Source organism: Cibotium barometz, chromosome 2 (genome assembly GCF_041138505.1).
Source record: "Cibotium barometz isolate CiBa-2024 chromosome 2, ASM4113850v1, whole genome shotgun sequence".
NCBI classification, from domain to species: domain Eukaryota; kingdom Viridiplantae; phylum Streptophyta; class Polypodiopsida; order Cyatheales; family Cibotiaceae; genus Cibotium; species Cibotium barometz.
This window is the reverse complement of record NC_141047.1, coordinates 57,411,589-57,555,767: the sequence shown is the minus strand read 5'-3', so window position 1 is coordinate 57,555,767 and position 144,179 is coordinate 57,411,589. Positions and strand designations below refer to the sequence as shown.

The 144,179-nt window shown below is 44.6% G+C and overlaps 5 protein-coding genes across 9 annotated transcripts; 4 read left to right on the top strand and 1 right to left on the bottom strand.

Annotated features, from left to right (window-relative positions):
- Positions 1 to 3,714: 3,714 nt before the first annotated feature.
- LOC147641256 (aquaporin NIP6-1-like) lies at positions 3,715 to 6,188 on the bottom strand. Its single transcript, XM_086819737.1, has 5 exons — positions 5,881 to 6,188; positions 5,384 to 5,608; positions 4,680 to 4,874; positions 4,367 to 4,428; positions 3,715 to 4,268 (listed from the first exon to the last, which is right to left on the bottom strand). The coding sequence occupies exons 1-5, from the start codon at positions 6,076 to 6,078 to the stop codon at positions 4,082 to 4,084; spliced, it is 867 nt and encodes a 288-aa protein (XP_086675863.1). The 5' UTR covers positions 6,079 to 6,188; the 3' UTR covers positions 3,715 to 4,081.
- A 45,600-nt stretch (positions 6,189 to 51,788) lies between these two features.
- LOC147641255 (uncharacterized) lies at positions 51,789 to 53,453 on the top strand. Its single transcript, XM_086807974.1, has one exon. The coding sequence runs from the start codon at positions 51,789 to 51,791 to the stop codon at positions 53,451 to 53,453; it is 1,665 nt and encodes a 554-aa protein (XP_086664100.1).
- A 73-nt stretch (positions 53,454 to 53,526) lies between these two features.
- Positions 53,527 to 54,831, top strand: LOC147641254 (uncharacterized). Its single transcript, XM_086807969.1, has one exon. It carries the CDS (start codon positions 53,530 to 53,532, stop codon positions 54,829 to 54,831), a length of 1,302 nt encoding a protein of 433 aa, XP_086664095.1. The 5' UTR covers positions 53,527 to 53,529.
- A 6,394-nt stretch (positions 54,832 to 61,225) lies between these two features.
- On the top strand, positions 61,226 to 139,692 carry LOC147641252 (uncharacterized). 5 transcript variants are annotated; one of them, XM_086819696.1, is made up of 8 exons: positions 61,228 to 61,710; positions 118,432 to 118,576; positions 118,659 to 118,688; positions 119,215 to 119,316; positions 138,971 to 139,078; positions 139,174 to 139,228; positions 139,342 to 139,421; positions 139,511 to 139,692. In XM_086819696.1, exons 2-7 carry the CDS (start codon positions 118,467 to 118,469, stop codon positions 139,384 to 139,386), a joined length of 450 nt encoding a protein of 149 aa, XP_086675822.1. In that variant the 5' UTR covers positions 61,228 to 61,710; positions 118,432 to 118,466; the 3' UTR covers positions 139,387 to 139,421; positions 139,511 to 139,692. The 5 variants fall into 5 exon arrangements, with proteins under 5 accessions (XP_086675814.1, XP_086675822.1, XP_086675840.1 ...); XM_086819705.1 differs by adding an exon at positions 118,268 to 118,334 and having other exon boundaries at positions 61,253 to 61,710; positions 139,342 to 139,692; XM_086819688.1 differs by having other exon boundaries at positions 61,226 to 61,710; positions 139,342 to 139,692.
- LOC147641253 (uncharacterized) lies at positions 95,531 to 97,489 on the top strand. Its single transcript, XM_086811958.1, has one exon. It carries the CDS (start codon positions 95,531 to 95,533, stop codon positions 97,487 to 97,489), a length of 1,959 nt encoding a protein of 652 aa, XP_086668084.1.
- Positions 139,693 to 144,179: the final 4,487 nt, after the last annotated feature.

Genomic DNA, 144,179 nt, shown 5'->3' with positions numbered 1-144,179 from the left:
GGTATCATCTCTTCGTCCTCTAGGCACTTTCTTTTGTTTAGATTGGGTATATCTTCAACTTGTGGCCTTTTACCTGTATCCAATGGCACTGCTAGGACTTGCATATCGGGAGCGATGTTGTTTCTTCAAGCTCTTGGGGTTCTTCCACTAGAACTACTTCTGCTTTAGTCTCTAGCTGCATCCCCACGAGTGTGTCTAACATAGTAGAATTCTTGAGTGGAGACAGGTTTTTGAAGATTAGCTGAGCTAGGCTTTGAGGAGGAGTCATTTGCTATGCTTCTTCTTGTGTGGCCTTGTTTTGATGGTGGCTTCTTGCTGCTCTAGTACTTCCTGGTACGACTTGATCTCTTGTGCAAGCTCAACCTCAATTATTTGTGTTTCCTCAGCCACATCTAGTATGACACCTCTCATCTTCCTTTCCATCTTCTTTTTTCTTCCTCTCTTGAACTCCGTCATTATTGCCTTAGTTTCCATGAGGACAACTTGTCCTTGCATTTCTATAGCGATCAGTGCTGGTTGCTCTATCTGAGGAGTGCCAATTGCATTCTCTCTAGCTTTGGTTCTAGAAGAGGCCTCCTAGCCACATGGTTCTAGAAGAGGAAAAAAACTATTTTCTTAACATATAGCTTATGGCATAGTTATGGTTCCTCATAATCATTGCTACATCATCACTATAGTTGATGTGCCTTTCTCTGAGCAGGTGGACGAGACATCCTCTTCTTCACTATCCACAAATACATTTTTTTTCTTCTATGTGTACACTTGAAGCTTAGACTTCTTGGGTCATCTACCATGTTAGTATGATTGAGGATGTGCTACAGAGTGTAACTATAAAAAATTATTTATATGATTATATTACAAAAGCGTTATCTTGATACAGTTATTATCTTAATTATAAAATCTTATTTTGGCTCTTGATAAGAGTACTATTAAAATCTATTTTGAAACTCTTGAGTATCACAATTTCTTGATTGATAATATATACTTTTTAAAAAGAGTTCGTTACTACATACAGATGAATTTTAAAATATCATGAATAAGCTATTTAAAAGTTGTCTATTTTTAAAAAAAATTACACTCATTTTTAAAGAAGATGTATCCTTGATGTGACAAAAAGGGGTTAAATGGTAATTTTAGTTATTAAATGAGTTATGAAAGCATGAAAAAGCTTGCTTTAAGAAACAAAAGTTTATACTTTCCAAAATACTTTTTTGTAAAATATCAGGCAGGGACTTAGGTTCAAATTTTACTAGTTACTACACATGGTAAGGATGTTTTAACTATAACATTTGCGGCCAACTTAATGGTGAGTAAGAACTCCTCAGCTAAGAGTTGATGTTTTTCATTAACTTGATACAAAACATCAACTTTTATGAAAATTTGATATTTTGCATCGAGTTGATGTAAAACATCAACTTTATATTGAAAACATCAACTTTCTATGCAAAAGATCAACTTTTTTACAATACTTGATGTTTTGTAATAACGTTATGCAAAACATCAACTTCCCACAAAACTATGATATTTTGCATCAACTTCCCACAAAACTTTGATATAAAACATCGAGTTTTGTGGAAAAGTTGATGTTTTAAATCAACTCGATGTAAAACATCAACTTTTGCATAAAACTCGATGTTTTAAATCAACTTCATGTAAACCATCAACTTTTGCATAAAACTCGATGTTTTGCATTAATGTTAATGCAAAACATCGAGTTTTATGAAAAAGTTGATGTTTTGCATCAACTCGACAACATCAATTGATGTCGAGTTGATGCAAAACATCAACTTTTTCATAAAACTCGATGTTTTGCAACATCGAGTTTTATGCAAAAGTTGATGTTTTGCATCAAGTTTCGGATGCTCCAGAGAAGAAAGTTAAAGGATCGGAGGTTGATTTTCACAAAAGGCCTGTTTTAGCGATTCCTTACGTGATGGCAGAGACGACCTATTCCATAAATTTTGAGTACCAACACGACTATGTTTCGATGTGATGTGCAGATGTCACAAAGTGTTTACAAAATCTCTCCATGAATCTTAATATAGCTAAGAGCATTGTAGAGAGAATGAAGCTCATGGAGACAAGCATTACATAGTGGCATTAGCTCTATGACAAAAATACTTGCCCTTGCTAAATCCTTTTCCCTAGCCTCTTCTATGCATTCAAAGAGTGGGAGATAATGATGATCTTTTTCAAAGTCAAGGAGAGGACAACAAGGAGAGGGGAGGAGAAAGCCTCAAATGTAGTTTAGGAGGAGGGGCAGCAAAGCACTTCACATGTAAAAATCAGGATTAGGGTTAGGAAAGGTATATGTCTAGGTCTAAGATGAGTAAGCTCTCTTTCTCTCTTCTCTCTCTCTCTCTCTCTCTCTCTCTCTCTCTCTCTCTCTCTCTCTCTCTCTCTCTCTCTCTCATTGAGGTAAACTTCTATTTTGTAAGGAGTCATTGTTGATAGGAGTGGGGTGGTGGAGTGGCAAAACATCAACATGTAGCTTAAGAAAGGGTGTAAAAAAAGTAAGGGAAAGGGCTATGGTGGGCTTGGTTCAAAAAGAAGAGGAGAATGATACTCGGAAAAGCAACAGGGTAAGAGTTAAGAATTATTGCTAGAGAGGAGGATTACTTGACTAGGGCTCGAATTAAGGTTAGTCTTAAGGATACACTACATGTAGCTGATTTAGAATTATGTTGATCATAAGGTAAGATTATTTTTGTTTTTTATTGAGATTAGTATAAGAAAGGGATGAGAGTTAGGGTTAGGAAAGAGTAGGGTTAGGTCCTGAAAACATGTACGTGTATCACATGAGCTCACTAGAAGGGGTTGTTAAAACCACTTTTTGGGATTAATTTACATAGATGCACTTATATAAGGGGTTCATTTTAATGCATTAAAAAAAATATAATAGTGGGGCCATTTTGAAAACTTAAAAGTACCCCTTGAATATATGTGATATTTACTACTGTGAGGGTTGACTTGATCTATATAAAGATAGCAAATGAGTTCCACAAAAGGGATTTTATATTCTAATGGAGTTACAAAGAAGTTACCTATGTAAGGGGTTTTTTAATTTCAAAAGAGAATTGTGACTTCATATAAAAGGGGTTCTTTTATTATCTCAAAATTTACTAAAGAAGTGTGTTTAATTGCCCCTTCTTTACATAGTGATCACCTTAAGAGATGAATGTAATACAATGTAATTAGGCTTATTTAAGATCAGCTGGCAAGCCGTAGGCCCACAAGGATTTATTAGTTGATCTTATACAAAATGGTGAAAAGTTTGATAGCATGCACGGTTTAATGGAAATCAAAACATAGTTGCTAATACAAGCATGATACCAAAGTTGGGCTCACTAATTTGTCAAAGAAAATGGACATGTATACTTCATAAGGACATGGATATACATCCAAGGATGATAGTGGGCTTGTAAAAGACCTCTTGTGAGAACAAGGGTGGTGCAATGAAAGAGAGATGATCCTTTGGAATCTATGGTAGGCTTTGTAGGATCCTCTCACCCAAAAAAAAAACTCTTATAGTTAGTGGAGAGGGTACCAAAAAGCATGACATGCTTGTACAACTTTCCCTTCATTCATAAAGTCTTTTGACATGTTTTAGGGGATTGGATCATGGTTTCAAACCATACTACTCAGAAGAAAGTCACAATTGCTTTTATATCCAGAGTTACTACCTTCAAGTGTCCGACAAGCGTCCAATAAAACCGTGATCAATGTGGGATGATTAATTAACAAGTACGCATGGGTACAACTGCCCTTTGATTAATTGCAAAGGTGGACGTCCTTACATAAGAAAAGGGTTGCTAAAGCCTTTCATAAAGAAGTAAGTGTAAGCGTAAACAAATGGTTTGTAATAAGTGAGTGCAAAACGGTTTGATTAAAGGGAGCGCAGACGTAGTTGTAAGCTTAGCCCTAAGACCCTTTCATGAAGGCTGTGTGAAGCTACTAAGCCGCCCTACTAAACCTTAGTGGTAAGCTTAGCCACAAGCCCTTTCATGAAGGTTGTGTGAAGCTACTAAGCCGTCCTACTAAACCTTTAGGCAAAGCATCCTAGTAGTAATAAATTGATGGATTATCTTCTAATGCTTCGACCAACAGAGCCATCGGAGTTGTTCAGGCGGACGAGGGTGTAGGTTGCAGTCCCCGACAGGGCGCCCGTGATGGGCCCAATTATGTACACCCATATTGCCGTGTAGTTGTTGGCCACTATGGCAGGTCCCAGTGTCCGCACCGGATTCATGGAAGCTCCCGTTATCGCACTGCATCAAATCATATTGGTTTAATCACATAAGCACGTATATATACAGGTGTTTCCTCACAGTGATCATCAATAGAAGCGATTCTAATTAAGCAGTACCCTGCCAAAAGATTGTTTAAGATCACGGTAGCTCCAACGGCGATGGCTGCGAGTTCGCCCACCTGAACAACAAACAATAATTAACCATTTATTAGAGCACTAAACACACACACGCGCACACACACTAATGCATGCATGCAAGCATAACGTGTAACCATACATGATACATGTGTTACCACTACTTCTAATATATGCAGAACGCTTCATCTATACAGATTTATGTACACACATGGTCGCGCATATGCACTTATTAAGAGATTATTTTAATCCGCGAAGGCTGTTTTAGATGGTGATTTAAGGGATTGATTATTACCGCTCGCGTGTCAGTGGCAACAGCAGTGACCACAAACATGAGGCAAAAGGTGATGATGAACTCCACCACAAAGGCTTGTGGGGCTGTTCCGGAAGGGGCCGTGAGACCAGCTGATCCCCCATATTCCAGAATCACTTTGAGAGCGAGTGAGGCGACTATTGAAGCTCCCAATTGCGACACAAAGTAGATAGGGACCTGTATACATTTGTCTTCATATTAATAATACTTCGGATTTAGGTTACCAATATGTATATCTCATGTATGCATGTAGGTAAGCACAGTATGCATACATATTTATGAGATTTATATGTATGTGTATTAACTATATTCTGTCTATGTATCACATCTCTCTCTTTCTCCCTCTGTAAACCCAAACAGAAGCCTTATATATTACACTGTTAACAATATGTATATCTCATGTATGCACATGTTTATGAGATACATATGTATGTATATGAGTATATGTGTATACCAATATTTTGTCTATGTATCACCTGTGTGTGTGTGTGTGTGTGTGTCTCACTCGCGCGCACACACACAAACACAAGCCTTAACACATTGCACTATTAAATGATACAAATTAACACATCATTAAGCCTTACATTTTCCTAGATAAATACCATGAAATTATTGTCAACCTTACAGCATGCGAAATTACGTAAAGATACGATAAATACGCCTTAACCATATTTAGAATGCCTCACCTGCGACCACGGGAACTCCTTAATGGTGGCGAAGGCAAGGGTAACAGCAGGATTAAGGTGAGCCCCGGATATGTGGCCAGTCGAGAGAATAATTATCATTACTGCTAATCCTGACGCTAATGCCACCCCCATGTAGGTTAGCCCCCCATTGGTCTTCTCATTCATGATAGTGGAGCCTTCCGCAGCAAAAATGAGCAAGAAAGTGCCCACAAACTCTGCGCCAGCCTGTGTTGATTAATCAACACAAAAGCGTCAAACCAACGATCGATTAATTAACTAGCATGTTGATTCTTTTTTTTAACGCAATTTAGTGATGAAATAACTATTTATTTGTACTTAAACTTAACAGCTACTTACTATTTATTTGTACTTATACCTAACTGCTTACTCAAATGTAGGATAGATTAAGCATATTTGATTAATTGAGGTAATCATTCATCTTAATTAGTATAGTAGAATTTGCGTAAGTTAATCAAATAATTAAGTAAGGAATTTACCCTCTTAAGTAGAATAGTAGAAGGTGTATGGGTGGTAGGCGATTGGGCAGGCTTTGCTGGGTCTGTATTAGGGCTAGCATCGCCAGTCACACATATTTCTAGCATAGATGCCCAACCGTGGCTTAAGCTACTATTGGATGAAGGTTCTTGAGCTGCCATGGAAGCATTTGGGCAAGGGGTGGAAGGAGTATCAGCCATAGCTAAAAAGCTTAGGATCAGAATATAGTAATGTACTGGCTATGAAGCTCTTTTCGTAAGAGACAAGGCAACAACACAATGCAATGATGGTCCAACAGGTGGGCTTTTATTGCTCGAGGTGGCAACGAATGTCTCATTAGCCCTTTTACAGAAGAGTTTATTTATTTTCTGTATAAAAAAAGGGGAAAATCTGCACCACACACTAGGTGTAGGAATTGCAATCGCACGTACAAAGACACAAAGCAACTTTAATCCAATATTCCCACAGTCAGCTGATTAAGACCCGATTGCATGCCCTAAAAAGTTATTATTATTATTACCAAAAAGATGAAAATATCCTCGTTGGGCACGCCCCATCACCTCACCATAGTACTGGAGCACAAGAAGGTTGTGAGCAAATAGTCACTTGCACCCCCCCCAATATGAAGGGTTATTTTCCCTAAATTATAAAAAAACATTGCATCTTGAAAAACGTCTTCACTATGCCCTTCACATAGCCTAAATTCCACTCCAAGTTTGAGGCCTCATGCTCATATTAGCAATGCTCTCAACCTCTCACCTCATAGCCTAAATTCCACTCCAAATTTGAGGCCTCGTGCTCTTATTAAGCAATGCTCTCAACTTCTCACCTCATCTCATTAATTGTTTAAATAAGCTGGCACAAGGGTACATAAACTCCATTTGCATGTTGTGTCAATGTTTGAACTACTAACATCCTTGGGTACGGTGGGTCATGTTGTGCTAAACCACTTCAACAAGAGACCAATGTGATTGCTTAACCTACATCGATATAACATGTGTACTTGAGATAATGGGCACATATTATTCACACATATATGTCACAATCAATGGAGCTAGTGTGCGATAGTATCCTTAACAAGATGCACTAAATCTCATGAATGTAGTGCATCTTATGTGTACCATCATTCATATGGTATCCATGCTCAAATTCACATCATTATTAGTGCACCATGGTTGTGACAAGGTATCCATGCTCAAAAGCTCATAACTAAGATGGACAATCATAAGTGGGATAGAAGTAGGAAAGGGTGGTTTAAAATGAGTTGAAAAGCTCATCAGTTTAGATCATGAATGTAAAAATAAATATTATAATAAAATATCAAAAGCTCAAAATCACATGTTGCTTAGGCTACGATTTGTGGAAGAAAGTTGGAAAGCTCAAACTTTTGTGGTATTAAATGAATCAAGAGTGGCCATTTGTTTCCATTAATAAAGACAAAATACACATCCTCCAAATCTTTGAAATAGTTAAAAAAAACTTTTTTTGCCATAGCAATGATATGCATAGATCCCCATTAGCTTGGCTCCACAAGAGAATGGTGAAGATGACCCAAGATTTTATCCATTGAGGCCAAGATAAAAAGTGGCAATTGACTTCTTATTGATGAAGTTTCGAGAGCTTTTCTCAAGGACTTATACATAAGAAAAAATCAATCACATAGATATCAAAGGTCGATCTTTTCCTCACACTTATACTTGATTAACATATTAACAAATGTTCTCAAAAGATAAGAAGGATGAGTCATTAGAAAGTCTGTTTTAATTTTCTCGTTATGTAGTTTACTCTTATGCTTTTCTCATAATATCATATACCTTGATTATAACACTACTTCTTTAAATGTAGTCTTTTTTTTAACTAATTGAGAAGATGCAAGGAAAAGAGTGAGGAAAAAAACAAAAGTGGAGAAAGGGAGACAGGTGATGGATATAAAAAAGACTATTAAGTTAAACCTTGAATCACTCTTTAAAAAAATAAGAAGAATGGTTTGTGTTGTTCAACATACAACTAATATCTATGCAAACCATTCTTTTATTAAAAAATGAAAAGATTTTGTTCAAGTTGTTACTCATAACTATCACCAATCTTGCCTTTGCAAGGCAAATAGAAAACTCCAATTTTTACATTTCAATCCATTAAAAGTATGTATCTTTCACATTTCAATCTATTTGCCTTTGCAAAGGCAAGGCAAATACTAAACTCAAATTTTAACATTTCAATCTATTTAAAATCTTCAAGACATCATAAAATTGCATTAATGATAGCAAAGTATATCATTTAGGTGTAGTGATCCTTGATATTAAAAAGCATGTAAATGTAACTTATAAATGTGTATCCTTGACCTATACCTCACAAGAACATGATTCCATTTTTAAAGGTCATGTTATCTTTCTTGGTTTTAATTTAAAGTGCAAATGTTCTAACAATGTGTTTTTCAAGTTCTTTCTTAATTTCTTGCTTTCAGATTGGAATTGTTAGTCTTCTCACAATGTTCTTGGTTTTGATCTCAGATATAAAGAAAAAACTATGAAAGTAAGGTACTTAAGAGTCCCATTTTTATAAAAAAAAAAGTATGTCGGTGAAAAGAAACACGTTGCTATTTTTTGAAAACTATAACCATTATACCGTTTAAATTTTATGGAGTAAACATTCTAAAATTTAAGTATAAATCATAGTGAAGTACCCAAAGAAGAACATGTAAGGGGGAACACTAATTAAGGCAATAAAATTATTAAACTTTAGCAAAATTCCTTTTAAACACCATCATATGCTAATTTTTTTCTTCTTTTATCAAAGAGTGTGATGTTTTTCTCCCACTCTCTGATTGGCTGTCATGTGATATACACAGTTTTCATATCCATAAAGTTAACTAAAAGCCACATGAAATGAGAAATGACGACATATTTGTTGGAAATATTTTAGGAAAATCCACATTAAATCATATAATGTAAAACAATGCGTTGATATGGGGACTTCTTTATGTGCACATTGTTTTTTCTTTCTCCAAACAACCTTATTAAAAAACGATCGCCTACTTGAGTGATCCTTGTAAACTTTTAAACAAAATATACCGTACATAAACATAGAAAGCAAAATCCTTCAAATGATCACATTTTCTATTTCATGCATTAAAATGTCAAAGAGATATTTATAGTACTTAATTAGTATTATTAAGATACACTTTTTAGTAGTATCTAACTAGTAGTATTAAGATAGTACATTAAATCACCACCTATAAATATAAAGAAATATATATTTTTATAGCCCAAAAAGAAAGGTGCAATGATTATAGGCAACCAAGTATTATTTGCGGATATAGCCTAACATTTACCTGAAGATAGATTATGTTCTTGGCCTAACACCAAGTTGATGAAGATGCCAAGTGAGCTAATTCTTCCTAAGAGCTTTGGTGAAGATGTCAGCACAATTTTGGTCCATATAATAGTTCTCTAGCTCAAGCTCTCGCACATAATGATACTTAATCTCAATGTACTTCATTCAAGCATGAAACATAGGGTGCTTGGCAATAACCAAGAACCCATACAACTTTGCTTGTCACATTACACGGATGTAGACCCACTAATCTAAACTCCCATGTCTACTTAAATCCTCCTCAACCATATTACTTCATAGGTAGCAAACACGTTGCGCCTTGTACTTAGCTTTTGTAGAAGAAAGGTTGAAATTATATGCTCATGTTAGAGATAATGTGTGTGTGTTTGTGTGTATCAAACCCTAGCCTAGAAGCTATAAAGGGATCAACTCTCTCTCATATGGTGTGAGAGGAGGACAGAACTTTGTAAGTCTTATTTTTAGCAAAAGCAATCCATAAGTCTTTCGCTAGTGTTTCTCTCTCCGCATAATAGCTATCTTGTGTGTTGTTTGGCTTGAGCTTATCCACTTGTTTTTAAACTTGGTATCACAACCAATCATGTTGTATGTCTATCCTCTCCAAGGAAGTGTACTAGATCAAGATTTTTTCTTGGAGTTTGGTGTACTAAGTGCTCCAATGAAGGTCATACCAAGGAGGAGTGCAAGTTGACCCTATATTGTGTAATTTGTGTGACCAACACACGTAGCACAGAAGTCTGCCAGTACAACAGTCGTGTTTATCATCTACCACAAGCTACAGGATCAGGGCAACCCATTGTTTTTAGCTAGCAAGTGGCACCCATCAATCCAACAAGTGCTAATGCACCACCGTATCGTCCCTGTGGGTGCGATAGATCTGGAGGAGTAACCCGAGGTAGTTTTCACTGTTAGTATTGTAAAGCCCAAGGCCGCCATAATTCTGACTGTTGTAAAGCCCCAAGTCACCGTAAGTGTGATTGTTGAGTCTGGAAGCACCATCAAGGGGAGTTTTCACTGTTACTATTGTAAAGCCCTAGGTCACCATAAGTCTGACTGTTGAGTCTGGAAGCACCATCAAGGGGAGTTACAACAAAATCAGGTGGAGAGATCTACTTCTCATGCTCCAACAATTAATATGGTCCAGATTGAGCCTATTCCGATGGAAGACAATCCATCAATGGGCTGTAGTGGTGGTGACACATTCAAAGGAGTTAGTGACGAAAGAAAAGAATGCTTTGCCAAGGGAAAAGGACAAACCCGTGGATTGGGTGGACCAAAAGCATGTTCGGGACCATGTTTCCAAGTTAGTGTAAGAAGCATAAGGGGTGGTCTAGAATGATTAGCAGGTCCTATCCCATATTCCAGTGGCAAGACCAACTTTGTCGTCAGTGAAGCACAGTAAGGCAAGTACGATTGTCGTTCCTTCTTTTGAAAAGCTTGACGAAGGCTAAAGTAAGAAGTATTCATGGATGTTCTGGGGATGAATCTAACCTTCGAGAGTAACTGGAAAAAGGATGAATCTAACCTTCGAGAGGAACTGGAAGAGAGGAACTGAAAAAAGGATGAAGAAGGCCAGAAAGTGCCAGTACACACCGGATGCATGAAAGAAGTCTAGTTGGATGAAGGAGGCCAAAAAGTGCCAGTTCGCATAGGATGCAAGAAAGCTGTTGAGTTTAACGATACGCCACGAAAGAGGTGTGAATATAAGTCAAAGGAAGCAAAAAGTTTCAGCCAGATGGGGGAGTAGATCCCGGAGACGATAAGTTAGTCAAAGTAACATGATATTGTCCCCATCAGTCTCTGGAAAGAAGAAACAATCGAGACATTAGGAAGTTGACCACTCATCATCGAAAGTAGCACCTAGACATGGATGTTGGAATTAGGGTTGCAGGAAAGCACACAAAGCTTGGAGAAGAAGAAGCAAGAATGCACACAACACACAATGTATTAGATTGTGTCAATGTACAAAAGATAAGTTAGCCCTAGAAGGATGGGCGTATATACAAGCCGGGGGAAAAAACCTCCTAAAGAGGGAAAAAGTGCCCCGGCGGTCCTAAGTGTGTTCACACACATCACTGCCTATATATATATGGCAACAAATCTCCCCTGGGAGTGATGGTGTGAACGAGAGCTAGCACTCATGTATAGGGGAGTGAAATGCCCGAAGTAGATCAGTCCACAAAGGGGAGCAAGCCCAAAGCTTTGCGGAAAGCTTCGAACTTCTCACGAGGAAGTGCCTTTGTGAAAAGATCGGCGAGGTTGTCCTGTGTTGGCACATAGGCCAAGCTGATCTCTCCTGCTGAGAGTCTCTCCCTGACATAGTGATAATGCACCTCAATGTGCTTTGTGCGAGCATGAAAAATTGGGTTTCTCGCAACTGCCAATGCACTCTGACTGTCAGTGAAGATAGAGGTGGCAGACTCCTGTCCAACACCGAAGTCAGCCCCATAAGCCGTTTGAGCCACACACACTCAACCGTAGCTGTGAAAGCTGCCGTGTACTCAGCTTCATAACTAGAAGTGGCCACAGTAGGTTGCTTCTTGCTCAACCAAGATATGCATGAGCTACCGAGCATGAAACAAAAACCACTTGTAGACACTCTTGTGTCATAGCAACCAGCCCAATCTGAGTCCGAAAAAGCATGTAAATCTGGCGGCAACGATTCCTGCTTGGGATAAAACAACCCAAGATGTATGGTGCCACTCAAGTAGCGAAAGATGCGTTTAACTGCCTTCCAATGCTGAGACCCTGGGCTATGCATAAACCTGCTCACCTGTGAGACTGCAAACTGAATATCCGGCCTCGTAATGCATACATAAATGAGGCAACCAACAGCTATCTGATAGAGTGTGACATCAAAGTGATCTCCAGCATCATGAAGACTCAACTTCAAACCTGTCTCCATTGGAGTAGCAATAGGCTTGCAGTCTTCAAGGCCAAATCTCCGCAACAATGTCTCAATATACTTTGTCTGACACAAAGCAATACCTCCATCACACTGCTTAAATTGTATACCCAAATAATGATGCAAATGCCCCAAATTTGACATCTCAAAAGAGGCATTCAAATCAGCCTTAAAATCAGCAATATGACTCTCATTTGGTCCTGTGAGCAGCATGTCATCGACATAGAGAGCAATGATTAGATGTACATCATCCACACGTTTAACATACAAAGTGCTTTCTGTTGGACTATTCTGAAAACCATGTGCAATCAAATATGCATGTATCTTTTCATACCAAGCTCGTGGAGCTTGCTTTAAACCATATAAAGCCTTTTTCAACCTGCACACTTTGTTTTCCTGCCCTCTTTGAAAAAAACCACGAGGCTGCGATATATACACCTCCTCATGCAAATCTCCATTCAAGAACGCAGTCTTTATGTCCAACTGATGTACATTCCAACCATTATGAGCTGCCAATGCACAAATGCTACGAATGGTAGTCATACGACAAGTGGGAGTAAAGGTCTCAGCAAAATCAATGCCCTTTTCTTGAGCATAACCCTTTGCAACAAGTCTAGCCTTATAGCGATCAACACTGCCATCTGGCTTTCGTTTCAACTTAAAAACCCACTTACATCCAATGGCCTTTTTACCAATAGGCAAATCACATAAAGACCATGTACCGTTCTTCATTATAGCATCATATTCACTTTGCATTGAAGCCAACCAATTTTCTGATTTTTGTGCCTCATCAAATGAAAGAGGTTCTTCCTCTTCACACATACTAGACACAGCCAAAGCATAATAATCTGATGCATAAGAGGCATGCTGAAAACTTGAACGAGTACGACTAGATATAGGGACATCAATTTTACTATCACGCAAGGTTTGCACCAGCCATTTAGGCATACCTCTAGCCTGCTCATTTTCAGCCCTATCCTCAGAAATTACATCCTGTAAATCTGCATCAGAAATGGGCTGATCTATGATGTCGTTTGATATCTGCATAGACTGAATTTTTACCTCATTAGGACTTACATTTGAGTTCCCACCTATAAACAGAGGCAACAATGTATCAAATACATCCTGTGAGCTCACACCTGTCTCTTTGGTACATGATAACAAAGGCTGCACAGCATCTTCCACAAAAACAACATCTCGACTAATCAAGATACGCTTTGACTGCGGATGATACAATCTGTAACCCTTGCTCTCAGCACTGTAACCAACAAAAATGCATTTGACAGCCTTATCATCCAATTTTCTACGTTGTTGCACAGGCACTAAAGCATAGGCCAAGCAACCAAAGACACGCAAGTGACCAATAGAAGGCTTCCTGCTATGCCAAGCTTCGTATGGAGTAATAGACTGCAAGGCCTTAGTGGGACACCTATTGAGTACATATGCAGCACACATGACAGCCTGAAGCCAAAACGGATGTGGCAAAGCTTGGCTCTTGACCATACATCGTGCCATCTCCATAAGTGACATGTTTTTCCTCTCAGCAACACCATTTTGCTGAGGGGTATACGGCACTGTACATTGGTGTTTTATCCCACGACTAGCCAGAAATGCATCAAACTCTTTAGACAAGTACTCCCCCCCTTGATCAGAACGGAGGGTACCCACAGTACAATTGGATACATTTTCAACCATAAGAAAAAACTGTTTGAAGCACAAAAACACTTCGGACTTTGCCTTCAGTGGATATACCCATGCATGCCTTGAGTAATCATCAATGAAAGTCACGAAGTACAAGTGTTTACCAAATGACGGAGTTTGCATAGGCCCACATACATCACTATGTACAAGTTACAATTTGCGAGTGGCCCGCACAGAACCATCCTTTGGAAACGCAGAACGCTGCATTTTGCCCAAAATACAGCCTTCACAAACATGTTTCAATGGTGCCTCAAGAGGGGGCAATGAAGCAACCATATCAAATTTCTGCAAACGCAACAAACTAGCAAAGTTCAGATGACCAAAACGAGCATGCCATAGTTTTGCATCTGAAACTGCCTTTTCATTAGAAACTGCATTTGCTGAATCTTCCACACACTTGTCATAAGAATTGAGCCTATACAGCCCACGAAACAAGGTGCCAGATGCAATAATCGTATCACCAGAAGTCAAATCGTGAACAGTACATCTGTCATCCACAAATTTGACTATAAATCCAAGTCTAGCAAGCGCAGAGACAGACAATAGATTCTTCTTTATCCCTGGCATATACAAAGCATCTGAAAGTGTGAAAGCGCAGCCATTTGCAGCAGTAAGCATAATTTTACCAACGCCCTTCACTGGGTAAGAAGCATTATTGGCACATGTGACAGTATTCCCATTAGAGATAGCCTCAAGACAAGTGAACATATCACGATGTGAGGTAATGTGCTTTGTAGCACCACTGTCAAAATACCATACATTAGAGTCAACAGAAACTGCCAAACATGCATCATGTACAGATGGGTCATACTGGCAATACACGCTAAACGCCCATTCTGTATCCTGCACAACATTTGCAGAATCTGCATTTGTAGAAGCATCCGCTATTGTGGCTGCATTTGACTCTTTCTTCTTTGCCTCTTTAGCCTTTAGCTTATGGCAATTCTTAATGACATGATCATTTGCCTTACAATAGTTGCACCTGGCCTTTTTCTTGCCTTTATCAAGAGCCTTCTCAGACTTATTGTTGCTACCTGTGGAAGGAGAAGAAGTTGCAGACCTACTAATAGGAAAAGAAAAAGTGGAAGGGGCTACCTTACCACTTCTTCTCTGCTGCTGGGTAGCAATAAATGCTTGATCAACTGCATGCTGCCTGGCCCTGTTTTGCCTAGACTGCGCTTCTTGCAAGAGCTTGTTGACTAAAGTATCATACTTGATAGCATCAGGTCTGTCCTCAGTAAGAAGTCTCCATGTGGAAGCAAAAGTCTGATATGTCTCAGGTAAAGCATCAAGAACAGTCTGCACAAGAGAATGATCAGGAATAATCTCACCTGCAGAAATCAACTATTCTTTGAGATCTTTAATCTCAGCAAGAAAAACATTCATGTCATCATCTTCCTGCATAATCTTCAATTCTAGCTCTTTACGCAGGTAAGAGATTTTTGCCTCGTTACGACCTGCATACAAACCAGCTAGAATATCCCAAGCCTGTTTTGTTGTTTTAGCTGAACGAATATGTGGGGTGATGTTACGTTTGACAGAAAGTGCAATCAAGGCATGAGCCTGCGCATCTTTACCATCCCAACGAGCTTGTTCAGCAGTGGGTAAAACAGCAGCAACAGTAGAGCTGCTAGAACCTGCAACATCCTCAACAGATCCTACATCCACAGAACCTGGACGTACATCCATACCCTGCACAATGTTCCACACTCCTTTTGCAACCAAAACATGCTGCATCATGTATGCCCAAAGTGGGTAGTTGCCGTCTCCATCCAATTTGTCTTCAGCAGACAACATGCAAAATACATCATTGCTGTTATCAGCCATGGCCACTGACTGAAACTGATGCAAAAGCTGCCTGTAATGAAGCAAAGACTGAATAGAAAACAACTCGTGCTATGTAGCACGGTCCACAATAGAATACGTATGCCTGTTTTGCAGAAAACTGCACTGTCGAAATTTCTGCAGAAAATGACGAAAACACCTGTGCAGAACTTGCAATGCAAAAATGGACCCCGAAACGATCTCAGATGCGATTTCTGAGAACGCCTACCCCTACGGGCTAATTTGTAGAGTATAGGGACTTGCAAGTGATCGTGAAAGCTCACCTCAATCGGAGAACATGAGTCGGAGGGTGCTGGCGGCGTAGCCCTGGTGGGAGCCGATGCTTGCTCTGATACCAATTGTTGGAATTAGGGTTGCAGGAAAGCACACAAAGCTTGGAGAAGAAGAAACAAGAATGCACACAACACACAATGTATTAGATTGTTTCAATGTACAAAAGATAAGTTAGCCCTAGAAGGATGGGCGTATATACAAGCCGGGGGAAAAAACCTCCTAAAGAGGGAAAAAGTGCCCCGACGGTCCTAAGTGTGTTCACACACATCACTGCCTATATATATATGGCAACAATGGAAAGTTTGCCATGAATCAACCATGAAAGCTTGGGCCATAAGCTCCAAGAAAGGTAACAATGTATAATATGTCAAAAGATAATGAGGTGGTATAAAAGCTACCTAATAAATGACTTATATAGTTACTTACTCTAAAGATATCTCCACACTAGTCCATGAATCAACCATGAAATCTTGGGCCATAATAACCAACAAAGGTAACAATGTATAATATGTCAAAAAGGTAATGAGGTGGTGTGCGCTTTTGCCGCACAGGTCGTAGCTGGGGACTTGCCAGACACCGTATGCGAGCCACGAATGGCTACAAGCATACAACCAGGGAAGGAAGCTCAAACAGAATGCCAAAGGGTGTGTCACTCACCGCTCAACCGCCGCCTTGAAGGATTCCCGCGTCGCAGCTGTGAAGGAGGAGCCGCCGTCGTCGCTCTACCGCCGAGCCGCCGTCTCGCTGTGCCGCTACACAGTGCGCTCGATCGCTCTCTCACTCTCTCTCTCTCTCTCTCTCACACACGCAGGAGAAGGAAACCAAGGAGATAAGGCAAGAGCACTCTTGTATTCACAACACATGAGAATGAGGATTTTAGGGTTACATTTGACTCATATAGGTGACTTGGCCGTTCACACTTGGGCGCCCATACATGGCCGGCCGACCCTAACCCTTATCCTACTGATATCCAAGGTGCGCCTCTCATCGGCGATCACCCAATCCCTTCATCCTTAACATATGGTGCCGACAAGCCCGGCCCATGACTCAGAATATTTAAATTAATGACGTAAAATATAGTATGTCGCAATGTCCGCCATGGGTTAACATGCCCCCCTTCCTGATGTAGATTCCGTCCTCGGAAGCTATGGTATGGTAAGCTCGAGAGGGTTGTTGTGGTAGACCGTCTGCAAAACAAGGAAGTAGAGTGAAGGTATGCTGGAATTCAAAAGATATAAAGTGTATAAATTCAAGCGTGTGAGACCACAATGGATGATGCTATTAGAACTTAGTTTAAGGGTACATGAGTGAGCTAGTGTAGCAAATTAATAGGAGTTTAAAATTATTGAAAGGAATTCAAGAGTTAGCAAGGTGTCAAAGGTTAATCAAGGTTTATAACTGGCCTAAGTCAAGGAAAATAACCAAGCTTAATAAATAAACAGATGACCATACTATGTCTACTCTAAGAACAAGTAGTTACCACGAGCCTAGGGACACAAGAAACATCAGAGTTACAGGAGCCTTTTGCCTTTATTTTTTTTTTTTTTTTTTTGCACATGACAATTTTTATACACAATGGCGACCTTCCTAAGGCAAAACTAACATCGATCCTGGTACTTTGTTTAACACAAGGCATTATCCAGGAATCTATTAGCTCACTTTAGGCAAGGCTACCCCCTACCAACCAAGGCATCGGTCTGGAGTAGAATACTCCTCGCCTACCAAGTATCAATAAGGCGATAGGCCAATATTAAAGCACATCATAGACTTGTATTGCCATTTATTGTAGGCGTCATGCTGCCTAGGAATATTTCCAATAAAGTTAAGCTCATTAATGATTTACACTAGCATGCAAGCAACTTCAAAAACTAAGTAGTACATTGATAATTTCCATGTGATCATGCATTATAGTTTATGCAATTGATTGAACAGTAAAAACGAAAGAGAGTGGGTATGGAAGAATTACACCTGTAATTGGAGATCTCCTTGATTTGATGAGACAGCTTGCAATTTGATGTAGATATATTTTGATGAACGTTGCGGCAGTCTTTGGACTTGGAAGCGAACCCACCTCAAACTTTTTAACCTGTACAATCAACTAACAAGCACTATACCTCGAGAGGCACATCAGTGTGAAAATTCAAGACTCGTTTAAAGAATCTAAACTAGAAAAAACTTGAAAACACTAACCTACCTACGAGTCACCACACTACTACTGAGGATACGGTAAGAGGATGTTGTAGAGTCCTGGCTCTAGCCCTAAGGCTAAGCCTCTATCCGCATCATCCAAATAAATAAAATCAACCTCAGTAGTGCCATGAGTTTCATCCGTCCATTCATCATTGTCAGATATTTCCTTTTCATTTTCCCATCCACATAGACTCATCAAGAATGTAACCATGCGAGGATAGTCATCTTGTGGAAAAGGAAAGCATTGGGCTATCGGGGATATGTCCTCTACGGAGTAGGGGTCAGTCATGGTTAATAGGCGAATTAGCCATTCTAATTCCTCAACATTTTTCTCTCTGGCTAATACATCTATATGATTCCATTCAGTTTCAATTACAGGATAGCACATGTGAAATATCTGAGAAAGGTACAGATGATACCTCTCATCAAAGGCGGGAGTGGATGAAGTGTATGATGATCGTGCATCTGCCATATCTGCAAACACAGATATAGCATCAGTAGGTTTGTGAGACAGGTCAATCTAGTTCTTGATTGTATACGGATATTTATCCTCTTTTTGTGCTCTTGCTCTTTTTACTATTTTTTGTTTTTCTTTTCTTTGTTTTGTTTTTTTTTTTTTTTTTATAATGTATGAAGCTATATATATACATCCCCTTGAATTTGGCAATTACATGGTCAGGGGAGAAGGTTAAGGAGGAAGCATTAGAATGTCGACGTGAGTACATGCTCCCCCTTTCCTTGGGTAGATCATATTATTTGCAATGATGTTGCAGCCTCTTGGAACCAATTTGTCCAGCGGGTCATAGGTTGTGATGTGGGCAGATAGCTTTTTATGACCCTTGTGGCCACATCCAATTGCAGAGATGGTAGTGTATGCTCCCATTGACGAATGGAGGAAATGGTTTCCATCGATACTATTACAAGGGGAGACGTAGACTCATCGGTTTTTTGTTGGGTGTTGACAAGAGTAGGTGTAGAGCATGTAGAAACTTCTATATGATTGTGTGCCTGGCATGAGGAGCTAGAAGCTTCATGTGGCTCCCCCCTTCCTGAGCTAGGTGGTAATGATCGATATCGTTTGGGAATCCAAACTAACTCTGGAAGTGGTGCGGAGCACTCTGTTACCTTTCCCTTACCACGGTCTTGAATTGTCATTGGGGTGGCAACAATTGGTTTGCAAGGTTTTACAGGTGATGTAGAGGGATTCACCTTATGTTTAGGGACCCAAATCTGGTCATTCCCCTCGTAGTACCCTTGGGCTACTAATAATTTTTTAGGGATCCATCGCGATGTTACATTGCCCTTTCTCGGGTAGGTAGCTGCTTTCCTTTTACGAGGCTTCTTGGTGGCTGAACGAGATTGAGCAGGGGAAGTAGCTGTTAACGAAGCTTTGGGGACCCATTTGTATGTACTCTTTGGCATAGTAAGTGAAGCATTAGGGACCACCTTGCCTGTTTCCACTCTTGGCATTGAAGCGTTAGAGGGGTGGCCAATAATCGAAGATGGTTTTTCCACTGGACTTTGTGATTTTTCGTTATTTAATATTTGAGTGGATGACTTAGGTGCGGGATTTTGAGCGGTCAGACCTAGTGTTGGTTCTTGCGTTGTGACTTGTCTGGTTGCCCAATCGATATTGCACTTGGTGGCCATCATCCATTTGCGCCCCAAGATTACAATCCCTCCCATGGTACCAGTAGGCATAACCAAAAAGCTTTGAATTATGGTTCCCTTGTCATAGGCAACCGGAGTGTGCAGAATTCCTGATACAGGGGTTTTCTTCTTGTTGATTCCTTGAACTTGGATAGAACTCTTGGTTAAAGGTGGTTTTCCCAGTTGACACCACACGCCATATGATAGCAAATTATGTTGAGCTCCTGTATCCAATAATGCATTATACAGCACCTCCCCATAAGGACTCTGTAACTCAATTGGGTATCTTAGAGGTGGGTCAGATTCCAGTGCATCCTCCTCTGCTTCCTCGAAAAATACTTGCGTAATTCCCAAGTTGGCTTCTTGTTGTCGCCTAGCACGCTGTTGACGTTCTTTGGCTTCGACTCTCGCTTGTATCTTTTTAAGCTCAGCTTGTTCTTTAGCTGCCTTCTTTTGATGGATTGCATGTAACTCCTCCTGGCTTAGGGGGTCATAGTATCTTTTGAATTTACTCCCATTAAGGAATCCAATGGTTTCAACTCCGTCGAGAGTCTCCACTCTGATGGTACCTTGCGGGGTAATTTCACATACTCTATATGGTCCCTTACCAGCATATTTGAGCTTCTTCTTTTCGTTTCGCACTCCATACATCAGGACTTTATCCCCAACCTTGATGTCCTTGTCCTTTAGATGGCGATCAAACCATTTTTTCCTCCTATCCTTCTCCACAAGGGCATTGTATACAGCCAATTGTCTTTCTTCATTTAGCCGCTCAAGGATATACAGACGTCCTGCTAAGGGATTACCATCCCAACCCTCTTGAGTAGCAACACGAAGACTTGGAATGACAAATTCCCACGGCATGACTGCTTCTTGGCCATATACCATTTTGAATGGTGTACAATTAATAGCCACTTTGTACGCAGTACGATAGGCCCATAAAGCTGTCGTAAGCTTTAGATCCCAATCCGTGCGATGAGCTTCAACTGTCTTCGTCAAAATAGAGATTAAAGTCTTGTTGGTACTCTCGGCTTGGCCATTCGCTTGCGGATAGTAAGGAGTAGATTTATGATGGGATATCATGAAATTTGTTGTGAGCTCCTTAATCACTTCATTTATAAAATGCGTACCATTGTCGCTCACAAGTTCAAAAGGACAACCGAATCGTGTGATTATATTTTCAAAGAGGAACTTGGCTGTTGTCCTCGCATCTGCCTTACGTGTCGCTTTCGCTTCAGCCCATTTGGTCATATAGTCAGTGGCCACAATAATATAGCGAGATTGTGTGTTTCGGGCCGCTGGACTAATTGGACCTACAAAGTCTAAACCCCACTTTTCAAATGGTTGGTTTACTTTGATCGGATGTAGGGGCATCTGATCTTTCCTCTGCGGTTTCTTGTATCGTTGGCATTCATCGCAACCCTTCACAAAGAGTGATGCATCTTGGAACATAGTGGGCCACCAATACCCTGATTGTAAGATCTTTCGCGCAGTTAAGTCTCCAGAGAAGTGACCACCGGCTACGCCCATATGTGCCTCTTGTAAAATGTATAGATACTCATCCTCTCGGGCACAACGCCTAAGAACGTCATCCTTTCCTCTTTTATAAAGAGTCCCGGCTATCAGGCAATAGGGTTCACATTCTTTGATCAGCTTCCGAGCTAGATCTTTACGAAGCTCCTTGGGTGGAAAGCCATTAACCAAAAAGTTAACAATTTTCTCACTCCATTCAGGCATTGTCTCCACCATGAACAGGGAAGTGTCAGGTAAGTCATCATCAACCCCCGTAGGAGCCTCACCATTAGGTATGCGAGACAAATGATCAGCCATAACATGTTTCTTGCCAGGTCTCACAACAACCGTGAAATCAAACTCAAGAAGAATCAATAGCCATCGTGTGATTCTTCCTGTGGAGCATGGTTTGTTTACCAGATACAACAATGCTTGATGATCCACATAGAAAACAAACTTGGTGGCAAGGAGGTAATAACGAAATTTCCTTACTGCATATATCATTGCCAACCCTTCTCGCTCCGTAGTGGTGTAGTTCATCTCAGCATCGTTCAACTGGCGACTGGCAAAGCTAATGGGGTAGTCTAGCTTGTGTTCTCCAGGTTGAGTTAACACACACCCAATAGCAAAGTTTGATGCATCAATATGCACATGGAAGAGTAAATCCCAGTTAGGCATTCTCAAGATTGGAGCACTCGCCAAGGCCTTCTTTAATAGCTCATAGGCACGGTCACATTCTTCGGTCCAAATAAACTCGATGAGAAGCTTATACAATGGTCGAGCTATCTCGGCGAAGAAGAGAATAAACCTTCGATAATAACCAACGTGGCCCATGAAGCGTTGGACTCCCTTGTAGTTGGTGGGTGGGGGTAATTCCAGAATGACCTTGATTTTACTCTCGTCAGTGGAAATCCCATTTTTGGACACTATATGCCCTAAGATAACTCTGTGTTTAACCCAGAATTGGCATTTGAAAGGATTCAAGGAGATGCGATATAATCTACACCTTTCAAATATTTTTCGTAAACACATCAAGTGCTCGTCCCAAGAGGAATGAACACAAAGATCATCTAAGAAAGCTTCACAGAAGTCCCTTAGATATTCCTTAAAGGCCGTGTTTATCAATCGTTGGAATGTTGCAGGTGCATTGGTCAGGCCAAAAGCCATGACGCGAAAGGCAAACACTCCAAACTCCGTGATAAATGCTGTTTTAGCTTGGTCCTCGTCTGCAATTGTGATCTGATTGTAACCCGAGTACCCATCTAAAAAGCTATATGCCTCCTTGCCTGCCACTCTTTCAAGCACATGTTCAGAATATGGCAAGGGGTAATGATCCCTTCTGGTGGCTGCATTAACCTTTTTGAGATCAACGCACACTCTGAGTTTCCCATTCTTCTTTGGCACGATGACTATCGGAGAAACCCATTCTGAGTGCTCAATAGGGTATATGAATCCACATTTTACAAGCTTTTCAATTTCCTCTTGTACAATCTTTGCGTACTTAGGATTCATTGGGTAGGGACGTTGCTGGACTGGTTTAGCAGTGCTAATCATTGGAATCGTGTGTTGCACCACCGAGGGTGGAACACCCTTCATATCATGATATGTCCAAGCAAATATGTCCTTGAATTCTTTAAGAAGCTTCGTAAGTGCAGCTTCTTCTGCCTTGGTGAGGTCTTGAGCAATAAAAACTGGTTTAGACTCCTCGCCCAGATCTGCTAAGTCTATCTCCTTGACTACCGCAGGGCCATCGTAGACACCGCTACTCCCATTGGTAGGCGTTCGTTGGGCTTTTGTGTAGACTACTTTACGTTCTCCTGTGGTGAATGATTTGAAATGCTCGGGTGCGGGGTGTAAGTCTACTAGTTCTTGTTGTGCCAGACTTTTTTCTTTCAATTCCGCTTCCTTTTGTTGTTGAGCCAACTCTTGGTTTTGCCGCCTTCTTGCAGTACGACTTAGTTTCGGCTTCTCTTCGATTTCTAATTGGGCGACGTCATGAGGTTGCGGAATACACCACATGACACTTTGGAGATATTGTCCCCAATTATTAGCTATCTTTCGATGAGCATCAATGGCTCCTACATAACTGAGCCATTCTGCAGTGGATCTTTCCTTGTTTATTGCAGTGCGTACATTAGCTCGATAGCGTTGGCGCTTATGTCTCGTTTTCTTCTTACCAAGTTTTTGATTTTTGTTTCTATCAGATTCGGACTCACTTGGTCGATCTTCACTTCCGGATGAACTGCAGGAGGCCACTGTCCTAGGCCTTGAGCACCTTGCTTCCACATTTGGGTGAATATTTGATTCATTTTTCCCATCAAGCTCAGGGTCAGTTTCTTCTTGAGATTCATACTCAGAGTTGCATTGGTCAGAGTCTTCGCTACCTTCAGTGTCGGTGGAGTTTGCCACGTTCTCGCCATCAGGAGTCAAGTGCATAACACCTATCATGTTTATTGGCACTAACGGTGGCATATCTTGCCCCTCAGGTGTTACCCAACTTGTGCCTCTATTTCCCCATGTGTCTATGGTTGCCGCTAGGTGTACCCAATCCACGTTATCCGACTCAGTCATACCCGGTAGAACATCCATGTAAGGAGAATCTTTCCCATCATCAGTCTCTTTTTTGCATGTATAGCAATACCTTAATGGGGCGGAGTGAATAGTGGTATCCGATCGATTATCAATGATAACCTTGCTTCCTAAAGGATGTGCACGACCATTCTCAAGATCAACTCGAATGACAGAGTCCTGGAATTGTAGATAGACATGGTTTTTCGACCAGTCATGCACCATTTGTGCTTCCCTCATGAAAGGACGTCCTAAGATCATTTGATATGACATAGGATGCTTGGAGAAATCCATTACAATGAAGGTATGTTTTACCTTGTATCCCAGGACCTTGATCTTAAGGTCCCTTAACATTCCAATAGGTTTAGCTATGGTTCCGTTTGCCATCTTAACCACTATGTTTGTGACTTCGAGGTGAGGCCTTCCCATAGATTCCCAACAGTTTTTAGTCACAATGCTCACTCCAGCACCACCATCAAGGATTCCCTTTAGAGTTAATCCCTTGGTAGTAATGGGGAGGGTGGCATTAGATTCGTCACCTTCAAAGTACTGTCCCAACTTGTTCACAGGTATTTCCACGACCGAATCTTCATCAAAGTTGGGTTGTAGATCCCAATGCTCCCCTTCATATTGAAGCGTGTCGGGTCTATCCATATTTGCAAATTGTGGTAACCCCGCCTTTAGTTCTCCATTGAGAAATGCCCGAAGAGCTAAGAATAGCTCAGGATCTCCGTATAATTTGGATATGATCGTGGTTCTGATCTCAGAGGACATGAAATCCATTAGCTTGGACACATTCAACGGTACTTTTCGAGACATCGCCCCTTGACTAGGGACTGGTGAAGATGGAATCACTTCCTCTTCAATGGGGTCAGGCATTCCCTCACTAAACATTCTTTCCAGCAAGAAGGGTGTTTGCCCACTTCCGGATGTCCTATCCTCACTTTCTTCCCGAATGATACTCGGTATAGCTAATGGTTTATGGTTCCGGTGAGGCTGAACTTGCGTAGGAAACACTGTGTCTGAAATTTTGACTTTTCTCGGGTTTGGCTCTAGTTCTCTTTGTGTTTCTTCCACCAAACCCCTTAAGTGTTGTACTTGTTCAATCTCCTCAACTGGGTTTGGGTAAGTTCCAATCTTTTTCTTGAGGGTTTTTGGCCCACGTGGCTTGTCTTGGGGAGTCTCAGTCAGTTTGGGTGGTCGAGAGGGTATTAACTGACTTGGTTGTGGGGCCGAGGAAGTTTCCTTCTGTTTCCCCTTATTTATGTACTCGCTTGATTCTCCTTCATTGAGCTCCCGTGTGGGTTCCTCCCTTAAGGTAGTGGCTTTGGTCCCCATGGTTTCTATTGAATCAGAATCGTCTTCAGGATCATTCATATACACGGGGTCGTCTCCTGTCCCTATGTTAGTCTTTGAACTGGGCTTGGAGCTTGTGGCATTAAGCGATCTCTTTCGCCGTGTTTTCTTTTTCTTTGCCTGAGCGATTGATGCAGTATCCCTCTCTTCAAGAATGTAGTTTTGATTTTGAAGCATTGACCGTGTAACTACATTCGCGGGTACAACGGGTGTGGTTCTTCGTGCTTGGTTGGTGACCTCAACCAAATTCAATGGTGTAATCTTGGGTGCATTAGGATTATGTGGACATTGAGCAATCAAATGATCTATGCCACAACGATTACATGTAAGTACCGGCATTCCCGATGTGCTCCCTTGATTTGGTTGCATCTGAGTAGCGATCTTTTGTAACCTATTAGGGCACTCTGCTACACGATGCGGTCCACCACACTCATAGCATTGAAGAGGTGGTCTCCTCGCCAAGGTATTAAGGTTTTGCCCTCTTGTGGCGAGAGCAGCCGCTTGATATACAGGCTTAACTTGCCCGAAATGATCCTCCATGTAGTACTGGGGAATCATTTCAAACGTATCAATCCCGTATGGAGCAGTGGGGTCTATCTCCTCTTCATAATCCCCACATGCACTATGTGACTCACAACCCATCTGGTTTACAGGGGTAATCCTTGGATGTGGAGGTTGTGGTCCTAGCACTGGCGGTGGTAATGGCACAGACTGGACTACATTCGGATTCCTTGGAATTATGTGCTGTGACGGTTGCTCGATAGGTTGTGCAGGCATTAGCGCGGGTACTTGAGGTGTGTTTGACCAAGCTAGTGGTGCCTGGTTTGCCAACATTCGCTTAAGTGTTAGGCAATCTTTAGATTGATGGCCATACTTACCACATGCATTGCAATTCCCATTGAATTTGACTCTAAATGTGGGACATTCACTCGTGCTATGTGGTCCTAAGCACACCGAACACCATTGTTGCTCTCTTCTTGGGTACATATGGCTATTCTGAGGAGCTCGATTACCCCTAAAGTATTCTTGGAGAGCCTTAGTAAGGTCGGTCACAGACATTTCAGATATCTTGGGCTCCTTGGCAATTGGTTTTACCGTCATTGGCTCGTGCCCAGATACTTGCGAACTAACGGATTTTGTTTCTGAAGACACCTTTTTACCTGCAATCATCAAGTTGTCTTCTAACTGGATTGCATTGGCAGTGACTGCTTCCCACGTTGTAAGACCTCTAATGACTAGGCCATTGTAAATGTCCTCGTGGCGCAATCCTCGGATGAATCTATCGAGGAGTTGGTTGTTATTGAAGCGTTCATCGGGAGTGCAGCGAGAATTTAGATGCTTCAATCGACTTATAAAGTCTCTCACTGACTCCCCTTCCTCGCGTTCAGCTTTTTGGAGTTGAGATGCTACTCCCCAAAGCACACCCTCACGTATGTATTCTTTCAAGAACAATCTCTTGAGAGTGGGGTAGTGAGTGCGCTCTTCAACCCTTAAGGTTCGATACCAATCTCCGGCCTTCCCACTCAAGGTTAAGCCTAAAGCTTTACACTTATGCAGCTCATTGTGCTCTTCCAAGGAATCACACACGTGTTCAAAGACTTCAATGTGCTTCCTAACATCCTCGTTACCACTGAAGTTTTGAGTGAGCTTAGCCACTTGTACTGCCTTGCTTCTAGGTTCTCTCTCAGGCATACCCCGCATGTTTTCTGCAATGGATCGTCCGATCGTCTGAGCAAATGCTGCGAGATCACCTAAGTGAGCAGGCATAGTTGGTGGAGGCACTTCTGGGATAGCCTGGCTGATAGGAGTTGGCGTTGGTCTGAGTAAGTTGGCAAATGACGTAGGATATGATATGTGTCTAGGCCTAGCTCCCCTTGGATAATGATTATGATAAGGCGGTCGTGGAGCATACGCCATTGGCATACTAGGAGGCGTAGGAGCTACCTGAGCATGAGCAGCGATAGGTACATAGGGTCGATAGGCACTGGCACGCACTGTTGTAGGTACTGTTCCACTAGGTAGTGGTGTCGTACTAACTACAGTGGTAACAGGTGCGCTTTCTGTCATGCTCATCATTGGGGTAGGCATTGCAGATTCCTTAATGGAAAGTTGAGCCAAGGTTGGAAAACTAAAGTTACTACTCGTGGACTCAACCTGCATTGAGACTCCAGGCGAAACAACATATGAAGGGTCTATGGGACTCACCGAGGGAGTCTCCAATTGTGATAGGGTTGGTTGTTTGGCCTTGCCCGTATCCAAAAACCTCATAGGGCCAGTGGAAACTAGGTCCACTCCCCTATTTTGCCTCTCAATTTGGATAATTCTATGAATCACCTCACATATCATGTGTTGTTGCTCCTCTAGATTAGTGGCGCTAGATGTAGATCGTAGGACTTCTAACCAACCTACATGATATGTGTAACCCGTGTATAGGTCCGTTAGAGTCTCTGTGTGTAGATCATATTCCCAATTTTCATTGAGAAATATCCCATCCAGACTTGGTGTGCCAAACGGTTCTCTTGAAGTAGACGCAATGTCACTTCTTATGGATTGGCTCCTAGGGACCTCTACTTTAGGAGGAGCATCGGAATGTGGTAGCTCAGTAGGGCCCTCATTGAACGAAGTGGGTAGAATATCCACATGGACACTCTTTGGGAGGGTAGGGTCTACATAAGATGTGAATGGCGAATCTACTACCCCTCCTTCCTCATTTACTTCGCTTGTCGCATGTTCAGAGCGTGTAGCTCTACTAAAGGTCTCTATTAGACGACTAAACATGCTAGATCCGGGTTGTGGGGCCCACACTGGCATGTTTTGGCTTGTCTCCTCAGGGTTCTTGGTAGGGTGTCCTTCCATGGCTTCTGAGTCAGAAGACGAGTCACTATCCACTATTCGTGGATCTTGGGTTGCACTCCCTTGGGTTCCAGCCGAAGGCCAAGATGCCAACGTGGAGGGATGGTGTGAGCCTGCGTAGACTGAAATGCTTTCTAGTGGCTCAGACTCCAGCACCCGACCAGAGCGTAGATGCATGTGACGTGGGTATCCTACGTGCGTTGGTAACTACCCTTGAAACTCACACAAGTGGTTTCTTAGGTGTTTTGCACCCCGTTTTTACTTGTTTTTGTGTTGTTTTTAACCCGTTTTTGACCCCCTTACCTACGGTCGAACTTGGACTAGGGCATGTGATAGCTTGAAACGAGCGTATCGTTCAAAGGGTCCTAGTGTGCTTTACAGCACCATGTTCGCCTATCCAGAGCTCCTGTAGTCCTCAAAACAGTCCGTTTCCTTTGGGGGAAAAGGGCAAAAGCCTATTTGCTTGTGGAGGAAAGGGTGAGGGCTTTATCCCACATGCTCACTTTACTCCTTGGGGAGTGGGCTACATATAGGGCACAACTTCCCATAAGCTCTCACTTGAGAGAAAGCTATGGAGGCTCACTCTCCTATATATATATATCAAAAGACCGAGGCCGGGGCCGGGGTCGTGGGTCGTGGGTCGATTGGGGTTCTTTCTTTTCAAAATTTTTTTCTCCAATTAGAAAATCTTTCCTCTCCACATGTTTGGTTCTTTCTTTGAAAATAAAATTTAATTTTTTGTTTTTTATTTTTTATAATTTTTTTATTTTTTATTTTCTGTTTTTTTTTTTGTGAGATAAGTTTTTTAGGGTTTCCTTAGGGTTCAGCCTTGGCCGCGGGACACACAGCACAGATCTGGGGATTCAGAAATCCCTCTCACGCGGAAACCAGATAACAGAATGCACGCCTACACGCGGAGCGGAAAAATAACAAAAAGAAACAGAAATGCAGAAGACAACTTGCAGAAACAGAGATTGAAAACCACAGAAACGCCACAACAGCAACACAGACGCCTTTCCTACAGTAGTGTAAATTAAACTTCACGCAGCAGCAGCCGAGCTGCAAACTGGAGCTTGGTGCAGGGCAACTCCCCGGCAGCGGCGCCAAAAATGTGCGCTTTTGCCGCACAGGTCGTAGCTGGGGACTTGCCAGACACCGTATGCGAGCCACGAATGGCTACAAGCATACAACCAGGGAAGGAAGCTCAAACAGAATGCCAAAGGGTGTGTCACTCACCGCTCAACCGCCGCCTTGAAGGATTCCCGCGTCGCAGCTGTGAAGGAGGAGCCGCCGTCGTCGCTCTACCGCCTCGCCGCCGTCTCGCTGTGCCGCTACACAGTGCGCTCGATCGCTCTCTCACTCTCTCTCTCTCTCTCTCTCTCACACACGCAGGAGAAGGAAACCAAGGAGATAAGGCAAGAGCACTCTTGTATTCACAACACATGAGAATGAGGATTTTAGGGTTACATTTGACTCATATAGGTGACTTGGCCGTTCACACTTGGGCGCCCATACATGGCCGGCCGACCCTAACCCTTATCCTACTGATATCCAAGGTGCGCCTCTCATCGGCGATCACCCAATCCCTTCATCCTTAACATATGGTGCCGACAAGCCCGGCCCATGACTCAGAATATTTAAATTAATGACGTAAAATATAGTATGTCGCAATGTCCGCCATGGGTTAACAGGTGGTATAAAAGCTTCCAATAAGTGACTTATATAGTCACCTGCTCTAAAGATGTGTGTCCAAATAAGTCTATGCCCAAGATCTATGTGCCTAAAACGCCATGTGTATGTGTGCTAGCGGAAAATAGCTTTATTACACCAAATATGTTTAGTTTAAGAGCTCACCTTAGCCTTGTTGAAGCATGTGATATTGGACCTTGCCTTAGAGCAAAAAATGCTTCCATATGTGGGTGCACTAGCCCGTGAGTCACGTTGTCACTTTGTTGTCAGATTGGAATGCCCAAGGTTTATGTGCCTAAACCCCCATGTGTATATCTACTAGTAGGAAACAGTTTTATTGCATCAAATATGTTCAAGTCAAGAGCTTACCTTAGCCTTTCAAAGCATGTGACATTGGATCTTGCCTTAGAGCCGAAATTGCAACTTCCCTATGTGGATGTGCTAGCTCATGAGTCATGTCCTCACTCTATTGTCACATCCAAATTCTCCTTTTCTAATGGGTTGAAGGGAGAGCTCTGTGTACGTAGATGGAGGCAACAAGAGGCGATGCTCATTTAATGGTTCTATCTCACAAAAGGCAGGGGATGAAGAAGAAGCTAGTGCAAGCCGACAACCTATTAACAAATTCTATTTAGCAAGCATCCATTAAACATGTAAGATTCAATTTCATACATGTAAGCAAGAAGAGGGAAGAGGAGAGCTCACAAGTATTCCATTGCAAGGGAATGACTGTGTATTAGTTATTGTCAAAAATATGCACTCTATAAGTCAAAATGTCTGCCAGTTGGGGGCTCTAACCAAGTCTTCTACTTTGAAAGTGTAACTATATTTTTGTAATTCCATCAACCACTTTGAAATCCTAGAGCTCTAACATTCATTTGTTGAGCTACCCAAGGAAACACGTGTTCAACTGTCAAAACAACAAAAGGCCTATGCAACAAATAAGATCTAAACATCCTCACAGCAAAGATTAATGTTGCCATCATCAATTTGGCACTGTGTAATCCTTCTCTCCTTCATGTAAAACTCTACTGGGAAAGTACATCGGTCTCATCTGACTAGTCTCAACCCCCTTGCTGCTGTAATAGGGCAGCTTCTAGTGTGTTCTTCCCTACACTATGATTCACATAAATGTCTCGTCCATCTTTGGTTTCATGATATTAGGAAGTTGTGCTAGCACCTGTTTGACTGCCTAAAAGTACTCCTTGAATTCTTCACTCCAAGAGAGCACTACTTGTGCTAGGCTAAGTGTTCTACAAAGGATACAATAATTGGGATAGTAAATGAATAAAGCAAGACATATACTTCACCTTTTGGTTGAATGACATTACTTCCTGATGCTTGTTGGTGAAGACAATTTCAAAAGCACCTTGATCTTAGATGGGTCCATCTCAATACCTCTGACCAATACCAAGCACCCTAGGAATATCACCTCTTACTCCCCAATGTGACATTTATCAAGGTTCAACTATCCTCCTAGGTTATCAAGCCTCTGCAATCCTTCTTCCACTTTCTGCAAATAAAGATCTCTGCTACTATATGTGTAGAAATCATCAATGAATACCTTAATGGACTTACTAGAATATGCCTAGAAGGTGAAGTTCATAGACCTCTGGAATGTGGCTAGGGCATAAGTTAGACCAAATAGCATGACCCTAAAGGCAAAACAACCCCAAGGAGTGATAAAGGTGGTCTTCTTTTGGTCCTCTTCAGCTATCCCAATCTAAAAATATCCATCGCAGGACTGTGTATTTCTCGTGTGTCCGACTACCTCATTAAGCATCTCATCCGGGGAGGGTAATGGGAAATGGTCCCTCTTGGTTGAAGGGTCAGAAGTCCTATTATGGGGGCAGCCCAAGACTGCACTAATTCTTCAACACAACAAGGATGATCAGATCTCGTTTTCTCCACCCAGCCTCATCAATAACTCCGCGACCCACTAAGAATGAACTTCTCTCTTTTATTAGTAAGTGCACTTTTCACATGTGCTCAACCACTCTTATTAGTGTCTGGTCACCCCTTGAGTCCATATCTGGTTATAATGGCTCTCCTAAACCCCGCCCATGCCTTGCCCCAGACGGTTGAGCTCTCTAGGCTCCCGATAATCTTGTTGTCCAGATATTAATCCCCATTAAGAGGAGTTTTCGTCCTTGAAAATGAAATTCGGGAACCTCTTTCTGAGTGTGCTTACCTTTTTCCAAGTAGAACCTTCTTCTGGTCTATCCTTCCACTTGACTAAACACTCCTGTTGTACAGAGTGTCGAGTTCTTTTCTCTTGGAAATTCGAGACTTTTTTTGGTTTATGTGGTAAGGATGGGGGTTCAATAAGTTCTACTAGGATCTCTTGAATGACGAGATTATCGTCATCACCCAACTTCTTTTTCAGTCTACTAACATGAAAAACTAAATGAACTTTAGAGCTTTTTGGTAAAGCTAACTTCTAAGCAACACTACCTACTTTAAGTATTGTAAACGGACCACAATACCTTGGAGATAGCTTCGGACTTCTCCCCGTTTTCAAAGATTCAAAGTGTGCCAGAACCTTTAAAAACACTTTATCACCTTCCTCAAAGATGATTTGCCTACGATCTTTGTGTTGGCATAACGTTTAGCACGGTCTTGTGCTCTCTTAACATTTTCTTTTGCAATTTTCGTTATCTCTTTGGAGATCCTGGAGAAAATCTTTAACCTTTTGTATCTTTTCTTTCTTGAGTCCAACGGCCATTGGAGCTCGGTTGAAAACCATATATCAAAATAGTTGCATTCTCCCCTCGAGCCTCTGTGGGAGCTCTCTATCGGCCACCATTTCGAATCTACACTCCTCTCCCTAAACCTTTGTGGGCCAATGTACTCATCATGCTACTGTGGTCTTTGTGCTTCTCTTGGATGCATCACTAGGCAGGTAATTAAAAGTTGGCCTTCATGGCTCTCCTCGAGGCAATGGACAATTATACACTCCTCTCCCTAAACCTTTGTGGGCCAATGTACTCATCATGCTACTGTGGTTTTTGTGCTTCTCTTCGACAATTATACACTCCTCTCCCTAAACCTTTGTGGGCCAATGTACTCATCATGCTACTGTGGTTTTTGTGCTTCTCTTGGATGCATCACCAGGCAGGTAATTGAAAGTTAGCCTTCATGGCTCTCCTCGAGGCAATGGACAATTATACATCATGTGCCCTCTCTCTCCACAGTTCCAACATTGTAGGACACCTTTGCCACGGCCAACACCGCCTCCTTCTTCATCTCTATCTCTCCTATTATTTGTACGAGGACCAACATCCTAAGCAAAGTTGATTTTCAACTCCTAAATCTTTTGGGTCAGCTTCTCTACAGCGTCGGGTACCACCACCGAAGGTATGACAAGTGTAGCAGGGGCTACAACATGGGTTTCTATCCTAGCATCTTCTTTCCTCCGGTCTTGGATTCTCTTCAATTTTTGCCTCCTCCCTAAAAGTGTGTTTCTGCTTTCAATACCAAATCTTCCGGGCTGTGTGAAGCAATCTAGACTACATCATTGAATGTCTTTGGCTTGTTTTCCTCTACTTTCATCTTTCATGATGCAACCCGGCAAAAAACTTATGCTTCTTCAAAAAGTCTACTACATCTCCTAGATTTTATATACACCATAGCCATCCATCCCATAAAGTCCAAAAGGTCTTCTCGTACTCTTCATATTCATGTAAACTTCATTGCTGAGATGAGCCTCAATTGATCTCCATAATTCTGTAGGAGACGGGCCCTGTAATATTTTTCCTTGAAAAGTCACTCTATCTCATCAAAACTAATCATAGGGGGCATGTCATTGAACCACTCCAAAGCTTGCTTCCTAATAACTATGATGGCAAGAGAATCTCTCTTCTCGTCACCTACGTTCTTGTGATCCAAGATGCAACATGCTTGAAATGTCTCCCAAAATCCTGAGCATCTAGATGGGGTATCCACGGAACTACTCCTTAACCATCTTTATGGTTCTTTAGTCTGATAAGCCTTCACTTGCCAAGGGTTCAAGAAGATTTACCACATGATCTATCACCATGATCTATCACCTGTAGAACTCTAGGCAGTGGGAAAAATGGATTAAGCTTATTGTAATTCGGTAAAGATTCACCGCTTTGGGAATATACCAATGATATGAGTCGGTACTCCCTCCTCCAAGAAGCTTCTATCTGCTAACGGGTCACTGCAAAAGCACAATTTTGGGCCTTCTCTTTTGACAAGAGAGGGTTATGAAAACAACGTCTCTGTAGATACAACGGTCTACACTCACATGCACACTATGAATCAGTCCTGCAAACCACCTTGCACATAAATCACCTTAGTGGAGAGCAATCAAATCCTCAGTGGGGGCACCAATGATGACACCTTAGGAATCTGGCCTCTAAACAACTCCCAAGAGTGTCAAGCAAACACTCACCCAAAATAGACAAACGCACACCACCAAAACACCAAATACTTTGTCAAAATCAAGGACAAGACTGCGCATCACCATTATGTCACCGTGGATAGCTCTTGATGTATCACCAGGGAAAACACCCATGCACACACACTCATGTGCTCACACCCTTAACCTCTACTTAATCGACACACTTGACAAGAAGTAGATAGGGAATACACTTGAATGTTTTTCAAACTATTTGAGTAAGATAGTGGTATATATCATCTTAGACACACTCATTCACTGCTCATCTTCTTTGCTCTCTCTCTCTCTCTCTCTCTCTCTCTCTCTCTCTCTCTCTCTCTCTCTCTCTCTCTCTCTCTCTCTCTCTCTCTCTCTCTCTCAGTGTAGTACACGATTTGTGTCTTATGCCCATCTCCCACTTTTTTTTAAATGCTCCCCCTTTAGTTGTCTTTCTATAGGCTCCATAGCTTTTTCACAAAAAGTACGTGCTTTAATTCTCCTCTTCCATTTTTTCTAAAAGCCAACCAAAAAATAAAGTTTCGCTTTCTTTACATGTGCATGGATTTTTTCCGCTCTCCATGCGTACGCCCTTGTAGCCAAGCAAAAATATCATTTTCCTATGTCCTCTACGTCATGCACCAAGTTTCTTTGAGAAGCTAAATCCCTATCCATAGTGCTTCGTTTTAGGAAGGGCACAAAATCCCACCATCACTACTTACTTATATATAACCATAACATAAACATAACATCACATACTATATAGGAAAGTACTCTACTACTAAAACATACAAGGTCCATAGTGTGAGGAGATGGCACTATACCTCTGCTAGAACTCTAGTAAACCAAAGTGGTTGTATGATAACTCTAGTAACCAAAGTGGCTATCATCATACAACCTATAAAGCAAAATGGCTATAAGATAACTTTAGAACCAAAGTGGCTATCATCATACAGCCTATAAACCACTACTAGTAGCATATATATCAACCATAATATGTCAGTGGCATAAGTGCGCAGGTGTCATCATGGTGGGTTATCCATATCCACACTAGTTGAGCTTGAGATCTCAATAATCCCCACTTTTATTATTTGTTTAAGTCTCTGACCATAGAAGTCCTACTTTTATGACTCTTATTTTTTTCTACTTCACTTCTACAACCACATAGAATTTTGGCATCATTGGTAAAAAATCATGACCTATGTAAAATCTAAAAACCTTGTTTTGTACCCAAAAACCTTCCAAAGATTTTGTTTTACACCTAGAAGTCCAAATTTGGTTATCTAGTCCATGAGGAAGCTTAATAAAGGCACAGGGAGTATCCAAGAATCAATGACATGTATTTGAGAAACAATTACATGATGTAGGGCTAGCTTAGACTCCTCTTAGTAACATTGACTCTCAACATTTCTTAAGGTTAGACTCTTGACCTAATATTTGGGCTTACAAATTAGCCTAATTTCATTTAGAAATTAAGAGTCTTTGAGCACTATGATTGATCTCGAAAACTTGGATTTAAAAGTTAGGCTAGAACCATAGGCTAGAACCACAATCCTATCTCACCCCCCATAATAAAATTATCATCATATTCAATGTCAGCCTCCTCTAGCCACCAATACTTTAATTTTGACCATGCACAATAGTTAAGAGGGTTGCCTCAACCTTTTTTCCTATCCATAAGACTATAGCATTATCTCAACTTCTCAAATTTCAACAAACGCCTTAGATAGCCTTAGCATGTACATCACCCATTGCACGCACATATGGTGTCCCCAAATTCATTCATTTATAAACCATAAACGCCTTTTTCTAGAAATGTAACAAGAATACCCTATCTACTCTAGGCTACACCAAAGATAAAATATAATTTGAATAGCACAAGCTATAGGAAGGGGGGTGCACAAGAAAGTAACCTAAATAACCAAGAATAGATGCAAACCTCATAAATATGACACATTTGCAAAGTTGATAAGAAAACTTGATTGAACAAGAGACCCAATTCAACATTTGAATTAAATTGGTGAAACTTTTGTAGACACTGGAAGGTTAAGGCCTTTGTTTGTTACTCCCACCCTAACCTAAGCTAAAAGACAAATGCAACTGTTGTTGGAAACAAACTTGTTACCACAGCAAGTTGAGCTTTAAAGTGCTACTTCCATTTAGTTTCTCCTCTCCTCCACACACTTCTCCACTATGTCACCACTCAACATGTTGTTTTTTACTTCAACAATAGCAGATGGTCGATTTCTCACTCTCACAAGCAAGTAAGAGACATAATGCATAAACTAATCTCTCTCTCTCTCTCTCTCTCTCTCTCTCTCTCTCTCTCTCTCTCTCTCTCTCTCTCTCTCTCTCTCTCTCTTAAAATAGAAGATATATTAATTACTTTACAAATGGCCGCCATGTGATGTACTAGCTTTCCCTCACTAATTACTTCAAACCACGGGTGTAGCTTGGAGTACCGTCATCCAATATATAGCCATGTCATGCTTCACCAAATGAGTGGACTACAAGGAAGAGACTTGCCAAAATAGTAGCCCTTTTATACGACCTATATGAGCTATAATACCAACTTTTGCATCAAATATAAAGGCATTCCTTGTTGGAATTAGGGTTGCAGGAAAGCACACAAAGCTTGGAGAAGAAGAAGCAAGAATGCACACAACACACAATGTATTAGATTGTGTCAATGTACAAAAGATAAGTTAGCCCTAGAAGGATGGGCGTATATACAAGCCGGGGGAAAAAACCTCCTAAAGAGGGAAAAAGTGCCCCGGCGGTCCTAAGTGTGTTCACACACATCACTGCCTATATATATATGGCAACAAATCCCCCTGGGAGTGATGGTGTGAACGAGAGCTGGCACTCATGTATAGGAGAGTGCCATGCCCGAAGTAGATCAGTCCACAAAGGGGAGCAAGCCCAAAGCTTTGCGGAAAGCTTCGAACTTCTCACGAGGAAAAGCCTTTGTGAAAAGATCAGCGAGGTTGTCCTGTGTTGGCACATAGGCCAAGCTGATCTCTCCTGCTGAGAGTCTCTCCCTGACATAGTGATAATGCACCTCAATGTGCTTTGTGCGAGCATGAAAAACTGGGTTTCTCGCAACTGCCAATGCACTCTGACTGTCAGTGAAGATAGAGGTGGCAGACTCCTGTCCAACACCCAAGTCAGCCATAAGCCGTCTGAGCCACACACACTTAACCGTAGCTGTTAAACCTGCCCTGTACTCAGCTTCACAACTAGAAGTGGCCACAGTAGGTTGCTTCTTGCTCAACCAAGATATGCATGAGCTACCGAGCATGAAACAAAAACCACTTGTGGACACTCTTGTGTCATAGCAACCAGCCCAATCTGAGTCCGAAAAAGCATGTAAATCTGGCGGCAACGATCCCTGCTTGGGATAAAACAACCCAAGATGTATGGTGCCACTCAAGTAGTGAAAGATGCGTTTAACTGCCTTCCAATGCTGAGACCCTGGGCTATGCATAAACCTGCTCACCTGTGAGACTGCAAACTGAATGTCCGGCCTCGTAATGCATACATAAATAAGGCAACCAACAGCTGTCTGATAGAGTGTGACATCAAAGTGATCTCCAGCATCATGAAGACTCAACTTCAAACCTGTCTCCATTGGAGTAGCAATAGGCTTGCAGTCTTCAAGGCCAAATCTCCGAAACAATGTCTCAATATACTTTGTCTGACACAAAACAATACCTCCATCACACTGCTTAAATTGTATCCCCAAATAATGATGCAAATGCCCCAAATTTGACATCTCAAAAGAGGCATTCAAATAAGCCTTAAAATTAGCAATATGACTCTCATTTGGTCCTGTGAGCAGCATGTCATCGACATAGAGAGCAATGATTAGATGTACATCATCCACACGTTTAACATACAAAGTGCTTTCTGTTGGACTATTCTGAAAACCATGTGCAATCAAATATGCATGTATCTTTTCATACCAAGCTCGTGGAGCTTGCTTTAAACCATATAAAGCCTTTTTCAACCTGCACACTTTGTTTTCCTGTCCTCTTTGAAAAAAACCACGAGGCTGCAATACATACACCTCCTCATGCAAATCTCCATTCAAGAACACAGTCTTTATGTCCAACTGATGTACATTCCAACCATTATGAGCTGCCAATGCACAAATGCTACGAATGGTAGTCATACGACAAGTGGGAGCAAAGGTCTCATCAAAATCAATGCCCTTTTCTTGAGCATAACCCTTTGCAACAAGTCTAGCCTTATAGCGATCAACACTGCCATCTGGCTTTCGTTTCAACTTAAAAACCCACTTACATCCAATGGCCTTTTTACCAATAGGCAAATCACATAAAGTCCATGTACCATTCTTCATTATAGCATCATATTCACTTTGCATTACAGCCAACCAATTTTATAATTTTTGTGCCTCATCAAATGAAAGAGGTTCTTCCTCTTCACACATACTAGACACAGCCAAAGCATAACAATCTGATGCATAAGAGGCATGCTGAAAACCTGAACGAGTACGACTAGATATAGGTGCATCAATTTTACTATCACACAAGGTTTGCACCAGCCATTTAGGCATACCTCTAGCCTGCTCATTTTCAGCCCTATCCTCAGAAATTACATCCTGTAAATCTGCATCAAAAATGGTCTGATCTATGATGTCGTTTGATATCTGCATAGGCTGAATATTTACCTCATTAGGACTTACATTTGAATTCCCACCTGTAAACAGAGGCAACAATGTATCAAATACATCCGGTGAGCTCACACACCTCTCTTTGGTACATGATACCAAAGGCTGCACAGCATCTTCCACAAAAATAACATCTTGACTAATCAAGATATGCTTTGACTGTGGATGATACAATCTGTAACCCTTGCTCTCAGCACTGTAACCAACAAAAATGCATTTGACAGCCTTATCATCCAATTTTCTGTGTTGTTGCACAGGCACTAAAGCATAGGCCAAGCAACCAAAGACACGCAAGTGACCAATACAAGGCTTCCTGCCATGCCAAGCTTCATATGGAGTAATAGACTGCAAGGCCTTAGTGGGACACCTATTGAGTACATATGCAGCACACATAACAGCCTGAAGCCAAAACGGATGTGGCAAAGCTTGGCTCTTGACCATACATCGTGCCATCTCCATAAGTGACCTGTTTTTCCTCTCAGCAACACCATTTTGCTGAGGGGTATACGGCACTGTACATTGGTGTTTTATCCCACGACTAGCCAGAAATGCATCAAACTCTTTAGACAAGTACTCCCCCCCTCGATCAGAACGGAGGGTGCCCACAGTACAATTGGATACATTTTCAACCATAAGAAAAAACTGTTTGAAGCATAAAAACACTTCGGACTTTGCCTTCAGTGGATATACCCATGCATGCCTTGAGTAATCATCAATGAAAGTCACGAAGTACAAGTGTTTACCAAATGACGGAGTTTGCATAGGCCCACATACATCACTATGTACAAGTTACAATTTGCGAGTGGCCCGCACAGAACCATCCTTTGGAAACGCAGAACGCTGTATTTTGCCCAAAATACAGCCTTCACAAACATGTTTCAATGGTGCCTCAAGAGGGGGCGATGAAGCAACCATATCAAATTTCTGCAAACGCAGCAAACTAGCAAAGTTCAGATGACCAAAACGAGCATGCCATAGTTTTGCATCTGAAACTGCCTTTTCATCAGAAACTGCATTTGCTGAATCTTCCACACACTTGTCATAAGAATTGAGCCTATACAGCCCACGAAACAAGGTGCCAGATGCAATAATCGTATCACCAGAAGTCAAATCATGAACAGTACATCTGTCATCCACAAATTTGACTATAAATCCAAGTCTAGCAAGCGCAGAGACAGACAATAGATTCTTCTTTATCCCTGGCACATACAAAGCATCTGAAAGTGTGAAAGCGCTACCATTTGCAGCAGTAAGCATAATTTTACCAACGCCCTTCAGTGGGTAAGAAGCATTATTGGCACATGTAACAGTATTCCCATTAGAGACAGCCTCAAGACAAGTGAACATATCACGATGTGAGGTAATGTGCTTTGTAGCACCACTGTCAAAATACCATACATTAGAGTCAACAGAAACTGCCAAACATGCATCATGTACAGATGGGTCATACTGGCAATACACGCTAAACACCCATTCTGTATCTTGCACAACATTTGCAGAATCTGCATTTGTAGAAGCATCCGCTATTGTGGCTGCATTTGACTCTTTCTTCTTTGCCTCTTTAGCCTTTAGCTTAGGGCAATTCTTAATGACATGATCATTTGCCTTACAATAGTTGAGCAATAGTTGCACCTGGTCTTTTTCTTGACTTTATCAAGAGCCTTCTCAGACTTATTGTTGCTACCTGTGGAAGGAGAAGAAGTTGCAGACCTACTAATAGGAGAAAAAACAGTGGAAGGGGCTGCCTTACCACTTCTTTTCTGCTGCTGGGCAGCAATAAATGCTTGATTAACTGCACGTTGCCTGGCCCTGTTTTGCTTGGACTGCGCTTCTTGCAAGAGCTTGTTGACTAAAGTATCATACTTGATAGCATCAGGTCTGTCCTCAATAAGAAGTCTCCACGTGGAAGCAAAAGTCTGATATGTCTCAGGTAAAGCATCAAGAACAGTCTGCACAAGAGAATGATCAGGAATAATCTCACCTGCAGAAATCAACTATTCTTTGAGATCTTTAATCTCAGCAAGAAAAACATTCATGTCATCATCTTCCTACATAATCTTCAATTCTAGCTCTTTACACAGGTAAGAGATTTTTGCCTCGTTACGACCTGCATACAAACCAGCTAGAATATCCCAAGCCTGTTTTGCTGTTTTAGCTGAACAAATATGTGGGGTGATGTTACGTTTGACAGAAAGTGCTATCAAGGCATGAGCTTGCGCATCTTTACCATCCCAACGTGCTTGTTCAGCAGTGGGTAAAACAGCAGCAACAGTAGAGCTGCTAGAACCTACAACATCCTCAACAGATCCTACATCCACAGAACCTGGACGTACATCCATACCCTGCATAATGTTCCATACTCCTTTTGTAACCAAAACATGCTGCATCATGTATGCCCAAAGTGGGTAGTTGTCGTCTCCATCCAAGTTGTCTTCAGCAGACAACATGCGAAATACATCATTGCTGGTATCTGCCATGGCCACTGACTGATGCAAAAGCTGTTATCAGCCATGGCCACTGACTGAAACTGATGCAAAAGCTGCCTGTAATGAAGCAAAGACTGAACAGAAAACAACTCGTGCTATGTAGCACGGTCCACAATAGAATACGTATGCCTATTTTGCAGAAAACTGCACTGTCAAAATTTCTGCAGAAAATGACGAAAACACCTGTGCAGAACTTGCAATGCAAAAACGGAGCCCGAAACGACCTCAGATGCGATTTCTGAGAACGCCAAGCCCTATGGGCTTATTTGTAGAGTATAGGGACCTGCAAGCGATCGTGAAAGCTCACCTCAATCGGAGAACGTGAGTCGGAGGGTGCTGGTGGTGTAGCCCTGGGAGCCAATGCCTGCTCTGATACCAATTGTTAGAATTAGGGTTGCAGGAAAGCACACAAAGCTTGGAGAAGAAGAAGCAAGAATGCACACAACACACAATGTATTAGATTGTGTCAATGTACAAAAGATAAGTTAGCCCTAGAAGGATGGGCGTATATACAAGCCGGGGGAAAAAACCTCCTAAAGAGGAAAAAAGTGCCCCGACGGTCCTAAGTGTGTTCACACACATCACTGCCTATATATATATGGCAACATTCCTAGTTAACCAGATAAGCTACAAAACTATCTACTTGAAAAAATGAAAGAAAACTGAATTTTTTGGGTTATGTGGCCCATTCAGAATCTTGCTAAAAATCGAGTCTTTAACCTTTACGGGCCTATCTGTCAACGTAATCCATACGCGAGAAAGGAAATCCCACACCTTATTTGCCACCGGATATGAAATGAAAAGATGCGGGCATGTTTCCAAGCATGTAGTGCAAAACACACAATTACTAGAAGCAATCCGCCCGCTTTTACAAACTGGTCCCCCAATGGTAGGCCTCCAACTAGCATGCGCCAGATGAACACCTTCCCTTGATATGGAATCTTAGACCACCAGCCCTGTAAGACCAGGCCCTACTTTTCCTGATGTTCCATTTCCTATTAGCCTTTTCAGTGATCTAACGCTTTTCTTCCACCATCATATGGTACACTTGCACTTGATTTGTTGTACGCTAGAGAATGTCCTGAGGCTTTTGAATTGTCCAATCTAACCAAGGTTGTTGATCCTCCAACTGAGGAATATCACCAAACGGTGTGAGTGCTTCCCTCATCTTCTCCCATAACTCTACATATCCACGTGGAACCTGAAAATATTGATGGATGTTTCGAAAAGACAATAAGCGGCTTGTATGTGGCAACCATAATTCTCACTAGTCCCAATCGAGCCATTCCATTGAATTTTGGCCACTCAACAAGCTTGTCAGGACACTCCAAAAGTCATGAAGCAGCCAACACCTCACCTGCCATAGAATTCAACTATAACATCTCTCTCTCTCTCTCTCTCTCTCTCTCTCTCTCTCTCTCTCTCTCTCTATATATATATATATATATATATATATATATGGAATGAAGAAAAGCTCCCAAAAATATGATAAAAATCTCAATATTCTTGTCATCACGTTGATATAGATATATAACTTTAATGTGAGAGAACCCTCATGTTTTGAATAGTATTTCCCAAATAGGTCAAAATTCTTCAGCTCCTTCATGAAGCATAGATAAAAATCTTCAAGAGTTTCTTATAGAAAATTTAGGCCCTATTTTTCATCAACTTCTTTGTTAACCACTCCCATCGATTAACATGGTTTCGCTCTCTCGTTCTACCGTAAGAAATTTTGTCATCTTACTTGCTTACCTATATGTAAAAGAATCCTATCTTTTTGTAGAACAATGCTGAACTTTATGAAGTAGCCTTACCCTCTTGTGCTTAATACCAAATAGGGAAGCCACAAACTCCGTGTCCTTTTTAATGCCTTACCCTCTTGTCATACTGCATTTTTCATTTTACACTACATTACTCAAGAAAGACAAGATTCAAAAAAAAGATAAAGCAATATATATTTTATCCAAAAAGTTTTATTTGAGTACATCAAAAGAGGTCATTAAAACAACCAAGCCTAGCTCTCTCATGGAGGAGCAGCAATACATGCGAATGGACATACCATAGTAAATCCAATCAGTGGCTCGTCTAACAGTCGAGATCCTATGCCAAGGAATATAACACCTAAGATTCCTATACATCAATCTATGAACTCTAAGATCTCCCTAAGAGCAATCAGTAGAGAACTATCACTCTCATAACATCCAGTCAAATAAGGGCCATTGTAAGGGAAATGTTCCATGCCAATCTCTCATCATAGCTACAAGGTGCCATGATCCATTGTCTCAGGCTATATCTTTGATCAACAAACGGTCAGAAAGTAGAGCCTCACGAAGTGTTAGTCTAGGATGATCGATTAGCATAAGGAGACAAGGAGAGAAGGTGCCCAAAGGCAAAGGCTAGCATGTCATCCTCTGAAGATAACTCAAAGAACCTAAATAGATAAGATCTTGTCAACTACTTCTCCATCTAAAATAAAATTGGAGTGAAATACTGTAAGTTTTGGTTTCAAGATGTGCACCATACGATAAAAATATATCTAACATCATCTAGACCTAGCTTAGCTCTAATACTAATAGCGATGAGGCCCCTACCCCTCTATCTATGGAACATCGTTTAGACCTAGCTTAGCTCTAATACCAATAGTTGTGAGGCCCCTACCCCTCTATCTATGGTAGAAGAATCACACTAAGAGTAGAGTGACTCACTCAGGGCCTCATATCACAATGTCATAAGGTTTGGATTTTTTGTCATCAACACCTCTCTGTCTGATTAGAACAATCCTTTTGCAAGAAAGGGGATGATTCCTCCATGTGCTTTCCCTTCATAATTCTAATAAGTTGGTCACAGCAAGCAGCTCCTTGAGGCTCAATAAGATGTGCCGACTCCTCGATTATGAAGACAACTCTTCTATCCTTTTTATGATTGCTAATTAATCTACTCATCTTAGGTTTTTCTCATTCATATAACACAAGTTTGTTTTGTTTTGGAAAGTACCCGTAACTCGGGTCACTTTCAGTGTTTAAATCATTTTTTTCCTTTAATCAAATCCATAGGATCAACCTAGCCCCTTCCAATCCCATGATTTAGCCTTATGCTCTCCACTGGACCTATGGAGACTTCCAACCACCATTAGACCTATGGAGCTGGTGTGAACTTATACACTCATAATTGGATGGTACACATCAATGAGCTTAAACACTCTTGGACCACTGTGATGACTGAAGGAGTCCTACATGTCTCACATCCACCTCAATACAAGTGCGAAATAATCCTAGAAGTTGCTTTGATTGGTTCTAGAAGCACAAACACTCCATGTACTGGTATCAAGAGCCATATATGTCTAGCACCAGCATCATGTATACTTAACCACAAGGCACTATCTTTCTTGTTTCACTCTGGAGCTGCCTCTTGTCCATCACATCAATTATGTGAGAAGTACATCCACGTTTGGTCAAGAGGGGTCAAGGCCTCGGACGACTTCCTTTGTGTGATGTATCTTATATCAATGCATAAACATGTGTGGTACCTAGTTTTTGTTGCCATTTCGTACCTTCTCACATAATGAGCCCGCAGCTCCGTTCAATGCATTCTAGTGTCCATACTTTTGTCTCTCCAATCTCCTTGTTGTGTGTGTCAATAGAATATGCACAAATCCATCTTCTACATGCCTCTTGATGTTGCTAGGCATGAAGTAACATAATTGCAGGGGATGGATATCATGTGGTGGGTACTCGTGCTATATTTGCATGTTTCCTGTTACTTATTCTGGCTTGCAATTCTGTCAAATTCTTTATAAATATCACCTTCTTGTCATTGTATATATGCTTCCAAGCACGGTGCCTAAAAAGAATTCCTCTCTGAGGTGTCACAAAATTAGCACAATACACAATCATTCCCTTGTAATGGAATACTTTGTGAGCTCTCCTCTTTCCTCTTCTTGCTTACATGTATGCTATTGAATCATACATGTTTGATGGATGCTTGCTAAATAGGATTAGTAATAGGTTGTCGGCTTGCACTAGCTTCTTCTTCATCCCCTGCCTTTTGTGAGATAGAACCACTACGAACGAGCACCATCTCTTATTACCTTCATCTAGGTATAAAGATCTCTCCCTTCACCCCATTAGAAAAAGGAGCATTTAGATGTGACAATAGAGTAAGGAATGACTCATACTAGCACATTCACATAGGGAAGTTGCATTTTCGGCTCTAAGGCAAGACCCAACATCACATGCTTTGACAAAGCTAAGGTAAGCTCTTGACTTGAACATATTTGGTGTAACAACGCTATTTTTCACTAGCGTATATACACATGGGGGTTTAGGCACATAGATCTTGGGCATTTGGATGTGACAACAAAGTGAGAACATGACTCACGAGCTAGTGTACCCATATTAGGGAAGTTACATTTTTAGCTCTAAGGCAAGATCCAATGTCACATGCCTCAACAAGACTAAGGTAAGCTCTTGAATTGAACATATTTGGTGTAACAAAGCTATTTTCTGCTAGCACACATACACATGGAGGTTTAGGCACATAGGTCTTGGGCATGAACTTGTGTGGACACATCTTTAGAGTAAGTGACTATATAAGTCACTTTTTGGAAGCTTTTATACCACCTCATTACCTTTTTAACATGTTATACATTGTTGCCTTTCTTGGAGCTTATGGCCCAAGCTTTCATAGTTGATTCATGGACTAGTGGGGACACATCTTGAGAGTAAGTGACTATATAAGTCATTTATTGGGCAGCTTTTTGGTCAAAGTAAAAAAATGATTTAAACACTGGAATGGGTGTTCAAGTGGACTTGAGTTACGGGTACTTTCCAAAACAAAACAAACTTGTGTTATTTGAATGAGAAAAAACCTAGGACAAGTAGATTAGTTAACAATCATAACAAGGGTAGAAGAGTTGTCTTCATAATTGAGGAGTCGGGACGTCTTGTTAAGCCTCGAGGATATGCGTGATGTGACCAACTTATTAGAATTATGAAGGGAAAGCACGTGGAGGAATCATCCCCTTTCTTGCAAAAGGATTGTTCTAGTCAGACTGAGAGGTGTTGACAAAAATCCAAACCTTACGACATTATGACATGAGGCCCTAAGTGAGTCGCTCTACTCTTAGTGTGATTCTTCTACCATAGATAGAGGGGTAGGGGCCTCATAGCTGTTGGTATTAGAGCTAAGCCAGATCTAGACGATGTTAGATATATTTTTATCGTACTATGGTGCACATCTTAAAACCAAAACTTAGAGTATTTCACTGCAATTTTCTTTTAGATGAGAAGTAGTTGATGAGACCTTATCTATTTGGGTTCTTTGAGTTATGTTCAAAGGATGACATGCTACCCTTTGCCTTTGAGCACCTTCTCTCCTTGGCTCATTATGCTAATTGATCATCCTGGACTAACACTTCATGAGCCTCTACTTTCTAACCATTTGCTGATCAAAGATATAGGTGGTACTTGAGACAATGGATCATGGCACCCTAATGCTAGGATGAAAGATTGGCAAAGAACATTACCCTTACAATGGCCCTTATTTGACTGGATGTTATGAGAGGGATAGTTCTCTACTGATTGCTCTTAGGGATAGTTCTCTACTGATTGCTCTTAGGGAGATCTTAGAGTTCATAGATTGATGTATAGGAATCTTAGGTGTTATATTCATCAACACAAGATCTCGACTGATAGACGAGCCGTTGATTGGGTTTACTATGGTATGTCCATTCGCATGTATAGCTGCTCCATGAGAGAGCTAGGCTTGGTTGTTTTAATGGCCTCTTTTGATGTACTCAAATAAAACTTTTTGGATAAAATATATATTGCTTTCTCTTTTGTTTGAATCTTGTCTTTCTTTAGTAATGTAGTGTAAAATGAAAAATGCAGTATGACAAGAGGGTAAGGCATTAAAAAAGAACACGGAGTTTGTGGCTTCCCTATTTGGTATTAAACACAAAAGGGTAAGGTTGCTTCATAAAGTTAAGCATCGTCCTACAAAAGATAGGCTTCTTTTACATATAGGTAAGCAAGTAAGATGACAAAATTTCTTACAATAGAATGGGAGAGCAAAACCATGTTAATCGATGGAGTGGTTAACAAAGAAGGTGATGAAAAATAGGGCCTAAAGTTTCTATAAGAAACTTTGAATATTTTTATCTATGCATGCTTCATGAAGGAACTGAAGAATTTTGACATATGTTTGGGAAATACTATTCAAAACATGATGATTCTCTCACTTTAAAGCTATATATTTATACCAACCTCATGAAAAGAATATTGAGATATTTATGATGAGTTAGTGGATTTCCTTAGGATTTAGAATTTTAATAAATCAAAGGTTGTGAAACTTAAAGTAGTGGCAAATATTAAAGTAGACTTTCATATTAGCTCTCTAATTTTGTTGACATTGCACCACCTACATAGAAATTATATCTACTTATGAAACTTCGTGATTGGGGCACCTACGATATTCCACCTTCTTACATTTATGTATAAATATGCACTAGGCCTTTGGCTATTGTATCTTGTACCTTGCATATCCTCATATGTTTTTCGAAATATATGTGAGCTTTGCTACACTCTTCAACTCTTCAAGTGTGAGATATATATTCTTACACTTGCACTTTATTCTAAGAGATATTATCATCTTCATTTAATTTATAAGTGGTTGGTTTTGCATATCCTCATATGTTTTTCGAAATATATGTGAGCTTTGCTACACTCTTCAACTCTTCAAGTGTGAGATATATATTCTTACACTTGCACTTTATTCTAAGAGATATTATCATCTTCATTTAATTTATAAGTGGTTGGTTTTAAGTGATAGGCAATCTAGCTATCCAACCCATGATTCTTTTTATGGTATTAGACCTATCCTCTCTAGGCCTGCAAATTCCTTGCTTAAGATCCCGGGGGATTCAGAAGGGGAACCTTACGATATCACGTGAGTGTACACTAGGGGGGTTTTTTGCAGATGATGCATAAGCTTATACATTAGGGGTGGGGGCCCTTTTATGTTTTGGCTAATCTTAAATTTAAGTTAAGGGGGGGGGGGGGAGAGAGGGGGGGTACTAATCTTTACCCTAGATGTAGATGTAGAAATGACACACAAATACTCATTTGATAAGTCAGTCTCACTGGGTGTTCATGAACTAAGCCCAAAACTAACACTAGGTCTCCTTCATTGATGGTGATTCTTATTGTTAATTATGGTAATCAAAGAACTAATCGTGGCTAATTAAAGGGGCTAATGTTTAGAGAAAATAAGAGAAAAGGCTATGGAAAAAGGTGTAAGAAATGTTCCATAGTAATGCATTCCTACAAGCAAATTAAGCATAACATGGCCACATGAACACCACCACACCCACACCTATACCCTCTCACTCTTTCACTCTTTGATTTTGACCACAAGCTGGTTCTCCTAAGTTGTCCTTATTCTCTTTTGGCATTTGTAAATATTTACTCTATCTTTCTAGTACACTTTGCTTTGCACACTTTGCAAAATTGCCCAATCACCCAAAGACAAAGAGACTATCTATCAGAGGATTAAATAAAAAATGGAGTAATGGAAGGCTACATGGAGTCCCAATGTTGTAGATCCAAGAATATGGGTTTTAAGGGTGGTTCAAATCAAGGAACTTGAGATCCAACCTTGTAAGTCATGATATAAATAGTCTTTCATAATATAAAACAAATATATCATTAAATCATTCTCTCTTTAATATAGGTTTACTATTTTATTCTAGTGTCTATAGTAGTGTAATATACATGTGTCTTTTCAATATTGCGACTGTGTGACCGCTATTTGAATAGTGAATTTCTTAATAGAACCCTTCATTCAGAATTTGTGATAGGAAGGAAGTCATGTGACCGCTATGTGTAAGTCTTGGGACAATCTATGAGAGACGATGACCCTAGAACTATCAAAGCAAAGATGTGCATTGAAGGACACCATTACAAATGCCTTAATACACTATGGATCAGCGGTGGTGAACCTAATAACTAAGGAAACCATGATAGATTTGGGCTTGGAAAAGATGTTATAAAGTAATTAGGTTAGTTGGCTTGCCAACAAAAGTAGAAATTACTTGCCCTCCCAAGTATGTGTACACATGTGGCCTATCCCATGAGTGAGGGCTTTTCACACGGTTGACCATACTCACCCACGAATGTAACTTTAACCATATGTTTTCTTAACCATGGTGAAATGGAGCCAATTTTATCCCCAAAAATGGAGGGGGGAAATGGGGAAGAGCGGGAAAATGGGTTTCCTATCCTGCACGTGACTTTTGCCCTATCTTATGCCCTGTACTTTTGCCTCTTCAACCTCCATTGCCCTGGCAGGTAGTACATCGTACCTTCCAGTTTGACTATCTCCCACCTCCCGTTACCTCGAATATCCCTACTGGTATTTCAGCATTGGAGTTTGCAGATTACTCTACTATTTGGGCCTAGAAGTTAATGATGATTTTGCTGTAATTTGTTCCTCATTTCCTTTACAACAGGTTTTGCTGCTACTGCAAATAATGCATTGAGAAGGCCTATGTTTCTACTTCAACTCACATGTTTTTGGTTGGAATTTGTTTACAGGTGCTGTAATTTGTTACTAGTTGCTAGAGTAGCTGTAAGCTTCGAAAGGAGATTGTTGGCTTGAAGCAGCTCTAATTCTTCCATACTTTGCTCCAGGTTTTATGTCCATTTCATCCTTCATTTTAAACATGTTAATGATGGTTTTGCTGTAATTTTTTCCTCATTTTCTTTACTTTACAACAGGTTTTGCTGTCCATTTGAGATTATCTTGTTGGGCACCTTTTTGTTATCTAGCCCTTTTATAGGAGTATGGAGAGGCATGATATTGTGATTGTGTTAGATGAGGGTATGGCTGAAAATCATGTGTTGGGATATGTTCATCTTAAAACCGGTGGTACCTACAAGGACTTGAGAGAAGAGATCATCCTTGATAATCTCATCATAGATGAGTTTATATTTTTGGGAGGATCTAGGAAAATTCCAATAGGGGCCAAGCAAGAGGAGAGATGGATAGTTGATGCTGCAGAAGTAACCATCCAATTGAAAATGGAATATGATACACAAGGCAAACGCCAAAAAGTGGACTCAGTTGGAGATAGCAATAAAATGCAGCCAAAGTGTACAGTGTCTCCAGATTTATGTATGCATGATCTTGCTCAAGGGTGTGAAAGCTACAATATGGTGGATGATTCGACTACGTGTGGTAGTGTTTCTAAGAATCGATTGAAGAGTCACCTTGAAACACCATCTGAGGTCAAAAAATGGCAGAGGGAGATTAAGATAGCCAAAGAAAAGTTAAGAGCAAAAGGCCGACATGATAGATTTGAGCTCATGTCAAAGGACAAGGATGGTAAAGCATTGTTTCAGATTTGGTGTGAGGAGTGTGATTGCTCTTATGGTCAAGGGGGTCCTGACACTTTGTATAATTACACACACTCACACATCAACTCAGCATCCCATATGAGGATTATTGGGTTATGTGAGCAAGAGAGCCATAGAAAAGACAGCCTTGGTTCATTGGATGACATTATGGAATTAGGAAAAGAAAAAGTAAATGAAGCAATGTTGGAGGTTTCAACCTTTGCAAGTGAGAGTAATGTGGTGTTTCAACTAGTAACAGAGAATATTGGAGATTATAGCACTCTATCAAAAGTCTATATAAGCTGCATGCTAGATAACAAGTGGATACCACTATTTCCAAAGACAGGATCTCTACGACAATGCATGATTGAGCATATGAAATCCAAGCTACATATCACAAAGGCTAGTGGCATTGATTCTAGTAATCAAGTGAAGAGGGCTGGTGGTCGCCCATCCAAGGTGACAATTATAGATAAGAAGCAAAGAGATCTAAGTGGTTTTTTCAAGAAATGTTCCGCTAAAGGTAAAACTCACATGTTCTAGCTGTGTTTTCCATCAGTTTTGTATTTTCCAAGTGAACATTTTTTCTTATGCTCTATTGTAATGTTTTCTTATAGACAATGACACCTTGCAAACTGCCAATGCATCACGAAAGCCATCAGGTATTTCTCATATGCTTCTATTTTCAATCATTATTTTTGATTTTTTATAGAGATGTTAGGTGTAGCTAGTCATATGGCTTTTGGCTCTCTCTCCATTAGGCAAATTTTCAAGCTTCTATTTTCAATCACTATTTCTGTTTTTTTATAGAGATGTTAGGTGTAGCTAGTCATATGGCTTTTGGCTCTCTCTCCATCAAGTCTATTGGGAACTTAACAGATTCCTCCTTTGCTCATAGGGAGTAGCTTGCTTGCAACCTTGTGTTGGGGTTTTTGGCAAGGGTCATATAACTATGATGGGAATGTGGTTGACTTGAAGCCCTTTTTGGATGATAGTAAGGGAGGTGGCAAATGGCACAATGAGCCAGCAACTAAGGCAACAATTATGATGGGGACAACAGAGTTCATTGAAATTAATGGCACTTTCCGTCATAAGGATTGCAAGCGGATATGTTTGGAGGGAACATACTTTGATAATTTGCAATGTGGTGCATGTGCTACTATTCCTAAAGAACGAGACTTTCGCATGCGAGTGTATCGACAAATTCGATCTTCAGACACTCGTGGATCAAGAGACACAGGAGGTGGTAGACGTTTAGATTATTTGACTCATTTAGAGTTATTGAGAGTAGCAAAAACAAAGTCCACAATGGTTCGGGTATTGAAGAAGGAGATAGCATTCACAAGAACTGAAGTTGTTGCATTGAGCGTGAAGGTTAGAAGTCTTCGGGAGAGCACTATGGAAGCCATGGTGAGGAAAGATGTTAGAAAATTTTGTCAAGATATAATCAATGCTCATGAGCTAGGTCTATTTGAGGGAAAGAAGGCATTGTGGAACTTCTTTGTTGACATTTCACAAAACATTTCAAGAGTAGGTCAAGGGAAGAGATATTCCAATACAACAAAGGAATTATTTGAGACTGTCAAGATATGGGGAGGGACAAGGTTGCATAATTTCTTATCACTTAACCTTGGAGGTCCACACATGTCCACCACAATGAGGTCCACAAGAAAAGCACTTTTCTTTCGAACTGGTTTACAAGAGGATATATTTCAACATGCAAGAGAAGTTTACACTTGTCACATGATGAAGAAAGGTATACCCTTGGGTAGTGTGCCAGTTCTTCTAGCTGAGGATGAAACAGTTGTGAAAAGAATGGTGAGATGGGTGGCACGTGATGATAATTTGGTTGGCTTTTGTGGTAAAAAGCTAGAACACACTTGCATTCCAGACTTTGTCATGCAAGTTGGTGATGGTCAAGATGGATATCTTAGAGTTGTGGACGCTTTTCAACATAATGTGATTGCTCATTATGCAAGGGTATTGATAGTGAATCCTCTTCTTGAATTCTTGCCAAAGCTAGTTATATTGGTGCAATTGACATGTAATAGGTTTGATTCCATGTTTGTCAGAGAACAGTGGGAGAGCATTCAGCTTTCTTGGAACATTTTTCTAAGGGATGTGGTAGGTCCATTGATAGGACATGCTTCAGATGGGGATAGTAGGCGCAGAAAGTTGATGTTGCAAGATTACTCTTCTTGTCAAGGTCCCAGGTTGTGCATTCCTTGGAAGGGTTGGCCCTTTACAGCACACATCACATTTGATGGGAGTATCAGTGGTTTGCATGATCAAGACTATATCCATAATGGAAAGAAACTTATCAATCCTTTGGATAGTGCATCTAGAAGGTTGGTACTTGGTAGAGAGCTTGTGACTTTGAATCATGTAGCAATTGTATATCAATTATTCAAGGTTGATGAACATGGCTTGCAAGAAGGGGATATTGAGAGGAAGGATAGACAAAATTGGAGAGCTGCACAAAGGATTGCTGCAAAGAAAGTACAAAAGTGTTTGAAGTTATTACAAGAAGGCTATGGTGCTCACAAAGAGCGGACATTGGGCACACGTATGTACTTATCAATAGTAGCATCTTACATTGATATTTTCTTATCACCTACCTTAGACTTGTATGGTCGTGTGAAAGCTGCAGGAAAGGTGTCTTTCTTTTTCAGGTATGCAGAAGTTGCTACCATTGCTATTAGTGATATATGAATAAAGGATTTTGAACGTATTTCCAAGGTTGATGTGGCTAATACTCATGGTTCTTTCTATATGTAGGATTTGGCGCATGTGGATCACTAAGCATGATGCATACTCCCTAAAGCAAAACTTTATCAGTAGAGAAACATTCATTGACATTCAATTGTCATGTCACTTTGTGGTTCTCTTGATAAAGACCTTTAGGGAAAAGCATCCTCACTTGCACGTACCCCTTTCTTGCACGGGATCGGATGCATGTGAGAATTTTTTCAGCAAGGTGGGTGGAATGGTTCGGAATGAAAGATGCTATGATGGCTTTGATTTGCTGAGTAGTACCGGAGCACTTAATAGAATAGCAGAGTTTCAAGCAGGTTCAATTCTTAAATTTCCAGCAGCTCATTCTAAACAAGAAAATATATGGGCTACTTTGGAAAAGGAGAATGGCACTCCTTTGGCCAACCTGGGAGACTATGCTTGTGTGAGTAGTGACAACCATATGGTATCTGCATTGAAAGAGGGATTATTAGAAGCAAAGGCCATAAGTGAGACACTTGGTATGCACGATGAAACTTCTTGGAATGACTCATGGGAGGAGGGAGATCTCTTAGAACTCTTCAACCCTAATCTTGAATATGTGGATGAAGATGAATCATTGGATGATGTTCTACTTTTAGATGAAGATAATCACTTTGATAGTGGTGTTCGAGGTGATCTGGTGGATGAGGAAATTACTAGTGAAAGTGAGCTTCGTCATGTGATTGATTGTCTAATTGATGAGGAGGAGAAGGTGGTTAGTGAAATATCGCCATTTGTTGAAGTGGATGGGAAAGCCATTTCTAAAAGCACACTTGTCAGCCAATTGAATGGAAATCCCACACTATCTAAAGATAGATTAACAAGGGTGAAAAGTGGAGTGTATTTTTCTTTGGAGAAGAAGGCAATGATTCATACAGGAACATGTCTTGGTATAGGATCTGATTGTGCAGTATTGTTTGAAAGCACATCAATAAATGCAAACAAAAAGACAAGAGGAAAAGGAAAAGCTGGGAATACTAGTAAGGGTGCTGTAAACGGCATGTGGTACCTTGGAAGGGTGGCAAGCATGAGGAGAAAGGTTGGAAATTGTCTAAAAGAGACAAGAGGCCCCTTTGATCTATTGGATAGGCCTTTGAATGTTCAAATTCATTTGTCATGGTATCAACAAGCAAAGGGAACTAGGACCTACACATATGACCTTGTTGACAACCAATGTGTGGATTTGGAATCTATAATAGCCTTGGCCAATCTCAACTATGATCGACAAACAAAGAAATACCATCTTGATGAGAATGACTACAAACTTTTCAATGAATATGTGCAGGGCAGAAAAGGTACATTTTCTATTTTTTAAATTTTTGTAAAGTTTATCCATTTTGAAGTTGTCCCTTCCCTTCCCTTCCCTCCTTCCTAGTCCATTTGCAGCCCTACTGCTCCAATCTCTGATGTAGATGAAGGGAACATATGTTTTTGTTAATGTGCTTTCAATCCTTCTTATCACATAGGGATCCTAGGTTTGCAGCATGTAACTTGACAGGGAGCTTATGTTTGTTTTGTAGGATAAATTTGTTGGCAAGCTATGTGGCATGATGCAGCATTTATGAGAAGATGCCCATAGATGTGTCAATGCTAAACTTATGGATTATAGACATGGATTGTTCGGGTGTTACTCTTGTTTAATTTTTAGTTTTTCTAGTAAACATTCAAGATGCATTTTATGTTTTCTACTCTATCAAATTTTGGTTTAGATTCATGGATTGTTCAGGTGTTACTCTTGTGTAACTTCATATTTGCTGCTATTAAACATCCAAGATGCTTTTCAGCTTTTTCATTCTAGTGTTTGTTTTTTAAGGGAGAAGACACTTGTTTATGTTAGTGTGTAATCATTCTTATACTACAGCTTTCTAGCTTGTCCGCCCCAATAACAGTGAATGTAGTTGCTATCTACACTATTCTGAGCAGGTTTAGAGACTGTTGCCAATTATGGGAAAGGATTTGGAGCTGTTTACCTCTGTATTTGGCAATACAACATTCAAATTAGTTCATGTTTTGCAAGTACAGGTCTGCATTGGAAGTTCAGTGAGGTTTGTGCATTGTTTAACCAAGCATTGGCTAGTGGGTTAATGTGATTTTGTTGGTGCAATACCATTCACAGCATGTGAATCAGTGGAGTTTATGCATACATCTAAGATGGTTCAGAATCAAAATCCGAATCTAAATTCGGGAGACGTGTTTGAAGTTTTGGCCTGGGAGGATAAATTGAATGGAACCAAGTATTCCAGGTGGAGTTTTATGGTGAATAATGCGTTAGTTGGTAAGAGTATATGGGGCTATGTTAGAGGTGATGAGGCTTGTCTTGTAGATCTAGTTATTGCTTCTGCTACACCTTTGTAAGGAGGTAATGCATATGATATGTAGCTAGCTTCGATAAGGCCAGCTACACCTATTGCTCCCATTGAGGATTAGAGGAGATGGGATTAAGGGATGCCCAAGCTATGCCACTTATAGCCTTGTCCATTAAAAGGATCATCATACCTCGTATCTGTTCCTCCAACATACTTGGAGAATATGTATTGGGCAAGGAAGGAGGCTAGGCTTACTTGAAAAGACATCTTGATAGTATTTCAAGAGCTTTACGTATGGAAATACATTGGTGGATATGTATACTCTTTGTAGATGTACAGCCAATACGTATGCAAAATGGTATAATGTTGCCTTGGTTAGCATGTCGATGTAGGTGATTAGCATGTAATGGATGTAGTGCCAACAAATGAGTGCTCTTATCATCACTATTAGGCATGAATCAAGAACATCTATTTTGATAGATGTAACTTTAACAAATGATGTTATCATCATTATTAGGCTTGAATCAAGAACCACCATGCTAACCATGTATGGTAACAAGTGTGCGGAGGGTGTGCGGAGGGTGTGCGGATGACAGATGGATGTTTGACAAAATACGATAGCCGTCTTATAGTCTTGTTGTTTGACAAAATAGGATAGCCATCTTGACGTAGGTTTAAGGAAAGGGGGGGGACACTAGACTTTTTCTTGTACCTTATAAGCTTAAATAGGGGTGTTTTATAATCCTACATGGATCTTAAATAGGGGGTTTTCTTGAAGTTCATGCACGCAGGTGACGTCCCCCTTTAATGAAGAGTGAATCCCCCGGGCTTAAGATAGTCTCCTAGAAGATATGGCCTACAACCATTTGAGAAAGAGTAATAGGGTTCATGAGACTCCCCCACATAGCTTAATTTTTTTTGGAACATCTTTAATAACAAGCCAACTTCTTCAACAACAACAAGATTAAAACTCAAGAAAGTATCTGTTTAAAAAAATGCTCACTAGCACCCTTTCATCTTTTTAAAAAGAGAGAGGAGAGTTGTTTTTTTTATCTTTCATCCTTTAAGAGAGATTCTCTTTATCATGACAGAGAAAGATATATCTTTCACCTTAACAAAGACAATTAATAGAGTTAAGAATAAGACATAGAAGTAAAGGAGAGAGTTTTCTTTTCTTATAAGACTTTATGGGAGTTGAGAAAAGAAACGAAGCTTTTCTTCATTTCATATTTTCATATATATATATATATATATATATATATATATATATAGAGAGAGAGAGAGAGAGAGAGAGAGAGAGAGATTAGGTTATGCATTCTATCTCTTACTTGCTTGTGAGAGTGAGTGACCATCTGTTGCTGCTGCTATTGAAGCAAAAAGCAATATGACGAGTGGTGACACACTAGAGGAGTGTGTGGAGTAGAGGAAAAACCAAATGGAAGTAGCACTTTAAAGCTCAGCTTGGTGTGGTAACAAGTTAGTTCCCAACAATAGTTGTATTTGTCTATTAGCTTAGGCCAAGGTGGGAGTAACAACAAAGGTCCTAACCTTCCAATGTCTCCAAAAGTTTCACAAATTTAATTCCAATGTTGAATTAGGTCTCTTGTTCAATCAAGTTTGCTCATCAACTTGGAAAAATGTGTCAGATTTATGAGGTTTGCATCCATTCTTGGTTGTTTAGATTACTTTCTTGTGCACCCCCCTTCCTTGTGCTATTCAAATTATATTTTATCTTTGGTGTAGCCTAGAGTAGATAGGGCATAAGTTGGTGTAGCCTAGAGTAGATAGGGCATAAGTTGTTAGTGAGGGATATAATCTCGTTACATTGCTAGAAAAAGGCATTTGTGGTTTATAAATGAATGAATTTGGGGACACCATAAGCGTGTGTAATGGGTAATGTACATCCTTTGGCTCTTTAAGGAGTTTTTTGAAATTTGAGAAGTTAAGATAATCGTCTATTTCATGGATAGGAAAAAGGTTTGAGGCAACTATCGTGCATAGAAATTAAAGTATTGGTGGCTAGAGGAGGCTGACATTGAATATGATGATAATGTTGTTGTGAGGGTTGAGATATGATTTTGCTTCTAGCCCAACTTCTAAATCCAAGTTTTCTAGATCAATCATTGTGCTCAAAGACTCTTAATTTCTAAATGAACTTGGGCTAATTTGTAAGCCCAAATATTAGGTCAAGAGTCTAAGCTTAAGAAATGTCGAGAGTCAACATTATTAATTTGTAAGCCCAAATATTTAGGCCAAGAGTCTAAGCTTAAGAAATGTTGAGATTCAACGTTACTAAGAGGAGTCTAAACTAGTACTACATGTGATTGGTTCTCAAATACATGTGATTGGTTCTCAAATACATGTGATTGATTCTTAGCTACTCCTTGTGCCTTTATTAAGCTTCCTCATGGACTAGATAACCAACTTTGGACTTCTAGGTACAAAACACAATCTTCGGAAGGTTTTTGGGTGCAAAACAAGGTTTGTAGATTTTACATAGGTCATCATTTTTTACCAATGATGCCAAACTTCTATAGAAGTGAGAGTTATGTAGTGGGGATTATTGAGATCTTGAGCTCAACTAGTGTGGATATGGATAATCCACCAGGATGACACCTGCGCACTTATGCCATTGACATGGTTGGTGAGATTATGGTTGATATATATGTTGCCAATAGTGCTTTATAGGCTGGATGTGATGATAGCCACTTTGGTTACTAGAGTTATCATATAGCCACTTTGGTTTATAGGCTGTATGATGATAGCCACTTTGGTTTCTAGAGTTATAATACAACCACTTTGGTTTACTAGAGTTCTAGCATAGGTATATTGCCAACTCATATAGTCGAGTTCACACTATGGACCTTATATGTTTTAGTAGTAGAGTACTTTCCCATATAGTACGTACTCTTATCTTTATGTTATGGTTATATATAAGCAAGTAGAAAGAAGAAAATTTAGCCATATATCTTTATGTTGTGGTTGCATATAAGTAACTAGAAAGAAGGAAATTTAGCCATCTATCTATCTCTTACGTGCTTGTCTACTTTTGTGTGCGTGCATGTGCATGCACGCACACGTGTGTGTGTGAAGAAGTTAGCTTGCAAGGAGCTCAAGCTCACCCTCTCCCCTATATTCTTCTCAAGGTATCATAGCAATGGTTTGCATAATGAGCTCAAGATGCAAGTAAAATAAGTGGTACTCCACCCCTTTCCCTTAGAGATTTACTAGTCAAGGACAATAGATAGGCACAATATACTATGTTTAAAGCCCAAAGGAACTTTCTATAGTTATTTTGGCCATCTAGAGTCATTTTTTGGACCTTGTATCCACTCAGTATAGGTAAACATGGTTTCACCCACCCAATGGCTTGACCTACTATGAGATGCTTGCCATCTTACTTGCTTGAACGAGCACTTTATCTTTTGGAAGAGCTTAAACGAGCACTTTATCTTTTGGAAAACTATGTTGGAATATATAAAGTGGCCTTACCTTGTGCTTAGTGTCAAATAGGGAAAGTTAGTGGACTCGATGTACATAATTACTTAAGACTACTAATAGAGGCTAGACCATTTGTAAGGTTGACTGGCCTATTGTGAAAATTAATCACTTATATATAAGTATTTTTTATAATAAGTGATATATAATCATTCCCTTGCAATGGAATACTTTGTGGGCTCTCCTCTTCCCTCTTCTTTCTTAATGTATGCTATTGAATCTTACATGTTTGATGGATGCTTGCTAAATAGGATTCATTATATGTTGTCGGTTTACATGTTTGATGGATGCTTGCTAAATAGGATTCGTTATAGGTTGTTGGCTTGCACTAGCTTCTTCTTTATCCCCTGCCTTTTGTGAGATAGAACCACTCTCAATGAGCACCATCTCTTGTTGCCTCCATGTAGGTATAGAGAGCTCTCCCTTCACCCCATTAGAAAAGGAGCATTTGGATGTGATAATAGAGTGAGGACAAGGCTCATGAGCTAGCACATCCACATAGGGAAGTTACATTTTTGGCTCTAAGGCAAGACCTAGCGTCACATGCTTTGAAAAGGCTAAGGTAAGCTCTTGACTTGAACATATTTGGTGTAGCAAAGCTATTTTCCACTAGCGCATATACACATAGGGGTTCAACCACATAGATCTTGGGCATTCGAATGTGACAACAAAGTGAGAACGTGACTCACAAGCTAGTGCACCCACATAGGGAAGTTACATTTTTAGCTCTAAGGCAAGATCCAATGTCACATGCTTCAACAAGGCTAAGGTAAGCTCTTGACTTGAACATATTTGGTGTAACAAAGCTATTTTCTGCTAGCACAAGTACACATTGGGTTTAGGCACATAGGTCTTGGGCGTGGACTTGTGTGGACACATCTTTAGAGTAAGTGAATATATAAGTCACTTATTGGAAGCTTTTATACCACCTCATTGCCTTTTTGACATATTATACATTGTTACTTTTCTTGGAGCTTATGGCCCAAGCTTTAATGGTTGATTCATGGACTACTCTAGACACATCTTTAGAGTAAGTGACTATATAATTTATTTATTGGGCAGTCTTATACCACCTCTTACCTTTTTGACATATTATACATTGTTACCTTTCTTGGAGCTTATGGCCCAAGCTTTCATGGTTGATTCATGGCAATCTTTCCATGTCTAGGTGCTACTACCTATGATGAGTGGGCAGCTTCCTTATCTCACCAGATCCCTTTCTTGCATTGGTATCAGAGCTTTGCTAAGCCTAGATAGCCCTTGGATTAAATTGTCGAATGTGAATATAATAGAATAATGATACGTATGTGTTTGCTTGTGAAATTGGAGAGCCCGTGGTGAAAGGCTTGTAGAAGGTGGATTTGTGCGAGAAGGTACAAAACGGCACCCAAAACCAATCGGATAGCTCGTGGAAGACCACATGCAGGCAACGTTCATCGACGTGGAAGAGCACCATCATTGAATCGTAGAGCGAGACTTCGCCATAGCAATCAGAGAGGAACACATGCAATGCATAATGCAGCCTTCGACGTGGAAAGCGACACATTGAATCAGAAAGCGGCAGCCTTCGATGTGGAAAGCGGCATCATTGAATCAGAAAGCAAGGCTCCGCTATAGCAATTGTAGATGGAGCAACATGCAATGCGCAACGCAGCCTTATACGTGAAAGATCGCATGCAACCAACGTGTCCTGTTTCCAACGAAAATGCGGTCTTAATAAAAATGTTACGTTAAAATAAAATTTAAGCATTTAATTAGCTAAAGCAACAAAAAAAGGTTTTGGTGCTATTTTATCTCAGGTATATATTGACATTTTATCTCAGGGGCATTAATTTATAAAATGCCACTAAATTAATGCCACATTAGTGGCATTTTATAAATTAATGCCCTAGCTTACCGCCCCCTTCCTCTCTACAGCGGATACCCCCCCTCGGCCCCCCCTCTCCCCCTTCATCGCCCCCTCTCCCCTTCTCAGCCACCCTGAATGCTCTCACTTCCTTCACTTTCATCATGGAGCCTATGAGGCTGGCCGACTAAGAGGTGCCCCATGCAAGAGCCATAATCACCATTTTGTGCAAGTTGGACTGCCGATCAGCCATCCTCATGTCTATATAAGGGCCCATAAGGTGCCTTGCTTCTCATTCAATCATCCTGCCATTCATGCATTGAAACTCCAGTCATAGGGGCAAGCAGAGGAGCCTATTCACAGCCAAGAAGAGGTGCTTGAAGCAAGTGCGTTTGCGTTTTCAGCCAACAGTGTTGTTGTGAGGTGATCGAAACATGTCTTCGTCAAGTCAAGAAGCCGCCTACAGCAAGGGGCTGTTGTCTATAGTCCCAGGCAGCCAATGAGGCAAGCTGGGTAGTTCTCTGTGGGAACAACCATAATTCAGGTCAGTCACTGTTGGCTTAAATTCAGCTCATTCATTATACTCATTCGGTTGCAGCAATATAAGCAAATACTGTTAGATGGTGCCTATATTTTGCCCATATTTGTTTCCTTTTATGGCCTTTGGTTGTGGGCTAGCCACCCTTATTTTTCCCCTTTTTCCTGGCATTTTTCCCAGGTCGGGTGCTGATGTCCAGTCGGCCAGCTCCTTACCCCTCTCCCATTCCATATTTTCATTCTTGAGTTGTGTGGTTCATGTGTTGACACACTTGCTCCCTTTTGTATCCTTCACTTATGGGACTACTAGGTCTCTTGCTTGGGATTGTATTCACTGCAATATATTCAGTTTATTGGCTGCATCTCTCTCTCTCTCTCTCTCTCTCTCTCTCTCTCTCTCTCTCTCGCACTCTCAGTTCAGCACATTCTAGTGCTCCCTTTGCTTCTGCGCACGGCACAGCACATTCTAGTGCTCCCTTTGCTTCTGCGCAGGGCACACTCTATCATGGTATTAGAGCTCTAGGATCAACGTTTTCCTGCTGCCCCATATTCTGCCTTGTCTACAGTCCTGCTCTGCGTTTTTCAGATTTGCAGCCAAAAGGTACTTTCTCTTCAGTGTTTTTCTCATCTGAGGTGTGGAAGCTGGTTAGCCTGTATTTTCAGGTTTGCAACCCATATCACTTGCAGAGGGGTCTTGTGTGGATTGTGGTTTTGGTGGCAGCTTGGTACTTGTGGTGGGCACTTCTTTTGATTTGTACGCTTCTTTTCTGAGAGTTGAGCCCGAGTTCAGCGATGGCTGCCTCGACTGAGCTTCATATGTTTTCTGAGTTCGCCAAGTTGGATGGCTCCAACTATACATTGTGGGAGGTGAAGGTGAAGTCGGCCTTGTGTGGAGTGGATCTTTGGGACTGGCTAGTTATAGTTGCCGATGCCACCCCTCCTGCCCTCTCTATAGTTGGTGTGATTGAGGTACAGGTTGATGGTTGATGCTGCCTGGGAGGCAAATGATCGTCGTATTTTCTCCTTTCTCATGTTGAATTGTCAGGACTCTTTTCTCTCATGTGTGTACAGCAGATGCGGCACATGAAGTTTGGAAGGCTCTTGCATATCTTTACGAGATCGAGATTAAGTTTGTGGGTCGGATTTTACACTGATGTCCTGCCACCAGCCTCGACTACAGTGGTGTTATCATCCCCAGTTTTTGCTCATATCTGCTGTCCCTTTTGGTCCCTTTTCATGGCCCTTGATTGTGGACTGGCCACCCTATTTTTGTACATTTTTTTGGGATTTTTCCCATGTTGGGTACCTTTTTCCCAGTTGGCCAGCATATCCATGTCCAATCGGCTAGGTTCTCTTGTCCAGTCGGCCAGTCCCTCTTACCTATAAATAGGTGGGCTAGCCTCTCACTTTTCTCATAGTCTAGTCTTCCTTTTGCTCCCTCACTTATGAGACTCTTCCTGTCTCTTGCTTGGGACTGTATCAATTCAGTATATTCAGCATAGTTGCTTCATATCTCTCTCTCTCTTGCACCCTCTGCGCAGCACACTCTTGTGCTTGTTTGCTTCCGCTCTGTGCACTCATGCATTGTATCATTGCTTTGGTTCAGTGTTAATCTGCTGTCCTAGTCAGCGTTAACTTTTTGCCCCAGATTTGCCTCAGTTTCAGCACCTTCAAATCTGTGTTTTTTTCTCAGATCTGTTGCTGGTCGGTTGGCTTCTTCTAGCGCCTCTCCACTGCAGATTCAAGTCTTCCCTCATTAGTTTGATCTCTGAGATTCCCTTCTTCACCTGTTGGCTGCTTCTTTTCAGGGCTACAGTATCTACCTTGTTGCGTTTTCTTTCCTACAGGTGACTTTTGTAGTTTTTGGTGTTTTGAGTTGAGGATTGGTGACTTCTGGTACCTGTGGTGGTGGACACTCCTTCCAAGATTGTGTATTTTTCTGAGATTGAGCCCAAGCTCTTGTGATGGCTGCCCCGACTACACTTCATATGTTCTCTGAGTCTGCAAAGTTGGATGGTTCTGTCACGATTGGGACTTAATTACCCTTAATTGCTCTTAATCATTGAAAGGACGTTAGTGAAGGGTCACACCTTGTCACATGGGTTATCATCAAAGGACATGTCTCTTCAAAGGGACACATCTATTGATTAAAGGACACACCTCTACATCCAAAAGACATAACCATTCATTCAAGAGTCACATCCTTTCGTCAGGGATGTGCCTCTTCATTTGTACCTCTTCGGGTCCTATTTAACAAGGCCTTGTGTCTCAATGTAAACAACTGAGCTTTCCGCTCTCTAATTATCTTTAGTTCTTATATTCAATTTTAATTATGTCTTAATAGACTAGGAAGTCCTCACAGTGGTATGAGAGCAAACAAGCTCCAACCTGTAGGATGCCCACATCCAAAAAACTCAAACGCTAACCTTAAAAATCAGAAACCCTAAATCAACTAATCAACCTTAGAATTAGGGATAACAAGAGTTGTATGGAAGAACAAGAGAGAATGCCCCATCCAATTTTGACACCTTTGCCCAATTTTACCTGATTAGCCATTTTTCCCCAAATTTGTTTACCAAAAAAAAAACGATGGGAAGTAGAGACTCACACCAGGGTTGCATCCATGTGCTAACAGGCTGCCCTGTATTACCGTGGAGGTCCTGATCCCATCCTTTCGGGCTGAATTGCCATCCAAGCAAGGGGCGCCACCTTTCGTATTCACAAGACAACTGCTCACGTTTTTTTACGTGACGTTTCACACAAAAAAAGGCGAAAAAAAACAACTAAGTTTTTAGCCTTATAATTTAAGGCTTTGTCACGTGCACACCCATCAGGTGTACAAGTGGCATGGCATCATCAAGCATTAATCAGGACATTTAAACATTATTCAGGCATTTTCAGCATATGCAAACATATGTTTGGGGCTGTTTTCAGTACCAACATCAGTACATTAGCCATCTTCAGCACATAAAGGCATTTAGAGCATTTATGGCATGTAGTCAGGGCTGTTATGATCAGCCGACCGCACCTCTACAGCAGCCGACAGCATCCATAAGCATTTATTGCAAGTCATGAGCATCTAGGAGCTGGCCGACAGCAGCAAGGCTGGCCGACCAGCAGCATCTCACCATATATATAGAAGCGCATTATTCGTCAGCAGTTAGGCACCTTTCCCTTCAGCGTTTCCACCTTGGGAGCATAGGGAGTCTCTAGCAGCAGCATATATTCAGCGTTAAGGCAGTTTCCAGCACATCATCATCATCAAGCATCAGATTCAGTCCATCATCTCAGCTTCTCTTCAGCGTTTCCTTCCCAGGAGACAAGGGGAGTCAACGGGACAGCAGTTCACTCAGCATATAGTCATCATAGGCAGCATATTCAGTCCATGATCTCATCTCTCCTCAGAGTTTCTCATCCATGGAGCAAGGGAGAAGTAGATCAGCAGTTTAGCCAGCATATTCAGCACATAGTTCATCATTGCTACCTCCTACATAGAGGGAAGCCGGCATCGAAGGGTGGACCTCAGCATTGGAACAGGGAACAGTCCTCAGCATCAGCATTCACCATATCCCTCTCATCCCGAGAAGGATTTTCATCTAGGACAGCATCATAGATCTATTTAGATCTCATTGTAACCCATTCATCTAATATAGCTGCATTGCATTGCATTGACACTATTTGTCTATCTCTTAACTATCATTAAGTGAAGTTTAGTTAGCCTAAGGTTGTGATTACTATGATCAATCTCTCACATGTCACAGGCTTACACTTAAGCCTTCCACATGGCCTCAACCAGCCACCAGACGGCTAATAGCCACGCATACAGGCCGACCAACACATGTAACGAAAACACCAACGTAGAGGCATCTACGTAACGACCAGCCTGGAGCTTGCAGGCTGTCAGTGAAACCTCTCAGCGAAGCAAGAAAAATACAAAGCCCACGCAGCCCTTGTATGCTGTTTTCGTCCTCACACACACGAAGAAGACACCTGCCGATCTTCATCATGGCCTATTCCCTGCAAGGACACCTGGAGTTCCATCTTGTGTGACATGTGAGGTCACAACCTTAGTCTAACTAAACTGCACTTAATGATGTTTAAGAGATAGACAAATATGTGTCAATGCAATGCAATGCAGCTATATTAGACGATGAATGCGGTTACAATGAGATCTGAATAGATCTATGATGCTGAATATACTGATATGCTAAATGAACTGCTGTCCCACTGTCTTTCCCTTGTCTCCTGGAAAGGAAACGCTGAAGGGATGGCTTTGGGACTGATGCAAAGCTGATGTGATGCTGAAAACGCAGATGTTCTCCTGTTACTTGGGAAGGAAACGTTGAGGAGAAAGATGCGTTTTCTGAATATGATGGATTGAATGCTGATGCGTGGCTGAATATGCTGCTCCCAAGGCTTCCTGGAGGAGAAACGCTGGAGAACACTTTGCTGAATGCTCTGTTCTAAGGTGTGATGATGCGCTTCTATTTATATGAGGGAACAGGGGCTGGTCGGCCAGCTTGGCTGCAGTCGGCCAGATGCAAAAAGCCCACGACTGGGATAAAATACCATAAATGTCATAAAATGGTACAAACGCTGGTTGGCTGATGTATACATGCTGTCGGCTGCCTCCACAAGCCCCTAATGCTGGTCTATATGTCTAATGTGATGATACCATGCTGAATCCAACTCATACCATGTGGTACATGCTGAAAACATTCATTTAAATGCCCATAAAATGCCTGATAAATCCTGATGATGTTTATGATGCTAAAATGATGCCATGTCACTATACACCTGAATGGTGTGCACGTGACATTCCCCGTTGCTAAACTGTTGCTGGGTGATATACCTGGCAACCTTTCGACTCCTCTGCGGATCCTTCTCCTCCGAACCACTGGCCCTTCTGTCTTCTGTTGCCAGGACTGAGGTCGTCTGCAGGAGTGAAATCCTTTGAGCCAAGACTCTATGTACTGCGGGAACTGAATGGCAAATGCTGCTAAAACTGCTTGGAAATACCTGAGTCACCCCTGACCTGCCTGTGGAATCCTTTCACCTACCATCTACGTCGTTCCTGAAGCTCTGAACCTCCTGAGGCAATGTTGGAGCAAACTTCCGTCTTCTGTGGAAGAGAAACCCCTTGCTGCTGCCAGTTGAAGCCCAAAACTTATGTCCTCCTTTGATGATGGATGTCATTCTTTCCCAAAGAGTTCATGGGCAACATGTATGCCTTGCAGATGCAAGACAGACTGCTAAGATGACTACTAAGATGACTACTGTGCAAGCCATGTGCAACCCTATATGCTGTGCAAGAATGCAGATGGATGGGTTACTAATGCATACCTAAGGGAAAATCCCTAAGGGTGGCCTGCAAGATTTTGAGAACTGGGTTTAACTGTGCGGAAGCGATTAACATGATGTCTGACTGAATGACTGATGGAATGAACATGATCTAAGGCTAGTTACCCTGTAACGCTTTGATACCAATGTGACATGTGAGGTCTTCGACCGTAGTAATCCCAACCTTAGTCTAACTAAACTGCACTTAATGATGTTTAAGAGATAGACAAATATGTGTCAATGCAATGCAATGCAGCTATATTAGATGATGAATGCGGTTACAATGAGATCTGAATAGATCTATGATGCTGAATATACTGATATGCTAAATGAACTGCTGTCCCACTGTCTTTCCCTTGTCTCTTGGAAAGGAAACGCTGAAGGGATGGCTTTGGGACTGATGCAAAGCTGAAGTGATGCTGAAAACGCAGATGTTCTCCTGTTACCTGGGAAGGAAACACTGAGGAGAAAGATGCGTTTTCTGAATATGATGGACTGAATGCTGATGCGTGGCTGAATATGCTGCTCCCAAGGCTTCCTGGAGGAGAAACGTTGGAGAACACTTTGTTGAATGCTGTGTTCTAAGATGTGATGATGCGCTTCTATTTATATGAGGGAATAGGTGTTGGTCGGCCAGCTTGGCTGCAGTCGGCCAGATGCAAAAAGCCCACGACTGGGATAAAATACCATAAATGTCATAAAATGGTACAAACGCTGGTCGGCTGATGTATACATGCTGTCGGCTGCCTCCACAAGCCCCAAATGCTGGTCTATATGGCTAATGTGATGCTACCATGCTGAATCCAACTCATACCATGTGATACATGCTGAAAACATTCATTTAAATGCCCATAAAATGCCTGATAAATCTTGATGATGTTTATGATGCTAAAATGATGCCATGTCACTGTACACCTGAATGGTGTGCACGTGACATCTCGGCAACATTCAATCTCTGTAAGCTATCATCAGGTGTGATCTTTCCTTGTGCATGTAAACATTAACATGTGGCATCTTTATACTTCAGAAACCCGCCACTTCATTATTTTTTGGGCACAACATATATCCGGGGCCAATATCACTTGTTATGGGCTGAAAACACCAACTCATATCCGCTGGACACAGTAAAATTTCCTACCGTGGTGGCTTATGGCCGAGGGACCGTACGAGTTCAGCTATATTCAGGACACACCCTCTCCCGTACCTGTAACCTCTCCTGCTCCAGTGCTAGTGTCACGTGCATCCCGCACTTGGATGCCACGTAGACATATCTGCACAGAAGGTGTAGGACCTGGGATGGTAAACTGGTCCCATGTGAGCCTAGTCCGGGATGAGTCTGTTAGAAGTCATCTCTTGTCTTTATTAGACACCAGGGCCTCTGTTGTGGGTGTGTCCGCCCTGTATAGGTGTTTTATCATTTTTCCTCACTCCCCGTATTTTTTCCCCATTTTTCCATGGTGTGGGTGGCTGCCACAGGCTGGCAGGAGCTTTTGATACTGGCCGACTTGATCATAAGGTGTCGTGGAGTTTTTTGCTGCTGGCCAACTGGATGTGCCCAGTCGTGAGGACTGGTGGCGCATGCTAGCGCTGGCCGACTGCATGATGGGGCCATATAAATAGGCCCCATTGCCCCACATTGTATTCATTTAGTTTTTTCCTCGAGATCTTGTGTATAGAGAAGAATTATACGCCTATCTCTCTCGTTCTCTTGTGCTGTCTATTTTCTGCACTCTACTTGCTCTTGTGGACTTAGATTTGGTTGTCATTTCCGTTGTGTATTTTGACATGGTATCAGAGCCCTAGGCTCTTAAAAGATCTTGGGAGTTTTCTGAGCAAGAGGGGGATTGTTACGTTGTTGATTGGTGGACTGTTTAGATTGTTCGGGAAGAGAAGTAGCAAGAGGAAGGTGGGCTAAGTTGTTTTTTTTTTTTTTTTTTTCCGAGAAAAGATCCTTTCATTAGTTATGTAAAAAACGCCCGTAGGGCTACAAAAGAGATCTCTCCTGCTCCTACCAGAGAGAAGAGCAGTGAATACATCATGGCAGCCCGGGAGACTCTCCCTAGGTGCTGCAAAATACAAGCATCAGTCTAAAGGACTGAGCTGCTAAATCATACAATGGGGGGGGGAAAGAGCCAAACAGGTGGCCTGTAGTGCCAACGGGGGGATCCCGTGTGTAGGGTGTAGAAAGGGCCGCAGCGCCAAGTGGTATGGAAGGCCTGGCGCCGTAAGATCGCCTCATCCGAGTCTCCCCGGATGCGGTCGTACTGTCCTCGCAGGGTGTGGATCAACTCCTGCCAAATCCCCCGAACAGTCTCTGCTGGTGGCTCTAATCTCCCCTCAAAGGCCGTAAAGCACCGGGCCCTCCAGGTGAACCAGATGGTGAGGCTGCTGAGGAGCTCCCATCGTAAATCCCTCTCCTGTGTCCAGCTGGCGGACGAGAAATCCGGTGCCGGAACCAGGCGAGGCTGGCCCCTAATAAATCTGATGGCCTGACTGCCCTGCTCCATCTCATAGCCCATAGCAGGCCCTGACGAAGTCGACCAAGCAGCGGCACCCCACGTAAACATACCCTCTGGAGAGAGGGGGGCCAGAATACGCAGCATCCGCAGCCAAATCTGCTGTGCCTGAGGGCAGTCCCAAAGGCAATGTCTCTGTGTCTCCATAGGGTGGCCGCATCTGGCGCAGGCCGTCGGAAGACCGCTGTAAACAAGCCAAGTGCCAACTGCTGAGCCCCTGTGGGCGACCAGCCACTGAAAAGCCGAGATCCTGCGGGCCTGTCGACTAGCCCAGAGCCGAGCCCAGAAATCCTCCAGGAACTCCTGTGATAGTCCCTGCAATCGCCAATGCCCCGCTGCCGCCGCTGGAGAAACCGTCCTCCTCGCCGTCAAAATATGCCGTCCCAGCCGAACAGTATACTGAAAAAATGTGATCTCTGTGGCCTCAAGGGATGCATAAGGATCATGCCACTCGTACTCTCCGGGGTCCCACTGTAGCCGGGCCAAGGGGCGCGCTGCATATGCCCATATGCGCCAATCCGGGAGCACGTCAGCAGGGTCGGGGTCAATTTGCCACTTCCGAGAAGCGGCAGCCACTACCCGAATCCTCTGAAAGGTGCACTCTGCAACCAAAGGCGACTCCACCTCCACTCTCTGGAGTCTGCCCTCATCCTGAATCTCATAATAGAGGCATCTGCCATCCTCAGTGCTAGCTCTGACAGCAATCAGGATCTCCAACTGTGTAAAGGCTCCCATCCACCGTGGGGCCACTGGCTCGAGAGGTGTGAACCACTCCTCTGTAAGTGCCTCCTGAATATCATCCCTCATAATCAACCCCCCTCTGAAGTGACTCAGCCTCTCCACCTGGGTCTCCTCTGGTAGACTGCAGAAAGCCTGCCAGTCTCCAAAACTACGAGCTGGGCCTGCCGCTAAAGGTCCCCAGGCTAGACGAGGCCGAGAACCCAGCATATGACCCTGCTCTGTACGAACCGCTGGGCTCCAGATGAGCGGCTGCCTGGCCCGCTCCTCAACACAAGAAGGAGGCCGCTGAGAGAGCCCCGGTCTCAGCAGCTCCCAAGCTCTCAGGATACTCAAAGCAAATCTGTCCTCCCATCCTCTACTGAGGCCTGTCCTCCTCATCTCTATGAAGATCCAGCGAATCTCTGGTGCCCAAGTACCCCCTGCAGGAGGCGCCCGGGCCTACAGTCGCTGCAAGAGGAGCTCTTTCCAAGGCTCAGCGCCTGGAAGCAACCCCTGAACAATAAGCTTCCCCAATAAGGCTCTACTCTGATGACTGGATCTATAATGCCCAAACCGCCCTGAGCCAGCGGAAGTGTAATAACTGCCCATGCAACCTTTGCCCGAGCTGGCTGACCGTCCCGCCCAGACCACAGAAAGTTCCTGATCAGCCTCTGTACCTGGTTGATGCAAGAGCTCGAGAAAATCCAGCAAGACGTAATGTACCACATAGTCGCTAACAGCACCTGATTTGCCACCACCACCCTCCCAGCCAAGGATAGTCGAGCTGTACTCCAATACAATAGCTTCTTCCGAATGCTCAGAAGAAGCGGGGCTATCTGCTGCTCAGGTGACAAATCGAGGCCAATCTGGCATCCCAAATACCGCACTGCTGTGCCGGGAGGAATCCATCTAAAACCGGGGTCCGGACTCCATGCCGGAGTGGGAGCACTACTGATCCAAAAGGCCACTGTCTTGCGCCAATTGATCAATGCTCCCGAAGCTGCACTAAAAACCTGGAGCGACTGCTCTGCCCGAATAAGATTGGCCTCTTGGCCATGCAAAAATAAGCCCGTGTCGTCTGCAAACTCAGCATCAAGCAAATCCTCCCCCCGGACTGGGAGCTGAAGTCCTCTCAAACCAACCTCCTCTGCCGTCAAATACATACTCATAGCCTCCGCAAAGAAGAGAAAAAGGAAAGGGGCGAGAGGACACCCCTGACGGACTGATCTGGTCAGCTCAAAACTCGGCCCCCGACCTCCTGCAATCAGCACCTGGCTGCGAGCTGTGGAATACAAAGCTGCCACCCCTCTGATCCATCCTGGCTCAAAGCCCAGGCGTAGCATAGTGCCCTCTAAGAATCCCCAATCAACTCTATCGTATGCCTTCTCAAAATCGAGAAGCATCACGACCAAGTCCTCGCCAAGAAACCTAGCTCGGGCCGTCGCCTCCCAGAAAGTAAAGATGTTGTCAAGGATACTGCGCTCCTTGACAAATCCTGTCTGAGTAGCATGAATCAACTCCCCCAGGAAGGGCTGGATCCTCAAACTCAAGGCCTTTGCCAAGACCTTGTAGACAGTATTGAGGATCGTAATAGGCCTCCAATGCCGAATATCATCTGATACTCCCTCTCCCTTGGGGATAAGATAGATCAAGCCCTCTGAAAAGCTCTGCGGCATCACCCCAGTGTCCAAAACATGCTGAAAGCCCCTGCGGAGGCCTGGCCCCAAAAGGTCCCAATAGCGCATAAAAAAGGCCGGCGTCAGTCCGTCCTCCCCTGGGCAACTATGTCGCAGCAGGACCCTCAAGGCCTCGGCAAGCTCAATCTCTGACAGAGGCGCACCTAGAACTGTGCGCATATGGTCTGTGACCCTCCTCTGCACATGGGCCCACACAGTCTGTCTGCATACATCTCGATCCTCAGTGGCTGGCTCCGCTGAAAGCAAGTCACTATAAAAAGCAGTGGCTATGGCTCTGATCTCCCCGAGCTTAGTAGCTATCGATCCATCCGGTCTACCAAGCTGGCGAACCCCTGCTCGCGCATGACGGGGTCCAGTGATCTCAAAAAACTCCCCAGTCACTCTATCACCAAGCCGCGTCCACTGAGAGGCCTGATGACGATAGTAAAACTCATGTCTCTGCTCCTCTGCCTCTCTAACCTCCTGGCGTGCCTGGCTCAGCTGGGACGCCACCCACTCACATGCAGGCTGCTGCTCCTGAAGGCGCTGTAGCGAAGCAAGGCTGCGTCTCAGCCGTTGCTCCCGCTCGCGAATCTCTCCCAGTCGTGTCAAAGCTGCAGCGTGTAGAAAAGAGCTAAGATCAATGAGTCCCTGGGCACACTGGCCCGCTGCATCCTGGTCAGAGCACTGACTATCATGTTAGATCCTCTCAATGTCCTCAGCGAGACTGGGGTCTGCAAGTACCCTCTCTGGGATCCTCAACTGCAAGCTGGGCTCCCGTGTCCCCTCCTCCAAAGTCAATATAACTGGCGCATGATCTGAAAATGAGGTGCCAGCAAGAATGCCGACGGAGCCCCCTCGCTCCCCCAACCAATCGCCCACATAAAAGCGATCAATCCGAGATAGATTAGTCCTTCCCTGCCGGCGATCCGACCGAGAGAAACTAAGACTGTCCTGAGACCGGGAGAAAGCCCCATGCTGCCATGCATCAGTGAACCTCAGTGACATGCAAAACCGGTCCCAAGCTGCAAGCTCCGTGCCGTGCACTGTAACATGACTGCCTCCCACCCTATCTGCCGGGTCCTCAAGCATGTTGAAGTCTCCCCCAACACACCAATGTGCGGCCTCTGGCAATGCATCTGTAACCTGAGTCCAGAACTCTGCTCTGGCACTAGCATGATTGGGCGCATAGATGTTGAGCACACCCAATAGCTCATCATGCATCCTCAGAATGACATACTGTGCTCTACCAGGCACAATGATCCCTCGATCCACAATGGCCTGCCGCCATGCATCTGCAATAACCATGCATACTCCTCCCTGTCCACCCAAAGGACCAAACCCTGCAGACCAGAAAGTGTCCCATCTACCAGGCATCACCGAACCATATCTCCGGATCCTGCTCTCACCCAAGTGGTGCTCCTGCATCATCAGAATGTCAATGCTGCCACCAACCAGGCATCTCTGTAGCTCCTGCCTCAAGCAGCCTCGATAGCGTATAAAGTGTGCTTCGCCAAGGCCCTGTACATTCCATGAGATGATCCTCATGGATGTCCTACTGAGGTGGATGCTGTCTCAGCCGTGCGGCGGGCCTTCGCAAGCGGCTTGGATGGAGAGTAGTCCCCATCCGAACGGCTACGAGTCTGCCCACCCGGTGTACTGCAAGAATCCCGGATCAGGCGCCAGTGGCTGTGACCCATGGCGACTGCCTCCTGCTCTGACATAGTAACCTCGTGTATACTCACATATCCTGGGTCGCGTGCCAAATCTGCAACTATGCGCACGACCAAATGCCGAATCCCGGATGTATCCACACTCCCGGGATCCAAGAAAAAATGAGCCAACTCCCAAAGTCGGCCTATCACATCTGTAACCTCCAAATCGCTCATGTGATGAGAAAACTCAACTACCTGAGTCTTCAGCGTGCTGAGAGCGAGCTCTAGAGTCCACTCCCGGTCACAAGGTCCACATAGAGGGAACGAGAAGGCCACCGCTGAGTCTAGTGCCTCCTCCCCGCGGGCCGGAGGTATCACTACATGCACTCGGATGGGTGCTGGCTCATGGGGGCCCTCTGCTCCAAAAAGCCGTGTGAAGGTATAATCAAACGCCTCCGAGCGCTGTCGAATGCCGAGGCGACTCAGCCGACTGCAGATAGATGAAATCCGTGAGGCCCTAATCGGCATAGGTCTCCTCTGTGATGCTCGAGCGAGGTCAGTGCTCAGCGCTCTCCGGACTGCAGGTGAGCGCCAGGGAACTGCCAGGGTCTCCCGGGAAGGTGAGGCGGGCGGAGGGGGAGGAGGGGGAGGCGAGGGAGGTGGAGAGGGAGCCGCTGCCGAAACCGGAGCGGAGGCGGGAGGAGGCGAAGGTGGAGACGAGGCGGTGGGAGGGGACGGGGGTGGGGGGGTGAAGAAGGAGCAGCTGGCATCTCCTGGTCCTCAGTCGTCGCTGCAGGGGTCTCCTCCTGAAGGGGAGCAAAGCTGTTCCTCACGGGAACCCAGTGAGGCTGAGACTGTGGCTGCTGCTGCAGCGGTCTCTGTGCGTGCTGCTGTGGCTGTCTCCCTCGGCGGCGCCCCTGTCCAGGCTGCCACTCCGAGGTCTCTGTGGCCTGAGCAGGTGTCCCTGAGGCAGCCTGCCGAGCCGAATCTGTGGGCGGGCCATCAGTAGCCTGCTGCTGTGGTGAGGGTCGAGGTCTCCTGCGAGGGCAGGCCTTGGCCAGATGACCGACCTGCCTGCAAATGAAGCACTGGTTCGGGAGCCCCGAGAACTCCACTCTCTGATCTATCCACCCCCCCCTATCCTAGGTAGCTGAATGACCTTAGGAAGGGAGGAGATGTCAGACACCAACACTCTGACCGAAGGTAGCCCCGCTGCTCTGGCCACCACTGAAGCTGCTGAGGGGCCCGTCTCTAGTACCGAGCCCACCAATGCTCCGAGCCTGGGGAGGAGCGGAAGATACTCTCGGCGGAGACCAGGGAAACAAACTGTAATATGGAAGAGGCGCTCTCCCTGCTCCGCCGCAGCTGGGTCAAATCCATGCTGCCAAGGCCTGAAGAAAGCCCGAGCACCCCTGATATCCAGAGGACTCATGGCAAGGACCTTGGCAACGCTCTGGGCGGCCTCGAACTCGATCTGATAATGTCCCCGGCCCAAGAGCTGTACATCCAGGATCTTGCCCACATCTGCAAGAAGGCGAGCCTGAAGTAGATCCCTGATCTCCCTCTGCTGGGGCGAGTGCCGACTATACGGCAGATGGTGGAGTGAGCCTGAAGGCGTTCCACCTCTGCGGTGAGGCTCGCTTCCTCTTCCGGCGAAAGAGAAAGCCTGATGGGGATGACCTCAGGGGTGGGCGAGGGGGCTGCGGAAGAGTCCCTCTGAGGCGAGGCGGGAGGAGTCTCCATCAGAGTCTGAAGCTCAAGCGAAGGCGAGGCGAAAGCGGAAAACCTGCAAGAAGCGGGCTGCACACCAAGAGACGGAAGGACGGATGACAATGAGGAAAAAAAAACAAAAACCCCCAAGGGGTGAAAAGCAGCACGACAGAGGAGGGAGGGGGGGGGGGGCGAAAAACGGAGGAGAGGCCCAGAGGGGGGGGGGCGGCGACAACGCGAGAAGGAGGGGGGCGGGGCGCTGCTGAAGGGAGGCAGGCGTGAAGAGGCGAAGAGGAGGGGGGGCGAACAGGCGGCAGCGGGGAGGGAGGGCGAACTGGCGAAGAGGGGGGGAGGCGCAGCAGCGAGGAAGAAGGGGGGGCGGCGCAGCAGCGAGGAAGGAGGGGGGGGGCGCAGCGGCGAGCAGAGGGGAGCAAGCGGGGGGCGGAAGGAAAGAAAAGGCCGCGAGGAGGGGGGGGGAGCGATGGCGCGCAGAGCAGGGTGGAGGCGGGAGCTTCAGCGAGCGCTATAATTGTTGCTTCACCAAAACGCATCAGGTGGGCTAAGTTGTTGGACAGCTACTTGCAGGTTTAGAGTTTTTTTTTTTCCCACCCACCCACCCTTTCAGTTACATCCCCGCGATGGCAGATTTGTTAGAGATGGCTGAGAAGCATGTGAAGATCCCGACTCTCCCCACGTTCCCAATGGACCGTCAGTTAGACACGGGAACAATTACGGCATCTGGAAGGCTATGATGGAGTCTGTGCTAGAGTCATATGACCTTGCTGATTTCATCGTTATCGGGGTTCCACGGTCGGAAGCAGAGGAAGGGGAGTTACTGTCAATGAAGAAGGACCGCGAGGCACAGGCACATATATGGGAACGTGTCAACGCCAGGGTCCGGTCATTTATTTTCCTCAATCGCACACCACAAGTAATCAATCACGTAAAGCATATGACGTTGGCCAAAGGTATATGGCAGCACTTGGCTTCTCTTTATAACAAGGTATCACCCATGAAGAGGATCTCCTTGGAAGTGTAGATGTGGGTTATGAACCGTGCAAAGTCGTCGACGATGCGAGAGCACATTAACAAGCTGCAGGTCCTTTAGTAGGAAGTCCTCCAGGCTGGGAAGGAGATATCATCTGAAGACATGGCCATTACTTTGCTGTCCCACTTGCCTGCTCAGTATTCCGCTTTCTACTCTTCTTTGATTACGAGTGGTAGGCTCAGCACCATTACTTGGGAGGAGCTTGTGCCCATGGTCTTGGACCAGGAGGAACGTTTCACGAACCCTCCTCATAGCGGAGGTTCGGAGGCCTTAACTGGCCAACGGTCAAAAGGCCGGAATAACAACAAGGGCAAAGGGAAGGCTTCACCTGGAGAAGTCTTCTGAGAAGAAGCCCGACATAGAACGAGAGAAGCTGAAGGCCGAGCGGTCTTGCAATGATTGTGGCAAGAAAGGCCACTATTGGAGGAAGTATCGTAAGCAGACTGGAAAGAGTGTTGATTCTTCAGCCTCAGCTGCAAAGACTCTTGCATTTGTGCACTTAGAGATGATGGGCTCCGATGCTTCATCGTCTTCGAGCGAGGAAGCAGTTGGCTTCACCGCGAAGGATACCCGGGAATGGATTCTTGACAGTGGTGCTTCCAGGCACATGACTCCGTCCTGTGACTTCTTTTTGGATTTGAAACGGTAGTCAGGTCGCATTTTTATTGGCGACAATTCCACTATTCCGATACACAGTGAGGGCCGGATGGAGATTATTCCTGACGGCAAGGGGGGCAAGCATGCTTTCCGTGTTCTTTACGTCCCTGCTCTGGGTTTTCATCTTCTGTCAGTGAAGGCTGGCTTTCGGGTGGAATTTGAGGAGCATTCAGTTGCTCTACGGGATCATGAGACTGGCCAGGTTGTTTGGGAAGGCGGTGTGGAGAATGGTATCTACAAGCTCTCTGCACTCTCCTCGTTGACAGGTTCTCAAGTCGGAGATATGTGGCACTTTCGATTTGGCCACTTAAATGTGGATGCACTGCGGCGAGCTTTCCGAGACCAGATGGTGGTTGGCTTGCCAGATGTTGGCAGTAGGCAAGGACGTTGCAGTTCTTGCATACGTGGTAAGCAACACAGGGAATCCTTTCCGAAGCAGGCTTCCAGGTGGGCTTCGAAACTGTTGGAGTTGATTCACACTGACTTGTGTGGACCTTAGCAGACACCATCATTGGGAGGATCTCTCTATTTTATGCTGCTTGTTGATGAATGTACCAGGTTCACGTGGGTCTACTTTCTTTCACAGAAGGTCCAAGCTTTTGCACGGTTCAAGGATTGGCACGTGATGGTGGAAAAAGAGTCTGGATTGCAGGTAAAGACTCTCAGGGCTGACAAAGGGGGTGAATTCTCCTCGACTGTAATTCTAAGATTTTGTGCAGATCATGGCATCAAGAGGGAACTGGCCAATACGGGATCGCCTTCAGAGAATGGAGTTGTAGAACGCAAAAACAGGACTGTGGTGGAGATGGCGAGGACCATGCTGGAGCATCGTGATCTTCCTCGTCCACTTTGGGGAGAGGCTATGGCAACGGTTGTCCATACCCTCAACCGGTCTCCAACGACTTCAGTACCTAATATGACTCCGTTTGAGGCATACTGTCATGTGCATCACAGATGCCATGGACATTTCCTGGGCTAGATCCAGAAGAGGCAAGCAGATAAAGACTATGAACCAGTAGAAGATGGACATGGAGCAGGGTCTGGAGCAAAGCATGGATCAGAAGGGCTGTCGGCTGCATGGAGGCTGACATCAGCATTACCAAAGGGCTGTCGGCTGCAGGACAGAGGGTGCTGGCAGCAGGCGCATCCAAGAGAACCAGTCGGCTGCATTTTATGGATTTTATGAATCCATAACTGGCCGACCAGTAGTCGGCCAGTTTTCCCACATGCTCCAAGGCCTATATAAAGGCACCTTTGCTCTATGTTGTATTCATTCAACCCACTAGGGGTTTGAGTCAGTAGGATCCTAGTCTAGGGCAGATTTTAGGTGTGTTATCACCTTTTCAAAGAGGCAGCCAAGGGCTGCAAAGATATGTACCTTTTTGTACCATAGTATATACTGAAATTCCAGCACTTCTCACACTCTCTCTCTACTCTCTCTCTACCTGCGTTTTTGCATCAGATGGTGCGTTTTTGCATCAGAAGGTTTTCCAAGAGTGTTTAGGGCTGAAAGAAGACTACCCAGAGCTTCCGCGCGTTACATTGGTATCAGAGCATCAGGCTCAGCAAAGCTAAATGCTGCGTCAGTCCCAGATGATGGTGTACAGGTCCAAGGTACAAGAAAGTACACGGATTCGAAGCCCAAGGCGGGAACACAGATCGGGAAGAACTCCCAGGAGGTTTGTTGGTGGTGTTCCACAGTGCCAGATGGGGATGGCAGTTCCGTGAGCCAGATAGGTTCTAAGGGAACGGTCCCAAGGGAGGTTGATCCTCCAAGGGTGATGTGAGAGTGCCAGACTCAGTTCTAGGAATGAAGACCAAGACGGTGTTTCAGAGCCAGGGCAGGAGTGGATTGAGGACTAGAGGAAGACCAGATGCATAGATCTTCATCAGAGACAGAGTGGTTTGGAGAAACAGACCGGATTTTCAGAGAAAAAGGTTTGCCAGGGATGGATGATGACAGAGGGACTTCGGAACAGGATTGGGATGATGACAGTCATCCAAGAGCAGGTTGGATCCCCGTCATCAAGTTTAGCAGAGGGGGATGTCATGTGCATCACAGATGCCATGGACATTTCCAGGGCTAGATCCAGAAGAGGCAAGCAGATAAAGACTATGAACCAGTAGAAGATGGACATGGAGCAGGGTCTGGAGCAAAGCATGGATCAGAAGGGCTGTCGGCTGCATGGAGGCTGACACTTCAGAGATCCTAACCTGTATCTCTTTCGGGAACGCGGCATGGTTACGATTATGATCCTTTATGTGGATGATCTCATTCTCACCGGCGGTCATGTGGAGCACATTGGCGTGACGAAGGCTGCCTTGTCAAAGGAGTTTGAGATGACCAACTTAGGCTTACTCCACTTCTTTTTGGGATTGGAGATCTGGCAGACCCAGAGGGGGTTTTTTGTCTCTCAGCAGCGGTATGTTCATGAGTTGCTTGAGGCCTTTGGGATGGAGAACTGCAAGCCTATTACTTCGCCGATAGACCCAAACGCAAAGTTAACCGTTAATGATCCTTGTGAGCCGGTTGATGCCTCGGAGTATCGGAAGTTGGTTGGTTCATTGATCTGGTTGCTGAACACGAGATTGGACTTGAGCTTCTCCGTGGGACTGTTGAGGTCTTTTATGCAGACGCCATTGAAGTCTCATTGGGACGTAGGATTACGGATCTTGCGGTATCTGCAGAGTACGAAGGATCTAGGACTCTTTTACATAGGAGGGGATGGAGTCAGACTCCAAGGTTGGAGTGACTCAGATTGGGGAGGAGATCCAGACACGAGGAGATCTACTTCAGGTTACAGTTTTACCCTCGGTTCAGGAGTAGTTTCTTGGAGGAGTAAGAGGGAGCCAACTATTGCCCTATCTTCGACAGAGGCAGAGTACCGGGCTGCTTGTGGTGCTGCTTGCGAGGTTGTGTGGTTGGGGAGGCTGCTAGGCGAGATTGGGTTTCCCACAGTCATCCAGTGCGATAACGAGAGTTGTATAGCTATTGCTTGGAACCCGGTCTTCCATGCCCGGACCAAGCACATAGAGATACAGTATCACTTTGTTTGTGAGAAGATCTTGGCTGGTGACATCTTGCTACTTTATTGTTCGACGGAGGACAATGCGGCGGACCACTTCACGAAGTCTCTACCTCAGGCTACGCTTAGGCGGCACTCCAGCTCCCTAGGGTTGATTTCACAGCCAGGAGCTGAGAGGGGGTGTTAGAAGTCATCTCTTGTCTTTATCAGACACCAGGGCCTCTGTTGTGGGTGTGCCCGCCCTGTATAGGTGTTTTATCATTTTTCCTCACTCCCCGTATTTTTTCCCCATTTTTTTCCATTTTTCCATGGTGTGGGTGGCTGCCACAGGCTGGCAGGAGCTTTTGATACTGGCCGACTGCACTCTTGTACACGTGGAGTTGGCCGACCTGATCAGAAGGTGTCGTGGAGTTTTTTGCTGCTGGCCGACTGGATGTGCCCAGTCGTGAGGGCTGGCGGCGCATGCTAGCGCTGGCCGACTGCATGATGGGGCCATATAAATAGCCCCCATTGCCCCACATTGTATTCATTCAGTTTTTTCCTCGGGATCTTGTGTACAGAGAAGAGTTATACGCCTCTCTGTCTCCTTCTCTTGTGCTGTCTATTTTCTGCACTCTACTTGCTCTTGTGGTCTCAGATTTGGTGAAACTCGTGACGCCCGGGGGACTAGGGCCTTTGACACACTTGTTGATACCATCAATGCATATTAAAACATTTAAACATGGCCACAACCTTAACACATATCCATCATCACTTTGCATAAAACATTAAAGCTGGACAAAACATCCACAAATGCTGAAAATGGAGCTTGCACGTGTGAAACTGCATAGACGCCGGAATGGGCCGACCCCCCCTCGGAGTATTTTATTACCCAAGGAGAATAATATCGTGTACAAGCTTTGAGGGCCTTACTCTCCCCACGGGAGATGCCGGATTATCCATATACAAATGCCATAACATAGCCCAACACGAGGCAACCAAGCCGGAATGGTTGTAGAAATGCCGAGCCAACAATAAAATCCATATACTTCTGTGTGGGTACTGATTCTTCCCCAAAAACCACGGGTCTTCATGCAATAGAGCTGGTACAGCAAGGACAACTCTCCATTCAGGCGGTATAGCAGGTACAATGATTGGTACAGCCGGAACAGTGGCTGGTACAGTCGGTATGGTGGCTGGTACAGCCGGTACAGCAAGTACAAAAGCTGGTACAGCCGGTACAAAGGCTGGTACAACAAGTGCAATGGCTAGAAATCATAATAAATGATTAAATTCCCTTGCCTTCAGTATTTCTTCGCGATGGAAGCCTCCAAAACAGTCCCCAACAGCCGGTATTCTTCATGGGCAGCCTTCAAGAGAGAAAGAAAGAAAGATATATTAACGTCTGCAAAAGGCCAAAATTGGCCTATGAGACAAACAAGTAGTACAATGATGTTCCTCCAGTCATCAAGAGGAAAATGTGGAGTGAGAATAAAATGTACAAGTATGACAACACGACCATAGGGGACTCAATGGTGGTGTACAAACGAGAGGGTGTGGATGGAGTACTAGGGCTACTAATGCATCTCTATATGCTGAAGGGGTGTTCCAAGTATGATATGTTATCTACTCCTAACTCCATCCAGTCCCATAGTCTGCGTACAATATGTCATACATCCGATTTGAGGATGCCGTAAATGTCTGGAACATACGTCCTGGATCAGAGCGAAAATGTGCAGCTGCTCTTGGACCTCCTGTTGGTGTCGAGACCGGATGGCCGCGATCTCTCTGTGGTGTAGCTGTGGTGTCTGGTAGCCGGCTAGTCTGGGTCGTCGCCTAGCTCGAATCTCCTCCGCTCGCTGAGATGTCACTCCCAATGTGTGTGGCTGGGCTACTGGTGCCAATCTTTGGAAGAAGTCAGTCAACTGGGACTGTCTTCCTCCACTATGATGTGCGGGTGTCTGAAGTAAGATCTCCCTGTGTCTCTGTAGTGCTAGTAGTAGTCTGCCTAGCTGTCTCTGGTCCGATCTCTCTTAGATCTGTCTAAGTGATGTGGTCCCTCTAAAAACCTCAGGATAGCATGCCCTGATCTCCTGCAGGCTGCAAAGCACCACACTGGCAAACAAAATGCTCCTCTGTCTCTACCCCCGTCTGGCATAATCTGCGAATGCGCTCTGCTCGAGGGATGCGTGTTGCTCTCCCAGTCTTGATCTCTAGTTGGTCGCCCAATGGCTACTCTGGCTCCCATGTGATAAGTGGACCTCCAAGTATCGTGGTCGCTGGATGAAGCCGTCTGTGGAGGTGCTCAAGAAGTGGTCTCTGTAGTAGAGCATCTTCGTCGGGAGTGGCTGACTGGGAGATAGCCAAGTCTCCTATATGTGGCCCTGCCAAATGTCATGTCTCATGACTCTGTTCCTCTCTGTCTGAGAGAGGCGTCTGTGTGGTGCAGCTAGGTCATACTGTAAGGGTGGTAATCTGTCAATATCAATCCTGTGTGATGATATCCACTGTACCACCTGGGAGTACCATGACCAGGTATGTCCCTCCTCAGCAAGCTGTCTGGACGCCTCAAAAGCAGCCCGAGATACCCGATTTAGTGGGAGCTCCCGCATCCTGTGTATAAAAGATATAGTCTGGAACATGGCCTCTACTAACATAGGTGGTGCAACAAACTCCGCTCGAAGGATATCATGTGGTACTGAAGGTTTGCTGCGGATCATCCGTGAGAGCATCAAAATCTGAGGGCGCTCTATCTGTGTCCATGAGGATGTAGCCAAACTTGGTGTCCATATTGCTGCTGCATACATCAATGCTGGAGTAACTAGTGTATCAAATAGCCACCCCTTGGTACGGGGCCCCAGGAAGTGTGCTTGGTGACACTGGCGTTCCAAAATTGCTAGTGCTGCGTACCCTCGTGTCACTCTGTCTCTGGCTGCTTGTGCCATAGAGAATCTCCCTGATGAGCTGGTAAATGTGACCCCAAGGTATACATATGAGCCCACCACCTCTACCTGTCCCCCCCGGGCTAGTGTAAGGATAGTCTGGCATCATTAGGGCAGCCTGTAAACAGTGGTAGAGGCTAGTGTGCAGCAAGAGAGAAAGAGAGTAGCTATCATTAGGGCAGCCTGTAACGGTGGTAGAGGCTAGTGTGCAGCAAGAGAGCCTCTATTAATGAAGAGAGAGGACTCCAATTTATTGATTTGGGCCTCCCATGAGCTAAAATGGCAAGAGAAGGCTACAATGACAAGTGGAGAGCCACACAATAGCTGAAGCGACAAGTGTGAGGCCACTTGTCTCACTTTGATCCATTTTCTAACCATGTGCTCGACACTACCCTCTGAAGTGCCCATGTTCCCTTCTATCTGCTCTCTATTGTTCCACCCACACATGGTAGAAACAATCTTCAAGAGAGCACGTAGGAAAAAAGAACACTACACAGGGTATGTGAACCATGAGTTTCATAAGTCCAATGCATCCCAAATAAAGGGAGCCAAAAAGAATAATCCATAAACCTGAGGATAGATCCAAATTCCTAGAAAAGAAGTCCAGGAATCCATAGACCTGTATACCATAACTTCTACCACATACTCCGTGCTAACCACACACCTTGGAGTAGAGGTGGACTTTATTCATAAAAGCATCATATCCATGAGATATCCAAAGATTTCTTCTCTATAAACTCGGACAGATTCGTCCATAGAAATTGCTTGTGAAGCCTAATATCTATATAAATCTCGTTCAAGAAAGAAATCTCCATAGATATAATCCATCCCAATAAAGGGAGCCATAAACAGTGTTTCCCTGAAACCATCTCAAGGCAAACAACACCACCTTTCTCCTTGCATGGCTATACAAGGGTTAGTGAACATCGAAAATACTTCATAGTAAATAGCCAAAGCACCAACTTTGCAAACTCAAAGTATACTTGCTTTTCTTTGCCAGGTTGGTCATGAAGCCAAAAGAAATATCTCCTCACCATATCCTTAAGATATCCCAAGATATATCTCCATATAGCTTGCTTGTAAGCTTGATAATATAATCCACAATATCCATATGGAAAGAGTGCTAAACGTGTGCACATAAAGCCAACTCCATACTTCCAAGATAAATTTTGTGAATTCACAAATCCTTAGACCAAGCTGTCTATTGCTCATGCTCTTGCTTCATAGGCTATGAAGTGGTTGGCATGCTTAATAGCAATGATGGTAAGTGTGGTCCCCACTTGAGATCTTTTCTCTTCCTTATTGATAGAAGGAAGCCTCTACTTCCAAGAAAGCCTATGCTCTGACACCAATGTAACTCGCGGCGGTTGCCCGGGGGACTAGGGCCTTTGACACACTTGTTGATACCATCAATGCATATTAAAACATTTAAACATGGCCACAACCTTAACACATATCCATCATCACTTTGCATAAAACATAAAGCTGGACAAAACATCCACAAATGCTGAGAATGGAGCTCGTACATGAGACACCGCATAGAGGCCGGAATGGGCCGACCCCCCCCTTGGAGTATTTTATTACCCAAGGAGAATAATATCATGTACAAGCTTTGAGGGCCTTACTCTCCCCACGGGAGATGCCGGATTATCCATATACAAATGCCATAACACAACCCAACACAAGGCAACTGAGCCGGAACATAGGCTGTAGAAATGCCGAGCCAACCGGCCCTCATGGTGGTGGTTTTACACTGTCCCCATGCCCACACAAGTACTTGGGGTAGCCCTATGGGCTGGGCCCTTTCCTATAAGCAAACCCTAACTTGTCTACACAATGATATGGCATCTAGTACCATACCAAATACACAGAATCACTGACATCATTCCAGAGGGATACCCACAGCGCGGACTGGCACTGATTCATGTGCAGGACGATGCACACTTGACCTTGGACTCATGTGTAAGACAATGCACGCTTGACCTTAGACGGCTGGGATGGAACCCTGGCTGACTTTGTCAAAATACGCAGCAGAAATGACAACCAAATGTCACCAACTTGGACATTTCCCAGTATGAAAGGGGTCTGGTGGACTCCAGGGTGTCTAAATATTTGGAAAGTACAAAGCTTTGGGAATGGGGGATTATCCTAGAATACAAAGGACCACACTCCTAAAATTTAGGAGAGTTGCTATTTTTGGCCCGACTCCGATGGAAATTCTGTTCGCGTCATTACATCTGGAATTGAGCAAATACTAAGAGTTGGCAAAGTGCCTATGACAGAATGTCTACCAGTTGGGATATTTTTAGAGATAAAGTTTACAGAAGGACCCATCTCTTAGATTGGGACATGTGGCAAGAAAGTGGACCAAAGTGAGACAAGTGGAAAGACACTTGTTAGAAAGTGGATCAAAGTGAGACAAGTGGCCTCACACTTGTCACTTCAGCTGTTGTGTGGCTTTCGACTTGTCATTGTAGCCTTCTCTTGCCATTTTAGCTCATGGGAGGCCCAAATCTATAAATTGGAGCCCTCTATCTTCATTAATAGAGGCTCTCTTGCTGCACACTAGCCTCTACCACCGTTGAAGGCTTCTCTAATGATGGCTACTCTCTTTCTCTCTCTCTTGAAGGCTGTCCATGAAGAATACCGGCTATTGGGGACTGATTTGGAGGCTTCCATCGCGAAGAACTACTGAAGGCAAGGGTATTTAATCATTTATTATGATTTCTAGCCCTTGTACTTGTTGTACCAGTCCTTGTACCAGTTGTACCAGCTTTTGTACTTGCTGTACCACCCATTGTACGGACTGTACCAGATTTTGTACTTGTTGTATCACCCATTGTATCGGTTGTACCAGCTTCTGTATTTGATATACCAACCACTCTACCTGTTGTACTAGTCATTGTACATGCTGTACCAACATTTATACTACTTGTACCTGCTGTACCAGCCACCGTACCGACTGTACCAACCACTGTACCAGTTGTACCAACCATTGTACCAGCTGTACCGACTGAATGGAGAGTTGTACTTGCTGTACCAGCTCTATTGCATGAAGACCCGTGGTTTTTTTGGGGGAAGAATCAGTATGCTGTATCCACCAGCCATGGATAGGCCATGGAGGGTTGTAGGACAGCCCTAGGGGCAGGCTAGGGGTAGCATACAGGTTGTCCAGCCTTTTATGGGTGTAAGGGCAAGTATGGGGCAGCCCATACAGGCGGTTGAGTCTCCAAACAACATGCATACAGTGCCCAGGCGTATTAGAAAACCCAGCCAGCCATGAGAACATGCGCTGATTTATTGAGCATTTAATGGCATTAATTGCTGATTTATTCAGTCGTGGGCAGAAATAGAGACAACCGTCTGGACTTAAGCTGGCCGACTGCGTTTATTGGGTAGTATAAATACCAAAGCCACAAATCATTGTGTTATCTCATCATTCACCAAGAGCTAAGGCAAACAAGGGCCAGGACAACCAAGAAGTTGCTAACGCAAAGGGGTGAAGGATTGCAGGTCAAGGGCAGAGTTATCTCAGCCAAGAAAGGTCAAGTTTTCCTGTATTTTCTTTTCAGATTTGCATCATTCTTGTTAGATATCCGTAACGCCGCTACGGGCGTTACCACAAGAGGGGACTGTTGGGGTAAAGGCGTTATGCCCACCCTTATAGTGTGTACAAGCCCATAAGTTATAGTACATAGTACACTTAGTACTTTTAATGTACTAAGTGCACTATGTGTACTAGTGCAATATACATGTGTGATAGGGGAGTCACACACTCATGCTTTTCATGAGTTGACTTATCCCCACAACTCTCTCTCTCTCTCTCCCTTGCTTCTCTGTGTATGTCTCCCATGAATGAACTCTAAACCCTAATTCAGGTTTCTCCCCATCAACTGGTTCAAAGCCACTTTTTTGTTATGCACTTTGCCAGAGAGTTGGGACACATTCAGGACAGCCACTAGCAATTCGAATGCTATGCTGTCATATGCAGATGTTGAGGGTGCTCTTCTTCAAGAAGAGATGAACAGGAAAAACAACTCTGTTGGAAAGTCCAATGCAATGAATGCACGTGGGAGATCCCAGCAAAGGGGAAAAAGCCAAGAAAGGGGAAGGAGCAAGTCTCGCTCCAAAAAGGATTTGGAATGCCATTATTGTGGCAAAAAGGGACACATCAAAAAGCAATGCTACAAATGGAAAAATGATCAAAAGGAAAAGGGAAAAGGCAAAGACAAAGAGAAGGATGAAGCCAAAGATGTAAAGCCAAAGGGCAAAAGTGGAGTCAAGATCGAAGAAATCAATGTGTCACATGCAGGTGGCAGTGAGGATGAGGTCCTCTTTACATCTTCACTTGATGCCCATTCACTTCTTACAGGTGGTCATGGTATGCACTCATGGATCATTGATTCAGGTGCCTCCTTTCATGTCACAGGTTGCAGAGACTTGTTTGTCAGGTATACTGCTGGCAATGAAGGAGTGGTTTATTTGGGTGATAACCATGCATGCAAAATTCTTGGCAGAGGTGATGTGAGGCTTGTATTTTCAGATGGCTCACAGCTTATGCTCCATGATGTCAGGCATGTGCCTGAGATCAAGAAGAATCTGCTTTCTACTGGACAGCTTGATGATGCTGATTATGTTACCACATTTGGTAGTGGAAAGTGGAAGATTAGTAAGGGCTCACTGGTTGTTGCCAGAGGCTCTAAGGTGGACACTCTTTACTTCATGCATGCAGGTGTTTGTCACCATGCTAATGTAAATGCAACCGAGCTGCCGGAAATCTCTATGTGGCATAGCCGGTTGGGACACATGAGTGTCAAGGGAATGGAGCAATTGTCTCGTTTGGGTTACTTGCCTTCTCTAAAGTTTTCAAGTTTTCAGTTTTGTGAGCATTGTATTTATGGTAGGCAACTACAGTGCCCCCACAAGAAAGCTCTTGGACAGAAAGATGCTCAGTTAGAGCTTGTGCATACAGATGTATGTGAGATGCCTCAGCTTTCTTTGGGAGGAGCAAAATACTTTGTGTCTTTTATAGATGATGGCACACGCAAGGTGTGGGTTTATCCTCTTCGTTTGAAGAGTGATACATTCTCAGTGTTTGAGAAGTTTGTTGCTCTTGTTGAGAATCAAACTGGCAAAACACTGAAGGCTTTGCGTTCCGACAATGGTGGAGAGTATACGTCCAAACAGTTTCAGGACTTTTGTGATGCTAAAGGCATCAAGAGGGAGCTCTCTACTCCTTATGATCCTCCACAAAACGGGACAGCAGAGAGGATGAACAGGACCATTCAGGAGAAGGTCCGCTCTATGTTGTCACATGCTGCATTACCTCATGGTTTTTGGGCTGAAGCTGTTATGATAGCCGTTCACCTTATAAACAGGTCACCTAACACGAGGCTTGGTGGGAAAGTGCCAGAAGAAGTATGGACAGGGAAGCCTCCGTCATACAAGCACTTGAGAGTGTTTGGTTGCGTTGCGTACGTGCACATACGCAGGGAAATGCGCACCAAACTTGATCCTAAGTCTCACAAATGCATATTCCTAGGATATGGTGACAGAGGTGAAATGGGGTATAGACTTTGGGATCCCATGAATAGAAAGATCATACGCAGCAATGATGTCATTTTTGATGAAACATGCATGTATAAGGAGCCTGCAAGGCAACAGGAGCCTGGCAGAGTCATCTTTGATGATGATGGACATCATGGACAACAACAAAGGGCTGTAAATCAGCCATTACAGCAGGAAAACCAGCCCTTAAATGGTGCTGAAAATGGTCCAAATGGACAGCCAGATATGGCAGAAGATATCCCTATGGATATACCACAGTTAGAGGAGATACCGGGCATGATTTTTCAGCCTTATGGCATGGAACAGGAGCCACCAATGGGTGATATGCAGGCTGGACAGCAACCTGCAAATGATGGTCATTGGGTACGGAGGTCCACTAGACCCTCCAGAGTCCCTGACAGGTTTGTTCCAGGGGTTGACTATTTGATGCTTACTGACTGTGGGGAGCCCTCATGTTATAAGGAGGCTTTACAGAGGGCAGACAAGGCTCTATGGGAGCGTGCCATGAAGTCAGAGATGGATTCTCTGCATAAAAATGGAACTTGGAAGTTGGTGCCTTTGCCTGCAGGCAAGAAGGTTTTGCCATGCAAGTGGGTATACAGGCTCAAAGTTGCATCAGATGCTAAGCCAAGATACAAAGCCAGGTTAGTGGCTAAGGGCTTCAAGCAGGAATATGGTGTGGACTTTGATGAGATCTTCTCTCCAGTGGTCAAAATGACCACACTTAGAGCTGTGTTGGCTTTGGTTGCGCATGATGATCTGGACTTGATTCAGATGGATGTGAAGACTGCTTTTCTTCACGGTGATCTCCATGAGGAGATATATATGCAGCAGCCAGAGGGTTATGCAGTAAGTGGAAAGGAGAAGCTTGTATGCAAGCTGAAAAAGAGTCTTTATGGGCTCAAACAGGCACCAAGAGAATGGTATCATAAATTTGATACATTCATGAAATCTCAGAAATTCAGGAGAAGTGACATAGATCACTGCTTGTACACCAAGAAAGCTTTGGATGGCAGTCTCTTGATTCTCATTCTGTATGTTGATGATATGTTGATTGCCGGGAAATCTCGTAAAGAGATGGATGCCTTGAAGCAGAGGCTGCATCAAACCTTTGATATGAAGGATTTGGGTGATGCTAATCACATCTTGGGTATGCGGATACTTCGGGACAGAAATCAGCATGTGTTGTATTTGTCTCAGAAGGAATACATTGGCAAAGTCTTGCAGAGGTTCAATATGGACGGGGGGAAGAAAGCTAGTACTCCTTTGCCTCCATATGTGAAACTCAGTGCTATGGACAGCCCACAGTCGGATAGTGACAGGGCTGATATGGCCAAGATTCCGTATGCTTCAGCTTGTGGCAGTCTCATGTATGCCATGGTTGCTACTAGGCCGGACATTGCATTTGCAGTGGGAGTGGTTTCTAGATACATGGCCAACCCTGGCAAGAAGCATTGGGAAGCAGTGAAAGGTGTCATGAGATACCTGAAGGGCACACAGGATTTGTGCATTTGCTTTGGCAAACAGGATGCATTAGTGCATGGTTACACGGATTCGGATTATGCCGGTCATCCAGATAACCGGAAGTCTACTACCGGTTATGTGTTTACATTCACAGGAGGTGCTGTGTCATGGATATCCAGGATGCAGAAGTGCACTGCCTTATCTACTACAGAGGCCGAGTATATTGCAGCCACAGAGGCTTGCAAGGAGGCATTATGGCTATCTCGGTTAGTGGTTGATTTGGGCTATACAGGGGATATTCCATTGTTGCATTGTGACAGTCAGAGTGCCATCCAGTTGGCAAAGAACCCTGTCTTTCATGCAAAGACGAAGCATGTGGATGTGAAGTATCACTTCATCAGAGAGGTGATAGAGAACAAGCAAATTCAGCTTGTTAAGATTCATACGGATGACAACCCGGCTGATCTGTTGACGAAGAGTTTGCCTCCGGAGCGGTTTGCTCATTGCAGACACTTGATGGGCATTGGATGAGGCCATTTTCAGCCTTGATATGGCCTTGTATATTATCATGTACATGCTGATTTTTTTTCCTTTACTTAAGGGCACTTTGCCTTTAAGTGGGAGGTTGTTGGGGTAAAGGCGTTATGCCCACCCTTATAGTGTGTACAAGCCCATAAGTTATAGTACATAGTACACTTAGTACTTTTAATGTACTAAGTGCACTATGTGTACTAGTGCAATATACATGTGTGATAGGGGAGTCACACACTCATGCTTTTCATGAGTTGACTTATCCCCACAACTCTCTCTCTCTCTATCTCCCTTGCTTCTCTGTGTATGTCTCCCATGAATGAACTCTAAACCCTAATTCAGGTTTCTCCCCATCAGGGACGGCCTCTGGCTCACCACCTAGCCATAGAGGAAAAATGAGGATTGCCTGTCATGACCCTGTGTTTTTCTCTGGACAAGATGCAGATGTGCACGGGGACATGGTGGACAGTGTGAATGGCATCAGGTGGGAGTGAAGATGGAAGCCCATGTGCGGATAACCCCATGTGTGAAAGGGGGCAAAGGAATTTTAACTTAAAAGGTTTTAAAAACCTTTAAAGTAATTTTTAATGCCATTTATGAAGAAAACGTGGCCCATAAGCTATTTTGGGGCCACGTGTGCTTTTTGGGAAAGAAGAGGGGCTGGCAAGCAAGGAGGCGCCTATCCCTACAGCAGGCGCGTGTGCTTTTTGGGGTGGCTGCGTAGAACTGGACTGTATGCTGGCTGCGCACAGGGGATTGTTTGCAGGTCTGCACGACTGTACGGACAGGACTGAAAACAGGCGCTTACAGGCTGTTGTGCGCAGGCAGCTAAAGGGCTGTTGGAGGTGTAAAGAGCTGGCGGCTGGACTACATGCAGGTCCTGGGGATCGTGGAAAAGCAGTAGGCTGGATGGGCAGCAACGCTGGCTGGTTTTTCTCTCTCTAAGCACACAGTCGGGCTGCAGCACACAGCACACAAAGGCTTTTCCCTCTTTGCAACAGGCTGGCAGGTTGGTAGGGCAGCACGCACAGTCTCTTCCTTTCTCTCTCTCTCTCTCTCTCTCTCTCTCTCTGCTGAAGAGTAGACAAGGGCTGGTTTCTTTGGATACAAAGGTGGACAGGGGTTGGATTTCCATGAACATAGACATCATGTCGATGGCGTTCATCTGATGGAACTTTCAGTTTCTCTTTGCTTTGGATTCGGGGCTGTTTTGGGACAGTTTATGGGCTGTTTTTGTTTGGCTGCAAATTCAGCTATGTACTTGGGTTTCCGGTTGCAAGTACAAGGTCACTTGGTTATGTTTCTTGGCATGGGAGTGAAGCAAGCTCGCATGGCTGCGTGCTCATGGAGCAGATTGTTTTCTCTTGCTAGAAAGGAACAGTGGGACCTACAGTTATGAGCATCTCTATGTTGCCAGATGTTTCATGAGGGAACAGGTAACTAGATGTATGGGAAACAGAACAAAAGTTTCAAAGGGAAACAGGCCCAAGGGTTTCATGTGGAAACAGGTCGTAGGTTTTCTCGAAGAGACATGTTTTGGGTTTCTCCAGGAGATAGGTCACATGCAGGCAGAAGATACAGGAATGGACACATGTTTGGTACAGCCTTGCTACTGATAGGACAGGGGACAAGGAATCCATGACAGAGATGGATAGTACCCTTGGAAGGTAGAGAGGGTTTGTACAGGTGTGTCGACTGTATGGTATGCTGTGTTGTGATGCGAGTTCTCTTTTGAGAGACAGTTTGGGAGTTTGCGTTGTGATGCAGAAGCACTGGATGTGTCAGGGTATGATGGTGTTCATAGTGTGAGAGGCTATGGATGGTTGTGGCAGCCTTGATCATGGGAGAAAGCTTCTGTATGCAGACTCAATGTGAGAAGAGTCTTTCGATATGAACAATGGCTGGACTTGTTTGTGGATGCCGTGTGGACAAGAAGCCAGATGCAGGTTCTTTGCAGGCTTCAGGAGTTCTACTGGGACGGCTGAATTCCCAGCCTTATATTGTAATCAAAGCTCTTATAATCAATTAAAGAAATACCGCAAGGGGTGCCACTGCGATTTGGGGCCAATCGGTGTCCGTGTACTGTTTGCAGGAGCACTCTAGCTCCCCGTGTTTGTTTTCCTTTTCTAGGTCCTCAATGGTGTTGAAGTGTTTTATGTGCGAGTGTTTGTTTCACCGCCCTTTACTTTCTGAAGGCCGGTTTACATTGCCCCTCATCCCCCAGGCTATATAGTGTGTGGCCTGCCGTCCACTCTAGCCTGGCCGCCCATGACTCCGCATGGGCGTCCTCTCCCACTGAACCCCGGACATGGCCATCCGGTCTGGCGTCGGTCACAGGCATTACAGCCTACGTGACATTACCCCCCCCTTAAGAAGAGTTTTCGTCCTCGAAAACAAACTGGAAATTGCACTACGGCGTTCCCAGGTAGCTACCTCCTCATCCCTATCTGTCCATTTAACAAGTACCTTCTGGTACACTTTATGTCGGGTTTGTCTGTCTCGATACACAAGAATCCTTTCCGGTTCATGTGGTATCTTTGGTGGAGTGATCAATTCCACCAAAATATCTAGAGAAACTACGTTCTCTAACCCGTGAACTGATTTCTTCAGTTTACTAACATGGAAGACAGGATGAACTTGAGAACTCTCCGGTAACTCAAGTTTGTAGGCTACGTCCCCAATCTTCTTAAGGACCTTGAAAGGACCACAATATCTAGGAGAAAGTTTATCACACTTTCCCGTTTACATGGTTGCTGACTGCGCAGGAACCTTTAAAAATACAAAGTCACCTTCTGCAAAGGTCACTTGTCTGCATCCTTTATCGGCATAAGTTTTAGCGCGATCCTGAGCGCTACGAATGCTCTCTCGTGCGGCTCTGAGCATATCATTCATATCTTCAAGGAAAACCTTGACAGATTGAATCTTCTCCTTTTCTAGGCCTACAGCCATCGGAGATCTCGGCTGGAATCCATACATTAACATGAATGGTGTAAATCCAGTCGTCGCTGAATGCTTGGAGCTGTTATAAGCAAACTCCAATATGGGCAAATATTCTTCCCAATTTGATTGCTTCTTACTTACATAAGAACGCAACATATCCTCGAGTATTTGGTTAACCCTTTCTGTTTGACCATCAGACTCCGGATGATCTACCGTACTCATACTCAGAGTAGTATCCAACTTTTTGAAGATTTCCCTCCAAAAATGACTGTTGAACTTTCTATCTCTATCTGACACTATATCTGCGGGTAGGCCATATAGCTTGTAGAGAAGTTCAATAAAGAGTTTTGCCAACTCTGGCGTTTTAACAATTTTCTTCGTGGCAATAAACTTTGCCATTTTTAGTTAACCTGTCCACTACCACCCACACCGAGTCATTCCCTCGACTCGTCTTGGGTAAACCGGTAATGAAATCCATGGAAATGCTTTCCCATTTCCCTTGAGGAATCTCCAGCGGATGGAGTAGTCCTCCAACCTTAAGACGTTCTGTTTATTGACCTGGCACTTACTGCATTTCAGCACATAAGTCTGGACGTTCTTAAACAAACTAGTCCAATAAAACTGTCTTTTTACTAGTGCATAGGTCTTCTGAATCCCAGGATGACCCGCACTTGGACGATTATGACTTTCTTTAAGAATTTGGGCCCAAAAGTCACCAATAGTTCGTACATATATTCTACCCTTGTAGAGTGAGTACCCGTCGTCGTCGTCAATGGGGTAATTAGCATATTTTTCCCACGTGTCCGGTCGAGCTCGACCGCCGCTACGGGCAATCCGACGTACTGGGGAAGTCATTGGTAAGCAAATTTCTAGTAGTACTCATGCAAGCCGTGATTTGGTATTTCAACCAAAATCCCAAGGCAAATTTCATGCCTTGATTTTGCATCATGTCATTAGCACAGAAGCTAATGTACTGGAGAGCACTCTAGTAGCGTAAGTTCTTAGACTATGCTACTAGATATTTGTAGACTACGCTACCATGTTGCATCACCAACTTGTTAAAACTTCTCCTTGGAAAGCTCTACGGCCATAGGAGAAATAAACTAGAGCCAATCTAATCATGCATCACAAGGATTAGTTCCAAAGCTGAGAGATACTTTCTCTCTTAGAGTAACATCTTTGCACAAGCATATGCTCTAGAATCTTGTTGAGTTTCTAACTACCATCAATCTACGGATGGTTAAACTCCACTCTAACTCAAAGTAAATGTAAGTTTTGAAAATTTCCTTCAAATATAACAATCAAACTTCCTATCTCTTATGCCATACTATATATGCGGGCAGACCATATAGTATGTGGCAGGGTTGCAGGAAACGCTAGCGTCAACCGCGGAAACGCCGTTTCAGCGTTTCCTGCAAAAGCGAACGTTTCCGATACGCGGAAACGTGCAGAAACGGGACACGTTAATTATATGCCACGTGTCAAATCGCCTTAGCAAATTAATTTTTTTTAATGCTTTTTCGTTTCGCGTAAGTGACGCGTTGGTTTTTTAACGCGTAGAAATAAAAATTGCGTGTTCTCTGCGCGTTCGTTGCTCTTTCTCTGCGCGTTCGTTGCTCTAAATCTGCGCGTTGCGTCGTCTGGCGCTATCGTCGTCTATCAACAATGCGAAGCAAGACTTGGCCCAAGCATTGTCTACATAAATGGGCAGACCACTTCAGCATTTGTACTCTCTTTCTCTCTCTCTCTCTCTCTCTCCATCACCATGTCTGCCTCCAATGTCACTGGAGAAACAGTCTGAGGGTAGAAATCCTAGGAAAGAGTGCTTCTGCTTTGATTGTGCGCCACGTACTGTGATCTTTGAGCATTGCAAGTGTCCACTTATCATTAGAGGCTATCTATCCCTTGACCACGCCATCCGAGAGAGAGCCCGCAAGTGCAAGTGTCCGAGCATCATACTCTTACCAGAGTGGTTGTGTGCTAACAAACAGGACACTGCTTTTCCACCAATCACCCGAAGGAGAGCACCGCTATTTTCTTGAACCTCGCCACAATATGTTTTCCTCACCATCTGCTTCACAAGGTCCTCCACCAATAGGGTTTCGGCCAAAAACACCACATTCCCCGGAGCCTTTATGGAAGTACGTGACAGAGAAAGGTGCATTTGGTAAAGGTGGGACCAAAAAATGGGCTTGCTCATTTTGTAATCGAGAGTTTGGAGGATCCTATCCTCGTGTGCGCGCACATTTGTTGGGGATCACAAAGGAGGGGATCCAACTTTGTTCGAAGGTTTCACCAGAAGACAAGGCACGTATGGCTAGAGAAGAGCATGAAAGTGCTAGCAAAAAGAAGCAGAAGATCACTCATGCTACACATGCGTCCGGGAAGCAATCCTTGTCGCAGCCTTCGGTGGAAAGTATGTTTCAAAATGCGTCTAGAGAAGAAGTGGACGAGGCAGTGGCTCGCTGTTTCTATGCTAATGGTTTGTCCTTTACTCTTGCCCGTTCTCCATACTTTCACTCCATGGTTTCTGCTATTTCTTCTTTTGGGAAGGGTTATAAAGCCCCAAACTATGAGAAATTGCGGACCACACTCTTGGAGAAGGAGCGAGAAAGAGTGGCTACTTCCCTCTGTCCAGTGGAGGCAAGTTGGGCGGAGTATGGCTGCTCCATCATTTCAGATGGGTGGACAGATACAGCGAAGAGGCCTTTGCTTAATTTCATGGTGTCAAACTCTCATGGAGTATTGTTCAAGAAGTCCGTGGACACAAGTGGGAACCAGAAGACAGCAGAATTCATAGCGCAGCTTCTCAAGGAGATTATTATGGAGGTTGGCCCTAAAAACGTGGTTCAAGTGATCACAGACAGTGCAGCAAATTGCAAGTTGGCCGGTCAACTCATCGAAGAGGAATTCCAGCACATCTTCTGGACTCCTTGTGCAACTCATTGCTTGAATCTTTTGCTCAAAGACTTATCTATAATTGAGTGGATGAATACAGCTATAAACAACGGTAAGAATGTGCAGCAATTCATAGCCAATCATGATGCTACGAGGGCAATGTTTAGCAAGCATTCCAAGCTTAAGCTTATAAGAGCAGGCGATACCAGGTTTGCCTCAAACTTCCTTATGCTCCATCGACTTGCCAAGGTGAAGGAACCCTTGAAGCATCTTGTCACAAGTCAGGAGTGGGAGAAATGGAAGAGCCAAAGCAATGCTGCTCAGGAGGTAGAGGATCAAATTCTTTCAGCTTCATTTTGGGAGGGGATTGAAAAATATGTAAAGGTTTGTTGGCCAATTATGGCCATGCTTCGCATTGTTGACAGAGACGAGCCATGCATGGGCTTTGTGTATGAGGGCATTGACCAGGCACTTGAGAAAATCAAGGAGACGCTCTTGGAGTATACAAGTGGTGAAGCAATGCACGAAGAAATTCGTGCAATTGCAGAATACAGGTGGAATATGCTTCATTCTCCCCTTCATGCCACTGCCTTTCTTCTCAATCCTATGTTGTTCTTAAAGAATGCACATAAGGATAAGGAAATCATGAGAGGATGGAGGTATACCTTGGACAGGATATGTCAGAATGCCAATGAAAGGACTATCTACAAGGCTCAATTGGCAAGGTACATTGGGAAGCAGGATGATTTTGCAGACATTGACGCTCCTGGGGACATGCTAAAGTTATCTCCTGTTGCGTGGTGGCAAATGTATGGTGTAGGTACTCCTCAATTGCAAAGATTAGCTATAACTCTCTTGTCTCAAGTTTCAAGTGCATCCGCTTGTGAGCGGAACTGGTCTACATATGGCTTCATACACTCCATCAAGCGCAATCGCCTTGGCCATAAGATGGCAGAGGATTTGGTATATGTCCATAGTAACCTCAGGTTAACCTCTCGAAAAGATTCATCATATAAGATGGGTCCATGTCATCAATGGGATGTCATAGAAGAAGATCCCATAGATGAATGGTCTGAGCAACAAGTTGATGTAGAAGACTTGACTCCAATGTCTTGATCTATGAAATTTGAGTTTTCTTTATTCTTTTTGCCTATGTCAATTTTCAATATAATCATGTTAAAACTCATCCTACCCCCGACGTTTCCTACTACCTATGCTCACCGTTTCCTTTGCCGTTTCGACGTTCGACGTTTCCTTGCCAGAAACGTTTCGTGTGACTTAGGTATGTGGAGATGCTTGATAAAGATTCTTGCACCACTACGGGTGTCTGGAGTTACATCCAATCACTTACAATTCTTTGTTGCTATTACCAGACACAACCCTTCAAGTATTGTCTGGACTCACACAACTATTCGAGTTTATGTGATATTTGAGGATATCCCTCCTTTCCCTCAAGAAAGGTTTTTTGTCCTCAAAAAACTCTACTCTCAAGCGGACTACGCGCTAGTGTCATAGGTCCAAGAACAAATCTAGACCGTGTTTAATATCATATGTTATATTCTTGAGTCCTTCCAAGAAACTTTTAAACATCTTACAACGAAGATGTGGTATAGTGTCTACGCACATATGGTGGTACTATTGATAAACTGCTTTGCAACAGATCAGTGGTTTCACACTTGTAACAAAGTGCTTCATTGTTGCATATTATTACCCTTCATAAGCGGTTACACACTTATGAATCATTTGGGTGGGTTGTACCATCTATCAAGAAAATTTCAAACTACTAATAACCACATTATCAATCCACAGATAATGATTGAGCTTGCTGCGAAGCCATAGGTTGCTAGATAATTTATGGTAATTACACAAGCCCAATGTCTTATTATATCATACATTCAATATAAATGCAAACATCACAGTACTTCGTGATGATGAACTTAGGAATTTCATCCTATCCCTGTTTGGTGTTGGTATGAAGTATAACTATGAGAACATTATTTGCTGCCTCCTCATTATAGCGGCAAAGCTACCTACCCATCACAGGTGGCAATCTCTACCAAGCTATAACCAATGACAAGCAAATAAACGAATACTTTTGTAAGAACTTCATAACCATATGTCACACCAAACTCATAATCACTACAAATTAAATGCCAGGGCTTGCAAAATTGAATGTTATCTGATAGGTAGAGGGGATCATCAAACTACGGATGACCTCGACAACTCACTAGGACTAGTGATGTGTAACTTTTAAGTTACTCCACTCTCCTTGCTTATTCCATACCATCGAACAAATCGGTCCCTCGATTTGAGCAACGTCAACATATTTATGAGTACCTCGATACTCATGGATTGTGGTTCGGTAATTTAAAATGTTGATCTAGAGTATCTTTCACTCGAGGATCTTAATGTTATTAGCAGTTATGTATTAGTAGTGAGTAACTACGTACCCACTATCATCACACTAGTAGCTCCATACTAGTCTGTGAGTAACTCCGTACCCAATGGCGTACCTCCCCCGAGTGGGAGTACCATATACAACCATCTATAACAAGATGCTTAAGTCACTTGCTGCTAAGAAGTGACTACACAAATTGACCCCTCCATTGCACATTGCAGTACAATTTCTGGTATTACAACACGAATTTTTGGATGTCCTTATCATAGAGGTCAACTTAAAAACTAGTGCATAGGTCTTGTGGAGTCTCGGCTGACCTAACCACACCACTGGTGACTTCCTACAAAAAATGTGGCGCCGAAGTCACCACCTATGTACTTTAACTCCGTAAAGTACATGGTCTTCATCTATCATCTATGGAAAGTTGTAAAACATTCCTGCGATGGATATTTATCACCCTAAAATCATTGTGCACTATTTTAGTGTGAAGAGCTTTTTTCCTGGGTACCATGGTTCACCCCAAGCTCATCTTTTGCTAAATTCTCCGATTTAACAAAAGATATGTTTGCCTCCGAACACTCCAGTTCAGCCCCAGACTTTGAGTTTACTTCTTAACACTCCGGTTAAGTTAAAACTCACCAGATACAGTAGGATTTACCACTAAGCTCTCCGGCTTAGCCTTCTATCCTAACTCAGCCCGAGTTTATGTACACTACATATGTCGGATCCGATACTAACAACAACTAGGCTCATCTGGAGTGAGATACTACTCACTATTGCCATGTAAAACCTTATTAAATCCTAGAAATGCTCCACTCATTTCCCAGGGGTCATACGACTTATAGGGTTTACACGCACATGAACTTTGTAAGCAAAATAGCCTGCCATGCAATATTACAATTGCTTATGTAGGAAAGTAATATATTTCCCAAATTCATATGGTAGCAACTAAAATGTGCTCACAATCGCACACTTATGTTGAACATAGGCAAGACTACACTTGCAAAATGCTATAGGGCGTCCCCCATGCATGAAACTGTCCAACCAAACTAGTCTTACTGCTAACCTCTAGATTTAGATCACTCCGGAACTAAATCACTCTGTTAGCACTAGTACACCATCATGGTCTTGCTACCTAGAGCTTCTCCGAACTCTGTAACTGGGTTTTATCCCAACTTATGGCTATATTTGGTAATTTTCAAAGTTCAAATTTTATCTTGCACACTTTATCACTACAGACAAGTGTACATACAGACCTGCCAAAGAGTCAAGTTACATGCACAAGCCTTGGCGTCCCATTCCACCAAGACTACAATCGATTCCGTGAGAATTTGATGTCCCATACCATCAAATTACCACCAAACCAATTGATGTGACATATAAAAAGGCTCTTTCCCCCCTCGAAAGATCACCACAAACTCTCGAGCAGTGGGATGTCGACGCATGGCAATAAAAAGAAGAGAAAACCATGCTAATAAGTTTAATAACAGTTCTCTTCGATCAACTTCTAGCATTGAGCATTACATCTCAAGACTATACCCCTTCAGATTTACCTTTGATTTCTACAAATCAATCCTAAATCTGCTTTTATTATGTAGGCGTATGCTAATCCCTCAGATTAGTACTCCTAGATAAACCAAATTGAGTACTGCTAGCAGCACTGCTAGCCCCTTTATCCCAAGTAATACACACCTTAGGGATTACTTTTACAAGGCAATCTACGTGACTAAATCAAACTAGTCACTACCTCTAGGCCCAAGTAGTGACACTATTTTGTTACTTTTAACAAGGGCCAGCTTGCCTCTACGGGCCAGGGTTCTCTTGTTGCTACAAACAGTAAGCAACTTGTTTGGACACAAGGCATAACCACATGACAATTCTAATAAAGCAAATATACCATTCGTGGTGGGGGCCCTACAGAGGGTATTCAAGACCCAATACCGTGTCCTCTCCTCTCTCCCCCTCTCTATTTTCTGCACATCTTCATTCAGTTTTGTGCGTTAATTCGGTCGCGACAAGTGTGCCGATTTCTGAGCATTGAAGTTACCGAGCTCCCCCGAAGCTTCCGCATGTTATAGTGGTATCATAGCCTACTTCAAGTGCAAAGATTCAGCAAAGAAACCAGAATTTTTTCTCGGTCGTGTGGTTGGTTTTCAGACGCCGGTGGACTACCCCTTTCGGAGTGACTCTTGTCCCTCGAAGGACGGTTGGTTTTCAGCCTCCGGAAGCCTCCGGACGTCTCCCACACACAGTGGATGGTCAGATTGCGCTCCGGAAAGGAAGTGCGTTTTCCTGCTATGGCGAGCTTCGACGACGAGAGAGACCAAGAACCTTGGGACCAGAGTGCACCGGGCAACCCCCAGCTAGGGCACCAGGCTTGAATATTATAGATATGTTCCAGCAGATGATGCGAGCAATCGCAGACCAGACGACCAAGTTGGAAGAGCAGAAGGCGTGGATCCAGGCTCTGGAAGAGCGTACCCGTTCTCCAGCGTCGCGTTTTCCATTTTCTCCTCCCTCCTCCTCCGTACCCCAGATTCCAGATCCTCGACACAGGGACCCTCTCGTAGGGTCACGACCGCAGCCGAGCTCTTTGCTTGAGTTGCAGATGCGTGCATTGGAGATCCGACAACGTGAAGACGAAGCCTTGCGATGCATGGAACATGAGCGTTACCTTAAAGCTTTGGACACCAGATTGACACCAGCGGTGCCCTCGAATCATTTTCTCGAGAAAATGAACTTCAGTAAGTATAATGGTAAACTCAACCCCACAACTCTTTATTCATGGTTGCACCAGTTTGAAGCTTACTTTGCCGCAGTTAGAAAGACAGATACTGACAGAGTGATCTTAGCCGGTTGGTACTTGGAAGGTGAGGCCATTCCTTGGTGGACTCAGTGGGCTCATTCCCACACCAGATTAGGTATAGCAGCTTATGTGTGGGACGAGTTTGTCCGCGACCTTAAGCAGCGGTTTCTAATGCCTCACTACCTTGAGCGACTCGAAGACGAGTTCAGGGGAGTGCGTCAGAACGCGCAACCAGTCCTTCAGTTTGCCAATAGAATTTCGACTTTATGTTTGGAATTACGCTTATCTGATTCAGACAAGAAAGGATAGTTTTTATATGGCCTCTTGACACGCAAATCCAGTGGGAGGTGCGTATGTTTAGGCCAGCCACCTTCGAAGACGCACTCTCGCTTGCGCAGAGTGCAGAAATGAAGCATAATGGTGGCAAGCCCAAGACTTCCCAGCCGGCTACTCCCAAGGCTACCGCCTCGGAGGGAAAAGGCTAGAACTAGACGGAGTCTTCCCCAGGACAGAGCCCGGGAGCCTCTGGCTCCAAGAACTCGAACAATGTGTCTAAACTTACTCCAGACCAGAAAGCGGAGGCAGGCAAGACAGGTGGCAAGTTGAGTGCTGAGAAGCTTTCTGAGTACAAGAAGGAGGGTAGATGTTTCTTTTGTTATACAAAAGGACATACTTCTTGGGAGTGTCCTAAGAATCCTCCAAAGCCCGCCGCCGTTGCCTCCACAGCTTCCGTGGTGAGCCCAGCTTCCACATAGACCCCAGTGGCTGCCCCTAGTTCTTCAAATCCCGGTGCTTCAGTTGGAGCAATTATTAGCCAGGAACTCGAAGATAAGCAGAAGGGCGCCCATGACCAGGAGTATGAGTGCAACGAATTGCTCAAGTCCTTTGGCTACATAGGTGGCCAGAGAGTCGTCGTCTTGTTTGACAGCGGCAGCACGGAGGATGTGGTCACGGAACATGCCGCTAGGCGTGCCCGTTTCGACCTGACTTCGGTGGACAAATAGGTTGAGGGTTTTAGCACAGGCATGACATCGAGCGTTAAGTATGAAGTTCTAGGTGCTAAATTAGTTATTCAGGGCATAGAATTTGTGCGTGATTTTATGGTTGCCTCTCTTGTAGGAGCAGACATAATTTTGGGTATTCAGTGGTTTCACAAGTTTCTTCCCGATGTCAAGTGGGACAAGTACACGTTCCAGATCAATCGGAATGTGTCAAACACCCCAGTGACCATTAAGTGTGATCCAGGAATTCCGAACTTTTCGCTCACAAGCCACTTGCAGGCTAAGCGAGCAGTCAGGAAAGGCGCACATTGTGCGATGATATACATCCAGACAGCCCAGATGGTGGCCAGTGCCCGAGAAGTACTCGGCTCTCCATGAAAAGTTCCAAAAGATTTTTCTTGGGGACAGTCTCCCTCCCCAGGAATTCCGAACTTTTCGCTCACAAGCCACTTGTGCAGGCTAAGTGAGCAGTCAGGAAAGGCGCACATTGTGCGATGATATACATCCAGACAGCCCAGATGGTGGCCAGTGCCCGAGAAGTACTCGGCTCTCCATGAAAAGTTCCAAAAGATTTTTCTTGGGGACAGTCTTCCTTCCCAGCTTCCCCTGTCCAGACTGGAGGACCACAAGATTGATCTCCTCCCAGGCTCGGAACCCCCGAGCAAGTTTTCGTATCGCCTTTCCAAGGTAATGGAATCGGAGTTGGACCGCCAACTCCAAGAATTGTTGCAATATGGCTTCATCTGTCCCAGGGTGTCGCCATTTGTAGCCCCGATCTTATTTGTCAAGAAGAAAGATGGGTCTTCCCATTTGTGTCGATCATCGTGCACTCAATAAGTTGACTATCAAGAGTAGATTCCCGATACCTCGAATAGATTATATTCTCGAGAGGCTGAATGGAGCAAAGGTGTTCTCGAAACTTGATTTAAAGAGGGGGTACCACCAGGTGAGGATTGTGGAGAGGGACATCCCCAAGACAGCCTTCCGTACGGAACGAGCCCACTATGAATTTGTGGTCATGCCATTTGGCTTGACGAACGCCCCAGCTACATTTAACCGCATGATGCGTGTTTTTTGGGATTTAATTGGAAAGTGTGTACTCATATTTCTGGATGACATACTGGTATTTTCCGCTACGGTTGAGGAGCATGACATTGATGTGGAGAAAGTCCTTAGGTTGCTGGAAAGCAACGAGCTCTACGTCAATGAAAAGAAGTCGGAATTTTATTTGTTCTAGGTGCATTACTTGGGGTACATAATTAGTGCAGAAGGCATGCGACTTGATCCGGCTAAAGTGGCCAAGATTGTCATTTGGGAAGTACCTCAGACAGCATATGACATCAAATCCTTTGTGGGTATATGCCAGGCATACTCCACCCACATAGACAAGTTTTCTGACCTCTCGGCGGATCTCACCGATCTGCTAAAGGGTGTGAAGATAAGAAGGCAACGGATTCGAATGACTCCACGAGTGTTGGAGGCATTCAAGTACCTCAAGATGGCTTGTTTAGCACTTGCCTTGTGGGACGAGCCATTTCAGGTGATCACCGATGCGAGTAACATCGCAATTGGAGGTGTGTTACAACAGAATGGTCATCCAGTAGCTTACATGTCTCGTAAGTTACTGCCCGTAGAGAGAAAAATTACTCAGTCTAACTCCTAGCAGTTATACAGGCCTTGAAACATTGGAAACATTTTCTGTATGGTCGTGACTTTGAGGTTCGCACGGACTTTCAGGCATTACGCTGGATTCAGACAATGCCAAGTGCACAGTGGAGTGACCTACAACACCGCTGGAGCCAGATATTCTAGCAATTCGGTTGTATGATTGAGTACCTTCGAGGAAAAGGCCAATCCAGTGGCCGTGCTTTGAGCAAGAAGGAACAAGTGACTTCGATTCAGACTACTAGACTCGACCTTGTTGGTACAGGACTACATGGCATGAAGCACACGTACACGGATTCTGAGGAATTTGGTACACAGTGGGAACAGGCACCACAGGACCATGCCATTTTCTAATACGCGATGGTTGGCTTTTCTACAAAGGCCGACTGTGTGTCATGAAGTCGTTCAAGGCAGCTCTTCTCCATGATGCCCATGACGCATTACTGGTGGTCATAGGACATGAATTCGACTATGGAGAAATTGGAATGGCAATATTATTGGCCAAAGATGAGGCGAGATGTGTTTACATATGTACAACGCTGTGATATTTGTCAAAAGGTGAAAGCTCCTCGTGGAAAGAAGATAGGGTTATTACAACCCTTGCCAATTCCGGAGGGTCCTTTCCAAGATATTTCAATGGACTTTGTCACGAATCTGCCTCCCAGTCCGGGTAAGCGTAATATGCAGTGCTTAACTATTGTTGAACTAAAGGCAAATATGATTCCCACTTACCTTGCTAATCGTGGACATAACACTTCAGCACATCAAAGACCAACTGGTTGTATATCTCTGTCTAGCCGTCTGTCTGTGGGTGGAATGCACTGGAAAATTTCAATTTAGTACCAAAGTTATCAAACAATGCCCTCCAAAAATGACTGGTAAACTTGGCATCTCAGTCTGACACTATGATCCTAGGAATCCCGCCAATCGGGTACCACTGCCGAATGAACAACTGGGCAACATCCTAAGCGATCACATTGGCCTTGCAAGGAATAAGCATAACAAATTTGCTAAAGGGTGGCCAGCCCACAACCAAGGGCCATAAAAGGGAACAAATATGGGTAAAATATGGGCAGCATATGGGGATGAAATTCTGACACCCACTCTCATCATAGGATGATAAACAAACTCCAAGAAGCCGAAGATGAGGAGCCAAGGAAGCCTAAGACACTGGCTTGGTGAACAAATCTGTTGCATTCTCTGGTGAAGGACAATACTCCAAATGTAAATCTCCAGCAGGAACCCGTTCACAAACATAGTGATAGTAGATCTCAATGTGTTTCGTACGAGCATGAAACACAGGGTTCTTGGCGATGGTGATGCAACTCTCATTGTCACACCAAAGAAGAGTAGATCCGGTCTCCACAACCAAATCGCATCACATGCAACATAGCTGCAAGGTCGATTGGGTCATATTTGTGAAGATCGGTGCGCAACATGGGAGTAAGTCCCTCAACTGGGTCATATTTGTGAAGATCGGTGCGCAACGTGGGAGTAAGTCCCTCGACAAAAGCGTGTAGCTTGTCTTCTGGGGACAATGTGGAAATCTCCAGTACCAAGCTGGTTAACTGTGAGATATAAGAGGCCAATGACCCAGTTTGGGTCAAATGGCGTAAGCGAGATCATGCTTGAAAATCTGCATTGACAGGTACAAACTGCTTACGGATGACACACTCCAATTTGTCCCAGGTGTTGACGGTCTTCCCATCAGACAATCGCCATTGCCACCATAAAAATGCATTGTCTTTTAACAAAGACGCGGCAATGGTAATCTTTCGTGCATCGATGAGGTCCATGGAATTGAAATACAAGCGGAGCTTGTACAGCCATTGGTCAAGTGTACGCTTATTGCGTAGGCCGGAAAAGGGTTCAGGAGGTTTTACGTCCAGCTTCTTAGTTTTAGATGCTTGTAACAAGCGATAAATTACTTTTAAGTCATCGGCTTCTACCTCTGGGGGTACAATGTCGGTGTCTAGAGCTCGTACGTCGATCGAAGCCATTGAACTCGCAAGTTGAGAGTGTCAGGACTGCATCTGCGACGTAAGAGTCTCCAAAGTCTTCTGGAGTTGACTTTGCATAGTTGCCATTTGGTTCTACATCTCTTGCTGCCATTGGGTGAGAGTAGGTTCGTCTTTAATATGGTAAGGGATGCAACTGGATTACTTTGCTGAAGCTCCTGCTGGCGTTGTTGTGCCCTAGTGAGAACCATCGCCAAAAGAGCGAGTGGGTGCCATGGAGGAAGGCTAAGGCAGGGTTGTCAATGGAGGAGCAGGAATAGACCACGCGATGTAGTGTGGTCGACCAAGAGGAGAGAGTAAGGGGCTAGGATTGGGACTAGCAGCAACTGGCAGCAACTGGTGGCGAAGGAGTGGGCGTCCGAGGAGTATACGTGGGTTTGAAAGGTTGAACACTGAATTCCAAAGGAGCCTGCTCAGGGTAAGTATTAATCTCGTGGTAGACGAGAGATGCCTCCGGAATGGCGAGGCCAAGATAAGGGTGCCGCTCCAAGAGGAAATTGTAATGATGCAGGTCTCAGGGGCGAGGTATGCATCCTAAAAATCCACACGTCAAATGTGGCAACTTGGATTCGGAAATAGGCTGGAGGAGTAGAAGCTAGCTGTAACATGCGGAAGCTTCGAGGGAGATCGGTAACTTCAATGCTTAGAAATCAGCACACTTGTCGCGACGGAATTAACGCACAAAACTGAATGAAGATGTGCAGAAAATAGAGAGAGAGAGAGGAGAGAACACAGTATTGGGTCCTGAATACCCTCTGTAGGGCCCCCACCACGAATGGTGTATTTACTTTATTAGAATGATGCAAATCTGAAAAGAAAATACAGGAAAACTTGACCTTTCTTGGCTGAGATAACTCTGCCCTTGACCTGCAATCCTTCACCCCTTTGCGTTAGCAACTTCTTGGCTGTCCTGGCCCTTGTTTGCCTTAGCTCTTGGTGAATGATGAGATAGCACAATGATTTGTGGCTTTGGTATTTATACTACCCAATAAAGGCAGTCGGCCAGCTTAAGTCCAGGCGGCTGTCTCTATTTCTAAATCAGCAATTAGTGCCATTAAATGCTCAATAAATCAGCGCATGTTCTCATGGCTGGCTGGGCATTAGGCGCATGTTTTCTAATAGGCCTGGGCACTGTATGCATGCTGTTTGGAGACTGGGCAGCCTGTATGGGCTGCCCCATACTTGCCCTTACAGCCATAAAAAGGCCGGACAACCTGTATGCTACCCCTGGCCTGCCCCTAGGGATGTCCTACAGCCCTCCATGGCCTATCCATGGCTGGTGGGTACAGCCACGGCCTTCCTGGCCCTCATGGGGGTGGTTTTACACTGTCCCCATGCCCACACAAGTACTTGGGCACCTATGGGCTGGCCCCTTTCCTATAAGCAAACCCTAACTTGTCTACACAATGATCTGGCATCCAGTACCATACCAGATACACAGAATCACCGACATCATTCCAGAGGGATACTCACAGCGCGGATGGCACTGATTCATGTGCAGGACGATGCACACCTGACCTTGGACTCATGTGCAGGACAATGCACGCCTGACCTTGGACTCATGTGCAGGACAATGCACGCCTGACCTCGGACACTGGGATGGAACCCTGGCTGACTCGTCCTGGACTGGGCTCACAAGGGACCAGTTTACCATCCCAAGTCCTGCACCTTCTGTACACAGATGTCTACATGGCATCCAAGTGCGGGATGCACGTGACATCACCTTCTGCTTAACTTGACCAAGCTGCATAGCCTCCAAATAATCCATCAATAACGCCAGATAGTCGTCGAAAAACTCTTTGCCAAGCCATATCGCTTCGTGGGTCCCTCGGTCCTGAAACTTCGTGAGGAACGGTCTGTGTCTTCGGCCTGAGCCATGCTTGAAACGGTGCAGAAGGATCTATTCTGAAACCATAACTTCTATCCTTATTTTTCCCCTTTTTCATGGCATTTTTCCCAGGTCGGGTGCTGATGTCCAGTGGGCCAGCTCTTTACCTATAAATAGGTGGGCTGGTGTCATGGCCCTGTGAAAATGGAACAGTACAAGTGTGGGCATGGTGGTTGCAGAGTCGGAATATTTTATGATTCACATGGGGGGTGCCCGGACAGAGTTTAAGATGTGTGGACACCCCTAGGTGTGAAGGGGGGAACTAGAAACATTAAACTTTAATGTTTATTAAAGTTTGCCCCTAGGCCTTAGTGGCCCTAGGGAACTTATTAACGTTTGGGGCCCTAGGGATTAATTTTGGGAAGAGGGCCACTTTTGGAGAGTTTCTCTCTCTTCCCTCTCTCTCTCTTCACTTTTGGGGAGTCGTGGAGCAAAAGGGATTCACAAGCGTGGAAAAGCACAAGGAAGGAGGCGGCTGCTGATTTCTGAGTTTTTGCTGCTGTTTTCTTCTGTATAATCAGCTGTACTTCCCACGTGTGCAGTCCGTACAGCACTGTACGACTGCAAGTACAAGCTGCTGCTGAAATCTGCTGCAAGTGTTCTTCTTTGCTGGACTGGCTGTGCACAGGACCTGTACAGGCTGTACAGTCAGGTTTTCAGCAAGTACAGTACTGTACGGCTGCCGTACAGTGTACGGGCAGCAAGGTACAACAAGTACAGTTGCTGCAGGGGTGCAGACAGGTGCTGGACAGGCCTGGTTACTCAAATTCAGGCGACCAGAATCAGGACAGCCGACTGTTTGTGCAAGTACAACTCTTGGCACGTATCCCGAGGCAGTACAGACGGGTACAATGCTGATTTTCAGATATGTATTTTCAAGGACAGCATAAGAGTGAACATCAGGAGGAGGATACAGGCAAGTACAAGCACATGTGTGAAGCAGGGTTGTGGATACAAGTGCCTACAAGTACAAATTGGTGCTGTTGCTTCCTCCAGTGCTGTTTCACGAGCTGAATTTGGTAAGCTCCGTTTCTGTTCATCTATCTCTCTTTCTACTGCTTGATTTGCAGATATGAATTATCTGGCCCCTTGTGAGAGGAGGGGTATGGCAGATTGACAAGGGTTAAGACAGAGTTTGGACAGCACATGTATGTTTGAGCTGAGATGATGTATCATGCACTTGAGTTATGCCAGATGTATGCCCATGGCTGGCCTGCTTAGTGATCTTGGCTGATCAGAGGGAGGCACAGTGTGTTATTGTGGAACATAGATCTGTGTGCATAGATCCTCTGTGCTGAGAAGGATTTGTGGGCCGTCAGATTGGACTTACATGTGTAAACTCTTGGCTGATCTTTGTGTTGTACTCAGCCATTCATATTATTATAATTGAATAAAGAAATACCGCAAGGGGCGCCAAGCTTTGGGGCCAACAGGTGTCGCTGTGTTTTCAGATTTGGGCACTCTAGCTCCAATCTGCTTTGTTTTATCATCTAGACTACAAGTGGACGGGTGATTGCTAATCTACCGCACTCTGGTTTTCTATCAGAGGCCGGTTTCAAGGTTCCGTCCTCGGGACCAATCATCAACTTTCTGAAGGGGGTGAGCTTGTGGTTGCTTTGAAGAAAGCCATCGCTGAAAATTCAGCAATCATGTCTGATACAGAGGAAGAGTACTTCTATCATGAAGAAGAAGAGCAAGAGACTTCTCCTGAAAGAGATGTATCTGAGGATATTTTTGCAGGAGAACAGGCTGCAGATGTTGAGCCTTATGAGGATGTAACACAGCCAGAAGATGTGCATGGTAAAGAGGATGATGATGCTCGGTTCAAAGATCGCTTGGCTAGTGTTATGAATACTTTTATGCAGCTCACACAGAGCGAGAGATTTGCTGAATTTTTGAGATCTCGCACAGAACCCCGCACAGAGCCCCAGAAAAAGAAGAAGAAGGTTCGTTCGAAGAATCTTCCTCAGGGTCATAGTGGTGCCATCCCACAGGAACCATCTTTTGGCCAGTTTCCGAATATGCAGCATGCTTATGGTGCAAACTCTCAGAGTTCCTTCTATGGACAGCCACCTATTCCTCAGCAGAATATGCATCCAGGTTATTTTGGTGGTGGCTCGGTGTTTCAATCCATGACTGGGGGTTATCCTCAGGGAGGCATGGGTATGTATGGGCCTTTTGGAGCCAATTTTCAGCCTGGCATGCAAGGGAATATGTATGGTGGTATGCAGTCCGGTATGGCTGGAAATATGTTTGCAGGCATGCAACCTGGGATGCAAGGCAATATGTTTGGTGGCATGCGGCCAGGTATGCATAATGGAATGTATGGAAACATGGCTGGAATGTATGGTATGCCTGGTGTGGGAATGGGAAATGTTGACCCAATGATGGGTATGAATGTTGGGGGCAGCAATCTTGCGAAGCCACTTCCATATGATAATCTAACGCCTATGGGAAAGGCGAAGGATTACAAGGAAGGGGGAGCTGCAGTGAAGTTTGACACTTTCAGTGGGGCCAAGGATAAATTGAAGGCACTTACCTTTTTACAGCAGTTTGATGCTGCTTTTTCTGGTGGGAATTACACAGAGTCCTCTAAGGTGAGGAAAGCTGCCACTTTTCTCAAGGGCAATGCTTTGCAGTGGTGGTCTACTCTTCTTTTGCAGGGCATAGCACCCACCACATGGTTCCAATTCAAACAGGTTTTCTCTTCTGTATGGCTCACATCTACATTTGAGGTGGATGTTATGACCGCATGGCACAAGCTGGATGCTTCAAAGTGTGATAGTTTGGAGGATTATAACAAGAAGTTTTGGGAAGCTTTACTCCCAGTGACTTCTTATCGTGCCGTGCCATTATCTGAGCAGGTAGAGAAGTATTGTTGTGGGCTGCCCAAGGAGGTACGAGATTATTGTATAAAGACAAGAGTAACGAACATGTCACAGATGATTGAAAATGCTATGACAGCTAATGCGTTACTCACGGGTGGTTCATCTGGATTTAAAGGCAGTAAGAAATTGAGCAAGAAAGCTGAAAAATTTGGGCATGCTTCTCGTGATACTAAAGGGTCTTCAGAGACAAAGTATAAGAAGTTGCCAATGCCCAAGAGGACTTCTGAGGAAAGACAGGCTTTGAGAGATGCTCAAAAGTGTTTTTACTGTACTGAAGAGGGGCATATGTCATTCAATTGTCCCAAAAGAACGTCCAAAAAGGACCCTGACAATAAAGGAGAGCCCAAGCCAAAGAAACCAAAGCCTTCTCTGCAGGCTTAGTTCCTGATCTTGTGGGGGAGCAGCTAGGTGGTGAAGCTACAGAGTTGTGCAGGGCATGGGGCAAAGTGAGAGATCAGAATGCTTTGATCTTCTTTGACACAGGTGCTAGAGCCAACTTCATTTCACCAGATTTGGCTGGCCGATTGGGGATTCGCGCAGAGGAGATGGGGCCGTTACATGAGGCTAATATGGCTTGTCCAGGGTATGCAGAACCCGTTACTCCTATCATTGGGAAGCTTCGGCTTCATTTGCAGGGTTATGTGGACAGCGAGGAGTTCTTCATCATGCCTTTGGATGGCTGTGATGTTTTGTTGGGGATGCCATGGTGCCACAGGGTACATGCGGTGGTGGATACTTACAATAGGACAATTACTCTGACTCATAGAGGGAAAGAGCATGTATTGGATGTAAAACTCAAAGGGGAATTTGTTCCTATTGTATCCGCTTCGGCGATTTCATTAGTAATGAAAAAGCATCTTTCCGCGTACTTGATTTATGTAAAGGATGCACAGGATGATGAGTCTAAGTCTAATTTGTCAATGTTAGATAAGGACAGGGCTGATTTCTTAAGTGGGTTTCAAGACTGTTTTTCCGAGTCATTGCGAGGAGAATTACCTCCTGAGAGGCCAGAAGATCATGCCATAGATCTGATTCCTGGTAGTACTCCACCGAATAGACCGCCGTATCGTGTTAGTGCAGCCCAACAGGAAGAGATTATGAGTCAGGTGCAGGAGCTTCTAAATAAGGGGTTGATTCAGCCTAGCTCATCACCCTTTTGCTCACCTGTGCTCTTAGTGCAGAAGAAGGATGGTTCTTGGCGCATGTGTATAGATTACAGGGCGCTGAATAAGAATACCATCAAGAATCGATTCCCCATACCGAGGATCGATGACATCTTGGACCGCTTACAGGGCTCCACAGTTTTTAGTCATATTGACTTGAAAAGCGGGTATCATCAGATACGCATTAGACCCGAGGATGTGCATAAGACAGCATTCCGAACCACGTTTGGGTTGTATGAGTTCTTGGTTATGCCCTTTGGTTTGACAAATGCGCCTGCCACATTTAACAGAATGATGGACAGGATTTTCAGGCCTCATAGAGAGTTTGTGGGCACATTCTTTGATGATATGATTGTGCATTCACGAACTGAGGAAGAGCATAGAAGGCATTTGGCCATTGTGTTTGCAGAACTCAGAAACCATAGATTGGTGGTTAATGGCAAGAAGAGTGAGTTTTTCTTGCAGGAGATTCATTTCTTGGGGCATATTGTGTCTGGTCATGGAGTCCGTATGGATCCAGCAAAGGTGGAAGCAATACTTAATTGGCCAGCTTTGAGGACCGTGCATGATGTACGCAGCTTTCTAGGATTGTGTTCCTATTACAGGCGTTACATACGGCACTTCGCTGAAATTGCTTCGCCTCTTCATGCTTTGACGAAGAAAGCAACTCCGTTTAGATGGGCTGATCGGGAAATTACAGCATTCAAAAAGCTCAAAGAAAAGCTTACTTCGGACCCAGTATTGGTGTTACCGGACCTCCGAAAGGCTTTTGTTGTCCAGTGTGATGCATGTGGAAGTAGCATTGGTGCAGTTCTCATGCAAGAGGGACATGTCATAGCCTATGAGAGTAGAGTTTTGCAAGATGCTGAGAAGCATTTACAGGTGTATGAGAAAGAGATGTTGGCTGTAATTCACGCTCTTTCTACATGGAAACACTACTTGCTTGGGGCTGATTTCACTGTACAGACAGATCATCAGACCTTGCGTTATTTCCTCACGCAGACTAAGCTTTCAGAGAAGCATATGCGTTGGGCAAACTTTTTGTCAATGTTTCACTTCCAGATTGTGCATGTGGAAGGCAAAAAGAATGTAGTGGCAGATGCTTTGTCACGCAAGCCACAGGTCTCTGCAGTTTCACTTGCTTATCATCATGAGCTTGATGAAATGAAAGAGCAGTATGCCCATGATGAGGATTTTGAAAGGTTGTATGATCAGATGTCTGAGGGTCAGCGGCATGAGCATTACACTCTCAGAGATGGGTTTTTATTGATGCATGGCAGACTGTGTTACCAGGCCATTGCGACTCAAGGTTATGATTGAAAGTCATGCTCCATCGTATGCAGGTCATAGAGGTATTGACGCCACGGTCAAAGCAGTGGAGACTTTCTTTTATTGGCCAACCTTGAGAAGAGATGTTGATGCCTTTGTGAGGCAATGCATCGTATGTCAGAAGGTAAAGTTTGACCGTCAGAAGACACCAGGGTTATTACAGCCTTTACCTATTCCGGATAGACCTTGGGAGAGCATTGCCATGGATTTTGTATTTGATCTTCCACGGACACAAACGGGAAATGATGGCATCTGGACTATCATATGCAGGTTCAGTAAGCAGGCACATTTCATTCCCGTGAGGAAGACAATTAAAGTGGATCATATGGTGAAGTTGTTCATGGCGAACATCTTCAAGTATCATGGCTTGCCTACGTCTATCATTAGTGACCGTGATCCACGGATGACGAGTTTGTTTTGGAGAGGGTTGTTCGATAACATGGGTACAACTCTCAAGTTTTCATCGTCATTTCATCCACAGACAGATGGTCAGTCAGAAGAGGCTAACTCTACAGTGTTGGATCTTCTCAAGTGTTATGTGTCAGAGCACAAGCAACAATGGGAAAAGTATCTTCCTTTGGTGGAGTTTGCATATAACAACACTGTACATAGCTCGACAGGCAAGGCGCCTTTTGAGATTGTAGAAGGAGGGAAGAAAGTACCACCCATTTTGCATACAAAGGATAAGATCTTTGAGGCTGATCAATATGTGGAGAGCTTGGATGAAGCTTATCGGAGAGTTAAGTTGGCCCTCCAGAAAACTCAGCAGAAGCAAAAGAAAGCCGCAGACCGTCACAGACGTGATTTACAGTTTGCATTGGGTGATTGGGTTCTTTTGCGTTTTGAAAAGGCTAGACTCAAAAAGATGAAGGGTAAAGAGCGCTTATTCCCTAAGTTGAGCATGCGATATTATGGGCCTTTTCAGGTTTTGGAAAAGATTGGTGAGGTAACCTATCGTTTGAAGTTACCAGATCACTGGAGGATTCACAATGCTTTTCACGTGAGTCTTCTTAGACCTTTCCGTGGGGATGTGCCTGAGGATGTATCAGATGAGGCTCAGCCGGAAGTTGAGGAACTTGATGAGGTTCTGATTCCAGAGCAGATACTGGCACATAAAGAAAGGAAGGTACGAGGTAAAGTTTCCCGTCGCTATCTTGTGAAGTTCAAGAACTATTCACCGATGGATGCGAAGTGGATGGAGGAAGGTGACTTAACAGATTCACCTTAGGTTTTGCAGCTTTATCTCGATGCCTTTGAGTTAGAGCCGACTCTGATTGTGGCTCATTCAGGTTCAGCAGAGCATGGGTCTGGAGCATTACCTGATGCTCAAGAGGGGGGTAGCACCTCCACTCCCTTGATACAGACAGGCTCAGATGACATCTAGAGGTCGCTTGGTGCAGTTTTTCACTCACCCGAAGGTACTGAGGCTGACAGTACATCTGTTTATGGGACTTCTATGATACATGTGTACTAGTCACATGAGATTGTTGTGGATATGTATGGTTCACAGCGGTATACAACTTGGACTATTACTATGCCATTGGTTTGCAGTGAATGATGATACATGTATATGGCTTAGAGAGATTGGGACGCTGATCTTGCCATATTGTATATTTCACTTTGGATATTTTGATGCATCACCAGAATGCAATCGAGGACGCTTGCCATTTTTCAAGAGGGGGGTATGTCATGGCCCTGTGAAAATGGAACAGTACAAGTGTGGGCATGGTGGTTGCAGAGTCGGAATATTTTATGATTCACATGGGGGGTGCCCGGACAGAGTTTAAGAGGTGTGGACATCCCTAGGTGTGAAGGGGGGAACTAGAAACATTAAACTTTAATGTTTATTAAAGTTTGCCCCTAGGCCTTAGTGGCCCTAGGGAACTTATTAAAGTTTGGGGCCCTAGGGATTAATTTTGGGAAGAGGGCCACTTTTGGAGAGTTTCTCTCTCTTCCCTCTCTCTCTCTTCACTTTTGGGGAGTCGTGGAGCAAAAGGGATTCACAAGCGTGGAAAAGCACAAGGAAGGAGGCGGCTGCTGATTTCTGAGTTTTTGCTGCTGTTTTCTTCTGTATAATCAGCTGTACTTCCCACGTGTGCAGTCCGTACAGCACTGTACGACTGCAAGTACAAGCTGCTGCTGAAATCTGCTGCAAGTGTTCTTCTTCTTTGCTGGACTGGCTGCGCACAGGACCTGTACAGGCTGTACAGTCAGGTTTTCAGCAAGTACAGTACTGTACGGCTGCCGTACAGTGTACGGGCAGCAAGGTACAGCAAGTACAGTTGCTGCAGGGGTGCAGACAGGTGCTGGACAGGCCTGGTTACTCAAATCAGGCGACCAGAATCAGGACAGCCGACTGTTTGTGCAAGTACAACTCCTGGCACGTATCCTGAGGCGGTACAGACGGGTACAGTGCTGATTTTCAGATCTGTATTTTCAAGGACAGCATAAGAGTGAACATCAGGAGGAGGATACAGGCAAGTACAAGCACATGTGTGAAGCAGGGTTGTGGATACAAGTGCCTGCAAGTACAAATTGGTGCTGTTGCTTCCTCCAGTGCTGTTTCACGAGCTGAATTTGGTAAGCTCCGTTTCTGTTCATCTATCTCTCTTTCTACTGCTTGATTTGCAGATATGAATTATCTGGCCCCTTGTGAGAGGAGGGGTATGGCAGATTGACAAGGGTTGAGACAGAGTTTGGACAGCACATGTATGTTTGAGCTGAGATGATGTATCATGCACTTGAGTTATGCCAGATGTATGCCCATGGCTGGCCTGCTTAGTGATCTTGGCTGATCAGAGGGATGCACAGTGTGTTATTGTGGAACATAGATCTGTGTGCATAGATCCTCTGTGCTGAGAAGGATTTGTGGGCCGTCAGATTGGACTTACAGGTGTAAACTCTTGGTTGATCTTTGTGTTGTACTCAGCCATTCATATTATTATAATTGAATAAAGAAATACCGCAAGGGGCGCCAAGCTTTGGGGCCAACAGGTGTCGCTGTGTTTTTAGATTTGGGCACTCTAGCTCCAATCTGCTTTGTTTTATCATCTAGACCACAAGTGGACGGGTGATTGCTAATCTACCGCACTCTGGTTTTCTATCAGAGGCCGGTTTCAGCTGGCCTCTCCCATAATCCATTCCATATCTTCATTCTTGAGTGTTGTGGTTCATGTGTTGACACACTTGCTCCCTTTTGTATGCTTCACTTATGAGACTACTAGGTCTCTTGCTCAAGATTGTATTCACTGCAATATATTTAGCTTATTGGCTTTGTATCTCGCTCTCTCTCTTGCACTCTCAATTCATCACATTCTAGTGCTCTCTTTGCTTCCGTTATGGGCACACTCTATCAAATACACTTGCAAAGGTGGGGTAATTGGGACCAAGTACTCTGTGTCGTGCAAAGCTCCTTATCTTTTCTCTCTTCCCTTCTCTTGATCCTTCATCTTTTAAGTGCTTTTGTTACGCCTCATTTAACAAATAGTCTCCAATGCTAAGACTTAGGTGCTTCTAACCTTAGAGAAAAGAACAATACACACACCGATGACATTATACCATATAAAAAGTCTTCTAATGCTTGAGTCCCACTATAACTTCTAACCCTTACACCAAACTTTACACCAAGGTTATGCACAAGAGCTTCTTGAGACCTCACCCATAAGTGCAACCAAGATCTTTACCCTTTTCTTCAAGAAGAGGGTGCAAAACCCTAAGAAGGTGTCCACACCCATGCCCAATGGAAGAGACCCGCACCCAAGCACTACATATTATGAAATATCATGTTTCCCAAATGCTATTTCCCTTAAGAAATGTATACATATAAGTTCCTTGCCAGATCTCCACCTCAAGGTAAGAAGAGACTAGCAAAAATTAGCTTCACAATATAGTCAGTTCCTTACATAGTGGCTAAAGGGCTGGTTGGCCAACTATGCCAACTGAGCCAAATGTTTCAATTGTGCATGACTAGATAAAATTCATCCAAATTGAGAGCCCTGTCGCGTCGAGTATGTGGTTGCCCAAAAATGTAGTCCATTGACTTAAACATGGCCTCTGATCTTGACATGTAGCTGGAAGGTCATCGTGATTAATGCTAAGCATAAGGGAGATTAATACAAATATCTTAGCAAGACACAATAGAGGAGAGAGACCTAATCTATTGTATGTTGCAGACCTTTGTATGGATGTATGCTCTTATGTGTGTGTGTGTGTGGGAGCATATATTGATACCAAGTTCTACACCCACTATTGGGCACTGATGATGTTAGTGAGGATGTCGTAGTATCTAGTCCATACTATGCATGATGGAGTTGATGGTTTATTGTCTTGTGGATGACTACCATGAGGTTATAAATTGCACTTTCTTATAAGGTGAATTTGGGCATGTTCTTGGATTGATCTAGGTATATCTTTATGTTAAATTAGCGGACATGCAAATTTCACATTGTGAAGTTTTTATCCAAGTTGCAACTAGTTGATACTGTGTTTCTATCTTTAGTGGTGCATATGCTCTATCAACTACCTTTTTGTTGTAATAATTCTGTCTATTTGTTATGATCCTTAGTGCCAGGCTTTGTTCATGTATCATGGAATTTTTTTTCTAGTTTTTTCCCTCTTTATGTAACAAAATGCCAAATAAAAGGCTAGAAAGCACTGAAAATCAACCTTAGTTTTCAATGAATTTTACCTTTGCATGCAAAATCCCATAATACTAACATGTGAACAATTTGTGGGTCAGTGACACGTTTTATTCACAACTTTCTTGTGCACCAGTCCCAATTCCATATCAGGAGATTTTGGAAGGGGTAGGGAAGTCGTTATTGTTTTCTTTATTTGGATATCAAGGTACTATTTAAAGTTTTTAACGTGCTGTTATCTGTGCATCTAAATGAAACATAGCAGGCTCAACCCTGGATTCTTACGTTTGCCAATAGAGGATGGCAGCAACAAGCAGAACACTGGCAGAAAAGGACGCTAAAATCCAGAAGTTTGAGGCTTTTCTTGAAGAAAAGCTCAAGCCTGACCTTCTTCATGTGCTATCTCAAAGGTAGGATTGGCCTTTTGAAATTATTATTCTCATTTTGTTCCCCACAGCCAATGCATCAAGTTAATGTGCTGTACGTGTGCAGGGATAAAGTTATGGAGGAACAAAAACTATTGTATCCTTTTCCGTTGTTATTTTGTTGGCAGGCCAACGTGTTTTTGCTGCTTGAATGCTTATATGATGCATAGTTCTGGATATGGGGAAACGGATGTCTGAAACAGAAACGAGAGCAGAAATGACATTCTGATTGGGGCAGAATGGGGAAATGCTACATCAACAAGAGAAGAAGATAGAGAGGGGAAAAGAAGGGATTTGAAAGAGGGAAGGAAGGGAGTGCAAAAGAAAGGTGGGTGAGAAGAGAGAAAAAATTAAGTCTTGACATAAACATGACTTGAAATGGAGGTTGCTGGGGAAATGGCAGAGCAGGAATGCTCTAAACGTGCCATTTTGGAAATGGAAAACGACTGAAACTGCTGAAATGTGTTTGGGGTCCTCGGACCCTTAGAATTGATTTTGGGCCTAACAATGCGGTGTTTCTCTGAACTATGATTTGATGCCCACTTGAGGCCAGTTTTGCAGGAGATAGCAATGATATGTGTTAACATATCATCAACACCTCTTCCTTGACATTTTATCCTCAGCTCAGATTTATCAAAAAACATCAAACTTTTGGAACAGAAAAGGCTTAAGAAGCTGAGAACATTGGTAAATATGGGCTCAGAAGTGTATGCACAAGCTGAAGTGTGAGTTCATGTTAATAGTACTCAAGTGCAGGAGTTTAGGTTGCCTCACTATGTCTTGGATTTTTTCAATTAGTTTGCTTGTTGAACCGAGTTTAGTAGTTTTACTTGAGCTAATCGTTTTGGGTGCTTATAATATGGTGATGTCTATATGTTTGGCGTAAGCCAGTATGCAGCCTTGGCTTATTCATGTGCTTGGTAACCTATATATTCAGATCCAGGTTTAATCAAGTATACTTTATGAGGCTATTAGCCTTGGTCCTGTTGATCTAGTGACTCATTGTCTCTTGAATTTTGAAGTTATATGTGAGCCTAATATTGGCATGTCTACTTCTACACAAGGTTTGCTTTTTGTACTATTGATATGCGAGTATATAGTTGTCTCGCAAGAGCTTTCCCATGTTCGCCTTTCAATTAGCCCGGGATCATGACAATATGAACAATTCTGTGTTAACACTCCAGATAGTTATGTGAAAAGAGTAAAGGTGAAGATGTTGATTCCTTAAACACATGCTGTCCTCGCTATGTCAGGACAAAGACCTTTAGAGAAACCTGCAGATGACCAACTTCCACCTGATCGAGCACTCTTCGTTTGTCCAACCGTCCATGAAAACACTGCAAACCTTTGAGTATCCTTGGGTAGCCCACGAGAAGAACACTTCAGAGAATGGTCGAACAAAACTCTGCTATCCAAACTCTAGCCACTAATGCATCGGCTCAGATGGAGCACAAGAACTGCTTACACCAGCTCCAATGCACTGTAAAGGAAGAAAGCAGAACTAAGAACAATACTCCTCAGAAATGCTGCACTTAATCTGTATCCATTGGTATTGCTCGGCACCTATATGTCTAAACTACCACCCAATGCAAACGGTAGGTGAGAAGAGTCCTCATGGAATGACCCTAAAAACTGAAGCAACCACCAACTAAAGCCAAAGAATCTCCACTGAGCAAACGGAAACTGTGAAGACTCTACCTCAGAGACTTGGCTGAAAACTTCGTGTGTTCGTACTTGTGGCCTGATGCAATGAAGCACGTTGGGTGTGTGCTCAACCCAAGAAATAAAAAAGCTGAGACACGCACACATGCATCTCCTTCACACTCATCCTCCGGTTTTGAAGAAGCCTTCTCCTTGGACTGCTGTTCCAGTTCTGAAGAAGCCTCCTCGTTCGATTGCTTCTCCAAAGTCATTGGACAATGCTTCATGTTGTGTTCGGTGGAGTCACAATAAAAGCATTGTCTAGCAGCCATCTTGGTGCGATGCTCTTCAGGGTTGTCCTTACCATCCTTGGGCTTGGATTGGCTACCCTTGTCTTTGCCTTTTTGTTGCCCCTGTTGTTGAGTCCCAGACTTGAAATTCTTCCGCGTCTCGAGTGTTGTATAGCAAGACGAACCACATCTCAAAGATCACAGGGCTGATGTGCACGAATGTCTCCGTCCAAAGACGGTTTCAAACCATCCACAAATCGCTCAACATGCTCCAATTGCCAGACGGTCCTTGGGAGCATGAGCAAAACCTTCAAGAAACGAGTGAGATAGTCGGTTATCGAGGAAGAGACTGTCCAAAGAACACGAAGAAGTTGAATGGTAAGGGCAAGGAGAAGGCCGCCAACAGTATCTACAACACCGGAATTATCTATCTCCCCTCTCGTTCCCACTAGTACCACCGTTGCTCTTCACTCAACCCAGTCTAGGAGGATCTTAGTTATCCTCGGCCGACATGATATGTTGATGTAGACCATGTGGTTGGGCGGTTGAAGCTGCCTCACAACGGTGGACACTAGTGGCATGGTCCTAGCCACCGCCATGAGGGGCAAGCGGAAGAAATCAAAACCCAGTTTTGAGGTGCGGAGATCTTGGATGATGCTCTATTGGATTTTGGGAAGTTGTGGATGCCAGATGTCAAGGTGGCACCTTTGGATCAGGTGGATATTATTCTAGGCCACCTGTGGTTATATGATCCATGGTCTACCACAAGGAGCACAGGTTGACTTTCCAGGATACTTCAGGCCGCTCCTTAGAGGTGATCAGGGAGTCCTTACCGTCCCACACAAGCCCTATTACTGTTATATCTTCAAGGTTTGGAGGGCAGCCCCATCTATTTAGATGAGGACCTCACATAGGCCCAAGTGGAACACTGGAACAGCTCATGCCAAGGGTATGGGCAGCCTGAGTGGAAGGGAAGAAAGCAGTTTACAGAGATGGCTATGTCATCATTGATGGCAAGGTGATTGCATAGAGGTGTGCGGCCTATGAGATGGAGATACAGCTTGCAGGCTGAAACTGCAATGGAGCACTATGGTCGGACCCAGGCCGGATGGATGACGTGATGAGAAATAGGGACATGATTTTCTTTATAGAGACACCAGAGCCCTCAGAAATGAAATGATATATTAACGTCTCTAAGAGGCCATAGTGGCCTATGAGACCAAAACTGAGAGTACATCTGAAGTTGGTGTCTCATCAAATAGAACAACTAAATGAGACTAAAAAGTACAATAAACTGATTGTCCTACAGTTATAAGAACAGAATTGTAAGACTCCGAGATGATACTGAGTGGAAAATACTGAAAAATGTATATCAGGTAGATCCATGTATGCTGATCAGTTGAAGTGTTGCCCTCTCCTTAGATCAAGTATCTCCGCCATGGGACTGTCTAGAATGGAGAGGTCGTAGAAGCGAGGTAGGCGCCTCCGATACCGAGCAATAATGGCTCTAATCTGGCGATGGTGAGGATGTCGTGGTCGGGATCTTGGTGGGCGTGGCCGACGAGCACGACATAAGATAACTGCTCTATCAGTGGTGACTCCTTGGGAGCGTGGTCGGTGCCCTGATGGCCCAATGGAGGTATCAGGAGGTGTGTGGGCTGGGTTGCTGGTGCTGGTGCCGAAGAAATCTGTCAGGGTCCTCTGTCTAGGTACATCATGGCTCGGCCTCCTGTCTGCCAAGAGGGTCTCTCTGTGTCTCCTGAGCTCAAGTAGAAACAATCCCAGGCATCTCTTATCCTCAAACTCCATGACCTTGCGTAACGGCCCAAAACCCTCTCGGAAGAGGCCGTGATATCTCCCTCGAATCTCATAATAGACTGTACATCGGCAAATGTAGTGTTCCTCTGTCTCTACCTCCTGGTAGCATAGCTGACAAATGCGGTCATCCACGATCTGATGCACATATCGCCCTGTCTCAATCCGCTGCTGGTGTGATGAGGTCCGGATCTGTCCAATGGCACAACGTATCCCATGTGATAGGTGTACATCCATGTACGCCGGGCAAGTGGTAAAATCATCCGGTGAGAGGTGTAGAAAATGGCTCTTGTAATGAGCCATTTTCGTGCCCAAGGGCTCAAGGGGGTTAGTCCATGTCCTCCGTGTGTCCACTCTGATGATATCCATCCTAATCACGTGGTTTTGCTCTGAGCGGGTGAGATCCAAAAATGGACAATCCAGACTGTACTGAAAGGGTGGTAGTGCCTCTATCCGCAAACCATGTAGGTCAAACCATGATCTCATCTGAGCGTACGAACAATGAGTATCTCCATCCTCTGCCAACTGTATGGATGAGGTCAATGCCAAACGGGAGTACCTCTGCTGTGGAAGCTCCCATAGCTGCTGTAAAAAGGTAACTGCCTGGAATAGGGCCTCGGTTACTACTGGTGGGGCACCCAGCTCAGCCCGAACAATCTCATGTGGTACTGATGATTTGCTCCGAATCATGTGGGTAATCATCATATAATCAGTGGTCTCTCCATTTGCCTCCATCCCTCATCTGTCCTTCTCTGAGATCTGTGATGTATACTGGCCCCCCAAATTGGAGCTCCGTATAGGAGGGTCGATGTGACAAGCGTATCAAATAGCCACAATTTGGTGCGTGGCTCCTGAAATTGTATGTGTGCACACTGCCTCTCAAGTGCACCCAATGCTGCATGCGCTTGAGCTAATCTAGCTGCTGCTGCCTCCTTCAAGGAGAAACTCGGTCCTGTGAAAGTAACTCCCAAGTAGACATATGACCTGACGTACTCTACCGGCTCCCCTCAGAAAGTGAATTGAGGCTCTGATCTCGTCACCCATGCCTGTGTAGTGTTAAACACCATAACCTTGGTTTTCCCAAGGTTCACTGTCAGATCTCTATCCGCACAGAAAGCCTGTAATGCATCCAGGTGTCTCTGTAGTCCCTCTGGAGAGTCTGAGTCTTGAGATTAGAACAATATCATCAGCATATAACAAGATGGGTATCAACACCCTTGCCAGGCATGCCCTTGGGCTTCCCAATCTGTCTACATAATCAGAGAGTGCATCAATGTACAATCCAAAGAGGGTGGGCGATAGTGGGCATCCCTGCTTCACCCCTATCGTGCTGGTCACCCTATCAGATAGTCCGCCTCGAGCTCGGACTCTGCCTGTCTCACAGACTCATACAAAGCATATATCCCCCACTGCATATCCTCGGGTACCTCAATTTCATGCAATCTGTGCATAAGCCTAGTACGTGGTCACCCTATCAGAGACATGTCATGGGAGATCTCTAGCACAATTGGATAAAGTTTCCATCTCCCAAAAAAACAACACGGTGGCCTGCCTACGAACCTCGCCTCCTTGCGCCCCCAGCTCCCGCCTTTCCTTCGCTCCCTCTCCTTCTTGTGCAGCTGCGCTAGCCCCTCCCTCCTCCTCACTGTGCCATCCCCACCACCTTCTCTCAGCCTGCGCATGCCCCCCCCACCCCCTCGCTGCCTGTCGCCTGCCCCCCCTCCCTCTCCCCCAGCCCTTCCCTCCCCATCTCTCCGCCTGCTATACTGATGTGTGTGCAAGCCCTTTTCCTCCCCCGCCTCAGCTCCCCCCCTGCTCCGCCCCCGCTATCCTCTCTCCTTCCGCCTCGCCGTTTCCTCGTAGGGCTGTGTCCCTCCCGTTGGTGACCCCGGTCTCTGGCCTTTTCCCTATGGAGGACTCCATGGAAGCCGCTCCGACTACCCCTGCCGATTCCGGTCTCCGTCTGGAGTTCACAGATGCAGATCATCAGTTGTTTGTTTCCACAGTATCCGCTCTTGAGGCCTCCTCCTTGGTCTGCAAGATAGTGGGTAGCCGTCCGATGCGGAGAGAGCTTCGCGACCTTCTGCAAGGCAGCCTCGTTGGCGTGCCTGCCAAGATCGTCAGCGTCGATTTTTTGGGACGTGGCTACTACCAGGTGGATTTCGAGTCCCCCCAGGCAGCTTAGACGGTGCTGGCTCGGAGCCCCATTGCCCTCCGCTCATCCCGGGCGTTCCTGGCGTGATGGACTCACGGTTTCGACCCCGCTTCTGACCCGCTAGCAGGCGCGACAGGGTTCCCCATCACTATCTGCTTTCCTGGACTCCGCAGGGAGTACTTGCCCCTCTTGTCATCCATTGGCAAGGCGTTCGGGCAGGTGGTGGAGACGCCTCAGACAGCGGCTTCAGTGATAGCTCGGGCAGCAGGACTCCTGGCCATTCGTGTTGTGGCTCCGTCACCGGAGTCCCTCCCGAAGACGATCCTCCTCCCTTGTCTTTCTGGAGGACATCTGATACAACGCGTGGAGTATTCGGGCCTCCCGGGCCAGTGCTACATCTGTCGGGAGATGGGCCACCTCGCACGCGCCTGTCCCCGCAAGGGGGTTCATCCTTCACGTTCTGCCGCCTCTGGACCCCCTTCAGGAGGCCCGAGGGGTGGCCATCCACCTCAGAGACCGGACATCCCTGGCTCGTCTCAGCAGGCGCCATCATCTGACGAGCAGGCCCCCCCGGCGGAGGATGCCGCGCAGACTCAGGAGGCTGGCGGATGGCAGGAGGTTCTCCGGCGGAAACGCCCGGCCCGCAGGGACCGTCGCAGACGCCAGCAGGCAGCACAGGGTGGCGGACAGGCGACTCCGGCTGGTGTCCAGGCACCTACCCGCACTTATGCTCCAGTCAGGGTTAGGCGGCCAGCAGGTCCCACCCCGATGGACGAGGATTCAGTCTCAGTGCCTGTTGAGGCCGCCGGTGGAGCCTCCCATGTGGAGACCCCACTCCCGCCTCCCCCCGCGGGGGGCCCCGCCCCCTCCATGGAGCAGATTCCTGAGGATCCCGTGCCGCACTCCGCGACCCCCGGCCCCTCTTCCCCTCACTCGGAGAGCACCCCCTCTCCCCCCCCCCCCCTCCCGCCTCCCCCGGCGGCCCCCCCTGACACCTCTCCTCTGGCAGATGCCTCTCCATCCTCTCCTCGCTCTCCCCCCTCCTCTCCGCGAGCCACCATCCCTCCCTTGGCCTCTCCAGGATACTCCTCCAGACCACCCACTGCCCCGGGGCAGCGCAGCTGGGTAGGCCAGAGTTCAGTTCAGCGGCTGCTCCACCGCCACTCCGGGCCGGTGGAGATGGCGATCCTAGCTTCGCCCGCCACAGAGTTCTCTCCAGCCTCCCCTGGGGGACCCCCGCGAGTGATGGGGCTCCCAGTGGATTACGGTTTCTTCAGGTGTCTCCAGCTGGATGCTGGCCCGTTCGAGACACTGGTCGCGCCCTTGCGAGTATGCGTGGTGTGCTATCCATCTCGTTCTCCTTCAGTGGTGAGCAGCATGGTGGCCTTCTCCTTTCCTCTCAGTGTTGCCCCAGACACAGCATGGGATTGCAACTCTGTAGAGGAAGTTTTGCGTGATCAGATACTGGAGTTTTCTCACCACTTCAGTGACTTGGGGCTCACGGACCTATTGCAGACCCGATTACACTCAGCCCGCATGAGCTTGTTTGGTATAGGAGATTGGCGGGCGGATCCGGTCCACACCTCAGTTGAGGCGGTGCTGCTGATTCTCCTCCACGCCGCCCCGAGGATGCAGCCTACCTTTAGATACATATATGCAGAGGATTGGTCTCACGCCTATGCCCTGGACAGGGCGAAGGTGGAGTGGGGCTGGACACAGAGACAGGTCACCCTCTTTTTGGAGAGACTCCGCACCCGGACAGACAGCGACTATTCTCCCTCCAAGCCGGCGCCCAAGACTCACAGAGTGGAGGGCAGCTCATTCGGGCCGACTGAGAGGGGTGAGCCAGTGGCGGCTGCTTCACTTGCCATAGCTCATCCATGAGGATCCTCTCATGGAACATCCAGGGTCTTGGTGGACCTCGCTGCTACATTGGTCGGGGCAGACTTCGCCAGGAGATCTAGAGGGCTCTCGTTGGAGGGCCCATAGATATCCTTTTCATCCAGGAGCACCACCTTTCTGCCGGGCGCACCCGCACCCTGCGGGAAGATTTTGCCAGGCAGGAGTCACACTTTTTGGTCACCGGCATATGGCTCCCAGGGGAACCAGGGTGGAGTATGCATCTCAGTCAGCGAGCAGCTTCTATCCGAGGTTGTGGATTCTGGCACTCTGGTTTAGGGTCGAGCGCAGTGGATCATCCTTCGGGTTGGGGAAGACCGCATTGGCTTCCTCAATTTCTACGCCCCTAATGGGGCGACTGGGAGAGCTGAGTTCTGGAGCACCATTAGGCAGTCCCTCCCCATGGCAGACCATTGGTGCCTAGGGGGGATTGTAACATGCTGGAGGATGCAGAGGACAGGATGGGGGGCAGCCAGGAGACCATTCATGGGCCGGAGCTCGCTGCCTGGGAGGAGCTAGTGCTGCAGGTGAGAGGCCAGGATCCGTGGACTCTCTCGGAGTTTGGCAGGATGCAGGGGAGTTATCTTTCTCGCGCTCGGATAGACGGGCCACAGGAGTTAACCTTTCCCGCATCGACAGGTTTTACATTGATGAGCGGGCTTGCGATAGAGGTGGCACTGTGGGTATACTTGCAGGCTCTTCTTTTTCAGACCACTTTCCAGTGCTTCTCCAGATCGAGGACCCTACGAGAGGAGAGCGAGGCCAGAGCGTCCGGATTCCAGATTGTCTCATAGAGGAGCCCGAGATTGCGACCAGAGTTGAGCAGGTCTGGCGGGAGCTTCAGTTCAGGAGAGGATCGGCAGCCAGCGATCTTGACAGGGGTTTGCAGGAGATCAGTAGGATGCTCAGACAGGCTGCCCTGGACCGTCTGGAGGCTTTCAGAGAGCAGGAGAGGAGCCTGCGGAGGAGTCTAGCTTCCCTTCAGAGACTTCAGGAGAGGGATCCTACGAGCCCTTGGATTTCAAAGCAGATGGAGTCAGCTCGCACAGAGATCAGATCCATCGAGGAGAGGAGGGTGGAGTTCCGATTCCATGCTCGGGCATCTTTTTGGACACAGGCTGGAGACAGAGTGACTCGGGATTTCTTTGAGGTGACAGGGCCTCGCTTCAGACGAGAGGGTCTCAGGCGTCTTCGGCAGGCTGACGGCCAGGTAGTGGTGGATCCCCCCAGGGTTCGGGCGATCGCCACAGATTTTTACAGGGATCTGCTCTCTGCTGAGCCAGCAGATGACAGGGTGAGAGAGGCTCGGGAGGCAGTCTGGAGCTTCACGAGACCGGTTGTGCCGGCCCATTTGTAGCACTCCCTTCTCTCCCCCTTCTCGGATGCGGAACTGGAGGCGGCTCTTCAGGCACTTCCTCGGGGCAAATGCCCAGGAGAGGACGGTCTCTCAGTGGCTTTCTTCCAGAGGTACTGGGGTCTCTTGCATAGGGGTTTCAGATTGGCATTCCAGGAGATCATGGAGTCGGGAGACATGCCGGACAGCATGGCAGAGGGGTTGATTCACTTGATGCCCAAAGAGGGAGGAGACAGACTGGAGATTAGACAGTGGAGACCGATCACCTTGCTAGGCACGGCCTACAAGGTCCTAGCTAAGGCGATCAGCAGGCGGCTTTAGCCTCACCTTCCGGACATCATCCACTCCACGCAGACAGGCTTCATCTAGGATAGGAGCATCCTGGATAACATCTTCTCTTTCTGGGAGGCTACGGCTTTGGCTAGATTTCGGCAGGAGGATCTGGCAGTGCTCCTTCTCGACTTCGAGAAGGCATATGATCGGGTGGACTGGGCCTTCTTGGAAGGCACTATGGAGAGGATGGGCTTCCCCCCTCAGTGGATCCGTGGGGTCTCTGCACTCTACACATCGGCTCATAGCCAGGTGCTGATATAGGGCGTGCACGGAGAGAGGTTCCAGCTCTCGCGCTCGGTGCGGCGGGGGTGCCCCTTGGCGCCCTTTCTTTTTCTTTTTGTGGCGGAGGCCATGAGCACTTTCTTGACGGCACAGGATGCAGGTTTGCGGGGCCTCCAGCTCCCCATCCGCACCTCGGAGGAGCTCCTAGACTCGGGAGTTTGCGGATGACACTGTTGTCTATCTTCAGGGAGGGGAGGAGAACCTCCGCCGCTTCGCCTCAGCCATGGACAGGTTTTGCAGAGCTTCGGGCGCTTTGATCAACTGGCACAAGTCGTGTGGGTTGTGGGTCAGTTCTGTGCCACCCCCCCCCCCCCCCCCCCCCCCCCCCCCCCCCCGACTTGGAGGCCAGTTGATGGGTTTCAGTGGCTGGCCCCCGGCACTACAGTGCGCTATTTGGGATGCTATGTGGGCATTGACATATCTCCGGAGCAGCAGATAGCCCCCCTTCTTCTGAGCATTCGGAAGAAGCTTCTGTATTGGAGTACCGCTCGTTTATCTCTGGCTGGCCGAGTGGTTGTGGCCAACCAGGTTCTGCTTGCTACCATGTGGTACATCACTTCTTGCTGGGCCAGGTGCAGAGGCTCATCAAGAACTTTCTTTGGTCGGTGGCGACGGGCGGCCTGCCAGGGCCAAGGTGGCATGGGCTGTGATCACTCAGCCGAGGGAGAGAGGCGGCCTGGGCATAGTTGATCCTATTTGTCAGAGCCGAGCTTTGCTTGGCAAGTTGGTGGTTCGTGGCCTCCTACCAGGCGCTGAGCCGTGGAAGGAGTTTCTTGTTTCCAGGATTCTCAGCCGCACTCCTTCTCTTAGCGGCCCCTGGACGCCCAGCATCAGATGGATCTTTATAGCGCAGCGATCCAGAGGAGTGGGCCTTGGTTTCGAGGAGCGTTTTGCAGCTAGCCTTCTGAGGGCTTGGGAGCATTTGAGGCTGTCACTCTTCCAGACTCCCCCGGGCACCGATGAGGAGCGCCTGAGGCAGTCATTGATCTGGAACCCCTTGATCCGACTTCCCAGTGGTCATATGGTTGGATCGCGATCTCATGTGTCGTGGGGCCCGTTGAGCTCCGGCCCAGCCCAGTCCTTAGACGACTGGATATGTTTTCAGCAGCTGTCTCTAGAGGTTCAGGAGAGGAGACTTAGCGGGATGAGGGGCAGAGAGTTGATGAGGCAGGACATTGAGGCGGCCGTCCCCCGGGAGTGGTGGACTCCAGTACAGGACCCTCCACCTCCACAGTGGATGGGCGTCTTTACTCGGCATGAGATCCTTCTAGCGGTCTGCGGCTCAGCAGAGAGAGTCGCCCCACTCACCTTCGAGGTGGGAGAGGGAGGCCAGCTTCAGAGGACCCGTCTAGATTTGGATGAGTTCCAGGGTTGTATCTTTCAGAGGGTGCGGGTGGTCGGCTTTCATCAGAGACAGTGGCATGTAGACCCCTCACCGGCCTCGATAGGGGAGGACTATTCTTGGAGATTATGGGCTTGGGACAGCAGGCCTCTTATTCGCCTTCAGTGGGATCCAGGCGAGTGGCTTTGGCGAGATCCCTATTCGGCCCCTACCAGCCCAGGCACCCCCTTTTTTCAGTACACAGCGAGGCTGGGGCGGCGGATCCAGAGGCACAGGATAGAGGGCACCCCGGCGGTGGCCGAGCATTGGTGGCGACAGGGGCTCTCCCCTGCCTTCCTTAGGGACTTCTGGCAGCGCCTTTGGGACAGCTTCCGGCCCCGGAAGGTGACGCTTTTTCTTTGGCTTACAGCGCATAGAGGACTGGTTGTGGGGGCTTGGCTAGCTTTTGGCAGACACCCAGCGTCCTGCCCTCCGTGCGGCCATGCACAGGAGTCGCAGCGGCACTGCTTATGGGATTGCCCACAGGCACAGCAGGTTTGGCAGCGCGCTCTTAGGATGGTTTTTGCAGGCTCGCCAGGTGAGATGATGGTGACGTGGGGTGCGGTGGCTTGGGCCACGGACAGCGGCCCGTCCCTTGGATACGAGGACGTCCATGGCAGTGTGACCATCCAGGTCTCTGGCAGGGCGATGGCGGTGGTTCCGACGCCAGACTTTTCTTTGGCAGTCTCCCAGGAGGGGGACGGGCACAGATGGGAGATGATCAGCAGCATGACGGCTTGGCACATATGGAGAGCCCGATGCAGGGAGGCCATAGACCGCCAGGCGATTCCACCGGCGGAGGTCATACAGGCTCTCTGGGTGGACATCATTCACACCTTGAGAGGACACTGGGGGAAACATCAGGGCGACTCGGATCGCATGAGAGATCGCCGCAAGGCGTTCCTCCGCACTTGGCAGCCTGGCCCTTTCCTCACCGCGAGGGGCGAGGATGTCACTTGGCACTACAGGCCTCCAGTTTGGCTCCTCACCTCCCGCATGTACTACTAGGTAGCCCCCCCCCCCAGAGAGCGGCCAGCCACGGGGGTGGAGCTCCGGTGTTCACTGTATATATTATCCCTCCTTGTGAGGTGAGCTTTGTAGCCTTATGGCGTCTTCTCATTAACTAATAGAAGGATCGTTTTTCCCAAAAAAAAAAAAAGCCTAGCACGTGGTACGGTATCGAAGGCTTTGCGGAAGTTCACAAAGCAGCAGTATATCCTTCTCTTTTGTGCCCTGCCCTCTTCAATAAGTGCCCGAAGTGTCAGTATGCGATCCAAGGTAGTAAATCCTCTCCTGAAGCCAGCCTGTCCATGTGCTCGATGACCATGCCTCTCTGCCCATCGGCTCAGCTCCGAATCCAATATAGAGCCATATAATTTGGCCAAGTAATGACCAATCATGATTGTCCTGTAGTTGCCTGGTACCATGGGGTCCCCACTCTTAAAGAGTGGTACAATGATATGCTCTGTCCAGCTTGTCGGGAAACCCTCACAAATGGCACGATTAAACACATGTACGATGAGCGGAGCCAAAGTGTCTCGTGCATATGAGAAGTGCTCTCCAACTAGCCCATCATGATCCTTTGCCTTTCCATTCTGTAACCTGTCTATCGCATCTAGCACCATCCGCCTAGTAAAAAAGGTGCTGCTAGCCGGTCTAGCTTCCAGTGGAGGGGGGGCTGTCCTGGTGCATCATATAGCTCTCTAGCATAAGTATGCCATGCCTCAGGTGCAGTAATCGTAGTACCAGGCTATCTCTCTTGAAACATCTTCCATGCCCTCTTGCTGTCCTTCCCCAGGAAGATTTGGTAGATCTCCTCCTCCTCTAGCTTAGCCAGATAGGCTCGTTTCTTCCTCTGCGCAAGGCGCCGAAAGATCACCCTGGCCTGTCTATGCGTGTGAGATCCAATGGCAATCTCACGTTGTAGCTGTGCTCGTGTCTCATGACACTCATCATCATACCAACTGTTCTGTGGGGCAGTGCTGCGGGGGTGGGTGGAAGGGATCATAGTGCAGGGAAACGCATATGAGGCAGATGCATGTAGAACACCTGCCAATCCTCTCGTGATCCTGTCCAGAGGGCTATGCGGGTCTAAAGCGAACAAGCCATCAGATACTGCATCCCGATAAACCCCAACTGTCTCACGTGTAAACTGATATCTCGGGTACCTAGGTAGATGAGTGGCTGGCCCCTCTCTCGGGGATCGACCTGCTAGTGTGAAACTCAGGTATGCATGATCGGTTGCTATGCCAATGGGCCTACTGGAAATCGTGAAACCCCGCACATCAGGTATCAATGAAGAGATCCCATCAAGTAGTCCACTGTGCTCGCTCCCCCTTAAGAGTTCCAGTGTGTGAGAGCATCTGATCCTTGCCATCTCGATAAGCCATTGTATATGACCAACCCATGTGCACTCCCAAGTGTGAGAAAATGCCTGCCATAATCTGTAATCTCCCCCTCATCCTGTGCTGATCTCTGCAACCCTACATCCTCTGCCGTGATCTCCCGGTACATAGCCTCTTGAGTATCATACAGCTCTGTCTGCTCTGTGCTTGTACGTGCATTAAAGTCTCCCAATAGTAATATGTCTCCCATGCTAGCAAACCTCATGATATCATCATATAGTGGTATATAGGGCGACTCTCCTGATGGTGCAAACCTGGAGTGGGCTGGGGGAAAGTAGCATACCGCCACATATAGCTCGCGGAGCCCCCCTCTGCATATTCGGACCCACATGTACCTCGCATCTGCATCTCTATGTACCACATGTATTTTGTCACGAAGCTCCTCCCTGTAAAGTATTGCCACTCCTCCAGATCCTCTGGTACTTCCCACTGTGCGTGGCTGAGGGCGGAAAACTGATTCCCATCTATAACCCCGGACATCAGGAAGCCACTTGTTTGTGCACTGATGGGTTTCCGTATACATAGCAATATCACTGTGTCTGAAAGTATGCTGCATCTGTTCTAAGGGCTCCGTTGCAATGCCACACCGTGAATCGCAAGGTCTCATAGGCCGTGCACCGTCAAGCGGGCCTCCTCTCCGTAATGATGACTCGGCCATCTCTGTATACCGCCCATTTCCCCTCTTTCCTTGCCTCAAGCACACGCGGCATGTGTTCCTTCCGGTGTGCTATTTGTGCTGGTGTAAGGTCCTCATCCAAATAAATCTTTTCCCCCTTAAGGGCCATCCTTTTGGAGAGGAAGGCCTTCTTCTTCTCCAAGTCACCAAACATGATGATCAATATCTTCACCTTGGTTTCATCTTTGCCTACTCGCCATGCTCCGGTAATGGGTATATGAGTGGCTCCAATTTTTGTTGCAAGAGCTTTTGCATCCTCTTGGGGATTTCCCTTATCTTCCCACCCAACTACACGTACATGTAAGGCACATGCCCGTCTCTTGGCTTCCTCTTCCAATGTAGCATTCATCACCTCTACTTTATTGATTGGTGTATCCTTCTGTTTTTTTACTACTTCAATCCATGGGTTGACTTCCTCAATTTGTTTCTTTGTGGCACTGACAATTTCAGCCCATGAATGCATTTTCTTCTCACCTGCAGCCACTTTTGCCTTACATGATTCCAAAGTGTTTTGCATTTTTGTGATGTCTTTTTCGCAGTCAGCCATACATGTCTTCAAAGTGCCTTCGTACGATGCAACTGATGCGCTAAATTCCAATCTCTCGGAGCATGTCATCCTTCCATTTCTGCATCTCTTTTTTCATTTCCGTGTGCATCAAGGCTTGGGCTAATTCCATCTCATCCCGTACTTGGGTTTGCATTTCTCCCTTCAATTGGACATATATCTCTTCCTTAAGCGTTTCGTATATCACTTTCCTTTGGGCATGCATCTGCTCGGTCCATTCCTTTTCAAGCTCCTGTCGCATGGTGTTCATCTCTGTCCTTATGTGAAGCGGTAGCTCCTCATAAAGGGCCTCATCTCGTCGGGCCATCTTCGTAATCCTTCGTGAGCCATGGGACATGATTCCTTCCCTCAGTCTTCTGTGGTAGGCATTTGGTGCCTTTGTGGGGGTGTGAAAGGTTGTCCTCCAGCCGTTTGCAGTTCTACCCGACAATATGCAGAAGAGAGAGAGCATCAAATGCTTCAGTCCGTCGGTGAGAGAAAAGGGTCCACAACTGAGAACTGGCAATGCAGCTTACTGTACCTTTTGCCCGACTGTACCTCCTGCACCTTACCGCGTTTGCACCTGCGCAGCCTGCCAATAGTCCTCCAGCCATCTACAGTTCTACCCGATAGTATGCAGAAGAGAGAGAGCATCAAATGCTTCAGTCCGTCGGTGAGAGAAAAGGGAGTCCAGCGCTTCAGCCCGTCGGCGGTGAGCGAGAGAAGGGAAGTCTTCACAAGAGAGATCTTTTGAGCAGGAGCCCGACTTGGATCGTGACGCCTTGAAGGCAGAGAGGACTTGTAACAATTGTGGTGAGAAAGGTCACTATTGGAGGAAATGTCCTAAGTGGAGCACCGAGAAGGGTGCAGATTCCTCAGCAGTAAACCATGAAGACTCTAGCCTTTGTGCACTTGGAGATTATGGACACAGATGCTTCATCTTCTTCGAGCTGGACACTCGGGATTGGATTCTAGATAGTGGAGCTTCCAGGCACATGACTCCTTCCCGAGAGTTATTAAAAGATCTTAGAAGGCACACAGGTCACATCCTGATTGGTGACAAGTCCACTATTCCTATTCACAGTGAGGGCAGGCTAGAGATCGTTCTCGATGGCAGAGGGGGGAAGCATTTCTCCCAGGTTCTTTTGTTCCATCTCTTGGTTTTCATTTGTTGTTAGTGCATGAGGTTTGCAAGACTGGTGTACGGGTGGAGTTTGATGAGCATTTTGTTACTCTACGGGACAAAGTAACATGCCAGATTGTATGGGAAGGTGGAATGGAGAATGGGATCTACAAACTCTCAACACTCTTTTACAGATTCTCAGTTAGGTGATTTGTTGCAGTTTCGTCATGACCACTTCTTGGACTCGTCTATGACACTAGAGGGGGGACGACGAATGGAGTTAGACTCCAAGGTTGGAGTGACTTAGATTGGGGAGGAGATCCAGACATGAGGAGATCTACATCAGGCTATGGTTTTACTCTTGGGCTCAGGAGCTATTTCATGGAGCAACAAGAGGCAGCCAACTATTGCCTTGTCCTCTTTAGAGACAGAGTACTGGGCTGCTTGTGGTGTTGCTTGCGAGGTGATGAGATTGCAGAGGTTACTTGGCAAGATTGGGTTTCCACTGGCGGAACCCACGGTCATCCAGAGTCACTTTGTTCGTGAGAAGTTTTTTGCTGATGACATCTTGCTAGAGTTTTGTTCGACGGAGGACAATGTGGTGGACCTCTTCATGAAGTCTCTACCTTAGGCTATGCTCCGGCAGCACTCCAACTCACTAGGGTTGGTTCCACATCCAGGAGCTGAGAGGGAGTGTTAGCAGTCATCTTCATCTCTTACCTGTACAATTAGGGCCATTGTTGTGGGTGTGCCCGCCCAGAGCCTTTTCTCATTTTTCATATTTTTCCTATTTTTCTCTGGACGAGATTTATATAGATATTAGGCTTCACAAGCAATTTCTATGGACGAATCTGTCCGAGTTTATAGAGAATAAATCTTTGGATATCTCATGGATATGATGCTTTATGGATAAAGTCCACCTCTACTCCAAGGGGTATGTGGTAAGAGATATGGTATACAGGTCTATGGATTCCTAGACTTCTTTTCTAGGGATTTGGATCTATCCTCAGGTTTATGGAATATTCTTTATGGCTCCCTTTATTTGGGATGCATTGGACTTATGAAACTCATGGTTCACATACCTTGTGTAGTGTTCTTTTGTCCTACGTGCTCTCTTGAAGATTGTTTCTACCATGTGTGGGTGGAACAATAGAGAGCAAATGGAAGGAAACATGGGCACTTCAGAGGGTAGTGTGGAGCACAACATACCGTGTGTAGTGTTCTCTTGTCCTACATGCTCTCTTGAAGATTGTTTCTACCATGTGTGGGTGGAACAATAGAGAGCAGATGGAAGGGAACATGGGCACTTCAGAGGGTAGAGTGAGTTGGTGGCCGAAATGCCTATAAACTATGTGCAGCAGAAATGCTTATGGAACACGAGGCTAATTATGCCTGCGAGTGATTGTTTTATCTTGTTACTTGAGCCCACCTCTCATCCAAGATGTGTGGTCAGAGTACCAACACGGAGTGCAAGTGGTAAAGTGGACATGATACCTGGTTGGCAAGGGACTTATGTGTATGCCAAGGGTCATGTGGATTGGCACATGTTTGTGTGCTTTGAGCTTGGATTATGATATCTGGACTTATGGGACTGATTTGTCTTGCCCATTTACTTGGGACATGATTATGATATCCGCACTTATTGGAAGCACTATCTCCCCCTACAGAGGCCAAGAGGTTCATTGTTCATCTCACTATGCATGTGGATTCATGTTGGGATTGTGAGAGGGCAATTCAATGAACACTCCACTATACACGTGGATTCGTGTTGCGATTATGGAGTGAATGTTTCATTGTTTCCACACCATGCTTGTTGATCAGAGTTGGGATTGTATGGGAGAACATGGAAACTGTTGGGATTGGGAGAAAGGATTGCCAGAACTATGGAGATCCAGCTTTTCTGTCACCATGGTTTGTGCTCTTGAATGGCACCAATTTGTGTACATAGCACATGTTTCTGTGCGAGGCACTAGTTTCTTGTGCATGGCACTTATTTAAGTGTCTTAGCACCTGGTTCGTGATTTTCATTGGCATATGATTATCTCATTGATATTGGTGATTAAAGTTAGATGTGTTCATATGCTTTCAACAATTTCTGTCTATGGTTGAGAATGAGACAAATCTGAATATTCAAACCCTACATACAGAGTGTGAATACAAGTCACATTCTTTCAATGCTTATTTGTTGGAAAGAGACATAAAGCATCAACGCATGTGCCATACACACCTCAGCAAAATGGTGTGGCTGAGAGGAAGGACAAGTCTCTTATGGAGATGGCACAATGCATGGTTAAGGCACAAAAATTGCCACACAGGTTAGGTTCTGAATGGAAGCTATTGCTTGTGCTACCTATGTGCTTAACAAATGTCCAACCAAGGCATTGAAGACAATTCACGCCTTATGAAGCTTGGTTTGAAAGGAAGTCCAAAGCTGATCATATGAGGGTGTTTTGTCACGTGCACAGCCATCACGTGTACCAGTGACATGGCATATCTTAGCATTCATAAGTATTAAGTAGGACATTTAAGCATTAATCCAAGTATAATCTAGGCATTAATCACAGCATAAGCATGGGGCTGTGTTAGCACCACCATCAGCACATAAGTCTTCATGAGCATTTCGGGCATTTAAATACATCAGTTTGTGGACTGTTGTGACCAGCCGATGGCTGTAGCAGCAGTCGACAGCATTTAATAGAGCATTTCTGGCAGTCGTGAGCATTTACATCTGCCTAACAACAGTCTATCTGCCCAACTAGCATCAGATCAGCATATAAAAGGCATCGCATCAATTGATATTGTGCTAATTCTTTCTATCTTTGGCAGTGCATTTGCCCTATCAACTAGTTATTTGTTGTACTAATTCTTTCTATTTGCTACTTCCCTTAGTGCTAGGCTTCATTATGGCTGAGTCTGCCCTACATCTCCGAAGGTTTGACAGAAACTCAGTACGAAGGGCTTTGTGTGAATATATGCTCTTATGTGTGTGTGTGAGAGAGAGAGCATATCTTGATACAGAGTTCTACACCCACTATTGGGCACTGATGACGTTAGTGGGGATGTCGTAGTATCTAGTCCATACTATGCATAATGGAGTTGATAGTTATATAGTCTTGTGGGTTGACTACCATGAGTATATAACATGCATGTTCCTAAAAGGTGAATTTGGGCATGTTCCTGGATTCATCTAGGTATATATATATCGCATCAATTCAGTTCATATCATCTCGATCTTCTCAGCGTTTTCCTTCCTAGGAGACAAGGGGATACAGTTCAACATAGAGTCAGCATCATATCTCATCTTCTCTTCAGTGTTTCCTATCCAGGGAGCAAGGGTGACAATAGATCAGCAGTATAGACAACATATCCAACATATAGTTCATCTTCCTACCTCCTACATTGGGGGAAGCCAGCATCCAAGGGTGGACCTCAGCAGCGGAGCAAGGAACAGTCATTCTCCATCAGCATTTAGTATATCTCTCTCATTCTGAGAAGGATATTCAGCATAGATCTATTCATAGATCACATTTGTAACCATTGCATATAATATAGCTGCATTGCATTGCATTGACAACTTTGTCTTTTCTCTTAAGCATCATTAAGTGAAGTTTTAGTTAGCCTAAGGTTGTGATTACTACCTTAGGCTAACTAAAACTTGACTTAGTGATGCTTAAGAGATAAGACAAAGTTGTCAATGCAATGCAATGTGATTTGTGTGAAGAAGTATGTCTCACAACCCATTGGTTTTGTGCAACCTGGTCAGGAACATAAAGTATGCAGGTTAAGGAAGGCATTATATGGTCTTAAGCAAGCTCCTAGAGCTTGGTATGAGAAAATCCATGCATACTTGATTGGTCAAGGTTTCTAGAATATCCTAACTGAGAACACCCTCTATGTTTAGAAGGATGGAGAGGATTTGATTGTGCTCATCCTTTATGTGGATGTCATGCTACTCACGAGACCTAATGATGCCAGTATTTCAGCATTCAAAATTACATTCGTCATTTGAGATGATAGATCTGGGTCTGCTCACATGTCCCATGCCATGTGGATTGCGATTGCCAAATACGGATTTAATCCCACTCGCTCCTCAGAGTGGAGATAGGGAGAGCTGAGTGGGTCTTCAGATCTGCGGAGCTCATAGGGAGACCCAGGGAGGAGAGGATCTGCCGATTATGCCACGCAGAGATTGAGACAGAGGACTGTCAATTCCATGAGGGACTTGACCCACTTTCTAGGATCATTGACTTCCCGGACAAGTGTTGCCTAGGACTCGTCCTGCAGACACAAGAAACCTAGGAGCCAAAGTTCAGTAGTGAAGTATACAAGGGTGCATGAATGTGTAATAAATAAGAGTGGCTTGCTTGACGTATATAAATCTTCATCCTGTATCATTTTGCATGTTTCATGCACTATTCTTTGCAATTATCGCAAATCAAGCACTGTTCTTTGTGAAGGAATGCATGCATCATTTTTTGCAGGCCTGATACGAGCAGAATATTCGTGAACATAGGATTGGGATTCCATGTGGAGTTCACATGGCCCGAGGCTTTGCATTTCATATCGGTGAAAGAAGAATTGTTAGCCAGGTATGTATGGATGGCATTTTTGTCCTGTGGGATGATTGATTTTCTACTTTAATTAATTGTTAATGTCATACTGATTTGTTTGCTATGCTGTTCAGACAAGTTGAGAAGCACACCCACCAGATAGCCAATATTAAAGCCCAGATAAAGCTGGTTGGAACTGCTCTTGGAATTTCATTATTGAGTTTATGCATGTTGGGAGTGCGCTGCATTAGTTCAGAGAGACTTTTAAGACCTTTGTCCTCAATTTGGTACTGTTTTCTCAGGTCGGTGAGGGGATCAAAGAGCTGATGAATCTATCTCAAGGGTAGTTTGGGAAATGGAGCGGTTAAACTGTTCTAGCTTGGTAAGTATAAATGATTTGTTGAGAGGATTAGCTAGAATGTCTGGACAAACCCTCCAGGTTAATTGTTGGGAAATTGTTTGTTTCTTAAGGTAATTGGTAATCTTGAGATGCAGTCGAGCAGCCTCGGCTGCCAACTTCTCTAAATACACCTTGAAATATAGCAACAAGGTGGCTATCAGAAATTGTACTGATGACTGAACTACATTGAACACCATAGCATGTAACTTCAGGCGTTTTGATCAATTTTGCAAGTATAAGTAGCCAAGCAAAAGCTGCCAAGTTTCAGGTTCCTTGTTTTTCTTGGTGAGGTCTAGGTTCCTCCATGCACATATGGTTACTGATGCCCTCTCTTAAAAGGTTTCATTTGTTGAATTCAAGACATGGACACAATGCTTTGGCAAATGTTTGCTGGTACATATTAGGACCCAATTTCAAACAAGTTAAAAAGGGTTCTCGATAGGCATGCCTTCAGTTTTTTTTTTTTTTTTTGAGACGGTATTTTAAATACTTTTATGAGGCTTGCCTCATGAAATAGGAAAGGAGAAAGAAAGAAAGTTATATTTATGTCTATGAAAGACTCAGAGGGTCTATGAGACCAAGAAAGTGTCACGAAAAAAATCCATGAAGTGACTAGGTCATGGAAAAAGAAACAAACTAATTACCTATGTAAAAGGATCACGTGAGAGAGGGTTTATGAGACCAAGAAAGTGTTATGAAAAAAATCCATGAAGTGACAAGGTCGTGGAAAAAGAAACAAACCAGCTACCTATGTAAAAGGATTACGTGAAGATGGATTTACAAGCTTGCCATGTGACTGCAACATATGAGTTGATAATCCATCCTATTAAAAGCCCATAAAGGTATGGGGTGGTTAGTGTATTTGCTGCATCTATGACTTTATACATGCTATCTATATCCACTGCATGTGGAGGGAATTTCTTCGGTCTCCGGAGAATGTCTTAGATACGGAGTTGCCTCATGGAGGGCCCGCCTGGGCCCAATGGGGGTCGGATGTTTGGTGCATTGCAAACGGAATGCTTTATCTAGTGTAATTCGTAGGGAATGCAATGTCTTTCGTACTGTGCGTGCGTGCGTGCATGCTGCTGCGTTCGTCTGTAGAGTTCTTTGAGCTTGGGTCTTCTTGAGGTCCTCACTTGGTGTCTCTCTTGTGTCTAATGAAAGGAACGGGTTGTAGGCAACCATGGAGTAACAAAGCTCTAGTAAATACATGTCTATAAACATTTTTATTGCATGACTCGGGAGAGGAGACCAGATCTGTCTCGAAAAAGAGAACGAAATCTCTCTCGGATCTCATAGTAGGGTGGGCATCGAAACAAATAGTGCACCTTGTGCATTCAAACTTCTTTTTAAGAAGCATGTTTACCTCATTAATGTCATTATTCTTGTCACGTGTGATAATCAAGTCATCAACATAGATGACCACTAGCACAATTTCCCAGTTAGTATTTCTTTAATAAAGTGAGAAATCAACATTAGATATCTAAAATCAAATAGTTGCAAGATACTCCCCTATCTTGTTGACCATGATGTAGGTTCCTGTGAGTTATAAAATGCTTTACACAACCTACAAACAAAATCTAGGTGTCCATAATCCTCATATGGTAGTGGTTGTTAGTTGCCATGATAATAATTGTTCTCACGGTTATTATTATCCTTGCAATTGAGCTGAATGCTTGCTCATAGTCAATGCCAAATCTGTGCATATTTATTGCCACAACCAATCTTGTCTTGTACTAGCTAACAAAAACATCCAAATTATGCTTCACTTTGTAGATCTCACTATTATCTACTAATTATGTACTTTTTCTTAAGCAAAGGCACTAAATACCATGTCTCATAATTATCTAACACACACTAACCATCTCTTCATCCATGGCATCTTCCTAATGATTATATTCAAGTATCTCCTCAAAACATGTGGCTGTACCTCTTATATACCTTTAACCATAGATGCATAATGATAGGCCGCGTGCCATTATATATCAACCTCTCCACCACTAGATATTTGCCTCTAGTATACTTGAGTACATTTGGATCATTGCCAGGTGTCTCAAAATTGCTAAGGTCTATTCTTTATACACCAGGTGAAATAATAGAATGGATCCCAAACTTTTCATCAAGGCTTTATTTTGAGCCACTATCTCCATAAAAAACAAAGAAGTGACATGTTGAAACGTCAGGCATTATAAAAGGCTAATTCACCTTTTCTTTCCTTGTGTGATACATGTGAACTTACATAATTTAATACATGTAGTACCACCATATGATGCAGTAGAATGCGTAACATTCTATCTCAACCTGCCTAACCAAGATCTCATAATGGAACCATTGCTAGAGGACTCTCTTGGTCCACTAAAAGTGTGTGTCAACATTTAAGACACCCATCTAATTCTTTGTTCATTCTTTATAGCTACTAATCTCATCAAACACAACATCCTTGCTCATTCACATCTCATGTCTAGCGGGATTATATCATCTATAACGTTTCTTGAGATTCAACTTGCTTCTCTCCTCATCTGGTACATGTATATAAGCAATGCACCCATACACTATTAAGTGCACTAAATCTAGTTTTTTGCTAATAAACTTTTGTTCAGGTAGTATGCCATGAATTGTTACTGTGGGCATTGTGTTCATGATATAGGCTACATTTACTATTGCTACAATCCAAAAATAATGAGGCATCACTTTTTTATTCATTAATGCACGGCTAACTTCTATAATATGCATGTTTTTCTCAAGTGCCTCTTTATTTTACAGTCTCCAAATAGTTACTGAATTCATTGAATATTCTCCTCCATCATAGTCATTGAATTAATTGGAAAAAATAATCTCTCCCACCATCTAACCATAGTCATTTAATATGTATGTATTTACCTTTCTTTGCCATAGCTTTCAAGCTTTGAGAGTGACTAAACACTTCACTTTTCTCTTTCATAAAATACACCCACACTTTCCTAGTGTGGTCATTAGTGAAAGAGATATAAAAATGGCATCCTCCCTTCATAGATGTCTTTGTTGGCGTAAAACATCAAAATGCACATCTAAAGGTCTGTCTTACATGCTTATCATGCGAAAATGCATACTTAGCTTGCTTACCCAATTGGAATGCTTGACATACTTTGTGTATTCCATCCACTTTGAACTTTGGCAAACCTATAATAATAATGTGGTTTGCATATTCTTCAGTCCACTAAATATATGACATGTTTGATGCGTTTATACCAAATATCAATGTTTGCAATCACATTTGTATATGTGTAAACATTAGAACCTTTACTTCAGGCATGCTTACATCTAATATAAACATTCTACCAACCTTATTTCCCTTTGTAAGAAAGCAACACTGGTTATTTAAATCTTTCACATAATAGGAGGATTAAATCTCACTTATGTAGACGCATTGCTCAATCATTTGCTCAATAGAAACCATATTCTTTGCTACTATGTTTCACACATGAAGCACATCAGAAAGATACCTTATTTTTTATTTGCATAAACAAAGGGACGTTTCCACCAACGTTTGCGATATTGTTTACTTTATCATCACTTGTTTCTACTTAATCTGGTTTTTTCAAATCCCTTCATTCTCTAAACCATGCTATTGTTGTCATGCGGTTAGATGCACGAGAATCAATATACCATACATTACCTAAATTTGATTATGCATCTGCAGTAGTGGAGCGAAGTATATGTTACATCATAAATAGTTAGTCACTCCTAACTTCAACCTGTTTTACTTGAAGATGCATGGTTGTGTTAGAAGTAAGAAAATAATCATACATCAATAAATAAAGTGTGCAAAAGGTTCAAAGGTTTTGAGGCTTCCTATGAGGAATAGTCTATTGGAAAATAGATTTGGTGTAAGCCAAATTGTTGTGGACGAGTGAGAGTGGTCAAGATATCACCCTTCGCTTAAGATAAACTTTTGTGTACCACCATGATCAATCCCATATTAGGATTGCTAACATGGTATTAGAGCTAAGGTGGACTCTTGATCATGTTTCAAGCATATTGTTGATTTAGCTTTTTTATTAAGAAACATTTATGCACAGTCTCATCATTAGGTTGCATAAGGTGAGAGATTTGAGAGATTATGAAGCTTCAATTTTCAGCAAGCTTGAAGTTTGGAGATTAGATAATCAAGAAGTTGCCAATCCTGGGTGGAGTTTTGTATCAAGGAGGATGCCAATGGTGCAATATCAACAAGAAACATTACCAAAGAAGGTACTATGTGGTTTTGCCTCATTTGTTGGTTGAGCATTGAGAGAATACTCATATGGAAAGGGTTACTGTATTAGGATGCATAAATTCCATGGTTCTTTGCATTTGAACAAAGAATGTGGAGGTGCATGCTTATCGTGGGCAGTTGCAAAGGAGTCGAGAAATCAAATCAGACTCCATATGTTTGTGCATCAAGAAGAGTATGTGCAAGCACGTTTTGCTCAAGAAGTGGGCAATTTTGGAGTGAAAGCCATCGACAACTTTCACATTGGTTTTGCACCCTTCTTGCGAGAAACCTTGTAGAGAAGTACCCTTGGCAATGCATACAATGATGGAGCATGCATGTTTGAAGCTCATGGTGGCCAAAGTGGCGGCTACAAGAACCTAATGGGGAAGGTTTATTAAGATTGAGAAGTTGCAACAAATGAAGTTGTAAAGAACTTAATAGAAGACACATAGAGTTGCTAGATGTTGAAACTTAGCATTGGAAGGTGCAAGAGAAGGAGCTCAGCC

Bases quoted from the DNA above. Each gene is read 5' to 3' on its own strand.
- LOC147641256 (XM_086819737.1), bottom strand. From the start codon at position 6,078: ATGGCTGATACTCCTTCCACCCCTTGCCCAAATGCTTCCATGGCAGCT. The intron at 4,875-5,383 runs GTGAGGCATTCT...AAATGTATACAG, and splicing joins AGGAGTTCCCGTGGTCGCAG to GTCCCTATCTACTTTGTGTC. The intron at 4,429-4,679 runs GTAATAATCAAT...TTTGTTGTTCAG, and splicing joins TTGCCACTGACACGCGAGCG to GTGGGCGAACTCGCAGCCAT.
- LOC147641254 (XM_086807969.1), top strand. From the start codon at position 53,530: ATGTGGATCACTAAGCATGATGCATACTCCCTAAAGCAAAACTTTATC.
- LOC147641252 (XM_086819688.1), top strand. From the start codon at position 118,467: ATGGCAGCAACAAGCAGAACACTGGCAGAAAAGGACGCTAAAATCCAG. The intron at 119,317-138,970 runs GTGAGTTCATGT...CATTTTTTGCAG, and splicing joins GTGTATGCACAAGCTGAAGT to GCCTGATACGAGCAGAATAT. The intron at 139,079-139,173 runs GTATGTATGGAT...TATGCTGTTCAG, and splicing joins AAAGAAGAATTGTTAGCCAG to ACAAGTTGAGAAGCACACCC.
- LOC147641253 (XM_086811958.1), top strand. From the start codon at position 95,531: ATGTTTTCCTCACCATCTGCTTCACAAGGTCCTCCACCAATAGGGTTT.
- LOC147641255 (XM_086807974.1), top strand. From the start codon at position 51,789: ATGGGGACAACAGAGTTCATTGAAATTAATGGCACTTTCCGTCATAAG.